General features: G+C 46.5%; 1 protein-coding gene across 1 annotated transcript; it reads right to left on the minus strand.

Moving 5' to 3' along the window:
• Positions 1–22,222: 22,222 nt before the first annotated feature.
• On the minus strand, positions 22,223–84,712 carry PRRX2 (paired related homeobox 2). Its single transcript, XM_063936465.1, has 4 exons — positions 84,096–84,712; positions 46,591–46,778; positions 28,457–28,632; positions 22,223–25,484 (listed from the first exon to the last, which is right to left on the minus strand). Exons 1-4 carry the CDS (start codon positions 84,328–84,330, stop codon positions 25,334–25,336), a joined length of 750 nt encoding a protein of 249 aa, XP_063792535.1. The 5' UTR covers positions 84,331–84,712; the 3' UTR covers positions 22,223–25,333.
• Between the last annotated feature and the right edge of the window lie 59,467 nt (positions 84,713–144,179).

The following is a 144,179-nucleotide window of genomic DNA, read 5'->3' on the forward strand; positions in this document are numbered from 1 at the left end:
AGGATCAGGTGGTGTGCACTGGCTCCTCCCCCTATGACCCTCCTCCAAGCCTCAGTTAGATTTTTGTGCCCGGCCGAGAAGGGTGCAATCTAGGTGGCTCTCCTGAGCTGCTTAGAATAAAAGTTTAAGTTAGGTTTTTTATTTTCAGTGAGTCCTGCTGGCAACAGGCTCACTGCTACGAGGGACTTAGGGGAGAGAAGTAAACTCACCTGCGTGCAGGATGGATTTGCTTCTTAGGCTACTGGACACCATTAGCTCCAGAGGGAGTCGGAACACAGGTCTCACCCTGGGGTTCGTCCCGGAGCCGTGCCGCCGACCCCCCTTGCAGATGCCGAAGTTGAAGAGGTCCAGAAACAGGCGGCAGAAGACTTTCAGTCTTCATAAGGTAGCGCACAGCACTGCAGCTGTGCGCCATTGTTGTCAGCACACTTCATACCAGCGGTCACTGAGGGTGCAGGGCGCTGGGGGGGGCGCCCTGGGCAGCAATGTATTATACCTTTTTTATGGCTAAAATACATCACATATAGCCCTTGAGGCTATATGGATGTATTTAACCCCTGCCAGATCTCACAAACTCCGGGAGAAGAGCCCGCCGTTTTAGGGGGCGGGGCCTATTCTCCTCAGCACACGGCGCCATTTTCCTGCTCAGCTCTGCTGTGAGGAAGGCTCCCAGGCTCTCCCCTGCACTGCACTACAGAAACAGGGTTAAAACAGAGAGGGGGGGGCACTTATTTGGCGATATGATTACATATGTGAAAATGCTATAAGGGAAAACACTTGTATAAGGGGTTGTCCCTGTATAATTATAGCGTTTTTGGTGTGTGCTGGCAAACTCTCCCTCTGTCTCCCCAAAGGGCTAGTGGGGTCCTGTCCTCTATCAGAGCATTCCCTGTGTGTGTGCTGTGTGTCGGAACGTGTGTGTCGACATGTAGGAGGACGATGTTGGTGAGGAGGCGGAGCAAATTGCCTGTATTGGTGATGTCACTCTCTAGGGAGTCGACACCGGAATGGATGGCTTATTTAGGAATTACGTGATAATGTCAACACGATGCAAGGTCGGTTGACGACATGAGACGGCCGGCAAACAAATTAGTACCTGTCCAGGCGTCTCAGACACCGTCAGGGGCTTGTAAAAACGCCCATTTACCTCAGTTGGTCGACACAGACACGGACACTGACTTCAGTGTCGACGGTGAAGAAACAAACGTATTTTCCTTTAGGGCCACACGTTACATGTTAAGGGCAATGAAGGAGGTGTTACATATTTCTGATACTACAAGTACCACAAATAAGGGTATTATGTAGGGTGGGAATAATCTACTTGTAGTTTTTCCTGAATCAGATAAATTAAAGTGTGTGATGATACGTGGGTTTCCTCCGATAGAAAATTATTGGAGGTATACCCTTTCCCGCCAGAAGTGAGGGCGAGTTGGGAAACACACCTTAGGGTGGATAAGGCGCTCACACGCTTATAAAAACAAGTGGCGTTACCGTCTCCAGATACGGCCGCCCTCAAAGAGCCAGCTGATAGGAAGCTGAAAAATATCCTAAAAAGTATATACACACATACTGGTGTTATACTACGACCAGCAATCGCCTCAGCCTGGATGTGCAGCGCTGGGGGGGCTTGGTCGGATTTCCTGACTGAAAATATTGATACCCTTGACAGGAACAATATTTTATTGACTATAGAGCATTTTAAGGATGCATTTCTATATATGCGAGATGCGCAGAGGGATATTTGCATTCTGGCATCAAGAGTAGATGTGATGTCCATATCTGCCAGACGATGTTTATAGACACGACAGTGGTCAGGTGATGCAGATTCCAGACGGCACATGGAAGTATTGCCGTATAAAGGGGCGGTCCATCGGACCTGGTGGCCATGGCAACAGCTGGAAAATCCACTTTTGTTACCCCAAGTCACATCTCAGCAGAAAAGGACACAGTCTTTTCAGTCTCAGTCCTTTCGTACCCATAAAGGCAGGCGGGCAAAAGGCCAGTCATATCTGCCCAGGGTTAGAGGAAAGGGAAGAAGACTGCTGCAGGCAGCCCATTCCCAGGAACAGAAGTCCTCCACAGCTTCTGCCAAGTCCGCAGCATGACGCTGGGGCCATACAAGCGGACTCAGGTGCGGTGGGGGGTCATCTCAAGAGTTTCAGCACGCAGTGGGCTCACTCGCAAGTGGACTCCTGGATCCTACACGTAGTATCCCAGGTGTACATTGGAAATTCGAGACGTCTTCCCCTCACAAGTTCCTGAAGTCTGCTTTACCAACGTCTCCCTCCGACAGGGAGGCAGTATTGGGAAAAAATTCACAGGCTGTATTCCCAGCAGGTGATAATCAAAGTACCCCTCCTACAACAAGGGAAGGGGTATTATTCCACACTATATTGTGGTACTGAAGCCAAACGGCTCGGTGAGATCTAAAAGATTTGAACAATTACATACAAGGGTTCAAATCAAGATGGAGTCACTCAGAGCAGTGATAGCGAACCAGGACGATATGGTGTCACTGGATATCAGGGACGCTTACCTACATGTCCAAATTTTGCCCTTCTCACCAAGGGTATCTCAGGTTCGTGGTACAGAACTGTCACTATCAGTTCAGAAGCTGCCGTTTGGATTGTCCACGGCACCCCGGGTCTTTACCATGGTAATGGCCGAAATGATGATTCTTCCTAAAAGAAATATGGACGCTTTCCTGATAAGGGCAAGGTCCAGAGAACAGTTGGCGGTCGGAGTAGCACTATCTCAAGTAGTTCTACGACAGCACGAGTGGATTCTAAATATTCCAAAATCGCAGCTTTTTCCGACGACACGTCTAATGTTCCTAGGAATGATTCTGGACACAGTCCAGAAAAGGATGTTTTCTCCCGGAGAAGAAGGCCAGGGAGTTATCCGAGCTAGTCAGGAACCTCCTAAAACCAGGAAAAGTATCAGTGCATCATTGCACAAGGGTCCTGTGAAAAATGGTGGTTTCTTACAAAGCGAGCCCATTCGGTAGATTTCACGCAAGAACCTTTCAGTGGAATCTGCTGGGAAAATGGTCCGGATCGCATCTTCAGATGCATCAGCGGATAACCCTGTCTCCAAGGACAAGGGTGTTTTCTTCTGCGGTGGCTGCAGAGTGCTCATCTATGAAAGGGCCGCAGATTCGACATTCAGGACTGGGTCCTGGTGACCACGGATGCCAGCCTGAGTGGCTGGGGAGCAGTCACACAAGGAAAACATTTCCAGGGAGTGTGATCAAGTCTGGAGACTTCTCTCCACATAAATATACTTGAGCTAAGGGCAATTTACAAGGCTCTAAGCTTAGCAAGACCTCTGCTTCAAGGTCAGCCGGTATTGATCCAGTGGGACAACATCACGGCAGTCGCCCATGTAAACAGACAGGGCGGCACATGAAGCAGGAGGGAAATGGCAGAAACTGCAAGGATTCTTCGCTGGGCGAAAAATCATGTGATAACACTCTCAGCAGTGTTAATTCCGGGAGTGGAAAACTGGGAAGCAGACTTCCTCAGCAGGCATAACCTCCACCCGGGAGAGTGGGGACTTCAGCGGGAAGTCTTCCACATGATTGTAAACCGTTGGGAAAAACCAAAGGTGGACATGATGGCGTCCCGCCTGAACAAAAAACTAGACAAATATTGCGCCAGGTCAAGGGACCCTCAGGCAATAGCGGTGGACGCTCTGGTAACACTGTGGGTGTACCAGTCAGGGTATGTGCTCCCTCCTATGCATCTCATACCAAAAGTACTGAGAATCATAAGAAGGAGATGAGTAAGAACGATACTCGTGGTTCCGGATGGGTCAAGAAGGACTTGGTACCCGGAACTTCAAGAGATGCTCACGGAAGAACCGTGGCCTCTACCTTTAAGAAAGGACCTGCTCCAGCAGAAGCCTTGTCTGTTCCAAGACTTACCGCGGCTGCGTTTGACGGCATGGCAGTTGAACGCCGGATCCTGAAAGGGCATTCCAGATGAAGTCATCCCTACCCTGGTCGAAGCCAGGAAGGATGTAACCGCAAAACATTTTCACCGCATTTGGCGAAAATATGTTGCGTGGTGTGAGGCCAAGAAGGTCCCTACAGAGGAATTCCAACTGGGTCGTTTCCTACATTTCCTGAAAACAGGACTGTCTATGGGCCTAAAATTAGGGTCCATTAAGGTTCAAATTTCGACCCTGTCGAATTTCTTCCAGAAAGAACTGGCTTCAGTGCCTGAAGTTCAGACGTTTGTAAAAGGGGTACTGCATATACAGCCTCCTTTTGTGCCCCCAGTGGCACCTTGGGATCTCAATGTTGTTTTGAGTTTCCTAAAGTCACATTGGTTTGATCCACTCACCACTGTGGAATTAAAATATTTCACATGGGTGGTGAAGATTCTATTAGCCCTGGCTTCAGCCAGGCGTGTGTCAGAATGGGCGGCTTTATCATATAAAAGCCCTTACTTAATTTTTCATTCTGACAGGGCAGAATTGAGGACTCGTCCTCAATTTCTCCTTAAGGTGTTTTCTGTTTTTCACATGAACCAACCTATTGTGGTACCTGCGGCTACTAGGGACTTGGAGGACTCCAAGTTACTTGACGTTGTCAGGGCCCTGAAAATATATGTTTCCAGGACGACTGGAGTCAGAAAATCTGACTCGCTGTTTAGCCTGTATGCACCCAACAAGATGGGTGTTCCTGCTTCTAAGCAGACGATTGCTTGCTGGATTTGTAGTACAATTCAGCTTGCACATTCTGTGGCAGGCTTGCCACAGCCAAAATCAGTAAAAGCCCATTCCACAAGGAAGTGGGCTCATCTTGGGCGGCTGCCCGAGGGGTCTCGGCTTTACAACTTTGCCGAGCTGCTACTTGGTCAGGGGCACACCCTGACTGAGGAGGACCTGGAGTTCTCTCATTCGGTGCTGCAGAGTCATCCGCACTCTCCCGCCCGTTTGGGAGCTTTGGTATAATCCCCATGGTCCTGACGGAGTCCCCAGCATCCACTTAGGACGTTAGAGAAAATAAGAATTTACTTACCGATAATTCTATTTCTCGTAGTCCGTAGTGGATGCTGGGCGCCCATCCCAAGTGCGGATTGTCTGCAATACTTGTACATAGTTATTGTTACAAAAATCGGGTTATTCTTGTTGTGAGCCATCTTTTCAGAGGCTCCTTCGTTGTTATCATACTGTTAACTGGGTTCAGATCACAGGTTGTACGGTGTGATTGGTGTGGCTGGTATGAGTCTTACCCGGGATTCAATATCCTTCCTTATTATGCACGCTCGTCCGGGCACAGTATCCTAACTGAGGCTTGGAGGAGGGTCATAGGGGGAGGAGCCAGTGCACACCACCTGATCCTAAAGCTTTTATTATTGTGCCCTGTCTCCTGCGGAGCCGCTAAACCCCATGGTCCTGACGGAGTCCCCAGCATCCACTACGGACTACGAGAAATAGAATTATCGGTAAGTAAATTCTTATTTCTCTATCGTCCTAGTGGATGCTGGGGTTCCTGAAAGGACCATGGGGAATAGCGGCTCCGCAGGAGACAGGGCACAAAAAGTAAAGCTTTAGGATCAGGTGGTGTGCACTGGCTCCTCCCCCTATGACCCTCCTCCAAGCCTCAGTTAGATTTTTGTGCCCGGCCGAGAAGGGTGCAATCTAGGTGGCTCTCCTAAAGAGCTGCTTAGAAAAGTTTAGCTTAGGTTTTTTATTTTACAGTGAGTCCTGCTGGCAACAGGATCACTGCAACGAGGGACTTAGGGGAGAAGAAGTGAACTCACCTGCGTGCAGGATGGATTGGCTTCTTTGGCTACTGGACATTAGCTCCAGAGGGACGATCACAGGTACAGCCTGGATGGTCACCGGAGCCTCGCCGCCGGCCCCCTTGCAGATGCTGAAAAGAGAAGAAGGTCCAGAATCGGCGGCAGAAGACTCCTCAGTCTTCTTAAGGTAGCGCACAGCACTGCAGCTGTGCGCCATTGCTCTCAGCACACTTCACACGGCAGTCACTGAGGGTGCAGGGCGCTGGGAGGGGGGCGCCCTGGGAGGCAATGTAAACCTATTTTTTGGCAAAAAATACCTCACATATAGCCTCCGGGGGCTATATGGAGATATTTAACCCCTGCCAGAATCCGTTGAAGAGCGGGAGACGAGCCAGCCGAAAAAGGGGCGGGGCCTATCTCCTCAGCACACAGCGCCATTTTCCCTCACAGAAAGGCTGGAGGGAAGGCTCCCAGGCTCTCCCCTGCACTGCACTACAGAAACAGGGTTAAAACAGAGAGGGGGGGCACTAATTTGGCGTTAGAAATATATAAAAAGATGCTATAAGGGAAAATACTTATATAAGGTTGTCCCTATATAATTATAGCGTTTTTTGGTGTGTGCTGGCAAACTCTCCCTCTGTCTCTCCAAAGGGCTAGTGGGTCCTGTCCTCTATCAGAGCATTCCCTGTGTGTGTGCTGTGTGTCGGTACGTGTGTGTCGACATGTATGAGGACGATGTTGGTGAGGAGGCGGAGCAATTGCCTGTAATGGTGATGTCACTCTCTAGGGAGTCGACACCGGAATGGATGGCTTATTTAGGGAATTACGTGATAATGTCAACACGCTGCAAGGTCGGTTGACGACATGAGACGGCCGACAAACAATTAGTACCGGTCCAGACGTCTCAAAAACACCGTCAGGGGTTTTAAAACGCCCGTTTACCTTAGTCGGTCGACACAGACACGGACACTGAATCCAGTGTCGACGGTGAATAAACAAACGTATTCCTTATTAGGGCCACACGTTAAGGGCAATGAAGGAGGGGTTACATATTTCTGATACTACAAGTACCACAAAAGAGGGTATTATGTGGGATGTGAAAAAACTACCTGTAGTTTTTCCTGAATCAGATAAATTAAATGAAGTGTGTGATGATGCGTGGGTTCCCCCCGATAGAAAATTATTGGCGGTATACCCTTCCCCGCCAGAAGTTAGGGCGCGTTGGGAAACACCCCTTAGGGTGGATAAGGCGCTCACACGCTTATCAAAACAAGTGGCGGTACCGTCTATAGATAGGGCCGTCCTCAAGGAACCAGCTGACAGGAGGCTGGAAAATATCATATAAAAGTATATACACACATACTGGTGTTATACTGCGACCAGCGATCGCCTCAGCCTGGATGTGCAGAGCTGGGGTGGCTTGGTCGGATTCCCTGACTAAAAATATTGATACCCTTGACAGGGACAGTATTTTATTGACTATAGAGCATTTAAAGGATGCATTTCTATATATGCGAGATGCACAGAGGGATATTTGCACTCTGGCATCAAGAGTAAGTGCGATGTCCATATCTGCCAGAAGATGTTTATGGACACGACAGTGGTCAGGTGATGCAGATTCCAAACGGCACAAAGGTGTATTGCCGTATAAAGGAAGAGGAGTTATTTGGGGTCGGTCCATCGGACCTGGTGGCCACGGCAACTGCTGGAAAATCCACCGTTTTTACCCTAAGTCACATCTCTGCAGAAAAAGACACCGTCTTTTCAGCCTCAGTCCTTTCGTCCCTATAAGAGTCATATTTGCCCAGGGATAGAGGAAAGGGAAGAAGACTGCAGCAGGCAGCCCATTCCCAGGAACAGAAGCCTTCCACCGCTTCTGCCAAGCTCTCAGCATGACGCTGGGACCGTACAGGACCCTTGGATCCTACAAGTAGTATCCCAGGGGTACAGATTGGAATGTCGAAACGTTTCCCCCTCGCAGGCTCCTGAAGTCTGCTTTACCAAGGTCTCCCTCCGACAAGGAGGCAGTATGGAAAAAAATTCACAAGCTGTATTCCCAGCAGGTGATAATCAAATTACCCCTCCTACAACAAGGAAAGGGGTATTATTCCACACTATATTGTGGTACTGAAGCCAGAAGGCTAGGTGAGACCTATTCTAAATCTAAAAAAAATTTGAACACTTACAAAGGTTCAAAGCAAGAGGGAGTCACTCAGAGCAGTGATAACGAACCAGGAAGAAGGGGACTATATAGTGTCCCGGGACATCAGGGATGCTTTCCTCCATGTCCCAAATTTGCCCTTCTCACTAAGGGTACCTCAGGTTCGTGGTATAGAACTGTCACTATCAGTTTCAGACGCTGCCGTTTGGATTGTCCACGGCACCCCGGGTCTTTACCAAGGTAATGGCCGAAATGATGATTCTTCTTCGAAGAAAAGGCGTCTTAAATTACCCCTTACTTGGACGATCTCCTGATAAGGGCAAAGTCCAGGGAACAGTTGGAGGTCGGAGTAGCACTATCTCGGATACTGCTACAACAGCACGGGTGGATTCTAAATATTCCAAAATCGCAGCTGATCCTGACGACACGTCTGCTGTGCCTAGGGATGATTCTGGACACAGTCCAGAAAAAGGTGTTTCTCCCGGAAGAGAAAGCCAGGGAGTTATCCGAGCTAGTCAAGAACCTCCTAAAACCAGGAAAAGTGTCAGTGCATCATTGCACAAGGGTCCTGGTAAAAATGGTGGCTTCCTACGAAGCAATTCCATTCGGCAGATTTCACGCAAGAACTTTTCAGTGGGATCTGCTGGACAAATGGTCCGGATCGCATCTTCAGATGCATCAGCGGATAACCCTATATCCAAGGACAAGGGTGTCTCTCCTGTGGTGGTTACAGAGTGCTCATCTTCTAGAGGGCCGCAGATTCGGCATTCAGGATTGGATGCTGGTGACCACGGAGGCCAGCCCGAGAGGCTGGGGAGCAGTCACACAAGGAAAAAATTTCCAGGGAGTGTGATCAAGTCTGGAGACTTTTCTCCACATAAATATACTGGAGCTAAGGGTAAATTTATAATGCTCTAAGCTTAGCAAGACCTCTGCTTCAAGGTCAGCCGGTATTGATCCAGTGGGAAAAACATCACGGCAGTCGCCCACGTAAACAGACAGGGCGGCACAAGAAGCAGGAGGGCAATGGCAAAAACTGCAAGGACTTTTCGCTGGGCGGAAAATCATGTGATAGCACTGTCAGCAGTGTTTCATTCCGGGAGTGGAAACTGGGAAGCAGACTTCCTCAGCAGGCACGACCTCCACCCGGGAGAGTGGAAAATTCATCGGGAAGTTTTTCCACATGATTGTGAACCGTTGGGAAATACCAAGGTGGACATGATGGCGTCCCGTCTGAACAAAAAACGGGACAGGTATTGCGCCAGGTCAAGAGACCCTCAGGCAATAGCTGTGGACGTTCTGGTAACACCGTGGGTGTACCAGTCGGTGTATGTGTTCCCTACTCTGCTTCTCATACCTAAGGTACTGAGAATTATAAGACGTAGAGGAGTAAGAACTATACTCATGGCTCCGGATTGGCCAAGAAGGACTTGGTACCCGGAACTTCAAGAGATGCTCACAGAGGACTTATGGCCTCTGCCGCTAAGAAGGGACTTGCTTCAGCAAGTACCATGTCTGTTCCAAGACTTACCGCAGCTGCGTTTGACGGCATGGCGGTGGAACGCCGGATCCTAAGGGAAAAAGGCATTCCGGAAGAGGTCATTCCTACCCTGGTCAAAGCCAGGAAGGAGGTGACCGCACAACATTATCACCACATGTGGCGAAAATATGTTGCGTGGTGTGAGGCCAGGAAGGCCCCACGAAGAAATTTCAACTCGGTCGATTCCTGCATTTCCTGCAAACAGGAGTGTCTATGGGCCTCAAATTGGGGCCCATTAAGGTTCAAATTTCGGCCCTGTCGATTTTCTTCCAGAAAGAATTGGCTTCAGTTCCTGAAGTCCAGAAGTTTGTCAAGGGAGTATTGCATATACAACCCCCTTTTGTGCCTCCAGTGGCACTGTGGGATCTCAACGTAGTTCTGGGATTCCTCAAATCACATTGGTTTAAAACCAGTCAAATCTGTGGATTTGAAGCATCTCACATGAAAAGTGACCATGCTCTTGGCCCTGGCCTGGGCCAGGCGAGTGTCAAATTGGTGGTTTTTTTCTCAAAAAAGCCCATATCTGTTTGTCCATTCGGACAGGGCAGAGCTGCGGACTCGTCCCCAGTTCTCTCCCTAAGTTGGTGTCAGTGTTTCACCTGAACCAGCTTATTGTGGTGCCTTGCGCCTACTAGGGACTTGGAGGACTCCAAGTTGCTGGATGTTGTCAGGGCCCTGAAAGTATAGGTTCCAGGACGGCTGGAGTCAGGAAAACTGACTTGCTGTTATCCTGTATGCACCCAACAAACTGGGTGCTCTTGCTTCTAAGCAGACTATTGCTAGTTGGATGTGTAATACAATTCAGCTTGCACATTCTGTGGCAGGCCTGCCACAGCCAAAATATGTAAATGCCCATTCCACAAGGAAGGTGGGCTCATCTTGGGCGGCTGCCCGAGGGGTCTCGGCATTACAACTTTGCCGAGCTGCTACTTGGTCAGGGGCAAACACGTTTGCAAAATTCTACAAATTTGATACCCTGGCTGAGGAGGACCTGGAGTTCTCTCATTCGGTGCTGCAGAGTCATCCGCACTCTCCCGCCCGTTTGGGAGCTTTGGTATAATCCCCATGGTCCTTTCAGGAACCCCAGCATCCACTAGGACGATAGAGAAAATAAGAATTTACTTACCGATAATTCTATTTCTCGGAGTCCGTAGTGGATGCTGGGCGCCCATCCCAAGTGCGGATTATCTGCATTACTTGTACATAGTTACAAAAAATCGGGTTATTATTGTTGTGAGCCATCTTTCAGAGGCTCCGCTGTTATCATACTGTTAACTGGGTTCAGATCACAGGTTGTACAGTGTGATTGGTGTGGCTGGTATGAGTCTTACCCGGGATTCAAAATCCTTCCTTATTGTGTACGCTCGTCCGGGCACAGTATCCTAACTGAGGCTTGGAGGAGGGTCATAGGGGGAGGAGCCAGTGCACACCACCTGATCCTAAAGCTTTACTTTTTGTGCCCTGTCTCCTGCGGAGCCGCTATTCCCCATGGTCCTTTCAGGAACCCCAGCATCCACTACGGACTCCGAGAAATAGAATTATCGGTAAGTAAATTCTTATTTTTTGGTTCCCTGTGCCAAAAACAAAATTGGCGTCCGCCCCATCTGTTAAATAAAGACAGCTAGTGCCCAAAAAAGATGGGGTGGGGTGTTGTCTTGCAGGGAGGGGATGTGGCCACACAATACTGTAGCTTCACATTATGGCCCTCATTCCGAGTTGATTGCACGCTGCCACTTTTTGCTGCTCATGTGATCAACCTGACGCCGCCTATGGGGGAGTGTATTTTAGCATAGCAGGGCTACGATCGCTTGTGCAGCCCTGCTATGCTAAAACGTTTCGTGCAGAACTAAACTAGGGTAAAAGTTACTTACCCTGTGTGATCACTTAAGCGATGCAGGTCCCAGAATTTACGTCAGACATCCGCCCTCCAAACGCCTGGACACACCTGCGTTCAGATCTCCACTCCCCGAAAATGGTGAGTTGACGCCCGGATCCGCCTTCCTCCTATGAATCTTTTTGCAGTCACCGCTGTAACCACTTTCTTCGTTGGTGGCCTTGCTGACTGGCGACGGTCATCGCCAGGCAACGACGCGCCTGCGCAATGCGGCCGCCGTACATGTGCAGTTCCGACCCAATCGCACAGTTGCGAAGAAGTGCATCGTGCGATCGGGTCAGAATGACCCCCTATGTCTCCAGTAGTGCCACTTATTGACGTTGCGCCCACAATAATGACCCTAATTCACGTCACGTCTAACAGCAATACCCCATATACAGGTTTTACCACACCATACAGTCCCTTTTTATGCCATATAGTACCACTCCTTATACACAGTATACCACACAGTATATACAATGTCCTCTCTCTGCAGTACACCATGAAAAATGGCCAGGAAATATACTGGATTTTTTTTAAGTATAACTTGTTATAAGACAATATTATGTAGGGGATCCAGTCTCTAAAATGAGAGTGACTTTTTTATTGATTAAATTAGTTTCTCTATCGTCCTAGTGGATGCTGGGGTTCCTGAAAGGACCATGGGGAATAGCGGCTCCGCAAGAGACAGGGCACAAAAAGTAAAGCTTTTTCCGATCAGGTGGTGTGCACTGGCTCCTCCCCCCATGACCCTCCTCCAGACTCCAGTTAGATTTTTGTGCCCGGCCGAGAAGGGTGCAATCTAGGTGGCTCTCCTAAAGAGCTGCTTAGAAAAAGTTTAGCTAGGTTTTTTATTTTACAGTGATTCCTGCTGGCAACAGGATCACTGCAGCGAGGGACTGAGGGGAGAAGGAGTCAACTCACCTGCGTGCAGGATGGATTGGCTTCTTGGCTACTGGACATCAAGCTCCAGAGGGACGATCACAGGTACAGCCTGGATGGTCACCGGAGCCGCGCCGCCGGCCCCCTTGCAGATGCTGAAGACAGAAGAGGTCCAGAATCGGCGGCTGAAGACTCCTGCAGTCTTCAAAAGGTAGCGCACAGCACTGCAGCTGTGCGCCATTTTCCTCTCAGCACACTTCACACGGCAGTCACTAAGGGTGCAGGGCGCTGGGAGGGGGGCGCCCTGGGAGGCAAAATGATTACCTATAAAGGCTAAAAATACCTCACATATAGCCCTAGAGGCTATATGGAGATATTTAACCCCTGCCTAATTTTTCTAAATAGCGGGAGACGAGCCCGCCAGAAAAGGGGCGGGGCCTATCTCCTCAGCACACGGCGCCATTTCCTCTCACAGCTCCGCTGGTCAGGACGGCTCCCAAGTCTCTCCCCTGCACTGCACTACAGAAACAGGGTAAAACAGAGAGGGGGGGGCACATTTATGGCGATATTTTGATATAACAAGCAGCTATAAGGGAGCACTTATTATAAGGCTATCCCTGATATATATATAGCGCTTTTGGTGTGTGCTGGCAAACTCTCCCTCTGTCTCCCCAAAGGGCTAGTGGGTCCTGTCTTCGTTAGGAGCATTCCCTGTGTGTCTGCTGTGTGTCGGTACGTGTGTGTCGACATGTATGAGGACGATATTGGTGTGGAGGCGGAGCAATTGCCAAATATGAGGATGTCACCCCCTAGGGAGTCGACACCGGAATGGATGCCTTTATTTATGGAACTACGGGATAGTGTCAACACGCTAAAGCAGTCGTTTGACGACATGAGACGGCCGGACAATCAATTAGTGCCTGTCCAGGCGACTCAAACACCGTCAGGGGCTGTGAAACGCCCTTTGCCTCAGTCGGTCGACACAGACCCAGACACAGGCGATGACTCCAGTGGTGACGGTGACGAATCAACCGTATTTTCCAGTAGGGCCACACGTTATATGATTTTGGCAATGAAGGAGGCGTTACATTTAGCTGATACTACAGGTACCACTAAACAGGGTATTATGTGGGGTGTGAAAAAACTACCTATAGTTTTTCCTGAATCAGAAGAATTAAATGACGTGTGTAATGAAGCGTGGGTTGCCCCTGATAAAAAGCTGATAATTTCAAAGAAATTATTGGCATTATACCCTTTCCCGCCAGAGGTTAGGGAGCGCTGGGAAACACCTCCTAGGGTGGACAAGGCGCTAACACGCTTATCTAAACAAGTGGCGTTACCCTCTCCTGAGACGGCCGCACTTAAAGATCCATCAGATAGGAGGATGGAAAATATCCAAAAAAGTATATACACACATGCGGGTGTTATACTACGACCAGCTGTAGCGACTGCCTGGATGGGCAGTGCTGGGGTAGTTTGGTCAGAGTCCCTGATTGAAAATATTGATACCCTGGACAGGGACAATATTTTACTGTCGTTAGAACAAATAAAGGATGCATTTCTTTATATGCGTGATGCACAGAGGGATATCTGCACACTGGCATCACGGGTAAGTGCTATGTCCATTTCGGCCAGAAGAGCTTTATGGACGCGACAGTGGACAGGCGATGCGGATTCAAAACGACATATGGAAGTTTTGCCGTATAAGGGGGAGGAGTTATTTGGAGTCGGTCTATCAGATTTGGTGGCCACGGCTACAGCCGGGAAATCCACCTTTCTACCTCAAGTCACTCCCCCACAGAAAAAGGCACCGACTTTTCAACCGCAGCCCTTTCGTTCCTTTAAAAATAAGAGAGCAAAGGGCTATTCATATCTGCCACGAGGCAAAGGTCGAGGGAAGAGACAGCAACACGCAGCTCCTTCCCAGGAACAGAAGCCCTCCCCGGCTTCTACAAAAGCCTCAACATGACGCTGGGGCTTCTCAAGCGGACTCGGGGACGGTGGGCGGTCGTCTCAAAAATTACAGCGCGCAGTGGGCTCACTCGCAGGTAGATCCCTGGATCCTGCAGATAATATCTCAAGGGTACAGGTTGGAATTAGAGACGGATCCACCTCGCCGTTTCCTGAAGTCTGCTTTACCAACGTCCCCCTCCGAAAGGGAGACGGTTTTGGAAGCCATTCACAAGCTGTACTCTCAGCAGGTGATAGTCAAGGTACCTCTTCTACAACAAGGGAAGGGGTATTATTCCACTCTTTTTGTGGTACCGAAGCCGGATGGCTCGGTAAGGCCTATTCTAAATCTGAAGTCCTTGAACCTGTACATAAAGAAGTTCAAGTTCAAAATGGAGTCACTCAGAGCAGTGATAGCGAACCTGGAAGAGGGGGACTTTATGGTATCCTTGGACATCAAGGATGCGTATCTCCACGTTCCAATTTACCCCTCACACCAGGGGTACCTCAGGTTCGTTGTACAAAACTGTCACTATCAGTTTCAGACGCTGCCGTTCGGATTGTCCACGGCACCTCGGATCTTTACAAAGGTAATGGCCGAGATGATGATTCTTCTTCGAAGAAAAGGCGTATTAATTATCCCATACTTGGACGATCTCCTAATAAGGGCGAGGTCCAGAGAACAGCTAGAGATGGGCTTAGCACTGTCTCAAGAAGTGCTAAAACAGCACGGGTGGATTCTGAATATTCCAAAATCCCAGTTAATGCCGACAACTCGTCTGCTGTTCCTAGGGATGATTCTGGACACGGTTCAGAAAAAGGTTTTTCTCCCGGAGGAAAAAGCCAAGGAGTTATCCGAGCTTGTCAGGAACCTCCTAAAACCAGGAAAGGTGTCTGTACATCAATGCACAAGAGTCCTGGGAAAAATGGTGGCTTCTTACGAAGCAATTCCATTCGGCAGATTCCACGCAAGAATTTTCCAAAGGGATCTGTTGGACAAATGGTCAGGGTCGCATCTTCAGATGCACCTACGGATAACCCTGTCTCCAAGGACAAGGGTGTCTCTTCTGTGGTGGTTGCAGAGTCCTCATCTATTGGAGGGCCGCAGATTCGGCATACAGGATTGGATCCTGGTGACCACGGACGCCAGCCTGAGAGGCTGGGGAGCAGTCACACAAGGAAGAAACTTCCAGGGAGTATGGACGGGCCTGGAAACGTCTCTTCACATAAACATTCTGGAACTAAGAGCAATATACAATGCTCTAAGCCAGGCAGAACCTCTGCTTCAGGGAAAACCGGTGTTGATCCAGTCGGACAACATCACGGCAGTCGCCCATGTGAACAGACAGGGCGGCACAAGAAGCAGGAGTGCAATGGCAGAAGCTGCAAGGATTCTTCGCTGGGCAGAGAATCATGTGATAGCACTGTCAGCAGTGTTCATCCCGGGAGTGGACAACTGGGAAGCAGACTTCCTCAGCAGACACGATCTTCACCCGGGAGAGTGGGGACTTCATCCAGAAGTCTTCCACATGCTGGTAACCCGTTGGGAAAGACCAATGGTGGACATGATGGCGTCTCGCCTCAACAAAAAACTGGACAGGTATTGCGCCAGGTCAAGAGATCCGCAGGCAATAGCTGTGGACGCGCTGGTAACGCCTTGGGTGTACCAGTCGGTGTATGTGTTTCCTCCTCTGCCTCTCATACCAAAAGTATTGAGAATTATACGGCAAAGAGGCGTAAGAACGATACTAGTGGTTCCGGATTGGCCAAGAAGGACTTGGTACCCGGAACTTCAAGAGATGATCACGGAAGATCCGTGGCCTCTACCTCTAAGGAGGGACTTGCTTCAGCAGGGTCCCTGTCTGTTTCAAGACTTACCGCGGCTGCGTTTGACGGCATGGCGGTTGAACGCCGGATCCTAATGGAAAAAGGCATGCCGGAAGAAGTCATTCCTACTTTGATTAAAGCAAGGAAAGAAGTAACCGTGCAACATTATCACCGAATTTGGCGAAAATATGTTGCGTGGTGCGAAGATCGGAGTGCTCCGACGGAGGAATTTCAACTGGGTCGATTCCTACATTTCCTGCAATCAGGATTGTCTATGGGTCTCAAATTGGGATCTATTAAGGTTCAAATTTCGGCCCTGTCGATTTTCTTTCAAAAAGAATTGGCTTCCGTCCCTGAAGTCCAGACCTTTGTTAAGGGAGTGCTGCATATACAGCCCCCTGTGGTGCCTCCAGTGGCACCGTGGGATCTCAATGTAGTTTTGGATTTTCTAAAATCTCATTGGTTTGAACCACTAAATAAGGTGGATTTGAAATATCTCACTTGGAAAGTGACCATGCTTCTAGCCCTGGCTTCTGCCAGGAGAGTGTCAGAATTGGCAGCTTTATCTTACAAAAGCCCATATCTGATTTTCCATTCGGACAGGGCAGAACTGCGGACTCGTCCGCATTTTCTCCCTAAGGTGGTGTCAGCATTTCATCTGAACCAGCCTATTGTAGTGCCTGCGGCTACAAGTGACTTGGAGGACTCCAAGTTACTGGACGTTGTCAGAGCATTAAAAATATATATTGCAAGAACAGCTGGAGTCAGAAAATCTGACTCGTTGTTTATATTGTATGCACCCAACAAGATGGGTGCTCCTGCGTCTAAGCAGACGATTGCTCGTTGGATCTGTAGCACAATCCAACTGGCACATTCTGTGGCAGGCCTGCCACAGCCTAAATCTGTAAAGGCCCACTCCACAAGGAAGGTGGGCTCATCTTGGGCGGCTGCCCGAGGGGTCTCGGCATTACAACTTTGCCGAGCAGCTACGTGGTCAGGGGAGAACACGTTTGTAAAATTTTACAAATTTGATACTCTGGCTAAGGAGGACCTGGAGTTCTCTCATTCGGTGCTGCAGAGTCATCCGCACTCTCCCGCCCGTTTGGGAGCTTTGGTATAATCCCCATGGTCCTTTCAGGAACCCCAGCATCCACTAGGACGATAGAGAAAATAAGATTTTACTTACCGATAAATCTATTTCTCGGAGTCCGTAGTGGATGCTGGGCGCCCATCCCAAGTGCGGATTATCTGCATAAATTGTACATAGTTATTGTTAACTTATTCGGGTTATTGTTGTAGGATGCCATCTTTCAGAGGCTCCGCTGTTATCATACTGTTAACTGGGTTTAGATCACAAGTTGTATGGTGTGATTGGTGTGGCTGGTATGAGTCTTACCCGGGATTCAAAATCCTCCCTTATTGTGTACGCTCGTCCGGGCACAGTACCTAACTGGAGTCTGGAGGAGGGTCATGGGGGGAGGAGCCAGTGCACACCACCTGATCGGAAAAAGCTTTACTTTTTGTGCCCTGTCTCCTGCGGAGCCGCTATTCCCCATGGTCCTTTCAGGAACCCCAGCATCCACTACGGACTCCGAGAAATAGATTTATCGGTAAGTAAAATCTTATTTTTTGTGAGTTTTACACACACTCCCCCGGCCAAAGCCGCTTTCTTACCCGCCACTGTCTGCAGGACACTTACACCTCCCATCTGCGCACCTCTTCCCTGGCCACCCGCGATCTCACCCGGCAGAAGGACCCAGTGCTTACCCGGCACTGCGGGGCGCTCATAACTCCATTTGTTCAGCCTCTCCCCCGGCCACCCACGATTTAACCCAGCAGCATGACCCAGCGCTTACCCGGCAATGCAGGGCGCTCATATCTCAATCTGTTCTGCCTCTTCCCCGGTCACCTGCGATCTCACCCGGCAACAGGACCCAGCACTTTCTTACCAGGCTCTGCAGGGCGCTCACACACACACCTCCATCTGTGCTGCCTCTCCCCTGACAGGACACGCAGATCGGAGCAAGTTAAAGATGGGGATTTGATGACAGGGAGCAGCAGCGTGGATCTCGGCTCACATACTAGTAGCCAGCGCTGCCTGCTGTCATCTCCACATGAACTGTCACAACCAGGACGGCCAACCGGGAACACGGCACACAATGCGCTCCCATTAATGGCACTAGATACGCCCATAGGTGGAGCTAGATAGACCCTTTGGGCAGAGCATTGCATGCCCTCTCATCGGCGTGGCGCATTCTACTACCAGCTAAAATCTCCCTCAAACTAGTTTTCAAAAGTAGGCAAGTATGGTGTACGTGCAGACAGGGACTGTTCTAGACCTTGTGGCTCCCAGGGCAAAAGTTTCCTCCCCCCCCCCCCGACAGGTAAAGCAGAGTTAGTGCGCGCAGAAGAATAGGGGCATGGCTTCATAGGGAAGGGGCGTGGCCACCGATATGCCCCCAGTAGCTGCGCCTCCAGTACATTTGCCCCCTGTAGTTGTGCCCACAGTAGTTGTGCCCCCTGTAGTTGTGCCCTCAGCAGATGTGCCCCCAGTAGCTTTGCCCCCTGTAGTTGTGCCTCCAGTAGCTATTTGCCCCCAGTAGTTGTGCCCCCTAGTAGCGACGCATTAAAAAAAAAAAAATATTCACCAGCCCCGCTCCTGCTTCCCGACCACTGCTGTCGCTGCTGCTCGGATCTATAGGAGAGACGTCATGACATCTCTCCAAAAGCAGCGCTGCACAGACACTAGAGGTCAATTATGACCTCCAGCGTCTGACAATGGCGCCGGCTGCAGCGGGCGCCCACACAGCCCACGATGCCTGCTGCAACTGGGGAGTGGGATGCGGGGTGCGGGCGGGTGGCAGGTTCCTGCGGGGTGGCTGCAGCGCTCTGGGCACCCGCCCTGCTTGCCCATGACTAGAACAGCTCCTGCATGCAGAGTGTAATGCGAGAAGTACAGTAGGAGGAAGTTTTCCTTGGGGAGCCTAGAAGCTTGCACTGGTCATATTTCTAAAGCTAGGTACACACATTACAATTATTGTGGTGATTTGCCAATAATCGGGTGATCGCCCCGTCTTATTGTGTAGGATGTAAGTGGGAGTGTTTTAGCCAAACGCTGGTTAAATGCTCAAAAAACTGCCAGAAATGTCAAGCTTTGATTATCCGATCGCTCAGTCTTAAGATATTGGGCAAACGGTCCCAATATTGGCCCTCATTCAGAGTTGTTCGCTCGTTAGTTTTTTTTGCAATGGAGCGATTAGTCGCAAACTGCGCATGCGCAACGTTCGCAGTGCGCCTGCGCCAAGTAAATTTGCAAAAAAGTTTGGTATTTTACTCACGGCTTAACGAAGAAAATTAATCGTTCTGGTGATCGTAGTGTGATTGACAGGAAGTGGGTGTTTCTGGGCAGAAACTGGCCGTTTTATGGGTGTGTGCGAAAAAACGCTGGCGTTTCTGGGAAAAAACGCGGGAGTGTCTGAAGAAACGGGGGAGTGTCTTGGCGAACGCTGGGTGTGTTTGTGACGTCAAACCAGGAACGAAACTGACTGAACTGATCGCAGTGGCAGAGTAAGTCTCGAGCTGCTCAGAAACTGCTAAGAACTGTCTATTTGCAAATCTGCTAATCTTTCGTTCGCAATTCTGCTATGCTAAGATACACTCCCAGTAGGCGATGGCTTAGCGTGTGCAAAGCTGCTAAAAGCAGCTAGCGAGCGAACAACTCGGAATGAAGACCATTGTGCAGTGTGTGGGCATTACATACAGACACCTCCTGCTGCAGTAGTGATCCGACCTACATCCTAGGACACAGCATCAGATATCTCACGCATGATAAGGCGGCCATCACAGAGGCCAGGAAATCTTCGTCCTATGATGGAGATCCCTGACCTCTTCCCTCCCCCTAAACGGCGGCATCACGCCTTTGTTTTCAAATGGAGGCTGTCACTGAACCCTCCCTGCCCCCCAGACGGCAGCTGCTGTCTTGCTACATCGCAGGACCCGTGTGTGCATGTGCAGAACGGGTTCTTTGCATGCGCAATGTACCGATAATCGCATACTTATAGGACTCCATTGGTTGCACCATCGAACCTTTTATCAGCTCTATGGCAGTTGCAGTTTCTCCATCTCGCTGCGGCCTCCTATGCCTGTGCGTCGGTGAACGCAGCCGCTGGCATTGATAATGCTCATGAAACTCCCATAAAGCGCCCATTAAATAGACCATTTTTGTGTGCACTACTAGCCACCTACCAGAAATTCCCAGCACTTTTCTGCCACCTTTTTTATTTTCCACCTTTGGATACCGCCACCTTTCTGATACCGCCTTTGTGGGTACACTCTGTAACGCATGCGCGTAATTTTGGAACTTTTCGCACATGCGCAGTGCACATAATCCTAAACTAGCTGGACACTGGCATTAAATTTGGATTGCTTATGACTCAAGCCCAATGTAACCAGTGGTGCACACTGTGGGGGTTTCCTGGTGCACAGTAATTAAACGGCTAGTGATGCACGTCAGTGTGTACCAGGGAATAAAGTGAGCCGGAACGGGGCGGAACTGCGTTCCATCAGTTCCACTTGGAGACGGAACGCAGTTACGCTTCCTTCGGCTCACCCCACCCGATGTGTGCCGGCGCCGTACAGGGAGATGCTGGGCGCCCGCTGAAATTTTGTTACCAGCAGCGCCCAGCTCTCCCTGCATAGCGGAAGCTGGCGGCAGGAGCTCAGTACTGAGCTTCGGCTCCCGGCTCAGTGCGCGTTATGAGAGAGACGTCATGACGTCTCTCTCATAGTGCTGGGGAGCCGGACGCCAGGAGATCACAGCAGTCGGATGCGGGAGCGGGGCTTGGTAAGTATGGTGGATTTTAAAAAAAAACATGTGTGACTATTAGCAGCGCTGCTACAGGTGGCTAACCACTGGGGGCAAGCTACAGGGGGATAATCAGAGGGGGCAAGCTACAGGGGGGTAACCCAATCTACTGGGGGCAAGCTACAGGGGGCAATCTACTGGGGGCTATACTACAAGGGGGCAAACTACAAGGGGGCATTACTACTTGGGGCAAACTACATGGGGCAAAACTACAGGGGCTAACTACTGGGGGCATAACTACAGGGGTGCATTAATACTGGGGGCATTACTACAGGGGCGCATTGCTACTGGGGGCATAACTACAGGGGTGCATTACTACTGGGGGCATTACTACAGGGGCGCATTGCTACTGGGGGCTAAACTACAAGGGGCAAACTACAGGGGGGCATTACTACATGGGCTAAACGACTGGGGGCATTACTACAAGCGACATTACTACTGGGGGCAATACTATTATTATTATTATTATTTATTATTATTTATTTATTACCAGTTATTTATATAGCGCACACATATTCTGCAGCACTGTACAGAGAATATTTGCCCATTCACATCAGTCCCAGGCCCCAGTGGAGCTTACAATCTATATTCCTTATCACATGCACACACAGACACATTCACGTTAGGGTTCATTTTTATTGGGAGCCAATTAACCTACCAGTATATTTTTGGATTCTGGGAGGAAACCGGAGTACACAGAGGAAACCCACGCAAGTATGGGGAGAACATACAAACTCCACACAGTTAGGGTCATGGTGGGAATTGAACCCATGACCTCAGTGCTGTGAGGCAGTAATGCTAACCATTACACCATCCGTGCTGCCCAATACTACACAGGGGCATCACTAATGCGGGTACTACTAATGAGGGCATTGCAAAGGGGGCACTTCATAAGGGGCATCACTCCTGGGGACATAAGGGGCAGTACTACTGGGGGCATTGCATAAGGTTCACCACTACTATGGGCTCTATATAAGGGGCACTACCACTGTGGGCACTACCAGTACAGTGGACATTGCATAAGGAGCAGTACTCCTGTAGGCATTGTAAAAGGGGCGCTACTGCTGTCGGCATTATGTGTATTAAGGGTGCTACTACTGTGGGCATTATTACTATTGTGTGACCACGCCCCTTTCTTTTTGAGATCACGCCCCTTTTTTCGGCCGCGCACCTACGGCGCGGCGCGCACAATACCTTTATTGCATGGGCGCCGGGGGGAGGGGGTGGGGGGAGTTCCACCACCTCTCTAGGACCACTTTAAGCACTGGTGTGTACCATGTAATAATAATAATCCATTATTTCAACAATATTTATCAAACCATAATCCAAAGACCCTTCCTACAACTGTAAGACATAAGAAAATAATCAGACATTTAGCAGTTCCTAATACTGTTTAATAAAACAAGTTGTTCTTGTAAACAACAGAATGAATCTGAGAGTAGGAATATCAGTTACAGATAAACAGAATTATTCTCCACGTGCGTTGTCGGCGGCAGTACCTTCATAGTCTTTCCACTTTGTGATGTCGCTATATATTTTTTGAATCAGTCGTTGGCCACAATTTCAAAGGGTCAATTGCATTGACGGAACATCACACTGAAAAATCATTTTAAGTATGAAATTATATGATACATTTTATTTAGTAAATCTGTCCAATCTCCATTAAAACAAGTAAAGGTACCTGGATGATAGATAGACAATGTATAATTTGACAGTCAATAGGTCGCCACCATATGGTCGACATGTATTAAGTCAACAGATACAAAAGATAACTGATGAAAGGTTGACAGCGCTTAAGGTCGATAAGTGCAAAGGCCGACAGATTCAAAAGGTCAACATGGCAATGGCTGAAACAGAAATGGTCAATAATTTTTTTTTCCCTTTTCTACTTTTTTTCCAACATTTGCTTGATTTACTATCCACGTGGACTAGGATTGGGAATAGTAACCTATGGCAGAACGAGACAACTTGCTCGAAGCATGGTCAGGAAAGCGAGCCGACGAGGGTACACGTTTCTACTGATGGTTGTCACATATTACCAAATATACAAGATTTGACCCCAAAAATGGAAAAAGCTTGTGTTGACCATTTGTGTGTCGACCATTGGCATGTTGATATTTTGACCCTGTCGACCATTTGTACCTGTCAACGTTAACCCCTACTGACCTTTTATCTGTTGACCTTTTTAACCTGTCGACCTATTGTACTGTACCTGTCGACTTAATGCATGTCAACCATTTGGTGTCAACCTATTTACTGTCAACCTAAAGACTGTAGATCCTCTATACCACACCCACAAGCAAACCTCCATCTCCAATACATGTTTTGTCTAACACCTATTGGTGGAGAATAGATTAGATCAGAGGTTCTCAAACGTGGTCCTCAAGGCACCCCAACGGTCCATGTTTTAAATATATCCATGGCTCAGCATAAATGGTAAAATTAAATTGACTGAGGTACTAATTAAGGGGTCTATTTACTAGCCTTGGTTGGAGATAAAAGCCGCTATTGAGAACCTCTGGATTAGATCATAAGGGCCATTTTTGACTGAGCTCTACATTTTTGGTGATGTGCCACTACAAGGTTCTGCTGTGCATATCCCCAAAATTTACAGTAGCCCAATATCCCTAACTTTCTTACATGCCTCAACTGTGTGGGATTGATGTGGCAATGTTAGTTGCTGGGAAAGGCCCGTTCTCCGACCATCTTGATGGCATTTCGCATCTGGATGATTGAGAAAGCAATTATATGACAGCTTCCACAGCAATATTTAATAAGTGTAAATATGTGAATGTTTATGTTCATTATTTATTCTTATGTTTTCCTAAACATTTATATAAAAGCATTAAATACATTTTCAGTGTGAATTCCCTCATTCATATTAATATTCCAAAAAAACTTTAAATGCTAATGTTTCCCTTACAAAAATTTTTTTGAAAAATGCCAGTTCTAATAGTAAACTTTATTTGCTTTGTTATATTTCAAAATTATAATTTTTGTATTTATTTTTTTTATTAAAAATAGTACCTAACAGTGGAGAAAATGTATAGCGGTGTAGTACATATGTCAATGATTGTATGTATAATCTGTCACAGTGAAATCTCATTAAGTGCCTGTTGGTTTTCTAAAGAAAGGATTTGCCTTACTTTCACATGTCCTACCCCATTAATATGAAGTACCATATTGCAGTCAATTGTACCCTGATTGTATACTCAACTCACATACGTTTTCCAAGCCTTCCTGAAGGCCAAACACTTGAATTATACCCATCAATTAAGCACAGTGCAGGCAGCCATTTTGTATCATATATTCAGGAGAACACTGCCAGAGAACCAGTGGCATCAGTGAGGCAGTATAAGTACACCAAAGTGTACCACTAATGGCTATTCAGGATTACCTCATGTCTACCTGATATTAATAGTTCCTAGTACATTAATAGGCTACATTCTCCTAAGTATTGGTTGAGTTTACAAAATGGCAGCTTCATCTGTGCAAGAGTCATTGGAACACTTTAATGTGGAACCAAATACAAACAATAAAACATTTATTTTAATACTCCATGTAAGAGTTAACGTGATAAATGATTAAAATAAAGAAACTTACATCCGTATATAAGTCTTAGTCCTAAAGACGGCTTGCAATAATTATTTGAGAAACAGTGGTATGTACTGTGCTGTATATATATATAGTATCCAGATTAATAACAAAGTTCTGGTCTGATTCCCAATTGTGTGAAATGTATGTTATGTAAACAGGTAAAACAGGTACATTACAACTTACATTGCTTCTAAGAGGGCAGTAAGACAACACAGTTTACTTATTCTATAAAACATTATTCCTAAGTTTTAGTTATCCTTCAAACAGAGCATAGGTCATATAATAATCATATTATTAGATTTTTTTTTTTTTTTACATCATTGCTGTCTGACTGCCGAAAAATGGGGAAAAGTACTTCTATCCAATCCAAATCTGCATACATGTCTGCCCCAAAGATAAGGAGTATTGTATAAAAGGATATATTTACAAGGCACAGTATGTATCTACATATATACAGTGCATACCGGTGACACAGAGACATGGGAGAAGCACAGATAAGTGATAAGAAGAAAAATGAGGATTGACAGGACAAATTGGATAAAACATACTGATTAATGATGAAAAAGTCTAAGTACGAAATATCTACAGTCACAAAATATGCCTCAAGAGTCCCGTCCACTGGATCAATGTTCGGACCTTAGACGTAGCCCGGCCTATACATATCATGTCATGGCATGTCACCAGTTGAGGGCGACCATTTTGTGGCTGCATGCTCTGGACTCCAGTCCGATTGTCAAATACAGCGCAGTATCTTCTTGCAGTAAAAGGAGCTTGGAAATGGAGCCACAGTTTTTGCTGGTGGCCATGGGCTCATCTGTGGCATGTCCAGCATACCCTGTGCCTCGTGGCTGGCTTGAAATGAGTCTTCTCTTTGTTCAACCAGGGCTCAGTTAACAGTAGACACGTGGCTGTGGTGCAGGCTGAACTCTTTGGCTTTGAGGCGCAGGCTGGCGATACTGTCGGCCATGTTGACTCCCTGGGTTGGCAGTGTGTTCTGAGCAGAGGTGGTGTTTGGGTTATAAGGCGGCAAACTGGCGCTGTTGGAGTGACAAAATGACAGGGGTTCAGTCAAAATGTAGAAAAATAATGTAATAACTACCTGCAAACGTTTATAATAGTTTAATGAAGGGCTGGTCATGCCTAACACACGTGATTTGTTGTTATAAGAAGATCCTGAGAAAGTGTTGTGTAATAGTTTATTTGGATTTTTCAGTGTACTAGGTCTAAAGGGCCCTACACACAGGCCGATTACACTAGAAGATATGAACGATCTCGTTCATTAATGAACGAGATATCGTTCATATCTTTCAGTGTGTATGCACCAACGATGAACGATGCGCGACCCCGCGCTCGTTCATCGTTGGTGTTGGCTCGTTTATGCCTGCAGGCCAATATGGACAATATCGTCCATATTAGCACGCAGGGCTATGGGGCTGGGTGGGTGTGGTATGGAAGGTAGATAGTAACTAGGTCGACCACTGTTGGTCGACAGTAACTAGGTTGACAGGGTCTTTAGGTCGACATGGTCTAGGTCGACAGGTTAAAAGGTCGACATGAGTTTTTAATTTTTTGTTGGTGTCGTAGAGTGACCGGGAACCCCAATTAGTGCACCGTGTCCCCTCGCATGGCTCGCGAGCTTCGGGCAAGGTGCCTCGCTCCGCTACCGCTTTGCTCGGCTCAGATTACCGTTCCAATCGTAGTCCACGTGGATCGTTAAGTATGAAAAGGTTAAAAAAATAAAGAAAAAAATCGTGAAAAACTTATGTCGACCTTTTGACCCGTCGACCCAGAACATGTCGACCTAGAGACCCTGTCAACCTAGAACCCCCCCCCCCCCGCCGCCGGGTCAGCCAGTGTGTAGGCCCCTTAAGGAAGGAATGTACATGGGAACACAAGACGGGGGAAGTACTAAATGCAATAACTGGGATATAAACATAAAACAGAATAGTAACTTACCACAGAAAGATTTAGACAAAATGGCAAACTGAGCAGTGAAATGGCGGATGAGATTGTCTTAAATCTAGGGCTATGGGTGTAGAATATGGTAAAAACTAGTCTTCTACCACATTAAATGGAATACAATTGGGGAGAACTGTAGTGGAAATGGATTAGAGTGCCCATGTATTATTGTTGGCACTTGGGCGCGATATTAGCACACAGGATCGCATTGCAAATGTGATCACATTGGGTGACTGTATCACCCGGCACAGGCAGGGACAGGGGCTCCGAAAGTAATTTGCCATATGTAAGTGTCATCACCAAGCACAGAGGGCATTTCTGAACGAGGGTTCATGGGGATCCCTGTCGGAACTACAGCCCAGATATGTAGCCCATAGGCTACAACGGGCTACTGAAATCTGAAGATGGTGGTAGTTGCGAGGGCCATCATCTAGAATGCTTTGCATGCCGGATATTGGTAAATCTGACAGCATCGCATCCCCATGTGCAATGACATCGCCGAGCCGGGAATAAACCAGGTCCAGCCGCCCAGGGCCGGACTGCCCATCTGGTACTTCTGGCATATGCCAGATCGGCCGATGGTCTGGTGGGCCGGGCTGGTCCTACAGAGAACCGGGAAGGCCGGGCGCAGCTTCCGGCTTTATGGTTTGGCATCCCCCCCGTGAGCCATGTGCGTGCCCCCGTGAAGTGCGCGCACACGCCTTCGGCGTGCATACACAAATACCAGGGCCAAATAGTAGCCCCAGTCTGTCCCTGTAGCCGTCTGTCTGAAAGGGGTCTCAGCCAAGTGCGACCCAGGTGCAACTCAGCTTTATAATCTGAAAGGGGTATTAATCAGGGGGGATGGGGGGGGGGGGGATGGAGTATTCTTAAAAAAAAAAAATAGTATAAGAGTGAATACCAACTTTAAAACAAGACCATTATTCCTGTGCGTCATGGTAAGTTAGAATCTCCAGACATGAATATAAGTATTGGGTAATGTGGATTGCACTTGTGTGTACTGATTCCAGCCCAGCTGGGAAGCAGATTCTCTTTCATTTTTCAAGTAAAAATGTATCTCTAAGCTTATCTGAGGCATGGAATACAGGTTGGCCCCTGTACACAAGTTATAGCTGGACCCCCACATAATGAATCTCTATACAGCACTGAGTGATCACACACAATATTATTCAAGCAGTGACCCCAATACATTATTAAAAGCGATGACAACCAGGATAATATACACCCAGGAAATGACGCCAGCTGTGCCCCCACATACCACCATTGCGGTGCTGGCTAATTACCTGTGATCACAACCTACAGCTATGTACACTAATTACTTCCACTACTCATTAGCCAGTTTTAGCAGCAAGCTCCGGCCCTCAGTCAGATGGGGTTGGAGGGACTATCGCTGCTTCTCACACAGAAGGAACAGCGATCGCACTAGTATGTAATGCAGAAGGGGGCGTCACACCTCCTGCCGCATTACGAATCCCAACTGCGTCCTAGGATACAATATCGGATCTTCCTCGGCACCACTGGCCGACTATGGGTCACGCAAGATGGCCGCAGTAATACCTGCCAAGAGGCCAGGAAATCTCTATCCCTTGATGATAGATCCGGCCTCTTCCCTCCCCCTAAATGGCAGCAACACGTCTCCATTTGGAGAAAGAGAGGCCGTCACCGCCCCCTCCCTGTATTTTTTTGCAGAGTGAAAACTTCTTTGCACCACACCCACCTCTCTCATAATAATATGTATTTAGAATAATGATATTTAGTCTTTGCAAAAGTTGTCTTAGCAAGCATCGCCCTCGCTCCGCCAGCTCCTGCTATCATCCGCTGCTAACCACTGGGGGTAATAGTACAGGCTCCAGTGTAGGCGCACCGTCTGCACTGTGGAGAGTTCCCCCACTCATGTCCGCCTGTTCAGCACAAGTAGGTAAATCTTTACATTAGAATCTGTGTAGATAACAGATGACCTTTAGGATGGACAAGGTGTTGATTTTCATGAAACCCTTTAATTTTAAAACCACAGCCAGAAAGAAAAAAAAAATATCAAGAGTTATGTCACCTGTAGCTGTTAGAATTCCAGGACAAAAACTCCGGTGCCAGACTGGTTGGTCGGGGACTTATCTGTTGTTCCACGATGGGATCTTGGCTGTAAGATTTTAATAGAGAAGATGAGCGGCTGGCAAGCATGGCTCTCTCATTCCTCCGGAACTTGGCTCGCCTGTTCTGGAACCAGACCTGAAAAGGGGTGTAAACAGTTACGCAATGACCAAAGTGTTCTGCATCAGTTTTCCCTACACCACAATGGACCAACAGCTGTGACAGAATGTAGTGTACAAGACACATATGTAATAATAACTTATTATATTGCAAGCAAAGGTCGGTATCTAGAGAGCCGCTGTAATCTACTGCACCTAATGGATTCGGGCGGGGCTATCCAATTAGCCCCAATACGCGGCACTCAGGCGCCCAAAGCACAATCTAAGATAAGCAGCCATGTACATGCACACACTAGGGTTATTTTTTGTTGGGAGCCAATTAACCTACCAGTATATTTCTCTGACGTCCTAGTGGATGCTGGGACTCCGTAAGGACCATGGGGAATAGCGGCTCCGCAGGAGACAGGGCACAAGAATAAAAGCTTTAGGATCAGGTGGTGTGCACTGGCTCCTCCCCCTATGACCCTCCTCCAAGCCTCAGTTAGATTTTTGTGCCCGAACGAGAAGGGTGCAGGCTAGGTGGCTCTCCTGAGCTGCTTAGAATAAAAGTATATTTTAGGTTTTTTTTATTTTCAGTGAGTCCTGCTGGCAACAGGCTCACTGCATCGTGGGACTAAGGGGAGAAGAAACGGACTCACCTGCGTGCAGAGTGGATCGGGTTTCTTAGGCTACTGGACATTAGCTCCAGAGGGACGATCACAGGTTCAGCCTGGATGGGTCCCGGAGCCGCGCCGCCGGCCCCCTTACAGAGCCAGAAGAGCGAAGAGGTCCGGTGAAATCGGCGGCAGAAGACGATCCTGTCTTCAGACTAAGGTAGCGCACAGCACCGCAGCTGTGCGCCATTGCTCTCAGCACACTTCACACTCCGGTCACTGAGGGTGCAGGGCGCTGGGGGGGAGCGCCCTGAGACGCAATATAACAGATAATACCTTAGGTTGGCAAAAGAATACATCACATATAGCTCTTGGGCTATATGGATGTATTTTAACCCCTGCCATTATTACAGAAAAGAGCGGGAGATAAGGACGTCGTGAAGGGGCGGAGCCTATCTCCTCAGCACACAAGCGCCATTTTCCCTCACAGCTCCGCTGGAAGGACGGCTCCCTGACTCTCCCCTGCAGACTTGCTACTGATTCAGGGTAAAAAAGAGAAGGGGGGGCACTATTGGCAGCTAAAAACTATACAGCAGCTATAAGGGAATAACACTTATATAAGGTTATCCCTGTATATATATATAGCGCTTGGTGTGTGCTGGCAGACTCTCCCTCTGTCTCTCCAAAGGGCTTGTGGGGTCCTGTCCTCTATCAGAGCATTCCCGGTGTGTGTGCTGTGTGTCGGTACGTGTGTGTCGACATGTATGAGGAGGAAAATGATGTGGAGGCGGAGCAATTGCCTGGGTTAGTGATGTCACCTCCTAGGGAGTCGACACCCGACTGGATGATCGTATTTAAAGAATTAAGTGATAATGTCAGCACTTTGCAAAGAACGGTTGATGACATGAGACAGCCGGCAAATCAATTAGTGCCTGTCCAGGCGTCTCAGACACCGTCAGGGGCCCTAAAACGCCCGTTACCTCAGTGGGTCGACACAGACCCAGACACAGATACTGAGTCTAGTGTCGACGGTGAGGAGACAAACGTAATGTCCAGTAGGGCCACACGTTACATGATCACGGCAATGAAGGAAGCATTGAACATTTCTGACACTACAAGTACTACAAAGAAGGGTATTATGTGGGGTGTGAAAAAACTACCAATAGTTTTCCCTGAGTCAGATGAGTTAAATGAGGTGTGTGATAAAGCGTGGGTTTCCCCCGACAAAAAACTGCTAATTTCTAAAAAATTATTGCCACTATATCCTTTCCCGTTAGAGGTTAGGACACGTTGGGAAACACCCCCTAGGGCAGATAAGGCGCTCACACGTTTATCAAAACAAGTAGCGTTACCGTCTCCTGATACGGCCACCCTAAAAGAACCAGCAGATAGAAGGCTGGAAAATATTCTTAAAAGTATATACACACATACTGGTGTTATACTGCGACCAGCAATCGCTTCAGCCTGGATGTGCAGTGCTGGCGTCGCGTGGTCGGATTCCCTGACTGAAAATATTGATACCCTGGATAGGGACAATATACTGTTAACTATAGAGCATTTGAAGGATGCATTACTATATATGCGTGATGCACAGAGGGATATTTGCACCCTGGCATCAAGAGTAAGTGCTATGTCCATTTCTGCCAGAAGAGCGTTATGGACGCGACAGTGGTCAGGAGATGCGGATTCCAAACGACATATGGAAGTATTGCCGTATAAAGGGGAGGAGTTATTTGGGGCTGGTCTATCGGACCTGGTGGCCACGGCAACGGCTGGAAAATCCACCTTTTTACCCCAGGTCACTTCACATCAGCAGAAAAAGACACCTTCTTTTCAAACTCAGTCCTTTCGTTCCCATAAGTACAAGCGAGCTAAAGGCCATTCCTTCCTGCCCCGGGGCAGAGGAAGGGGAAAAAGACTGCACCATGCAGCCGCTTCCCAGGAGCAGAAGCCCTCCCCTGCTTCTGCCAAGTCTTCAGCATGACGCTGGGGCTTTACAAGCAGACTCAGACATGGTGGGGGCCCGTCTCAAGAATTTCAACGCGCAGTGGGCTCACTCGCAAGTGGACCCCTGGATTCTACAGGTGGTATCGCAGGGGTACAAACTGGAATTCGAGGCGTTTCCCCCTCGCCGGTTCCTGAAGTCTGCTCTACCAAAGTCTCCCTCCGACAGGGAGGCAGTTTTGGAAGCCATTCACAAGCTGTATTCCCAGCAGGTGATAATCAAGGTACCCCTCCTACAACAGGGAAAGGGGTATTATTCCACGCTGTTTGTGGTACCGAAGCCGGACGGCTCGGTGAGACCAATTTTAAATCTGAAATCCCTGAACACTTACATAAAGAGGTTCAAATTCAAGATGGAATCACTCAGAGCGGTGATAGCAAACCTGGAAGAAGGGGACTATATGGTGTCTCTGGACATCAAGGATGCTTATCTCCACGTCCCAATCTACCCGTCTCACCAAGGGTACCTCAGGTTTGTAGTACAAAACTGTCATTATCAGTTTCAGACGCTGCCGTTTGGGTTGTCCACGGCACCTCGGGTCTTTACCAAGGTAATGGCCGAAATGATGATTCTTCTTCGAAGAAAAGGCATCTTAATTATCCCTTACTTGGACGATCTCCTGATAAGGGCAAGGTTCAGGGAACAGTTAGAAGTCGGAGTAGCACTATCTCAGGTAGTGTTACGTCAGCACGGGTGGATCCTAAATATTCCAAAATCGCAGCTGATTCCAACGACACGTCTACTGTTCCTAGGAATGATTCTGGACACAGTCCAGAAAAAGGTGTTTCTCCCGGAGGAGAAGGCCAGGGAGTTATCCGAGCTAGTCAGGAACCTCCTAAAACCAGGCCAGGTGTCAGTGCATCAGTGCACGAGGGTCCTGGGAAAAATGGTGGCTTCTTACGAAGCAATTCCATTCGGAAGATTCCATGCAAGAACGTTTCAGTGGGATCTACTGGACAAATGGTCCGGATCGCATCTTCAGATGCATCAGCGGATAACCCTGTCGACAAGGACAAGGGTGTCTCTTCTGTGGTGGCTGCAGAGTGCTCATCTACTAGAGGGCCGCAGATTTGGCATTCAGGATTGGGTCCTGGTGACCACGGACGCCAGCCTGAGAGGCTGGGGGGCAGTCACACAGGGAAAAAATTTCCAGGGCTTGTGGTCAAGCATGGAAACATCTCTTCATATAAACATTCTGGAACTAAGGGCCATTTACAATGCCCTAAGTCAAGCGAAACCCCTGCTTCAGGGTCAGGCGGTATTGATCCAATCGGACAACATCACGTCAGTCGCCCACGTAAACAGACAGGGCGGCACGAGAAGCAGGAGGGCAATGGCAGAAGCTGCAAGGATTCTTCGCTGGGCGGAAAATCATGTGATAGCTCTGTCAGCAGTGTTCATTCCGGGAGTGGACAACTGGGAAGCAGACTTCCTCAGCAGACACGACCTTCACCTGGGAGAGTGGGGACTTCACCCAGAAGTCTTCCACCTGATTGTAAGCCGTTGGGAAAAACCAAAGGTGGACATGATGGCGTCACGTCTAAACAAAAAACTAGACAGATATTGCGCCAGGTCAAGGGACCCTCAGGCAATAGCGGTGGACGCTCTGGTGACACCGTGGGTGTACCAGTCAGTGTATGTGTTCCCTCCTCTGCCTCTCATACCAAAAGTACTGAGAATCATAAGAAGGAGAGGAGTAAGAACGATACTCGTGGTTCCGGATTGGCCAAGAAGGACTTGGTACCCGGAACTTCAAGAGATGCTCACGGAAGACCCGTGGCCTCTACCTCTAAGAAAGGACCTGCTCCAGCAGGGGCCTTGTCTGTTCCAAGACTTACCGCGGCTGCGTTTGACGGCATGGCGGTTGAACGCCGGATCCTGAAGGAAAAAGGCATTCCAGATGAAGTCATCCCTACCCTGGTCAAAGCCAGGAAGGATGTAACCGCAAAACATTATCACCGCATTTGGCGAAAATATGTTGCGTGGTGTGAGGCCAAGAAGGCCCCTACAGAGGAATTTCAACTGGGTCGTTTCCTCCATTTCCTGCAAACAGGACTGTCTATGGGCCTAAAATTAGGGTCCATTAAGGTTCAAATTTCGGCCCTGTCGATTTTCTTCCAGAAAGAACTGGCTTCAGTACCTGAAGTTCAGACATTTGTAAAAGGGGTACTGCATATACAACCTCCTTTTGTGCCTCCAGTGGCACCTTGGGATCTCATTGTTGTTTTGAGGTTCCTTAAGTCACATTGGTTTGAACCACTCACCACTGTGGACTTAAAATATCTCACATGGAAGGTGACGATGCTGTTAGCCCTGGCTTCAGCCAGGCGTGTGTCAGAATTGGCGGCTTTATCATATAAAAGTAGAGATGAGCGGGTTCGGTTTCTCTGAAACCGAACCCGCACGAACTTCATGTTTTTTTTACGGGTCCGAGCAGACTCGGATCCTCCCGCCTTGCTCGGTTAACCCGAGCGCGCCCGAACGTCATCATGACGCTGTCGGATTCTCGCGAGACTCGGATTCTATATAAGGAGCCGCGCGTCGCCGCCATTTTCACACGTGCATTGAGATTGATAGGGAGAGGACGTGGCTGGCGTCCTCTCCATTAGAAATTAGATTAGAAGAGAGAGAGAGATTGTGCAGAGTCAGACAGAGTTTACCACAGTGACCAGTGCAGTTGTTGTTAGTTAACTTTTATTTATTTTAATATAATATATCCGTTCTCTGCTATATCCGTTCTCTGCCTGAAAAAAAACGATACACAGCAGCAGCCAGTCACACAGTGTGACTCAGTCTGTGTGCACTCAGCTCAGCCCAGTGTGCTGCACATCAATGTATAAAAGGCAAAGCTTATAATAATTGTGGGGGAGACTGGGGAGCACTGCAGGTTGTTATAGCAGGAGCCCCCAGGAGTACATAATATTATATTAATTTAAAATTAAACAGTGCACACTTTTGCTGCAGGAGTGCCACTGCCAGTGTGACTAGTGGTGACCAGTGCCTGACCACCAGTATAGTAGTATATTGTTGTATGTATTGTATACTATCTCTTTATCAACCAGTCTATATTAGCAGCAGACACAGTACAGTGCGGTAGTTCACGGCTGTGGCTACCTCTGTGTCGGCAGTCGGAACTCGGCAGGCAGTCCGTCCATCCATAATTGTATTACAATATATACCACCTAACCGTGGTATTTTTTTTTCTTTCTTTATACCGTCGTCATAGTGTCATACTAGTTGTTACGAGTATACTACTATCTCTTTATCAACCAGTGTACAGTGCGGTAGTTCACGGCTGTGGCTACCTCTGTGTCGGCAGTCGGCAGGCAGTCCGTCCATCCATAATTGTATTATTATTATAATATATACCACCTAACCGTGGTTTTTTTTTCATTCTTTATACCGTCATAGTGTCATACTAGTTGTTACGAGTATACTACTATCTCTTTATCAACCAGTGTACAGTGCGGTAGTTCACGGCTGTGGCTACCTCTGTGTCGGCAGTCGGCAGGCAGTCCGTCCATCCATAATTGTATTATTATTATAATATATACCACCTAACCGTGGTTTTTTTTTCATTCTTTATACCGTCGTCATAGTGTCATACTAGTTGTTACGAGTATACTACTATCTCTTTATCAACCAGTGTACAGTGCGGTAGTTCACGGCTGTGGCTACCTCTGTGTCGGCAGTCGGCAGGCAGTCCGTCCATCCATAATTGTATTATTATTATAATATATACCACCTAACCGTGGTTTTTTTTTCATTCTTTATACCGTCGTCATAGTGTCATACTAGTTGTTACGAGTATACTACTATCTCTTTATCAACCAGTGTACAGTGCGGTAGTTCACGGCTGTGGCTACCTCTGTGTCGGCAGTCGGCAGGCAGTCCGTCCATCCATAATTGTATTATTATTATAATATATACCACCTAACTGTGGTATTTTTTTTTCTTTCTTTATACCGTCGTCATAGTGTCATACTAGTTGTTACGAGTATACTACTATCTCTTTATCAACCAGTGTACAGTGCGGTAGTTCACGGCTGTGGCTACCTCTGTGTCGGCAGTCGACAGGCAGTCCGTCCATCCATAATTGTATTATTATTATAATATATACCACCTAACTGTGGTATTTTTTTTTTCTTTCTTTATACCGTCGTCATAGTGTCATACTAGTTGTTACGAGTATACTACTATCTCTTTATCAACCAGTGTACAGTGCGGTAGTTCACGGCTGTGGCTACCTCTGTGTCGGCAGTCGGCAGGCAGTCCGTCCATCCATAATTGTATTATTATTATAATATATACCACCTAACCGTGTTTTTTTTTTCATTCTTTATACCGTCGTCATAGTGTCATACTAGTTGTTACGAGTATACTACTATCTCTTTATCAACCAGTGTACAGTGCGGTAGTTCACGGCTGTGGCTACCTCTGTGTCGGCAGTCGGCAGGCAGTCCGTCCATCCATAATTGTATTATTATTATAATATATACCACCTAACTGTGGTATTTTTTTTTCTTTCTTTATACCGTCGTCATAGTGTCATACTAGTTGTTACGAGTATACTACTATCTCTTTATCAACCAGTGTACAGTGCGGTAGTTCACGGCTGTGGCTACCTCTGTGTCGGCAGTCGGCAGGCAGTCCGTCCATCCATAATTGTATTATTATTATAATATATACCACCTAACTGTGGTATTTTTTTTTCATTCTTTATACCGTCGTCATAGTGTCATACTAGTTGTTACGAGTATACTACTATCTCTTTATCAACCAGTGTACAGTGCGGTAGTTCACGGCTGTGGCTACCTCTGTGTCGGCAGTCGGCAGGCAGTCCGTCCATCCATAATTGTATTATTATTATAATATATACCACCTAACTGTGGTATTTTTTTTTCTTTCTTTATACCGTCGTCATAGTGTCATACTAGTTGTTACGAGTATACTACTATCTCTTTATCAACCAGTGTACAGTGCGGTAGTTCACGGCTGTGGCTACCTCTGTGTCGGCAGTCGGCAGGCAGTCCGTCCATCCATAATTGTATTATTATTATAATATATACCACCTAACTGTGGTATTTTTTTTTCTTTCTTTATACCGTCGTCATAGTGTCATACTAGTTGTTACGAGTATACTACTATCTCTTTATCAACCAGTGTACAGTGCGGTAGTTCACGGCTGTGGCTACCTCTGTGTCGGCAGTCGGCAGGCAGTCCGTCCATCCATAATTGTATTATTATTATAATATATACCACCTAACCGTGGTTTTTTTATACCACCTAACCGTGGCAGTCCGTCCATAATTGTATACTAGTATCCAATCCATCCATCTCCATTGTTTACCTGAGGTGCCTTTTAGTTCTGCCTATAAAATATGGAGAACAAAAAAGTTGAGGTTCCAAAATTAGGGAAAGATCAAGATCCACTTCCACCTCGTGCTGAAGCTGCTGCCACTAGTCATGGCCGAGACGATGAAATGCCAGCAACGTCGTCTGCCAAGGCCGATGCCCAATGTCATAGTACAGAGCATGTCAAATCCAAAACACCAAATATCAGAAAAAAAAGGACTCCAAAACCTAAAATAAAATTGTCGGAGGAGAAGCGTAAACTTGCCAATATGCCATTTACCACACGGAGTGGCAAGGAACGGCTGAGGCCCTGGCCTATGTTCATGGCTAGTGGTTCAGCTTCACATGAGGATGGAAGCACTCAGCCTCTCGCTAGAAAACTGAAAAGACTCAAGCTGGCAAAAGCACCGCAAAGAACTGTGCGTTCTTTGAAATCCCAAATCCACAAGGAGAGTCCAATTGTGTCGTTTGCGATGCCTGACCTTCCCAACACTGGACGTGAAGAGCATGCGCCTTCCACTATTTGCATGCCCCCTGCAAGTGCTGGAAGGAGCACCCGCAGTCCAGTTCCTGATAGTCAGATTGAAGATGTCAGTGTTGAAGTACACCAGGATGAGGAGGATATGGGTGTTGCTGGCGCTGGGGAGGAAATTGACCAGGAGGATTCTGATGGTGAGGTGGTTTGTTTAAGTCAGGCACCCGGGGAGACACCTGTTGTCCGTGGGAGGAATATGGCCGTTGACATGCCAGGTGAAAATACCAAAAAAATCAGCTCTTCGGTGTGGAGGTATTTCACCAGAAATGCGGACAACAGGTGTCAAGCCGTGTGTTCCCTTTGTCAAGCTGTAATAAGTAGGGGTAAGGACGTTAACCACCTCGGAACATCCTCCCTTATACGTCACCTGCAGCGCATTCATAATAAGTCAGTGACAAGTTCAAAAACTTTGGGTGACAGCGGAAGCAGTCCACTGACCAGTAAATCCCTTCCTCTTGTAACCAAGCTCACGCAAACCACCCCACCAACTCCCTCAGTGTCAATTTCCTCCTTCCCCAGGAATGCCAATAGTCCTGCAGGCCATGTCACTGGCAAGTCTGACGAGTCCTCTCCTGCCTGTGATTCCTCCGATGCATCCTTGCGTGTAACGCCTACTGCTGCTGGCGCTGCTGTTGTTGCCGCTGGGAGTCGATGGTCATCCCAGAGGGGAAGTCGTAAGCCCACTTGTACTACTTCCAGTAAGCAATTGACTGTTCAACAGTCCTTTGCGAGGAAGATGAAATATCACAGCAGTCATCCTACTGCAAAGCGGATAACTGAGTCCTTGACAACTATGTTGGTGTTAGACGTGCGTCCGGTATCCGCCGTTAGTTCACAGGGAACTAGACAATTTATTGAGGCAGTGTGCCCCCGTTACCAAATACCATCTAGGTTCCACTTCTCTAGGCAGGCGATACCGAGAATGTACACGGACGTCAGAAAAAGACTCACCAGTGTCCTAAAAAATGCAGTTGTACCCAATGTCCACTTAACCACGGACATGTGGACAAGTGGAGCAGGGCAGGGTCAGGACTATATGACTGTGACAGCCCACTGGGTAGATGTATGGACTCCCGCCGCAAGAACAGCAGCGGCGGCACCAGTAGCAGCATCTCGCAAACGCCAACTCTTTCCTAGGCAGGCTACGCTTTGTATCACCGCTTTCCAGAATACGCACACAGCTGAAAACCTCTTACGGCAACTGAGGAAGATCATCGCGGAATGGCTTACCCCAATTGGACTCTCCTGTGGATTTGTGGCATCGGACAACGCCAGCAATATTGTGTGTGCATTAAATATGGGCAAATTCCAGCACGTCCCATGTTTTGCACATACCTTGAATTTGGTGGTGCAGAATTTTTTTAAAAACGACAGGGGCGTGCAAGAGATGCTGTCGGTGGCCAGAAAAATTGCGGGACACTTTCGGCGTACAGGCACCACGTACAGAAGACTGGAGCACCACCAAAAACTACTGAACCTGCCCTGCCATCATCTGAAGCAAGAAGTGGTAACGAGGTGGAATTCAACCCTCTATATGCTTCAGAGGTTGGAGGAGCAGCAAAAGGCCATTCAAGCCTATACAATTGAGCACGATATAGGAGATGGAATGCACCTGTCTCAAGTGCAGTGGAGAATGATTTCAACGTTGTGCAAGGTTCTGATGCCCTTTGAACTTGCCACACGTGAAGTCAGTTCAGACACTGCCAGCCTGAGTCAGGTCATTCCCCTCATCAGGCTTTTGCAGAAGAAGCTGGAGGCATTGAAGAAGGAGCTAACACGGAGCGATTCCGCTAGGCATGTGGGACTTGTGGATGCAGCCCTTAATTCGCTTAACAAGGATTCACGGGTGGTCAATCTGTTGAAATCAGAGCACTACATTTTGGCCACCGTGCTCGATCCTAGATTTAAAGCCTATCTTGGATCTCTCTTTCCGGCAGACACAGGTCTGCTGGGGTTGAAAGACCTGCTGGTGACAAAATTGTCAAGTCAAGCGGAACGCGACCTGTCAACATCTCCTCCTTCACATTCTCCCGCAACTGGGGGTGCGAGGAAAAGGCTCAGAATTCCGAGCCCGCTAGCTGGGCATGGTGTAGGACGTGAGTCTCCTAGCTCCCTAGCCTATATATCCTGTATAATCTCCTGTAGCCCGGTGTGGTGTGTATTCTGCCCCTGGACCTATGTCTGATTTGCTCCTGCTCCCTCTGAGCTGTGTTTGATGTACCTCGGATGATCCCAGTCTGTGTAACAAGTGCTGGAATCGGAGCTGTGGACGGCCTGCATGTGCCCGGCGCCATCTTTGGAGCAGGGCTTTCTGCACTTGTGATTCACCTCTCTGTCCGGGCTGCCCTCTGCTGTATCTGCCGCCGCTGGTGACTCTGCGGGACCATCCTCACCTTCCCGGCGAGTGCATGCTGTAGTAAGCTCTGGGTTCCACTGCCATTGTGCCGCCGCTGAATCCCGGAGCCGCTGGCCGCCATCTTGGGAGTGGAGCCATATGATCGTGTGTTCCTCCCTGTGAGCCGCGGCTTTTCTCCGCTGTCCTTTCCGATGCTGGATGCCCTGTGAGGATCTCCTGTGTTCACCCGGAGGGCCTCTGTTGCGGCTGCTTTCTGGCTCTGCTCCTGTCCGCTTCAGGTCTGATCTCCTGCTATTCCTGGTGGGGGAAACGCATATCCTGCTTTACTTACCTGACACTTCCCCTGCAGTGATTATTAGCATTCCCCCTGACTCCTTTTTACTGCGAGACTCATGGAGCAAATTCTTCAAGCTATTTTGCAGTCAGAGGCGAGGATGAAGGCACGATTGACAAAGATACATGATGCTCTATACCTTGGCTGCTTGGATTCGGCACCCTCTGCAGAGTACCTACATGCTATACCTGAGAGGGTGGAGGGGTTTGCACCTCCGCAAATCCTGGAATTGGGATCGATATCCGTTATTGACAGCGCCCCTTGTGATTTCTCGACAACTACTCCCTTGAGACTTATTTTATCATTATGCGCCACACCGACTTTATGCTGTGAATCTCCTGCTGTGATATGCCTGGACACTGTGCATGAGAGAGTGGAGGGCAATACTCCTAAGCTAATCCTGGAACCGTGGTTGCTACCCGCCATTGCGAGTGCTCCTAGTGTCTCTTCAATACTATCTCCCTTGGAACTTCCTTTGACATTATTTGCTGCATCAACCTTGCATTGTGTATTCCATGCTGTTTTTTATGCTGGGACTGGGGGAACATTTGTCTGTGGCTGTTGGAGAATTGCACTTCTTCTGACCTTATGTGCTGGGACTCATTCTCCCTTACGTCTCTATACCTGGGCTGTTTTGGTGATGCGGGTCCTGCGGGCCTCCAGACGGGCTGACCCACCTTGAATTGTTGCTCCTCCACTGTGCCTCTTATTGTTATGGTCTATAATGTCTTCAACGCTGTTTTTTGAATTAACCTTTATTATTTTTGTATCCTGTTTTGTTTGCTAAGTGGCTCTGTCTCCCATATTTTGGAATCTACACACTGGCTACTTGATCCTAGGCTGGGGTCCCCTTTCCTTTGTAAGGGTTTTTTCCCCCTTTTTTTTTTTTTTATATATATATATATACACACCATGCCCTTAGGGTTTACGGGGTTTGGTTTCCCCCAAGTTTTAGTAGTTTAGTCAGGGAGGGGTGTTTGGGGATCCAGGTAGGCCATGAGTTGGGGGGTTGGTTCTACAGGGTGGGGGGATTTTTTGGGGGTGTGGGTTTGTCCAGTGTGTTTGGGGATCCAGGTAGGCCATGAGTTGGGGGGTTGGTTCTACAGGGTGGGGGGATTTTTGGGGGGTGTGGGTTTGTCCAGTCTATGTTTTGGAGGTGTTGGGTTAGCGCACATTTGTCATACTCCGTTTTAATGGCAATACCTTGCTTATGGTCTGATTTGGTTTTGGGTGGACATAGTCATACGATCCCATTATACTTCTATTCAGTGAGTGGGGGCTTAGATGGGCTGCTATCTCCATTGGTCCTTCGATGCAGCGCCCTCTGTCCTCCCTGCCTCGCTTCATCTATAAATACTTGGGTTTTTCTGTATGATTTAATTTGCTTTTCATGCTGTGCTGTGTACTCCTGAATATTATGCCACCTAACCTGTTGTCTCTGCTAAGGTGATATGCTTTGTGTATTCCTTATATATTAGTGTGCTGACCTGTACCTCCCAAAATATGCTATCTTTGGGAATCTGCGTATTCCCGTAGTTCTGGGACTGTATTTTTGATTGATTGCTATGTTACAAGAAAAAGGAAAATAATAAAAGACTATTGAATTTAAAAAAGAATTCCGAGCCCACCCGCTGGCGGTGATGCAGGGCAGTCTGGAGCGACTGCTGATGCTGACATCTGGTCCGGACTGAAGGACCTGACAACGATTACGGACATGTCGTCTACTGTCACTGCATATGATTCTCTCAACATTGATAGAATGGTGGAGGATTATATGAGTGACCGCATCCAAGTAGGCACGTCACACAGTCCGTACTTATACTGGCAGGAAAAAGAGGCAATTTGGAGGCCCTTGCACAAACTGGCTTTATTCTACCTAAGTTGCCCTCCCACAAGTGTGTACTCCGAAAGAGTGTTTAGTGCCGCCGCTCACCTTGTCAGCAATCGGCGTACGAGGTTACATCCAGAAAATGTGGAGAAGATGATGTTCATTAAAATGAATTATAATCAATTCCTCCGCGGAGACATTGACCAGCAGCAATTGCCTCCACAAAGTACACAGGGAGCTGAGATGGTGGATTCCAGTGGGGACGAATTGATAATCTGTGAGGAGGGGGATGTACACGGTGATATATCGGAGGGTGAAGATGAGGTGGACATCTTGCCTCTGTAGAGCCAGTTTGTGCAAGGAGAGATTAATTGCTTCTTTTTTGGGGGGGGTCCAAACCAACCCGTCATATCAGTCACAGTCGTGTGGCAGACCCTGTCACTGAAATGATGGGTTGGTTAAAGTGTGCATGTCCTGTTTTGTTTATACAACATAAGGGTGGGTGGGAGGGCCCAAGGATAATTCCATCTTGCACCTCTTTTTTCTTTTCTTTTTCTTTGCATCATGTGCTGATTGGGGAGGGTTTTTTGGAAGGGACATCCTGCGTGACACTGCAGTGCCACTCCTAGATGGGCCCGGTGTTTGTGTCGGCCACTAGGGTCGCTTATCTTTCTCACACAGTCAGCTACCTCATTGCGCCTCTTTTTTTCTTTGCGTCATGTGCTGTTTGGGGAGGGTTTTTTGGAAGGGACATCCTGCGTGACACTGCAGTGCCACTCCTAGATGGGCCCGGTGTTTGTGTCGGCCACTAGGGTCGCTTATCTTACTCACACAGCGACCTCGGTGCAAATTTTAGGACTAAAAATAATATTGTGAGGTGTGATGTGTTCAGAATAGGCTGAAAATGAGTGTAAATTATGTTTTTTGAGGTTAATAATACTTTGGGATCAAAATTACCCCCAAATTCTATGATTTAAGCTGTTTTTTAGGGTTTTTTGAAAAAAACACCCGAATCCAAAACACACCCGAATCCGACAAAAAAAATTCGGTGAGGTTTTGCCAAAACGCGGTCGAACCCAAAACACGGCCGCGGAACCGAACCCAAAACCAAAACACAAAACCCGAAAAATTTCAGGCGCTCATCTCTATATAAAAGCCCTTACTTAATTTTTCATTCTGACAGGGCAGAATTGAGGACTCGTCCTCAATTTCTCCCTAAGGTGGTTTCTGCTTTTCACATGAACCAACCTATTGTGGTGCCTGCGGCTACTAGGGACTTGGAGGACTCCAAGTTACTTGACGTTGTCAGGGCCCTGAAAATATATGTTTCCAGGACGGCTGGAGTCAGAAAGTCTGACTCGCTGTTTATCCTGTATGCACCCAACAAGCTGGGTGCTCCTGCTTCTAAGCAGACTATTGCTCGTTGGATTTGTAGTACAATTCAGCTTGCACATTCTGTGGCAGGCCTGCCACAGCCAAAATCTGTCAATGCCCATTGCACAAGGAAGGTGGGCTCATCTTGGGCGGCTGCCCGAGGGGTCTCGGCTTTACAACTTTGCCGAGCAGCTACTTGGTCAGGGGCAAACACGTTTGCTAAATTCTACAAATTTGATACCCTGGCTGAGGAGGACCTGGAGTTCTCTCATTCGGTGCTGCAGAGTCATCCGCACTCTCCCGCCCGTTTGGGAGCTTTGGTATAATCCCCATGGTCCTTACGGAGTTCCCAGCATCCACTAGGACGTCAGAGAAAATAAGATTTTACTTACCGATAAATCTATTTCTCGTAGTCCGTAGTGGATGCTGGGCGCCCATCCCAAGTGCGGATTGTCTGCAATACTTGTACATAGTTATTGTTAACTAAATCGGGTTATTGTTGTTGTGAGCCATTTTTTCAGAGGCTCCTTCGTTGTTATCATACTGTTAACTGGGTTCAGATCACAAGTTGTACGGTGTGATTGGTGTGGCTGGTATGAGTCTTACCCGGGATTCAATATCCTTCCTGATTATGTACGCTCGTCCGGGCACAGTATCCTAACTGAGGCTTGGAGGAGGGTCATAGGGGGAGGAGCCAGTGCACACCACCTGATCCTAAAGCTTTTATTCTTGTGCCCTGTCTCCTGCGGAGCCGCTATTCCCCATGGTCCTTACGGAGTCCCAGCATTCGGTAAGTAAAATCTTATTTTTTGGAACATGGAAGGAAACCAGAGTAGCCGAAGGAAACCCACGCAAGCACGAGGAGAATATACAGTGCTGTGAGGCAGTATTGCTAACCATTACACCATCCGTTGCTATGGACAACTTTTCCACTTCATAATGAAGAACAGTAAATGTCACATATTATTAGATTGATGTTCTTCCACCTATGTGCGGCTATATTCTAACAAGTAAGAATTAAAAATTCTTGCTTTTTAGCCCAACTGAATTTGCCATACGTGAGTGTCATCCCGCTATGTATATTGTAATACGTCAGTACTAGTAGCAGGGCTGTAACTAGGGTGGTGCAACATGTGACACCGCACAGGGCACCGCAAGGCAGTGGGCGCTGTCCTGCAGCACATTTCAATTTTTTTTGTTTTAATCAATCTCACTTGCATCTTCCTCCTCCCGGATCACTTTGCCACCCCCATCTCCCTCTCATGTCCATAAGCACCTTCAGACACACACTCCTTTATTTAAGTCACACATTTCAAAATACCCTCATACTTCCCGTACAGGAGCAAATAGCTCCATGACTAAGGTATCTGACCGCAATATAGAGGGTCATGGGTTTGAATTGTGGGGTGACAGTATTTTGAAATGTATGCTTTAAATAAAGGAGGATGAGAAATAAAGGTTAATGTAACTAAATGATAAATAGCTCTCAAATGAAATGCATAAATGATGGTATAAGAGGATTGGTGTCCAAATCCATTTTCTTAGGAGTGTATAGGTGTTCTATAAATGTGTGTATATATATATCATGTGTGAAGGGGCATCATACAAGTGCTTTCACTGGGTACCAGGGTTCGCCTTATATATATTATATATAGTTATTATAATAGTTGTTATTATTATTATTATTATTATATTAAATGTGTGCACTACAAATTCCATTATAAATAGTAACAAGTGACATAATATATGTAATACATGACAGGTTCTCAAACTTGGTCCTTAGGAACCCAAACAGGTCACGTATTCCAGGTCACACAGCAGGTGCACAGGTGTAGTCATTACTCACTGACACATTTTAGTAGACCCACAAGCGGAGCTAATTATTTCACTTGTGTTTCTGTGAGGAGACTTTAAAAACATGCTATGTGTGGGGTTCTGAGGGCTGAGTTTGAGAACCTGTGCAATATACCAAAGCATTCCTGTGAACAGTGGTACAGCAGACAAAATGGCTGCCTTTAATGTGTTCATGTGACAGGTACACTTAACCCTGAGGTGCTTACCGAACCATGACACCATATTGCAGCAGAGTTTAGGGTGTTGCAGTCCCTATCACCAGGGCCCAAACTAGGATTTACGCCACCCGAGCCAAGGTAGTAATTTTTGCGCGCCCCCCCCCCTCCCCCCAAAAAATAAACCCACTAAAGACCCTGTCAGACTTAAATAATCAGATTATGAGAATTTTTTCAAAAAGAGAATACTATTGGATAATATTCCCTTATGTGCCTCAAATGCCCTATGTGTCACATGCCCCGCCAGTGTGTTCAACTACATGCTCCTCTGTGTGTCCCCATACAGTGCACTATATCATAACACTTCATCAATGCACTACATTCCCCTACACACTGCACTACATCACTATACTACATCCCCTAAAGCCGTCATAGTAGAGATCCCAGGAACTGGAGCTAACCCGCACAGCGTCGACGCCAGCTGTGGGCAGACAGGTTGGTCAGAGCCATTGCCCCGGGAGTTGTCTGCTGTCTCACTGGAGCAGCACAGCACTGCCAGTAAAAAAAACAAAAAAAAAAAACCTGCTCCTCTGTAACTCTTTGGCGCCCCCTCAAATCCTGCACCTGGGGCGCTAGTTACACCCCCCCCCCCTAGTTACGGCCCCACTATCACGTCACTATTATGTTTTGTTTTTGCATTTTATTTATTATTTATTACCAGTTATTTCTATAGCGCACACATATTCCGCAGCGCTTTACAGAGAATATTTTGGCCATTCACATCAGTCCCTGCCCCAGTGGAGCTTACACTATTTATTCCCTATCACATGTACACGAGCACACATTCACGCTAGGGTTAATTTTTTTGTTAGGAGCCAATTAACCTACCATTATATTTTTGGATTGTGGGAGGAAACCGGAGTACCCGGAGGAAACCCACGCAAGTACGGGGAGAATATACAAACTCTGCACAGTTAGGGACATGGTGGGAATCGGACCCATGACCTCAGTGCTGTGAGGCAGTAATGCTGACCGTTACACCAGCCGTACTATTTATTCAATAAATATTAACATATGTAAATTCTACAGAATAAGGGTAGAAAAGGAACCATAGCTCTCAATATACAGAATAAGGGTAGAAAAGGAACCATAGCTCTCAATATACAGAATAAGGGCAATTTAGCTGTATAGTTGGACAATACTGAAAGACAGGGACATTTCCACATTTCCAATAACAAAAACTCCCACGGACACATTTACAGAACATGGTTCTCTTCCTGGAAACTAGAGACACGCTTTCAATTATATGCCACCGAAGTCAATGGAAAAGAGTCACGTATAAATATAGTTTATTTTAAATGTTGACACTTTGAGATCTAAGAGATATGTAGGAAAAGGGGCGTTGCTCACAGCAACCAATCAGATTTTGCCATTTTTTTTAGTACAGTTTAATAAATGAAAGTAAACATAGGATTAGTTCCCTCACAGTTACCTGTGGAACAACGTTCATAAATGTCCCTCATTGTATTTCTGCATTTAGTTCTCTCACATAACAGTAAGGTTCTAAATCTCCATCACAAGGACTGACCTGTACTCTGGCTTCGCTCAGATTAACCCTCCGCGCCAAATCTTCTCGTACAAAAGCGTCGGGGTAGTGGGTTCTCTCAAACACCCTCTCCAGGGCCTGGAGCTGGCTGCTGTTGAATGTGGTTCTGTTCCTCCTCTGCTTCTTTTTAATCCTTGCACTTTTGGTACAGCCGGAGATAGAGCTCTCACCTAAAACACAGATCAGAGACTGTAACACTCCTTACTGACCAGTCACTATGTCACACTGTATGTACAAAGCATCACACAGTTCTCCTAGAAGTTGTTTAACCATAGCTTCTCCCTTATCTCACTCTAAACAACGGCTCCAGCATCCAGATAATGCACACACTTTCCTCCTGCTGCAGACTCTTCACAGGCTGACATTTCCCCTAGTTCCAGACCTTTCTCAGGCCCATACTTACTCCAGGCCCCTTTAGTGAACTACATACTGTTTAATAGATAGGACGTATTTTCCAAAATGGTCTAACTCAATGCATGTCCCACAGAATATCATTTAACCTGTTACCTGAGTGGATGCAGCCACTTTGTGGGTTACAGCAATATTAATAAGATAACAAGCAGTTTATAACTATTGCTTGGGAATTGCTTCAGTGATAACACTGCTTCTTAGTGAAATGTCTGTGTTCTTGTGAAAATTGGTTCAGATCACAAAATGGCTGCCTAACCGTAACCAGCGGAACAAGTTACCAACACCTTTTACTGACAGTGATTGAATACAGGTTCATCTCTCTTAACTGAAAAATAACACCCTGTGGATTCTCAGTCAGACGCGGGGAGTCATATGACTCAGTTGCATCTGTACCCTCATGCAACTGCCACTACAAAGTCCTTCCCAGGTGTACTTCCGTGCGTCCCACTGTGCCAGGCCTGAGCGCCCACTGTCAGTAGTCGTAGACACTGAAGTACCGATTGGTGCATCTTTAGACGCCACCATCAGTCGCACCATTGAAACTTCAGTCCTATGTCAGGTGCAGTTTCTCCATCTGAGTATAGCTTCCTATGTGGGCGGTTGAGCGTTTCTGTATGTAACAGCTCTCAACGACAGGCCTGTGACAGGTCCATAAGAGACACCATGTCTGTGCGTCTTTTAGCCACTCCCCCTGTTACCTCCCAGTCACTGTCCAGTAACACCCCTTACATTTCTGTATCGCGCGTCCTAATACAATATCGGTATTATGCGCAGTGCAACTCAGATGCCTGCACACACGAATAAACATTGCCCGTCTGCGTGAATATCTAAATAGTATCCCACTAATATTCTGGCCCTGTGAGCATTGTATTGGTGTAAAGCAGGGGTGGCCAAACAGTCGATCGCGATCCGCTGCCCATCCACCAGAAGCCGCGCCTCTCCTGCCTGCCGTCCTGCCCCTCAGTCTGGTCTCCGGCAGTGACGGCGGAGTGTATAGCTCAAATCAGGCGCCGGTTCGTTAGCCAATCAGAGCTCGCGAACCGGCGCCTGATTTGAGCCATACACGCTGCCGTCACCGCCGGAGACCAGACTGAGGGGCAGGACGGCAGGAAGGAGAAGCGCGCGCTGCGCTCTCCACACAGCACGGTGAGCACTATGGGGGCATATCTGGCAATGTGGGGCATATGTGGCACTGTGTGGGCATATCTGGCACTGCGGGCACAGTGGCGGCATATGTGGCACTGTGGGGTCATATCTGGCACTGTGGGGGCATATCTGGCACTGCAGGCACATGGCACTGTGGGGGCATATCTGTAATCTGGCACTGTGGGGGCATATGTGTATCTGGCACTGTGGGGGCATATGTTTTTGAGGTTTTTTTACCTGTGGGGGCCAATGTGTTATTTCGTGCGAGACAGTCATTACACTCTGTGCAGCAAGGCTACGTCCCTTTTTTTGTTATACCACGCCCACTTTTTGTTATACCACGCCCACTTTTTGTTATGCCACATCCCTTTTTTGCGCGCGCTATTATTCCTCCTAGGTAGATCACAAAAGCTTTTTAGCTTTCAAAGTAGATCGCCAACTCCAAAAGTCTGACCGCCCCTGGTGTAAAGCAATCTTATTACGGCTTCCTCAAGGAATTTATATTGTTAGTTATTAAATGAAATAAAATAATTTATACTCAAGGAGTTCCTTATTATATTCTGGTTGCCAATAGTCAATACATGTACTGACCATTGGTTAAGAAAATAGGCCAAATTATTGACAGTCAGTAATAAAAATATATATCACTCAGTAAATCCCTGAAATCCTACTTGACATTATTATTATTAATGCTGGTTACACACTAGGCCGAACCTATCTGATGATCGGACATTGCATACACACTTACTGATTGTCACTCTGATGTGTTGTGCCTGACATCACAACTGGGCGGGACTTACATGTCAGTCACCGGCGGCCTCTGCAGCAAGTGTACCGACTGCCCGTACACACAGCACGATGCGTCGATATATCTGCAGGTACATTGGCCATGGGCTGTGCTGCAGGGCCGACCCGATATGTCTATGAATGACATAGTTCACAGACATATCGATTGGCCAGTGTGTACCCATCTTAAGTTGCACAGAAATTTACATATTGGTGATTTGGTTCAGAACATTTTCTGTTACATAATTTTATGCATCTTGATGCTTTTTCTTTGCCAATGTTTCATTTCATACAGCCGGTCATTACTATAATAAATTGACTGTGAAAAAATATACATTTTCAGTTATGTGGGTGTCAACGTTATCTTGATGCAACTACAGATAACAACTGAGAGGAATATCCATGAGGAAAAAGTCAGACACTTCCTATCTGTCAGGAGAGAGGGGGAGAGGGGAGGAAGCCATGTTCTGTGAGCCGCACAGCATAGTTTTACAGACCTTTCATGTCAAGTAATAAAGAATATATCAACCTGATATAAACCTGTTACCCTTCAACGCTTGCACATAATTATACATCTACAAACCAAGTATATATAGACCCTGCTCTTTGCATAAACTTATTAGAGCAGAAAACATTTTCATGTACACCAGCAGAGGGCAGCAGATCTGCCTCAGCATAGTCTCAAATACTAGTTTATGTAACAAAGCTTGACCTTCTTTGTTTCACCAATACAAAAGAAAATAAAGAGGAAACTAAGACGCAGCCCAAGTACATTAATTTCCTGCAATATAACGTATGTCTACACACACAGCAATATAGATATTTAAAAATGCACCAAAATTGAGTTGATCATTGATGTTGCAAATTTCGACCTGTTGAAAGCGCTTTGTTCTTTTCTGCTTTGTTTTTCCCATTCTTTTGTGCTAAACATGTAATCTAATAATTACTCCTTACAAATCATTGCTCACTACACCGTATAGTACAGAGGGGTACACACGGAGCGACATCCACTTAATTTCTAAGCAATCTGACTAGGTTGCTTAGAAATTAGGAACACATCGCTCCGTGTGTAGGGATGCTGGCGACAGTGATGCGCGGCCCCGCGCGTCATATTGCTGATGTTGGATTGGCAGGCACAATCTAGCAGGTCGCTAATTTCACCGCTGAGAGCCCCCCCCCCCCCCCGTGTGTGTCCCCCCTCGCTCAGCAAACATCGTGCTGTGCTGAGCGGGGGGGGGGGGGGGGGGGGGGGAGATCTGTGCTGAGCGGTTTGCACAGCACACATCTCCCTCCACATCTCCCCATCTGAATGGCCCTTACCCCTTTATATTATCCACTCAGTTTTATCTTTCCGCATTAGCAGGCTCTCAGCTGTAGTAGTAATATGCTATGCTACATAATATGGCTATTATGGAAAGTGGGGTGTGGGCATAAAAATGGTGCTGCCAATCAGTAAACACCATGATAGGCTGAAGAGGAAGCTCATGATAAGCTGAAGGAAAAGCCCATGATAGGCTGAAGGAGAAGCAGCAAGCACCTAGCCAAATGCCTGTAATAGATTTATAAACATGGTTGCATAGTGGCTAGCATTGCTGCCTTGTAGGGCCAAGGCTATGGGTACACAGTCCAAACAAGGCTCTATCTATTTGTGTGGCGTTTGTATTTTATGTAAATAAAGATTAATAATATAAAAGAAGGCACACAGGAAATGGTGCAATGTAAAGTACATTAGAACAATACGATTGGTTATTATAAGTTCCCCCGGACAGGTTTCTCAAATGTCCCCCAAGGTGTGAACTCTTTCTGTTGCAAATAGTACATCATCAAGTCACATAAGTCTTACTAACCAGAGTAGGGATGGCCATCGACCATCAATGATTCAAAATCATCGATGGTCTATAGCCGATGCTGAATACTTTAACGATTGATGGTGTATAACCAAATGGTTATACACCATCGATGGTAGCTGTATGCATCAATGGTTTTTACCCCCACCTTTCAATCTTGGGGCTGCCTGTTGCTGCACAGGGCTGCTTGGCTGTCAGCCAGCAGCCCTGCGCAGCCTCCGGCTCTTACACTGTGTGAATGGGATGTCCCTCCTCCGTAAGAGGCTGAGCTGTCCCGCCCTCCAGCCCCCGGCTCAGCCCCGCCCCCGGCTCTTACACATCAGAAGAGCAACTAGCTGCGCAAGCGCATAAACACCAATGGTAAAAACCATTGATGGCTATGCAAAGAATGCTTAGCTGCCATCGATGGTTTGTCTCACCATCAGCATCGATGGTAACCATCAATGGCAGTAGCACTGATGGCTATCCCCAGTGTCATACTGGGGCATGAAGGCCCCACCGGGGAAATGCAGTGATAGGGGTGCTCAGAGGATTGGCTAACCAGTAGTGTAGTGCATGTTCTGGGCCCCTTGACACACACACCATACTTGCCTACCTGACCCTCTCCATGAGGGAGAAAATGCTCTGTACCTGGACTTTCCTGGTAATGTATGATTGCCATCACCTGTGGTGAAACACCTTTCTTATCAATTAACTAGCTCACCACAGGTAATGGCAATCATACATTACCAGGAAAGTCCAGGAACAGAGCATTTTCTCCCTCATGGAGAGGGTCAGGTAGGCAAGTATGTGAATAATACTTGCCTACCTGACCCTCTCCATGAGGGAGAAAATGCTCTGTTCCTGGACTTTCCTGGTAATGTATGATTGCCATCACCTGTGGTGAGCTAGTTAATTGATAAGAAAGGCGTTTCACCACAGGTGATGGCAATCATACATTACCAGGAAAGTCCAGGAACAGAGCATTTTCTCCCTCATGGAGAGGATCAGGTAGGCAAGTATGACACACACACACACATATATATATATATATCAAATACCGCTAGTGCACGCATGATAATGTGCCAGATTAATAACACTGTAGAAAGTACACCATAGTCCTGTGCAATATAATGTAACATATGCATAATGTGTAATTCAAGTGCAAAATCTGATCCCCAGAGGAGGGAGTCGGTTCCCAGGCAGTGGGGCCCACTGGTGGTTTCTCCTGTACCCCTGTGGGCCAGTCTGACCCTGGCCATCCCTACACCAGAGTAAACCCAGACCTAAACCAAGGAAGCCCCTCTTGCCATCTTGCCAGGTGCTAAAACACAGATGCCGTGCTAGTATGTGCCCATCTGTTGTTGGGGAAGACTCTGCCTTTCTTGTGGAGGGCACAGATTAGGAACTTGTGCAGTACACAATGGAAGGTTCTACACATGGGAATTTTCAAACCGTATTTGCAAAAAATCTGAACCATTGCAATATGTCTACACAAGCCCTCCCTCTGGAATCATGGGATAGATTGCAAAACTGTCCAGGCCCCAGACCCCTGAACATCTTGTTATCTCACGGTTACAGAAGGTTCGTGCAAAGCTGTGTCAGTTATGTGCACATAACACATGTGATATATATTATTCATGGGATGCAGAGAGGGGAGTAACAACATGACATCCAGAGCTCCATCTACAACAAAGTGCATGAGGTTCAGGTTGGGGTACCATGCTGAAATCGGGGAGCTTCCAGTGATAAGCCTGGTTTATTGTAGGTAGAAGCATAATCAATCCTATATGCTGGATATCATTGATCTATTAGACTCTGAGAGGAATGGTGCTACGAAAATCATTGGCTACTTTAATAATTGGAATTTAGAGTTACAAAACTCAGCAGACAATTGATCAGTAACCTGGAGGATCAAGGAGCATATTTATTAATTATTGGAATTTGGACCTGGTAATTATAATTTATTATCATTGCAGCAAACAGAAACTAAGAATGTGACACATTTATAACCCCCCCCCCCCCCCCCTCACCCACCCACCCACCAATGTGGCTCCAATGTGTTAAAATGATTGGGGACCCTGGAGCAATACTACGCAAGTGCTAGACCCCATTGCTGAGGTGGGATCCTAAGGATCCCTCTCCTGATAACTACTGCAGATTGTAGCCCATCTGAAGATGGTGTTAGCTACCGGAGACAAGCTCTGGAATATGGTTTGCATTAAGTATCCTTAATATTTGAGGGTACCTCTTGCAAAGGGATGTTTTCCGTGGATATCCCGCAAATATTTGTTGATACATCTGTCCCTAATGGTCACGGAAATTGGAAAAAGAAGTAGTTTATAGAACTATGCAAGCACAATCTACCAGAGACAAGTATAATACCCTTCATTGTAATGTTTTTAGTTTAATATTAAAGTTTAAAGCTCGCTCTGTAAGAACCCAGTGATAACTGCATTAGGTAAAAAAGAAAAAGGAATATACACAAAGCACTACCAGGCTGGGCCAGCATTATGTGGGTTTATCTTTTCACCTAGGTCGGATTACAGCACCATTAATATCAGCTAAATAAAGAGTGAAGAAAAGGAAGAAAAAGTGGTGGAATATCGGAATAACAGATAGCACGGATTTGATGGGAAGATCTTACTGAGGGCATCAGTTTCAGAGATGAGAAATTTAGCACCTTGGGCAAGAAGATAATCTGAAGCCCCCTAGCTCTCAACTATAATCAAATTACTGGGAAATATTAATTTATCTAGGTTGGCTTTGTGTCACGGGTGGTTGACCTTATCAGGTGACTCCGTCCATGAGGACTATGTATTAGTAGTAGAGTCCTCTAAGTGTTCTGGAGATGTTAGGTTGGGAATCTACCTTATCCTCAAACCATTAGCTTGAGAAATTTATATTCTCAAAGAGGGTGTAGACATTTGCTTTGGGCTGCTGTAAGTGCCTTGGCAGTATTAACAAGGGGTATCATCATTAGCTACCCTGATTGCCCTTTGCATTGGAGTAACGGGAATACTGGGTGGCAGTGAGCCTGGAAGATCACTGAAGTGACAGAATATCTTTGTCCAGCTGAGTGACATTCCCAGGAAATGTGTTGTACGGAGCCGTGTGAGGTTTCACTTAGCATTTTCCTCTTTCTCCTCCATGTCATAACAAAAGCCAATGGCACCAGTATGCAAATGAGGTTGCGGAGATGCAACGGGCCCTTTTGTTTTAAGAATAAACTAATTACAACACATAAGACATGTTCTAGGTTTTTTGCAAAAATTCCAGCAAGTCTATCACCTCAAGGTCATTGTTCCCCACTCCCAGAACCCTCACCTCATTGTGGCCCAGATTTATCAAGCCTTGGAGAGTGATAAATAGCACGGTGATAAAGTACCAGCCAATTAGCTCCTAACTGCCATATTACAGGCTGTGTTTGAAAAATGACAGTTAGGAGCTGATTGGTTGGTACTTTATCATCGTGCTATTTATCACTCTCCAAGGCTTGATAAATCTGGGCATTTGTCGTGCCAAAGCTATACGTGTACAGGAATCTTTGGACCCACTTATAGCTCGGAGCGACCACCCTAATTGCAATTATTATAGACCCCACCTGGGGGCAAATTACAGTAGCTATAGCGTGGGGAATATTTCCATTATTAGACATTGTAGCCCTATATTCTACAGGCATACAGAAACGTGGGAAAATGTTCATCATACAATGGAACCAGGTGTTTTATGCACAAAGGGAGAAAAAAATAATTCCAAGAATTCATACTCTAAAGGTCCATATTTATATTACTGTACATACTCTGATCAACAACACGGGTTGTAGGATAGACAAGTGCCCAGATTTATCAAGCCTTGGAGAGTGATAAGTTGTACAGAGATAAAGTAACAATCAATCAGCTCCCAACTGTCATTTTTCAAACCCAGCCTGTAGCATGGCAGTTAGGAGCTGATTGGCTGGTACTTTGACTTTGTGTTCACGTTAAAGCTGCACCGCAGCATATGGAAGGAGCGGAGCATTATAGCCGGGACCTGCTATAATGCGATTTTCCCGTGCACCTTGGTTAGCCTCACTACCCTGACATTTTGGCTGGGAGTGAAATCTGGAGAACTGATGAGAAGCTGCAATCACGGACATGGATTTTCATTGGTGCCCCGCTTTACAACCCCTTTCCCCCACATTCTGCAGTCATTTTAAAGAGGGAACAGTTACATTCACCACATAAGGTGTTTGTAACTGAACATTAAATGCCTATTCACTGATGTGCCTTTAAGGGGTCTATTTACTAAGCCTTGGATGGAGATAAAGTTGACGGAGATAAAGTACGAACCAATCAGCTCCTAACTGCCATTTTTCAAACACATCCTGTAACATGGCAGTTAGGAATTGATTGGCTGGTACCTTATCTCCGCCCACTTTATCTCCGTCCAAGGCTTAGTAAATACACCTCTAAGGGGGGAATTCAAATGTTTGAAAAGTCGGTACTGATGGTTCACATCAACCAATTGTTTTGATCCGATGGGAACGTCAGAAATGCGATGGTTGCAACGATCACAGGCTTCTTTTCGATGTGTGTTCTTCCGATGTGTGGTGATGCAAAACTGGTCCTGTGGCAGTGTTCCTTTGCACATGTGCAAAACAGCTCCGCTGCATGCGCAGATGCACAACTGTACCATCAATAACGTCATTCATCCAATGGTTAAAAAACATTGGTTACAAACCATGAAAAGATGTTATTTGATAGTAGAAACGTTTCAACAATTCGATACTCCTCTTCCGATGGCCATCCCTTGCCTACAGCACAGTGTACTGTAGGCCTAATTTAGAGATGTACTCAAACCCGATGGTTTTCGTACATCTCCAATCCTACGCAGTATTTTACTGAGCAATGCTACTGAATGCTGCAGGCAACGTGGAAATGAACACAAAGCAAACACTTGACGGGGAAAGTATGTGCACGGGCCTTTCACTTACACTATTTTCTGTAGTGTCAGCCTCAATGAGCACTTAAGAGGCCTTGAGGACGCATATTAAATGCTTTACATAACGTCCGTGTGCAGCAAGCATAAAGGCTAAGTAAATATATAGGAAGTTTCAACGTTCTACTTTGTCAGTAAAACACCAATCAGAATGAAAATCTCCTTGAATTACAGACATGATTGCCCAGCTGTGAGTGTACTTTACTTACTTATACTGCACAGCTGTAAATACAATTCCAGGTTATAGAAAAACATTATGAGCCAAAGGGCAACAGAGGTTATTTAATTTTTTTATTTTAAAGAGAACTATTGGAACAAAAAAAAACAAAAACAAAAACAGCCATGTTGCGAAAAAATGGACATCTGCGGAGAAATGTCCATAGATCTCAATGGTTATCTGATAATTTGTAGGCGGTGTCTGACTGGAGCATGAAGGGCCCACCAGGGGAACACAGTGGCAGGGGCCCATGCTTAAGGCTGGAGTGAGAACAATAAACACAGGGGGTGTGATCAGCTCCCCAGAGGCTTGGCCAGTCACTAGAGACCATGTAACTTACCCTCTATCTAATAGTTACAATGTATAATTTGAGGACATTAGAAGAAGGGATGGGGCCCTCAGGCAATAGGGCCCACCAGGATTTCCCCTGCACCCCTGTGGACTATTCCGACCCGGTTTGTCAACTATCATTGTTGAGACTTAAGCTTGGCTCATTAAACATACGTTCTAGGTAGGTAAATGTAATAGCCAGGGCCATAACTAGGTGTGTGCCAATGGTGCCTTGCCCACAGCGCAAATGCACTGAGGGCGCACCATCTGGCAGCACACCCCTCCGTATGGCCGTCATGTCCAGTGAGTCAGTACTGAAATCCCCGCTGCTGCCGTTGCAAGGGACTGGGAGTGGTGCCGCAGGCGCTATGTGGCAGCACACCCCCATCCCGTTATCCATCACTGAGACCCGCCGCCGCGGCCACCTCTGCAAGGGACAGGGAGCTGGAGCTCCCGGACATGAGTGTCTATGAGTGTGAAGCCCTGGATGCCAGATCGCCCCCACCACTTGTCTCCAGCTGCCACCTCTGCAAGGGACAGAGAGCGGTGCTGCAGGCAGCAGTTCACTGTGTTTGTCCTTGTGGAGGCCCTGGATGCCGGATCACCCCCCCTTCCCCAAGGTGAAAGAGAGAGAGAGACACATACACACACCTGCCCACTCCCATGTGTAATAAAACGGGGACTTTGCCTGCCTAATGTGTAAAACCGGAGACTCTGCCTAATGTGTACAAACGGGGACCATGCCTAATGTGTAAAATTGGGGTCTCTGCCTGCCTAATGTGTAAAAACAGGGACTCTGCCTGCCTAATGTGTAAAAAGGGGGACTCTGCCTGCCGTACTGTGTAAAAGGGGGGCTCTGTCTGCCGTACTGTGTAAAAGGGAGCTGTGTAGCCACGCCCCTTCTCCCTGAAGCCACGCCCCTTAATTTTTGGTGCACGCCTGCAGCGCGCATTGGCCCTGTTTTATATATGCTGAGGGGAGGGGGGGGGCACCGATGCTGTTTCTGGCACACAGCGCTAAAATGTCTAGTTACGGCACTGGTAATAGCCTGCAACTTTCAGGCATCTGTTAATTCTCTGCAAGTCTGGACGACGTTTTAAAGGACAATAATTTAAAAGGCTTTATAAACGAATATGAAAAAATTGAGCAGATTGGCCGAGAATTTGCTGATGCCTGCAGGTAGCAGGCTATTACATTTACCGCATAGGGGTATATTAAATTAAAGTCTGATCCATTCCGACATGCATTTGTCGGAATGGATCCGACAGGACCTATTCAATGAACGCCCAAATCTGACAGGATTTAGCCGTTCCCGACAATCTCAATTAAAAAAAATTTTTTTCGTATTGAGATGAGGGAGCTGAGAGGAGGAGATGGTGGGAGAGCAGCGGGGAGAGCAGGAACCCAGCGGCTACAGCAGCGTAGCAAGAGGATGGACGCTGACGTGCGAGGCGGCGGTGCCCCGTCCTCCTGCTACGCTGCTGTAGCCGCTGAGTTCCTGCTCTCCCCGCTGCTCTCCCCCGTCTCCTCCTCTCAGCTCCCAATACCTGCCGGGCCAAACCCGACAGGTTTGGCCCAGTCACGACAGCGTCAATCCAACTATTTTAAAAGTTGGATTGAGATTGTCGGAAACCGGGCCAAACCTGTCGGGTATAATGCATCCTTTTCGGTAGCCCCCCCACCTCTGTTGGATTTGGCCCCGTTTCCGACAGAAGCACGCAGATCGGCGGCTATTCCGCCGATCCACGTGCTTTCTGTTAAGTTGGAATTCCCAACTTGTCGGAAAATTCTGGGGTCCGCTGAATAGGTCGGAACCCTTTCCGACCTACAAAAGTAAAAAACTGCCGTCTTTCCGACAGACAGCGGCTTTCGACTGCAGTTGAATATACCCCATAAGATACATTCTGGTAGCATAACTGTAAGCTGTTATTTAGAAGTATCAATTATTTACCACTTATATAGTGATACTTGCTGAATACACCTGCAATAAAATTTATGGTAGGCATCTAGTTAGTGGTGTTGACCATGAGATACAGGCTTTCTGACCGTTTCTACGGCACAACACAACCACAAACTTGACCTGCATAGACATGTGCCGGAAAATCTGCAATATTAGTGTACAGTAATTATCAATGATATTTGCAGCCGCACACTGCAGATAACTGAATATCCTTCTATGTGCCCCAATGTTCTGCTGGAGCTATTACCTGGGAAAGGAATACCAAGATTTTTACTTTAGCCTTGGTGCGGTTATTCAGATTTAACCATGTAGGAATTTAAGATGAAAATAAAATAAAATTCTTATTTTAGTAAACTGTAGCAATGGTCAATGCACAAGAGATTGTGAATGGCCTTATTCTCCTATCTGTACCTTACCGTTGCTCTTTATGGCTTTCCATTTGGGCCTTACTGCGAACAAAACTTTTGTGGGTTTTGTTATATTCTTTTATTTTGAACTTCCTATCAAATACTGAGGTGACATTTTTCTATCCCTCTGTTACAAAGGCTTGTAGTTTAATGTGTGACTCTCAGCCAACCAAAAAAGTTTTTATAGGAACGAGCAGGGTTAATACCGGGGGCACTGCAAGGATTTCCATACCTGTATAACACTTTGGGGAAATGCAGCGTGAGAGAATTTGCTGTATAAAACGGTAATGCCTTGAAAGTGTAGCTATTCAACGAGGCTATGTTAACACTTCAACTCTATAAATAATAGCTAATCCTCTGGAATTATCGCTTCAGTACAACACCCTAGTGAGGCGGCCTGTAGAATAACTGTGACACCGAGTCCCCGAACAGGGGCTGAGGGCAATGCAACATGGTAGAAAGGGTTACACATACTATTTACAGCTCTTTAATGCACATTTTTTGTCATCTGTGGAAGGGTCCTGAGAGAGGAAAAAAAACTATAAATCTTCCCCAAATATATAAATAAACATAGTCCCGGCTGAGCTATGGGAGTGTATTTCATTGTTTATTATTCTGTAGGAGGTGATGACGGTATAATGCATCCTTTCGGTAGCCCCCCCACCTCTTCCCCCCATCACCAGATCCGCCATTTAATTAATTAACAGCTCCGCTGGAAAATAAACTGGAAATTCGATAGTGGACGATGACAGGTGAGGAAAAATAAGCTAATTCAAATCCTTCTCTCCATGGGTATTACAAATTAACACCACAGAGCTCAGATGTGGAGAATGAGGGGGATCGGAGAGGTGACCGCGTCTTCTAATCGGTGGAAATCAGGAATAATATGGATGCGGAGGGATCACAAAGCACAATACAAGGTTTTATCATGCAAAAATGAACACGGTGCAACAAAACAAAATTAATAAAAGGGAACGTTACAATACCTCATGTGACTCAATCAAGGTCAAACCCAAATGATGTCATTTTAATCATTACTACCACAGGTTGTCCTTTTTTTTTTACTTCATTTGATATTATAGACAAATCTTAAATTTGAGTTACAGCTGTGGTCCACACGTTTTGTTTTGGTTTTTATGTGGTAAAACACCAAAGGGCATATCTGTCATTATTCGGGGGTGTAGTCCCAATAAACATAATTTATTTTTGCCGTATATAGCAATTAGCACCAAAGAGAAATTAATTATCGGAGCAATGGAGCCCATCCGTATGAAATGGAAAAAAGTCAAGCAATCGCGTATGTAATCACTTTAGTTGGACCTAGCATTCTTACTGCGCGTGCTTCAGGTAAAGATGGCGTTAGCTATTGGGGTCAAGCTAGCTACGGAAAGTGTCGCTTTTTTGGAGCATGGTATATTTCTATATTTGGCAGCCAATATAGGGCCTAATTCAGATGTGATCGCTGCTGTGCATTTCTGCACAGTGTGCAATTAGATCCGAACTGCGCATGCGTATGCACTGCAATGCGCCAGCGCGTCGGCGGCTACAACGGGCATCGGTGGTAAGCAACGGGATGGGACGAAGGATCCATTCGCACGGGCGTTGGCAAGGTGATTGACAGGAAGAGGGCGTTTGTGGGTGGCAACTGACCGTTTTCAGGGAGTGTCCGGAAAAATGCAGGCGTGTCCAAGTGTTTTCAGTGTCTGTCGTCAGCTCCAGCCCCGATCAGCAGGATTCAATTGCACTGGAAGAGTAAGTCCTGGGCTGTGCAGAGACTGCAAAAACTGATTTTTGTGCAGCTCTGCAACACATAGGAACGCACACTTGCACAGCGATTTTACACTCCCCCTGTAGGCGGCGACTATCTGATCGCAGGGCAGCAAAAAACGCAGCCCAGCGATCAGATCTGAATTAGGCCCGTAGAAACCTATGGGGGCTACTTTTGTGATTGAAAATGAAGGGACTGCAGAAGAGATCTTTGATGTCTGCATCCAACATTTGGAGGATATTTACTTATGTTTTCAGAAGATTTCCTGCAAAATACTGTTAATATGTATTATTCAAATCGCAAGATGTGTGTAACTCTGCGCCACTTACATGTGTCTCTGGTTCACATCATAGTTACTGACTTTCCCCCTCCGGGAAGAGGCGGCCAGGTCAGCACAATGGGGGGTGGTGTGGGGGTGCGGCTTGACAGAAGGGGCAGTGTGGGGGCAAAAAGGGGCTGGCTGGGGGCGTGGCTGCATGATTGCATCATCTTCACTACGCCCCCCTATGCAATGCTGAAATTAGCGGCATTATGATAACGAGATTCATGGCTATGATGACGACATTCTGCACAAAACGCGTCATCGTCCATTCACTTTCGGGCGTCCGCGAGCTACACTTGATTTTCAGGAGCCTCCCGGCCGTTTTGGGGCAGTTACCAAGTATGATTTACATCAGGCATGTGTCACTTATACCCACTTTTCAAGCATTTACTATTAGGTTTGTATAAAACAAACAAGTAAAAGACAAATAAAGTCTCCAACACAGCAGGTACTCGTCTTCCTGAGTGCAAAAAATAAAAACTTACTAAAATCTGACAAAAAAAAAAAAAACAACCCAAATGATATATGAACAAGCAATAAGTAAAGCACCTATCATTAAAAAAGATGAATCTGCAATCAACCAATCAGGAGCATCTAGCTAGCGCTGGCAACCTACATTATCATCAGTGTGTATTTGCACGGGCATCACAGGGTGAGGATTACATCTGCTTGCAACTACATGGCCTGGAATTCAGTCTATGGGCCTAATTTAGGTGTGGCTGGAGGTGCTTTTACTGTTGTTTCCTTGGAAGCAGACGCCTCCTTCCACAGCAGTGATCCGACCTGCATCCTAGGACGCAGCATCGGAACGCTCAGTCGGGCAGCTTACGGCACCCATGGTGATGTGCAAGTGCCCGTCGCAAAGGCCAGGAAATCTCCATGCAACCACAGAGATCACTGGGCTCTTCCCTCCCCCTAAACGGCAGCGACAAACCGCCATTTTCACAAATGGTGGGCGTCTCCACCCCCTCCCCGCCCCCCAGATGGCTTCAGACTGTCAATCACTCTGCTGCTGCTCCGCATCCTATGTTGCAGGACCCATTCATGCACGGCCTGTACCTGAATTAGGTCCTATGTGCCTGATTTAGCGCTGGACACAAATGGCTCTGCCTGCAGCAGCTGTGCGACAATATGCAAATGTAGTAGGAAGTGCCTTGTGTAAAAAGTCACCCACTGCTCTGATTCGCTGCCTGCGTCCGAAGATGCAGCATCGGATCAACATCACAACCATCCGTCGCAGCACCTCTGCCGGGGCCAGTGAAACTGCATCTGAAGATGCAGCCACTGGCTACAGGACGGCCAGATAACACAACCACCACTCCCTCATTTTCCTCTTGTCACTGCCCCTTCCCCGTCCACAAAATGGCCGCAGCATATCAACCAGGCAAAAAAACTTTTAGCAACATCATTTCACTTTTACTATACCTTTAACTTTTTTTCAGGATTAACTGTCTAAAACCTAAATTCTTGTGACATATCCAGCCTGATATAAAATGTGTCCTGACAACACTTGTATGTCACTGAGGTAGGGCAAATAGAAACCGAATCATAAAAACGATGGGGCAGATTTAACGATGAGTGATATTCTTGTTATCACTCATTACGTATAATAAATGGTGCTCCAGCCAATCAGCTCCTGTCCACACATGCCATTTAGGACATGATTGGCTAGAGTACCATTTGTCATTCGTAATGAGTGATAACAAGAATATTCCTCGTCTGCCCGTGTTCCTAAATGTTATATGATTAAATATTTTTTTCCCACCTTTTACAACCTGACTGGTCACATGCGAATAGTAGAGCCATCTGTTTTGTGAGGTGAACCAGTATGCAGTATGGGTAGAACAAATAACATTACAGAGGCACTACCTGACTGACATTTGGTATCAACGTATAAGTTTGGGCCTCCTCTATTTGTAAAAAAAAACAACCCACAAAACAAAAATCCAATATAAAAATTGATTAGGGTTATGCTGTCAGATAAAATGTCTGTCAGACCGTCATACATTTTATCTAACAGCCTGACACCCATCAGATATCGTGACCATACACAGTGGATTATCTCACAGTGGGAGAGATTTAGCAAGTGATAAAGTGGAAAGCAATAAAGTACCAACCACTCAGTTTCTAAAACCCCTTTCACACTGAAGCCCCGGCTCCAACCCGTGTCCAACCCAGGATACTGAACACGAGTCGGAGCTCAGGACGACTAGAGATGATGTCATTGGTAGCCTTTTAGGCATGACCCGTGTTAAGTTCAAATATATTTCTAATAAATATTTATAATGCCAGCGTTAATATATGCTGTGGACGCAAGGCGCATCTTATTACCATATACGATAAAAGTGCGCTGTACGTCGCAAACACTACATCCCTTAAGAGAAAACAAGCATTTGCACACATTGTCTGAGTTCCAACGCTCAGTGATGTATATATATGATATTAAAAGGGTATGCATACAATATAACACATGTACAGTATATATATGGTCACAGATTTACAATTACACAGGAAGCAGTTGTTAAAAAAAGAATCCATACAGCCACAGCCAGCATACATTACCATTTCCCTCAATGCACACTCCGCTCCATTTCCTCCATCTCTCCCTCTCTCAATGCTCAGTGAACAGTTGTCTCCATCTTTAGCTCTCCCTCAACAGCAAACAAACAGCAACTGCCAGCAGCAGGGGAAAAAAACAGCAAACAGCGCTTTTTGTGTGACTCGAATCACCTATATCCTGTGTATTTTGGGGGAGTACATGTCTGGGACTGAGTCTTCTGTTATTGGTCCAGGGGAGGGAACTTTCTCATTCATGATGTGTCATTGGTCAGTTCATATGCAAGCAACGTCCAGCCTTGATGAAGACATCATAGGGGTTGGCCATGCTTTCTTTGGAATGTTCTTTGTTGTCATTAGAATTGTGGCTTCATATTCCTACATTTAATCATAACTACTCATTGCAATGTACTACAATCTAACCACCGGTATCAAATTAACACACTCATTCCCCTGATTATTTTGATACCAAGCATGACATGTTTATCTTGTTCTGTTCCATTAATACATATATATGATGTTATACTCTATTATATATTATAATGTAATACATTATAATGTCTGGTGCTTGACATGTTTAATTTATGTGTGGTATGAAATATGTGTTGAATATACCCTTGTGGCTTGTCTGTGTGAATGCGTATGCTACCATATATATCGCTGTGCACACTGCATGAATTCGCACGCACTGCGACTCATCAGTGTGGAGTTTACATGTGCTGTGTATGTAATATTTTTGACTTCGACACCCGTGTTATCAATGACCCAGATCTGCCTTTCACACTGCAGCCGACTCGGATAGCAAACCCAGGATGCATGAATCGGGTTGACCCTTTTACTCTGAGCCTGGACCTGGGTCGTGCCAGCTTGCCCCGGCAATAAACCAGATTCTCAGCTCTGTGTGAAATGGATAGAACTGCCATTTTTCGAAAACAGCCTGTAAAATGACAGTTACAAGCTGATTGGTTAGTAGTTTACTTCTCTCCACTTTATCTCTCTTCAAACTTTGATAAATCTCCCCAATGTATGACCACTCGATAGCTAGGTTACTTCCCTGTGTAACTTGGGTTCCTTCCATGTGGGCATACACTGCCAGATGCGGACAACCGATGATTGGATCAGTCGGGTACTGTACATTGGAAGATTACTTATGCTCATACTTGCCTACCTGACCCTCTCCATGAAGGAGAAAATGCTCTGTTCCTGGACTTTCCTGGTAATGTATGATTGCCATCACCTGTGGTGAGCTAGTTAATTGATAAGAAAGGTGTTTCACCACAGGTGATGGCAATCATACATTACCAGGAAAGTCCAGGAACAGAGCATTTTCTCCCTCATGGAGAGGGTCAGGTAGACAAGTATGCTAATGCTTATGCTCGACCATCTGATAATCACTAATCAGTTGCAGCCACACATGATTATGGGCCCGATCTGCAGATTATCGGTGGATCGCAAAGACAGCTGCATAATACAATCCTGACTTAATACAGTCAAGCTTAATTTTGTGCATTTAGGAACAATTTATCCTCTACACCAGTGGTTCTCAAACTCGGTCCTCAGGACCCCACACGGTGCATGTTTTGCAGGTAACCCAGCAGGTGCACAGGTGTATTAATTACTCACTGACACATTTTAAAAGGTCCACAGGTGGAGTTAATTATGTCACTTGTGATTCTGTGAGGAGACCTGCAAAACATGCACCGTGTGGGGTCCTGAGGACCGAGTTTGAGAACCTGTGCTCTACACTGAAACACAAAGGGTAGAAGACACCTTTATAGTTATAAAATTCCTCAGCAACTTCTATTTCCCACATACTTTATACCTGAGTACATTCTTCAACGTTAATAAACCTCTCTGGTGATGATGCCAGGGAATATAAAGCATTTCTATGAAGTAACGTAAGTGCATTAGTAGGTGAATAACAGTAATGTAATTATTAATCATTGCTTATTTCACTCAGAAACATTTATCACAGTAGTTAAAATTTCACGATACCAGTAATGAAGTGCTGAATAATACTGGCGGCTTATCGACGGGATACGGTCATTAGGTCCATACCATTTACTGTAGGTCGACAGTCGTTAGGTCGACCACTATTGGTCGACATGCATTAGGTCGACAGGGTCACTAGGTCGACGTGGTCATTATGCCGACATGTACTAGGTTGACGGTTCAAAAAGTCGACCTGAGTTTTTCACTATTTTTTTCCTTCATTTTTTTTACTTTTTCATACTTTACGATCCACGTAGACTACAATTGGGGACGGTAACCTGTGCCAAGTGCAGTGGTAGTAGAGTGAGGCACCTTGCCTGAAGCTCGCGAGCCATGCAAGGGGACATGGTGCACTAATTGGGGTTCCCCGTTACTTTACGACACCAAAAAAAGTAAAAAAATTCATATCGACCTAATGACCATGTCGTCCTAGTGACCCTGTTGACCTAATGCATGTCGAAAAATTGTGGTCAACCTAATGACTGTCGACCTAAGATGTGTCGACACAACGACCCATACCCTTATGGACATTTATGTTTGTCAGCAATACCCAGGAAATAAGTGTAGTTACTGCACTATAGATATACAGTATACTTCACATATATCATACTGCACAAATTAAGTGGACAGAAAAAAAAAAGCTGCAGCAACCTTCCTGACAAGGACAGTGTAATAACCTGATGAACCACCCTGCTCCATTAGTCAGAAGGTTGCTATAGGCCTTTCTGAGACAGAAGTGGAGAGAGATAAAATGAGAGATAAAGTGGAGAATTTGCTCATTTGGTTGCCAGGGGTAACTTCTCCATTACCTATAAACAGCCTACTATATTAATCACCAGTGTACTGGGCCTTAGTAGGATAGCAAGATGTAATAAACTGAGTAGAACCAGACCCACAGATGGCTGTTCTGGGTCTTCCGGGGACAATAGGTGTAATAAAGTGATGGAACCAGTCTGCTGTTTATCAGATGACTATTGTGGGTCTTCCGGGGACAATAGGTGTATAAAGTGATGGAACCAGTCTGCTTCGTTTATCAGATGACTGTTGTGGGTCTTCCGGGGACAATAGGTGTAATAAAACGATGGAACCAGTCTGCTCCGTTTATCAGATGGCTGTTGTGGGTCTTCCGGGGACAATAGGTGTAATAAAGTGATGGAACCAGTCTGCTCTGTTTATCAGATGGCTGTTGTGGGTCTTCTGGGGACAATAGGTGTAATAAAGCGATGGAACCAGTCTGCTCCGTTTATCAGATGGCTGTTGTGGGTCTTCCGGGGACAATAGGTGTAATAAAGCGATGGAACCAATCTGCTCTGTTTATCAGGTGGCTGTTGTGGGTCTTCCGGGGACAATAGGTGTAATAAAGCAATGGAACCAGTCTGCTCTGTTTATCAGATGGCTGTTGTGGGTCTTCCGGGGACAATAGGTGTAATAAAGCAGTGGAACCAGTCTGCTCTGTTTATCAGATGGTTGTTGTGGGTCTTCCGGGGACAATAGGTGTAATAAAGCGATGGAACCAATCTGCTCTGTTTATCAGATGGCTGTTGTGGGTCTTCCGGGGACAATAGGTGTAATAAAGCAATGGAACCAGTCTGCTCTGTTTATCAGATGGCTGTTGTGGGTCTTCCGGGGACAATAGGTGTAATAAAGTGATGGAACCAGTCTGCTTCATTTATCAGATGGTTGTTGTGGGTCTTCCGGGGACAAAAGGTGTAATAAAGCAATGGAACCAGTCTGCTCCGTTTATCAGATGGCTGTTGTGGGTCTTCCGGGGACAATAGGTGTAATAAAGCGATGGAACCAGTCTGCTCCGTTTATCAGATGGCTGTTGTGGGTCTTCCGGGGACAATAGGTTTAATAAAGCAGTGGAACCAGTCTGCTGTTTATCAGATGGCTGTTGTGGGTCTTCCGGGGACAATAGGTGTAATAAAGTGATGGAACCAGTCTGCTGTTTATCAGATGGCTGTTGTGGGTCTTCCGGGGACAATAGGTGTAATAAAGTGATGGAACCAGTCTGCTCTGTTTATCAGATGGCTGTTGTGGGTCTTCCGGGGACAATAGGTGTAATAAAGCAATGGAACCAGTCTTCTCTGTTTATCGCCGTGGGACTGCGGAGGGGTGAGTATTTAGACAATGGGTGCAGCGTGTGCGGTGGGGGCCCCCTCTGGACTCAGGGATCCGTGTGCACCGCACATACAGCACCCATTATAGAAACGCCAGTGCTTCCGGGGACAATAGGTGTAATAAAGCGACGGAACCAGTCTGCTCCAATATCAGCTAGGTGCTGCGGGCCTTCCTGGGATGGAAGGGGTTAGGCTCGCAGACTAGTGAATCAGAAAGGAAGGGGATGTGGGTTGGTGATCATGTTGCACAAAAATGTTCTCATGGATTTTTCACCTCTTTAGCTGTTAGGGGAATGGAGCCGCTGACAGGAATGACTGCCCTCCCCGCTAAAACCTATGCTGCCACCACAGCTGCTCTAAGGGAAACACAGCTTTTATTATACCTGGACCGCAACTGATGCCTGTAATACACTTGATGATAATTGGTTTTGCTGGAACTAGTCTCCAATTAGCAAAGGCAACATTTACAGTGCTCCCCCCCCCCTCCCTTCCCTTTTAATAAGAAGGTGGGCAGCTATGAATCGTGGCGGAGGTGGCAGCCGCCAGGGCTCTACAACACAGGGGTTCTGTACTAGGCAGCCTGGAAGTACACAGCCGTCAGGCGGAAATGCTATTTTTAAACTGAAACAGCAACTAGTAAAGAGAAGAGTGTTGTGCAGAGATGTACTGTGTACACGTGTCTATCGTCTGATAGGGCGGCCTGTGGGCATCATGTGCTCATACCGGTATCTTACCAGTTGTGCTCAGGTGAGCAGGAATTACAAATGCATCTCTTCTGCAAATGGCAACTTGGTCTAAAAACGCAGAAGTGGGTTGGAATTGACAGAACTCCACAAAGCTTTCACTGGTCTAGGCAGAGCCGGCCCTAACCAATATGATGCCCTAGGCAAGATTTTGGCTGATGCCCCCTAGCACAGCCGCTAGTTCTGCAGGAGATGCCTGCCATGAGTCAGCTGGTAGCTCTGCTAATGTCGGGAGCCTTTTGTTTATAAAAATGCTTCTTATTTGCATTACTATGTGGCTAGGATGCACATGCAGCTTCTGCTGATTAAAATGATATGCAGCATGCCTATATTCTGTGTGTGACTGCGGCTGAATCTGCATATGAAATGCTACATTATAGTGGTTTCCAGGACTACACTGCAACGTAGAATTTTGTATGCAGATACAGCCGCAGTCACACACAGAATATAGGCATGCCGCATATCATTTTAATCAGCAGAAGCTGCTGGTGCCCCTAAGCATACCAAATGCCCTAGGCAACTGCCTAGTTTGCCTATGCCTAAGGCCGGCTCTGGGTCTAGGGATAAGTCAGAAAACTACAGTAATGAAGGTTACATGTGACGGCACTCGCAGTCATCGTAAAGCCTGGCTTGCTTTACACTGACTGCGAGTGGCGTTTTACATTTTCACCTCCAACCTGTCAAGAGGCAGCGGCTTACATAAGCCGTCATTTTGTAAATAAAGCCCTTAGGGGTCTAATCATGAAGCAGTGAACAGAGTGGAGAAGTGAGCCTGTGGAGAAGTTGCCCATGGCAACCAATCAGCTGCTCCGTACAATTGTTTAATATGCAAATTATAAATGTTACTTCAATGCGGATTGGTTGCCATGGGCAACTTCTCCACACTTTTCACGGCTTCATGAATAGACCCCTTAGAGTTAAGGATGACCTGGCAGTTCACCTTTCCAAAAGTGCCTGACAACTGCAAACATAATAATTAGTGGTCTGTGAATTTCATTTATGAAGGGCCTTACTCAAACGTAAACACGATTTGCGTCTCTTTTTGTCAGCAATTTGCAAGTTTGCGTTTATTTTTTAGAAAACATGCACAAATTTTTGCAGTTTTCTTCTAAACAACCCCCCCCCCCCCACCCCCACCCCCGTGTGCGTATGACCCAAGACTGCGTATGACCAGGGTGCTAGAATGGGCATGCGGACGTGGGCAGTGGGTGTGCAGTAAGGGCGTGGTGTGGACATGTAGTCGTAAAAAGTGCGATTAAACTGACTCAGTAGTGGATAGGGAAACGTGCACATACTGTATATTTTTAAGTGCGGTCATAAAAAAACACTGTCTGATTCGTTTAGCATTAGCTGACTATCCAAGGTACTTGGATACTCATCTTATTATCTGCCATTAACTGTAATGATTTTTAGCAAACTCAGACCTCACAGTGAAACGCACGCCTCCAGTCATACTCTTAGTCATAAAACTTCTGTGGTCGCATTTTCGGCCTAATACAGAGATGTAAGAAAACCGGATGTGCATATTGGGTCCTGCGTCTTCGGATGTAGTGTGGCTACAGACGTCAGGTGAGTGACAGCCTGCAGCCATTTGGGGGGGAGGGGCGGCGATTACAAAATTGGGTCGTGTCAGTCCCGTTTTGTAGGCGTGCCGAGGCCAGGGTCTGTGACTTCTGACGCAGCTTCACTGGCAACAGCAGCGTGAAAACACCGGCCATTCTGCGTGACCTGAGGGATACTCAGATGACCGGTGGTCACGCAGATGATCCAATGCAACGAATCACAGAACCCGACAGTAGGCGTCTATTTACGCAGGACACCTCCTGCAGCACCAGCGTATTTTCCATGTGTGAACTGCGCTCATCTCTGACTCAGGCCCTTTGTTATTCCATTTACTTGCTACCAGAGACGGACTGGGGCCGCTTTTTGGCCCTGGCATTTGTGTGCATGGTATGCAGTTAGATTCCCGACACCAAAATCCTGACAGCCATTGAAATGCAGACGGTCAGAATCCCGACCACCGGCCAGAAACCCCACTTGGGTGGTGGTCCAAGCCACCACCCGAGGGGGAATAGGACCTTGTGGTGACCGAAGCGTGATGAGCACAGCGAGCCTGCGAGAGGACATGATGAGCTCGAGATCGGGATTCCAGCGTCGGTATTTTGACCGTCGGCATCCCGTCAGTCGGGAAATCATACTGATCCCGTGTGCATGTGAAAGGGGCGCGTGGACACTGCTTATAATGGAGGCATGCTGTGAGTCAGGGGAGCCGTGGAGCAAAACAGAGAGCCGGAAGCTGGCACGGCCTTCCCGGCTCTCTGCGTTACCGGACCGGCACACAAGACCATCAGCATATGCCAGAAGTGCCAGATGGGAAGTTTGGCCCTGCTTGCAACTATGAAAGGAAATGTGTACAGTAGTTTTGGGGTTGGTGCTTCCCTTAATATTATGTTTCCTCATTAAACGTGAAAGTATATAAAATGGAAAAGAGAAATATATCAGAGTGTTACACTATTTAGAACAGTATCCGGATGATAGCGCTACAATGTCTCGGTAGACATGCATTAGGTCAACTGGTACAAAAGGTTGACACGACAATGATCGACACACAAATGGTCGACACATGTTTTGGGGTTTTTCAGACTTTTCCCATCATTTGTTTGATTTACTATCCACGTGAACATGTATTGGGAATAGTAACATGTGGCCAGGGTAGATGTGTGTACTGATGGTGGTCTATAACATCAAATATACAAGATTTGGCGCAAAAAGAAAAATTGTTGGTCATTGTTTTTGTGACCTTTCGTACCTGTCGGCCTTAACCACTGTTGACCTTTCAGCTATCAACTTTTTGTACCTGTCGACTTAATGCACGTTGACCATATGCTGTCGACCTATTGACTGTCTACCTAGACATTGTAGACCTATTATTATACCACACCCATTTAGAATAGGGCGCCCACCATGTGCAACACCTTCCACAGAGACGGTAAAGGAAGCTGTTCATCTACCACTGGCCCCCCTTTGTGTATATGCCACCCAGAATGTGGGCCTGTGAGCGCCTGTCATCCCTTAATTCTGGAATTGGTAGTATAGTAGCCTCACTTCACAATGAACACAATCCATCAGAATGGGAGGCAGTCAATTTACCAGTTGTTGGGATCCCGGTTGTCAGGAGACCAGTTCCGGAATCCTGACACCCGGTGAAATAAACTCCGACCGCCGACTGAAATACCCACTCGGGTGGTGGTCCACGCCACCACCTGAGGGGGAATATAACCCTGTGGCGACCGAAGCTTGCCACCGGCCCTGAAGCAAAGCAAGCACAGCGAGCCGACGCGCGAGGGGACATGCTGTGCTTGCTGACGGTATTCCGGCTGTCGGGATCCCAGCGCGGGCCTCCTGACTGCCGGGATCCCAACAGCTGGTATATCATACTGATCCCATCAGAATATGTAGTAAGAAAACAATAGGGAAAACTAGTGCAACACAGTTGGGAAAGTATTTCCATATAATGACTTTGGGGGTAATTCCAAGTTGATCGCAGCAGGATTTTTGATAGCAATTGGGCAAAACCATGTGCACTGCAGGGGAGGCAGATATAACATGTGCAGAGAGAGTTAGATTTGGGTGGGTTATATTGTTTCTGTGCAGGGTAAATACTGGCTGCTTTATTTTTACACTGCAAATTAGATTGCAGACTGAACACACCCAGCCAAAATCTAACTCTCTCTGCACATGTTACATATGCCTCCCCCTGCAGTGCACATGGTTTTGCCCAATTGCTAACAAAAATCCTGCTGCGATCAACTTGGAATTACCCCCTTTATTCTAACAGAAACAATTACAATGTGTTATAATACACTCCTTAATCCCATTAGCAATTACTCATAGCAGATGTAATTATAAACAGGGCAGATCACAAGTAGCAAACGTCCCGGACACTCAGTCCTTTCTGATGGCGTCTCCCTGTTGAGAAGGTGTGGGCAACATGACTTAGATCCTCGTGGTTCATTACCTCTTAGTCATGAAGCGGATCAACATGGAGACACCATCAGTTTTTGAAGGTTTGACCGCATTCTGCTGCTGAATACATCCCACCCTCTGTGAGATATTTACAGCTATTTTCTCACATTGGGGGAGATTTATCAAACCTTGGAGAGAGATAAAGTGGAAAGAGATAAAGTACAAAACCATTTAAATTCTAACTGCCATTTTTCGGGCTGTGTTTGAAAACTGAACGTTGATTGGTTGGTACTTTATCTCCAAGGTTTGATACATCTCCCCCACTGTGTTCCGTCGATTGCTGAATTGAATGCATGCCCATTTGCTGAGCGTATCTTTCGTGTTTTCGCATTGTTTTGGAACCGAGCTCACACAATTACGGGTGCTGTAGAGACATAATGCAGGGGCATTAGTCACATCTCCATTTGTGATTGCAGAGGCATAACTGGCATGTAACATGGTGTTCTCACATAGGCAAAGATGATTGAGGGCATGCCATCGGACATGTGGGCTATGCGGAGTCGGACGTAAAAGCAGCTCCACCTGTCGGTAGGCCATGCAATCAGCCAGAAATTGCAGAATGTGTATCCACGAAATTACGACTTTCCCTAAAATCATCCTATTGAAATTGTCAGTATAAGTATCAGGGACGATGGTAAATGAGGTTGGAGAACGACCTAAGCGGTCATTACCGGCTGCACTAACATCATTTCAAGTGACATCGGACGTGATCCAGCTGTCCGAGCCAAGTGGCAAACAACTAGATCTTGACCAAATCTGCCCACCCTTAAGTCTAACCAAATGTTACAGTGATATTGTTTCAAATCAGTGTGCCTTAAGTACAATGGGGTCATTCAGACTTGATCGCAGCAGCACATTTTTTAGCAGTTGGGCAAAACTATGGGCCTAATTCAGATCTGTTCGCTCGTTATTTTTTGCGGCGCTGCGAACAGATAGACGCCGCCTATAGGGGAGTGTATTTTAGCTGTGCAAGTGTGCGAACGCATGTGCCGCCACTCTGTACAAAAACAGCTTGTGCAGTTTCTGAGTAGCTCTGACCTTACTCAGCCGCTGCGATCGCTTCAGTCTATTCGAGCCCAGAATTTATGTCAGACACCCGCCCTGCAAACGACTCGACATGCCTGCGCTTTTCCAAACACTCCCAGAAAACGGTCAGTTGCCACCCACAATCGCCCTCTTCCTGTCAATCTCCTTGCGAACGGCTGTGCGAATGGTTTCTTCACTAGAACCAGTGCACAACAATGATACGCTTTGTAACCGTACGGCGCGTCTGCACATTGCACAGTAGTTACCTGATCGCTGCACTGCGAAAAATGCTAGCGAGCGAACAGATCTGAATTAGGCCCCATGTGCAGTACGGGGGGGCAGATGTAACATGTGCAGAGGGAGTTAGATTTGGGTGGGGTGTGTTCAAACTGAAACCTTAATTGCAGTGTAAAATAAAAGCAGCCACTATTTACCCTGCACAGAAACAATATAACCCACCCAAATCTAACTCTCTCTGCACATGTTCTATCTGCCACACCTGCAGTGCGCATGGGAGGTCATTCAGACCTGATCGCTAGGCTGCGTTTTTGTACAGCTGGCGATCAGGTCTAAACTGCGCATGCGTATGCACCGCAATGCACAGGCGCGTCACATGGGTACAAAGCGTATCGGTGCTCAGCGATGGGTTTGTGCGAAGGATCCATTCGCACGGGCGCTCGCAAGAAGATTGACAGGAAGAGGGCGTTTGTGGGTGTCAACTGACCGTTTTCAGGGAGGGGTTGGAAAAACGCAGGCGTGGACAAGCGTTTGCAGGGCGGGTGTCTGACGTCAATTCCGGTCCTGAACAGGCTGAAGTGATTACAGCGGCTGAGTAAGTCCTGGGCTGCGCAGAGACTGCACATAATCTGTGTGTACAGCTCTGCTACACATGCGTTCTCACAGTTGCACAGCTAAAATATACTCCCCCTGTAGGCGGTGACTATCTGATCGCAGCAGTGCAAAAATCGGCTGCTAGCGATCAGATCAGAATTACCCCCCATGGTTTTACCCAACTGCTAACAAATTTGCTGCTACGATCAAGTCTGAATGTCTGAATTACCCCCAATGTCTTAGTGATCTCCATCATTGCCCCCCCCCCCCCCCCCCCAATTATGCAAATATCTGTGAGTCTGGTGGTGCCGGAAGTGCTTCATATAGCTGCACTTACTCGCACCACGGCTTATAGGATTGACCCCATAGAACTGGAAAAACCTTCGGTCCCACTAATGACACGTTGCTTAATAGGTTTGAGTAATGACATCATTTATATACATGGGCTGATACATTAAACCAGAGGTTCTCAAACTCGGTCCTTGGGGGCCCACACAGTGCATGTTTTGCAGGTCTCACAGAATCGCAAGTGAAATAATTAGCTCCACCTGTGGACCTTATAAAATGTGTCAGTGAGTAATTAATACACCTGTGCACCTGCTGGGTTACCTGCAAAACATGCACTGTGTGGGCTCCCGAGGACCGAGTTTGAGAACCTCTGCATTAAACCATCGAGAACAATCCTTTGAAATTCTACAGCGATAAAATGCTCTCACTATTTTGCAAGTTGAAGGAAACCGCGTAGATACGTGAGAGGGTTCTCCTATGCAGGCGTGTTTGTCATCTATTGGGTTTGTCATACAGTTTCCCCAAGAGAGAGATACTCAGAATGAATGATGTTATGGGGAAGTGCAAACATATGACTGGTGGAGGGACAAAACATACTGTACAAGATAATGGCCTTAGACAACCTATTTACATATATAACCACAGAACAGAGATAGTTGTCTATTACCTATCCTGCAGCTCTCATCACAAACGCCTTACTCCTGAGCACCATTCAGTAGACTGGGGCCTGTGGTTTGCAGGCGTCTACACAGTCTGTGGTGAAGCAAGTTTTCCCAGTAATGGAAATTATGTTGTTAACTTACGCTAAAAAATATATATTTTTTCTAACCACGCGGTTATACTTTAATACCATACCCTGACCTAGCTGGACCTCCTCAAAAGCTCTTCTGGGTCTTATCCGGTGATCATCGCAACACCCGCTGACCTCATATACAGTACCCTCATCCTCTAACCAACACTTCAATGTGGTTACAATTAGTGTCCTGGTGCCTTCACTAATCCTGACTCCCCCCCCCTTGTTGGATCGCAGCCTTTCCGTCTGTCATACGCTCTGTCTCTTGCCCCTCTCTGTAAACTTCCATCTCCCACTTAGATGATCTGAACTTCGCCAGCTAACCCTGTCTACTAACCTTTTTACCAAGCATTTCTCACTTCTTAGATATTTGTTTCAACCTCCCCCCTCTTCCTTCCTCTTGTGCTCATGCTAGAGCCCCCATTTTAAGCCCTGGTGCCACTTCTCTGGTTACGGCTCCCCTCTCTTTATTCCTGCCTGCAGGCAGACTGTATACAGGCCCCTCCTGTGTAGCTTTCATAAATTCATGCCCATGTGGCTGCACTTTCCTTGCGTGTGAGCGGCACCTCCCAACATCTGGTTTAATGTCAGATGCTGGCGCCTTACTCAGCCACAGGCTCCATCACAGACAAAGGCTGTAAGAGCCTCTCTCCCTCTCTCTCTCCCCTGCCTAGACTGAAAGAGAAATCGCTGCAACATCCCCAAAAGAAAAAAAATCCCTTCAATTCCCATCTGAGGAAAATTCCCTAAAACAGCAGGTTGTGCGACGGTCCAGGGAAAGAGGGGTGAGGGGTTGTCGACGCAGGAGTGCTGCAAGTTGCATAAACGCAGTGTATGCCATTTCACTCTGGGCGGCGTAATACCTGGCACTCCTTGCTGGCTAGCTGCCCCCCAACTTTCATTTTATTTATGAATATTTTAATGGTGATTACAACGTACATTTTTCACGTTCACTAGCACAGCCAGCACACCCAGTGTGGAAATAGCAGTCTCAGTTTATGTTACATTAAATTGGTTTAATCAACCCTAGTTACCAACCATATTTAGGCCCAGATTTATCAAGCCTTGGATAAATTGCATGGAGATAAAGTACCAACCAATCAGCTCCTGTCATTTTTCAAACACAGCCTGTAACATGGCAGTTAGGAGCTGATTGACTGGTACTTTATCACCTTGTAATTTATCACTCTCCAAGGCTTGATAAATTTGGGCCATACTTTAATTCTCTAGAACTTCTGATGTTTTGTTTTTGTTTTTTTGCTGATTTTCATCAGATCCTCAGCATTTGATCTTTCAAATTAGCCCTCGGCCCCTCTGTCTCTGTCATGCGTCACAATGCAGGCAAGCACATTTCAATGTTTTTGGGCAAAGATACCAAATTGTATATGGAAACAATAAAATACAGTCTATTTTGCTGTTCTTTCCCCACTGGACTGTGGGTACTCTCACTGATAGGAGCTGCCGCTTCCAAGTTGCAGCGGAGGGGTTAAGGGGGACATTTATTAAGCGTGATAAGAGCGGAGAAGTTGCCCATGGCAACCAATCAGCACTGAAGTAACATCTATAATTTGAATACTATAAAATGATACAGAGCTGCTGATTGGCTGATGGGGCAATTTCACCACTGGCTCACTTCTCCCCTCTTATCACTGCTTAGTAAATGTCCCCCTTATTCACTTGTCCTCAATGTTATTCCAGAGTATGGCAAGCTGTAGTAAAGTTACCAAACATTTATAATACTTTACAATACCAAATATGCTGGGAAACAAATAGATATAGCTAGTATTCAGTTCAGCCAAACAAACATAATGAGGGGGGGAGCCTTCAAGCAAGAAAAAAAACACATCTTGCAGAGTAAACCCTGAAGAAGGCATCTCCCGGCAATGAGATCATCCTCACTTTACAGTGGTAAGAACATCAAAGTGAACCTTTAGCAAAACAAGTCTGTTTAAGTAATTTTTTCCCTACACATTATAGTATAATGAATCTGAATGTACAGGTATGACAGCTCTTACACAGGAACTCATTATCTAGAGAGTTCCATAATATGGAAAAGGAAAAGCAATAGTCATTGCAGATTTCGTTTACTTTGTCATATACAGACATGTTAACCAAGGGCTCCAACCTATTAGCCGCAAATTGACTTGCGGTGCTGTATGACGCACTTACTACCGGTAAGGACTTGAGATTTTTGTTTGCAGCCCTATAGGGCTGTGTACAAAACACTGCAAATCTGAGGGGAGATCGGACCGCCATGGAGGCACGTTACGGTTCCATTTCCACGCAGCTGCAACCACATCTCGCATTGGGTAGGATCGATGGCCACGGTGTTTAGTCCTATAGTTACTACGAGGAGCGCTGCTAAACAGTTTCCTGAGGAGCGGAAGGTACTGTGTTTATTTATCACCAGTTATTTATATAGCGCACACATATTCCGCAGCGCTTTACAGAGAATATTTGCCCATTCACATCAGTCCCTGCCCCAGTGGAGCTTACAATCTATATTCCCTATCACATGTACACACAGACACATTCACACTAGGGTTAATTTTGTTGGGAGCCAATTAATCTACCTGTATATTTTTGGGATTGTGGGAGGAAACCGGAGTACCCGGAGGAAACCCACGCAAGTACGGGGGAAAATATACAAACTCCACACAGTTAGGGCCATGGTGAGAATTGAACCCATGACCTCAGTGGTGTGAGGCAGTAATGCTAACCATTACACCATCCGTACTGTATGTGGCAGAGTGGGGGAGGGGGTGACAGGTCAGTTTTGTAGAATATTCTAGTCATGGTACTCCAAATTATGGACAGCCACCTTATCTGGAAAGCCTTGGCCCAAGCATTCCAGATAACAGATCCCCTACCTGCAGTAACAGAACAGCGGGCCTAACCCTGGAACCATCGCTACCGGTTCTGTGCCATTCTGTATCTCTCACTCCCTCAGCTGTAGCCATTGGGCCTGTGTTCAGCAGGGTGGAGATGCAGAAATAACATTAACAGCAGCCAGGGAAAATAATGTGCACTGCAGAAAAACAAAAAAATAAAAGAAGTGCAAAAGACAGTTACAAATCACAGGCCCTGAACCGTCTGCAGTGTTTGTTCTCTGCTATTATAAAACCTATATATGAAAGGGAACCCATGGCCAGGGGGGGAAAAAAAGTTTGGCTTAATTAGCCCTAAGTAACGTGTCACTTCTCCAGCCTCCTGGCTCTTTGATGTGCCTGGCTGCAGACCTACAGGTCACTGGTTACTTGTAACCTGTTGTATAAACAGGGAAATAGTGGAAACCTAATCTCTTTTATGATAACATGGCTTGTGATGTGTTTTATAAACAGGGGCATCAATTATATCGACTATTTTCCTGTTTATACACCGCTATGCAATTAATGAGCTACCTCGGCTGATGTCTGCCGTCAAACAAAATGTCAGCTCTCTGTATCATTGCAGATTAAGGGAATGGAAACGTGTCAGGTATTCACAAGGACTATACGGTTTCCCCTAAACTCCTTCCATAAGTGTTTTGTTCTATTTTAAGACTCATTATGCAGAATAATAACTATTTGATTGATGCAAGTGTTTTAGAGGTAAGTTGTTTTTTTTTTGTTACAGAACCATTATGCAGTTTTTCCGAATGATTTGGACACATTCACAGCTAGGAGCAACTAAAAAAAAAAGAAAAAGAAAGGAGCAAACAAGAAGCAAATTGCTCCTGGAACAAACCATGTTGCAATACAGGGGTGCAACTGCATATGTTTATTTATTTGTATGCAGGGAAGATACTGGCTGTTTTTGCATGTAGCAAACAAATACTGGTCAGCTTGTTTTTTTTACACGGAACTTTATAATTGAGCTTGGACATATTCTTCCCAACTCTAAGGGGTATATTTACTAAAGTGCGGGTTTTAAGAATTGGAGATGTTGCCCATAGCAACCAATTAAATTTGACTTAGAATGTATCTAACACAAGTATTCCCAACCTCGGTCCACAAGGCACACTAACAGAGCAGGTTTTAGTGATATCCAGGCTTCAGCACAGATGGTTACATCAAAATAACTGAGGTGCTAATTCAGTCACCTGTGCTCAAGCATGGATATCACTGTTAGGGTACCTTGAGGACAGAGGTTCGGAATGTCTAATCTAACATCTTCTAGAACAGGCATTTTCAACCTCGGCCCTCGAGGCACACTAACAGTCCAGGTTTTAGAGATATCCATGCTTGAGCACAGGTGAATGAATTAGTACCTCAGTTATTTTGATGTAACCATCTGTACTCAAGTCTGGATATCCCTAAAACCTGCACTGTTAGTGTGCCTTGAGGACCAAGTTTGGGAATATCTGTTCTAGAAGATAATAGCTAGAATCTAATTGGTTGCTATAGGCAATATCTCCACTTCTATAAACCAGCAGATTAGTAAATATACAGTACCTCTAAATCTCTCTGCACATTGTGAATCTGCCTCACCTGAAGTGTAACATGGTTTTACCAAGGTGTATCTTACTCATGAAGCAGTGAAAAGAGTGGAGAAGTTAGCCAGTGGAGAAGATGCCCATGGCAACCAATCAGCTGCTCTGTATGATTGTATAGTATGCAAATTATAAATGTTACTTCAATGCTGATTGGTTCTTCTTCACAGGCTCACTTCTCCACAGTTTTCACTGCTTCATGAATAGGCCCCCTTAGTCATTGTTTGATGTGTTCCAAACGTTGCCGTATTAGGGTACAGGTTGATAATGGCCTTGGAATTATTTCTACTTCGACCTATGGAAACAAACCACTTGTAGAATGCAATTCCTTAGGGAAGTGTTTCCCAACCTTGGTCCTTAAGGCCATGTTTACAGGTCAGCCATACTAGAGAACAGTTGGCTTAATTAGTACCTTAGTTGTGTTGCTTAAATTATCTGTGCTCAAGCATGGATCTCCTTAAAACCTGAACAGACAGTGTGCCTTTAGGACAGACGTTGGGAGACATTGCTACAGCAAGCATTCTCAACCTCGGTCCTCAGGGCAAACTAACAATCCAAGTTTTAGTGATATCCATGTTTGAGAACAGGTGACTTAATTAGTACCTTACTTATTCTGATTTACCCTTCTGTGTTGAAACCTGGATATCACTAAAACCTGCACTGTCAGTGTGCCTTGAGGACCGAGGTTAGGAATGCCTGTGCTACAGAGACCCAATGTTACAAAAATAATATGTGGACACAGGGGCAGAGTATGAATTGGGAACATAGCAAAAAGGCGCAAGCAACTTTGCACCTCGGCAAAACCATGTTGCACTTTGGGGGAGGGGGGCAGATACAAAACACTGCAAGAGATTTATGTTTAAGAGGAAAGTATCCAATCTTAAATCTAAATTGCCGTGTAAAATACAGCTGTCCAGCATTTGTGGGCTACTGTACAAGCAGAAAAAAGTCAGTAATAATTACCCATGAATTTGCGTAGCCCGTAATGTTTATCTGTGCAGGTCACAATTGTGTCTCTACAAGAGTCTTGCACAGCAGCTAATCTCACTTTATGACATTTCTTGCTCCAGACCTAGGCTTCCTGGGCTATCACTTTTAAAACATATTCAAATAACAATCAAACAATACAGTGAAAATGACTTCTATTTAAACTCTCTATCAAAATAGCGCACAAGAATTCTATGTAAACAAAAATGTGAGTTATACTAGTTTGACGATGGCGTCCCTTTGAAAAGATTCAATGCTACCATTCCTCTTCCTTACTGTTTACCGCCCAGGCTTAAAAAAAAAAATTTTTCCCAACAAAAACTAATGCTAGAAAAGAAAGATTCAAAACTGTAAAATAAAAAAATGGAAAATGGAAATAGTGACTGATTTCCTTTTCGTTGTTACATGCAATCAGTTTTGTTAGTATGACAAAAGTTTGATTCGGGTTCACAATCACATGCACGTGGAACTCTGCAGTCCGATGACCAGATGCAAAGGGGGGAGCTGCCACTGCAGTCTTGGTGACAAAAACATTTTTAATGACAGCTCCTTACATGTTTTCATGTTGCCACTCTCTAACTGTTAATATCTGCTAATTGGAAAGAACTCCAAGAAGGAAACACTGTTTACCTACCTGCTTCACTAAACAGCTAGAAATGCAGTGGCTTAGGGTAATGTTCCCTCATTCCTGTGACCTATACAATTTTAGGGTATTTCAGATACTTATGAATACTGTACATATGGGTAACAGTGGAGCAGCTGATTGTCATTGATTGGTTACAGACTTTTGTGATGTCAATGCTATCCTGTAGACAAGAGTTTTCTTCAGTCAACTGGTATCTAAAGGAGGGTCTCACAGTAATGAATAAAACACATTTATACTCACCTCCCGCACATGTGATTGGCCAGAACACAGCAGTGGACCCCTTCCAACCCCAATCATGCTATGTTTCATGACATTTATATATGTGTAGAATCAGCAAATAAATAGACAGATGCGAGATCTATTTTCAGAGATGCTTGGGGGTAAATTTAGTAAAGATCGATGCTGATTGTTCTTAAATAAATCAACATCGATATTTAGTAAAATTATGTAATGCATAATTGAAATCACCTAAAATAAACTTAATTACATTTATTACTGCCCCTGGCACACATTAGTAAATAGTATAGCAGCACTCCTCACAGTGACCATAGTGACGAACGTGACCACCAAGCATCAGAAAATATTTGTTTTTGGTTGTTCCCATTCTGGTTTTTGGAACTTTTACTGTTTAGCACCGATTACAGCTTACTACTCTATGCACCGTTGTTTGATTCTCTAATTTAAGACCCATTTTCTTCCCATCGCATTTCCGTATCACGCTTTTTTCTTTTCATCGTGTTACAAAAGTAGTTCAGGGTCACTTTACCGCACGTAGTTTGAGTCCCTGTAAACTGTGACAATTACATCCTCTTATGCCAGTATAAAAAGCATTGTCATTATCCAATCTACCAAGTGAACAGGCCTTTTAGTGTCTTCATAGATCGCAGGAATATTAGCCATTAAGTTAGCAGGTTTAAGATCATTATTGCTACTTTTCTCATTTAAAAGTGCGTCACCATCTGATACCTAACAAGTGAAATCCTCTTTTATCAACAAAGATGTATTTCGTTCAACACTGGGTACATTTATTGAACAGCTAATACATTTTCCATTGTAGTGCTCTCTTTTAACCAAGTTCTGGAATTACAGTAATTAGGATGTGAATGTAAAATTATATCATTTCAACTTAACATCCTATGGCATTATATGAACACATGAAAATCACCTCCGTGTAGCAGGGGGACGATCGATTAATAGAATTGAAAATTGCCCCCTAGAGACTGCGAGTGTCGGCAAAGGGGCGGTATGATTGCATAGGGTTTGGTTGCTTTAGAAAACCAAAAAAAATCTGCATATACAATACATATATTTTTTTCATTCAATTTTTTTTCAATGATAGAAAAATATATATTTTGTAGTCTCTATGTGAAAGTCTGTACTTATTCTGCAATTCTCCATCTTTTTGTTGTCAGCAATGCAAATTGCAAACGTTTTTTGTATTTTTGTAAAAAAATGTCTCCATTTATATATGTAACATAGTACGAAATTGTGTCCTGCCAGGTTTACATCGTGTAACAAAGTTCTATAACGTATTTATTTCAGAACTAGTGTTTTTCTGTAATGAGAGAATTCTTTTTTAGATAATATGGCATTATAGAATATAGAACACCGTAAACTTGGGCCAACTGTATTAGCTGGATACGGCGTTAAGTATCCTCACCCGTTCTCATCCCATGTTCTCATCAGGCTACATAAAACAGCTAGGGATCATATGTAACTTTTTTGGACAATGTCCTTTTATCGATCATTATTAATGGATTTCAGCCACTTTATGAAATCAAAATATACTTGAGGTTTTTGTTGTTGTTTTTTTTTAAATAAAATTTGAACAAACAAATAAATAAATAAATATAAAACACATTGTGATGGAAACAATTTACCCATGTGATATCTGTACAACCGCATAGCCTTGGAATGACTTACTATTTGGGAGACGGTAAATTGGTTTATTGCTTTGATTAACCCTCGAGAACACAACTTTACTGCATATACAGTGATTAGCGGTATGAATTATGACTTCATTTGTAACAGGCATATAAGTGACTACATGGCCTATAGTACCATTGCATGGCCTAGAGTACACTGAGAAGGATGTCGCTGCAGATTAACATCAGTTACAAGGGCTGCTTAGTCTGGTAGAGATTTATTGCTGAAGTGGATCAAGTTTAAGAGGAGTCTCTCTATCAGCTAAAATATGCACAATTGTCATATATTACAAATTTCAACTCATCTCCCTCAGTCAACTCTTATGTAATGTGCAATATGCTACTGCACCGACTCATAGATCCTAAATCTCCATAAAATACAATGTACCATTCTGGACTACATAACTCTACAGTAGCAGTGTCACCCCTAGATCTCATGACACAAGAGTAGTTTAGACAGTGCCCCTATTCCTGTTAAGATAGTATCCTCTACAGTGAGGTGCTTCTGATCAGTGGTGCCAGTTTGATTGGTCTGTTATGTCCATTCCTCTGGAATGAATGAAGCGCATACATCTCCTGACAGAGAAAATGTGCCTGTAGCATGCACAGACAGTCATGTGCATTCCCAAAGCAAAAAAAAACCTTTTTTTTTTCTTCTTTCAAAAGGAGTGTGGTTCCAAGAGCTTGCATCTCATTCCCGGCCCTAGATCATGCCTCATTCTAAACTAACTTGAGTCCTGCAGCAAACTGCAACGTTGCCAAATCTGCTTATCTCTGCAGCAACGAGGCAGAAAATATTTCTTAATTTGAACAATTATCCAGACATCAAATTCACACACCCCCTTGTACAGTGCTGACCCCTCCCCATATCTGTGAAGCATCTCATGGGTGCAGCCCAGATGTCCCCAACGCCGGCACGGGGAGACTTACCTTCCTGCACTGTCACTTCGCTATCACTGCTGCCCCCTGTCATGGGATCCTTGTCTTCTTCCTCGTTTGGTGGCCTGAGATCCCGGGAGCTGTGCATCCCTGCAGCCGCTGCTTCCTCCAGGTCCAAGAGGTGACTGACACTAAAGTTCTTCCTGCTGTGGGGAAGTTCTGGAGCTTCCAAAATCCTCATAGTGTTAGGGTGTCCTGACTTATCCAGGCCAAGATCCCTGTCCATGCCCCTTGCCCTGCTCCCTTCGCCTTTCCTTTTCCTTTCCCCTCCTGAAATGATGACTTTTCCTCACTTAATAGACTATTCCTTCTCTTTTATAGAAACTTCTCAAAAACTTTCTAGTTCCTCTAATTACACTTCCAGTGATTTTCTTTCCTTCTTTTCCTTTTTATGGCTCTTGTTCTTCTTTCTCTCTATGTTGCTAGCTGCAGATAATCTGTGTTCTCTCCCTAAACTGACTTTACTTCCCCCACTCTCTGACTTTCCTTTTACTGTCTCCTATCTTGCTTCCTTCCCTCTCTTCTCCCCTTAAACTCTCCCTGTCTTCTCTCCCCCTCTAGGGCAGGGACCAACTCTCACTCACATGCACTTTCAGCCAAGTGACCAAAAAACGCCTTTTGCTGACGTCTAGAAGAAAACAGAACCTTTTTTTTTTTTTTCCTTCCCTTTTTCTTTTCTCTCTCTCGTTCTTGGATAAATCTTTCCACACGCCCCCTCCTTCTCTCCGTGCTGACCCTTGACCCCCCTTCCCTTTTTTTTTTCTTCCCCCTAGTAGGGAAAGAAAAGGAAAATTAGATGGTCAGCGTGTTTTTCTTTCAGCTCTTCAAGATGTGTCGCAGTGGTTCAAAACATGAGGTTAAGTGCTTCTATCAACAAGTGTCCACATGAGGAGGGGTATTCTGAGAGCTAAGGGGTTACTGTGGGATACTGGGGTGGATCCGCAAATTCCTGCACTGAAATAAATGACCCTACATCAGGAACACAACACCATACGGAGAACAGAGAAAAGGGATATATATATACATATATATACACACACACACACAATTAAGCTGTCCATTCCCTGATCATCAACTAACAGCATTCCCTTTTTCAAACAGTTCGATATGTTACGCAAGCATACGTACGTAGTCATACTTTGGCATGTAAATGTGTTGCGCATAGTCTATGGTGTTCCTGTGCACCACATCTAATTAGCAATATACTCCCATTATTATTTATAAAATTCCAACATATGCTGCAGCGCTGTGCGGAGTAAGTAACGCATGCATGGTATTACAACAATAACGTGATTTAGCAGTGAGACAACAGGAATGAGAATCCTTTTCAGAAAGGTTGCAGTCTACTGCATAGCTTAAAATAAAATAAAGCTCATATTTCTGCTGGGCTGTACAAAGCCTAGTACATACTGATTGCACAGCGTCAAGCCCCGGGAGCACGGTGCCATAGTGCCGCTGGGTTATCCGCTGGAACAAGGCTGAATGAAAGTGCCAGAATGAGGCATTAAGGGCTATAGAATAAAATATTAGTGTTTTGGAAATAAGTGGTACGTGGATGACATATTCTGACAATACTAAAGGCCACAGATGGTAGCCTTCACAGATTTTGTTTTTATATAGCGGAATAACGTAATGACACGTTAATGTAAATTATCGCCTGTTGCTAGGCTATGTAGAGAACTCTGTAACTGATTGCTGTAGTATACATCTTTGTATGTATGTGCACATCTGACATTGAAGGGGGGAACGGGCTGGATGAGGGGCCTGCAGTGTGCAAGGCTTGTGCAACAGGCTAGAGCTTCAGAGGCTCAATCAGATCCTGGCCGCCTAAGTGACTCCTCCACTGAGCTCCAGGTCAGGACCCTTGGGAAAACAGATCTACTCTTAATGAGGTAATTAGGCCCCTCTCTGCAGTTACAAACGCCATGGTATGCATCCAGTGTGGAGACTTCTTAATGAAAACCAGCCGTACACAGGGGGGGAAAAAACAGGAGCCTTCAATCTCTTGTCAGACTGTAGGTGAAGGGATAGATGAGTTTGGTTTAGGGATCAGCTTGAATAAGTCAGATTACCATGCCTGCGATAGACTAAAAGTATACATTAAATTAAAAGCGTGTTTTCTAATTTAAGTCTACAGCGCCGTAATTTCAGTAGACGTACAGTTTTCCCCATGCATTATGGTTTGTGAAGATACTACCTGAGATACGATACACCATGTAATAATAATATGAATAACTACCAACGTACTGTAATAATTAGTCTGTTAGGAAATTAATGGTCGCTGTGAGCCTCTAATCTTTTTTTTTTTTTCACACAGCTTTATACGTTTAATTTTTCAAGTGGCGCTTACATGTCCAGTGTAATTTGTGGTGTCAAGAAAAATGTTCATAAGGTGACTGGCTTCTGTACACAAGGGGCAACACCGTTTGTTGGATGATCTCAAATAAGAGTCTCTCAGAACAAAGATTTACGTAAAAATACAATGTAACCTATGATGTGCTGTCAGAAAAAATATATATATACATGTACAGTATATATTTTTATTTCATGTATAATACAAGCCATGTACCAATACTTACCACCATCTCTTATCAACAGGACCATCCTAGTAAGTACATATATGGAGTGGGATGTAATGGAGTCCAAGTTTGCCCGGTGTGCAGGATGCCGGCCAAACTCAAACTTTTTTTTAAAAGGGCAATCATTTATAAGGCAAAACCATGCCTTGTAAATGTCAGAGTTTGGCCGGCAGCCCGCACCTCAGACGAACTTGGACTCCATTAGATCCCGCTCCTGGTTGGAAACCGTTTTCTAAGTTGTAGGCCGAGTGTCGCTCCACAGGTTTAATTCTCAAACCAAAAAAGCAAGAACATAATTGGCATCTAAAAACATAATGTACGGTCAATGGGAGGCTACTTTAAGAAAATAAAGGACTAAATATGCACTGAAACCGGTGGGAGGCAGGTTCAGCGGAAATTTGAGGAAAAATTACTTCACAGAAAGGGTAGTGGATAAGTGGAATAGCCTCCTGTCAGAGGTAGTAGAGGCTAAGACAGCAGAGCAATTTTAGCACACTTGGGATAGGCATAAGAATATCCTGGGGCAGACTGGATGGGCCAAGAAGTTCGTATCTGCCATCACATTTTATGTTTCTATGTAAAAAATTATGTTTGTGAGAACCAATTTTGTTTTATGGAGGCACAACATCACGGATCGTTCCCTAGAGGTCTTCTATAGGTTTTGCGCCAAGTGAAGACTCTCCCATTTAGGAATGCCAGGGGGTCCCTAAGGATTAATTTGAGCTGGCGACCATCTTTTTATGCACGTCAAGGGAGGCGGAGTGTCGGGATCTGTAACACATACATGACTCACATACGTCTCAGACTTAAATGGCAGGGAGGCAGCGCAGCTATTCACCAAATCTCAACAATGATTAATAAACTCCTCTATCCATGGAAGCAGCAATACCTCCTGCCTTGGTGCCCTCCATCAGGACCGCCCTATAAAAGCAGCGGAGGGGTTGAGGGCAGTATTTTTTTAAACACAACAAATACAGTACTTGCTCTAGTAATACGATGGTATGTATACACAGAGCCTCACAAAACAGACATTGCACGGCAGGGAGTCGTAACAGGAAAGCACACTGTGGCATAAGGAATTCCTACCCAGAAGTGCTTATAAAATATCTTCAAAGTTGCTTTTAAGAGCGCAGATCCCATGTAGAGAAAGCACAGCCTGTCCAGGTGACAAATGGACAGAACATTACATGGTTTTTCTGAAATTTGATTCCCAGCTGAAGGCTTGTTCCTTTCCTCGGGCCCAGCATATAAAATGAATTTAACAGCAGGCTTACTCCTGACAGAATCCCTGACACCATTGCAAACATGAGGCTGGGGACGTGGGAGCCGGGTGATTATCTGCATAAAAGAAAATTGGACAAATGCCCAAGGATTGCCCTTACAATTAAGAGTACTTAGTAAAAACGAAACATTCAGCATACGGTGTCTAGTCTGTGGTGGGAATCCCATGTTTTACGTAATGGGACCATTCATTATTAGGGACCCAATGGGGCCGCCTGGTATTTAGCAGATACCGAAAACTGGAAGTGTTGGCGTTTGCGTGCAGGAACCAGAGCCTTCTTCAGATGCTATTGGTTCCCAGGGAAGGAGTACCGGGTTGCAAAGAGGGATACCCCTGCCGCCTAAGTACTGTGTGTCCAGCCGCTGTGCTCATGTGTGACTCTACCACCACAACTTGCAGCGAGTTGGTTACATAAGTATCAGGGGCCTTATAGTGAGTTGCTCTACCGTATACCCTACCCTTCACTCTGTACGACATTCCTTCTGCATTTACCTAATAATAATATATCATTATATTAATTGATATAATATATTTTATCCATATATTAATGTGTATTCTGTTAGTAACAGTAACTAAGGTTGAAAAAAGACAATTGTCCATCGAGTTCAACCTATTTGTGGTCTCCTATGCAGTCTTATTATAGGACTAGTTATTTTTATGTTAGGACTAGTTATATTAACTATAATGCGCAGGGGTGTATTTAGGGGTCCGAGCGCTCCTGGCAAAGTAAAGGACTGGTGCCCCCCATATTTGAAATAGGGAAGGCACGTGTGCCAAAAAAGGGGCGTGGCCACTCAATAGTACCCCAATTCAAATTACACCACAATAGTGTACCTTACTCACATTACACAGCACAGTAATGTACAGTACATTATTCACACGTTATGCTACACAGTAGTACCAGGGGCTTCTCTAGATAGAAGGTGACCCGTGGGCACACTGCATGTTTGGGCCTCCTCCTCTCTCGTAGCTGTCACAGCTGCTGCTAGTGCTCTGAGCGCTGTAGACTCTGGCACAGTGCCAGAGTCTACAGCTCATGCGCAGGACTCAGAAAAATGGCCACTGCGCCATTTTTTTAAAGTCCTACGCATGCGCTGTACAGTGCCAGAGTCTCTAGTGGTCAGTGTGCTAGCAGCGGTGGTGACGGCTACAGGTGAGGAGGGGGCCACACACGGTCAGCGATGGACTCTGGAAAGGAAAGTATAGGAGAAATGGGTGCAGTGTGTGCGGTGTGGGCCCCCCTGGACTCAGGGGCCCATGTGCACCGCACACACTGCACCCATTATAGATATGCCACTGAGTACTACCCCTTATACACATTATGCCACACAGTAGTGCCCATATATATGGGAAGACATGCACGCTCCTGGGAAAGTGGGTGTGGCCTCACAAATTTTATATTATGATATCAAACTATAAATATATAATCACACCCCCTATACATGCACACACTCAATTAGCAGACTTACACACAATGGGGGTCATTCCGAGTTGTTCGCTCGCTAGTTAGTTTTAGCAACCGTGCAAATGCTATGCCGCCGCCCACTGGGGAGTGTATTTTAGCTTAGCAGAAGTGCGAACGCATGTGCAGCCGAGCTCTGCAAAAACAATTTGTGCAGTTTCAGAGTAGCTCAAAACTTACTCAGCGCTTACGATCACTTCAGCCTATTCGTGTCCGGATTTGACGTCACACACCTGCCCTGCGTTCGCCCAGCCACGCCTGCGTTTTCCCTGGCACGCCTGCGTTTTTCCAAACACTCCCTGAAAATGGACAGTTTACACCCAGAAACGCCCACTTCCTGTGAGTCACTGCGGCTGTCAGTGCAACTTAAATCTTCGCTAGAGCCTGTGCAAAACTACATTGTTCGTTGTACCCGTACGTCTCGCATGCGCATTGTGGGGCATACGCATGCTCAGAAATGCCATTTTTTGCACTCATCGCTGTGCTGCGAAAATCGTCAGCGAGCGATCAACTCGGAATGACCCCCACTACCCACAGTAGATCTCCTTACACATAATGTCCCAAGTATAGTGTCAGGTGCACATAATGTCCCCCAGTATAGTGCCAGTTACACATAATGACCCCAATAGTGCAGTGCCAGATACACATAATGCCTCCGAGTATTGTGCCAAATACACATATGCTCCCACAGTGCCAGATACACATACAGTATGCTCCCACACAGGCCCGGCGCTACCCGCTCAGCGAAGGGATGCAGTGCAGGGAGGCGCTGGGACGGATAGGCGCTTCCCCTACTCTGCATCCCTTCCCTGCTGCGCCGTCCTGTCCCCCCTGCTGCTGCTGCTGCCACTGCTGTGTCTGTCACTGTATGACAGGCACTGGCAGCGGGCACCTGCAGCATGATACGCCTCCTCCCTCCCCTCATCTGTGTGACAGCGCCGAGTACGGGACAGAAGGGGGCGGAGCTACATGGGACGGTAGGGGGCGTGGCTAAACTGGTCATAAGGGGGCGGAGCTACACGGACCTGGCTGCTGAACAGAGGGAGACTGGATTAGGTAAGTGGAGGGTGAGAGAGAAGTGTGTGTGTGTATGGTGGGTGTGTATGTGTGTGTATATATGTGTGAATTGTGTGTGTGTGTGTGTGTGTGTGTGAGGTATGTCTGTGCGCGCGCTCTATGGATGCCACTACTGGGGGGGCATTATGTATAAGGACGCTATTACTACAGGGGGGCATTACGTATAAGGACGCTATTACTACAGGGGGGCATTACGTGTAACAACGCTACTACTGGGGGGGCCATTACGTGTAAGGACGCTACTACTACTGGGGCTGGGGGCATTACATATAAGGACGATACTACTACTGGGGTGCACTACGTATAAGAACGCTACTACTACTACTGGGGGGGCATTATGCACAAGGACGCTACTATTACCGGGAGGGCATTACGTATAAGGACGCTACTACTACTGGGGGGGCATTATGTATAAGGATGCTACTACTACTGGGGGGGCATTATGTATAAGGATGCTACTACTACTGGGGGGGCATTATGTATAAGGATGCTACTACTACTGGGGTGCATTACAAATAAGGACGCTACTACTACGGGTGGGGCATTACGTATAAGGACGCTACTTCTACGGGTGGGGCATTACGTATAAGATTAATAAGATTGTGCTACATTGTGGCGTAATTTTAAATGGGGGTACTACTGTGTGGCCATGCCCCTTACTTGTGAGACCACACCCCTTTTCCCGGCGCGCGCCAAAGGAATATGGGAGGGCGCAAATTTATAGTTTGCAGGGGGGCGCCGAACACCCTAGCACCGGCCCTGCTCCCACCCACAGTACCAGACAGCAGACACTCAAATGCCCCCACAGTGCCGGACACTCAAATGCCCCCACAGTGCCAGATACACATATGCCCCCACAGTGCCAGATACACGTATGCCCCCACAGTGCCAGATACACATATGCCCCCACTATGCCAGACACACATATTCCCCCATGTTGATTTTACTATTAAACTTTTAGAGGCAGCAGCTATCCCCCCACCCCCATGTACTGTAGTTCCTCAACAGCAGGGATGCCCATTAATGATCAAATAATGCAGCAACAGCCACTGTAATTGGCGCCGGGGTCCAGCACAGCACCACAATACAGACAAGAAACTCTACATAAACTACACCTCCCAGCAGCCGCTGCTGCATGCTGTGATCGTTACTGGGCATCCATGCTGGTGAGGAACTACACGGGGGTGGGGGGATAGCTGCTGCATCTAAAAGTGAATCTACAGTACCTACTGCTCACGGGTGGCACCTCTGGATGGCGCCCCTCCTCGACTGGCGCCCCTGGCGAGTGCCATCCTGGCCAATAGGAAGATACACCCCTGATAATGCGTGCCTACGCACCATAACCCTGAATATCTTTATCCAATAGGAATTTATCTAACCCATTCTTAAAGTTGTTTAATCTCTGTATGGTGCAGTAGACACCTTGGGGTATATTTACTAAAATTCGTATTTTTCCGAATGAGGTTAAAGTTCAATCACGAATGACATCGAAAGTGTAAAATTGCAACTTTTTGAATTTATTACGACTAATTTACTAAGCTGTCGTATTCTGCATTTTCGTATTTACCGATGTCGATGTCATTCGTATTTTTTGGCAGTGTTTTACGTGAGTGAATTGTAAAACACTGCCGACTTTAACACAATGAATCTCGGCCGGATCTGTGAGATCCGTGCTGGGCTTCATTGTGCACCTTTCGTAAAAAATAAAACATTGTTAAAATTAAAAATAAACATGCGTGGGGTCCCCCCTCCTAAGCAAAACCAACCTCGGGCTCTTTGAGCCGGTCCTGGTTGAAAAAATATGGGGGAAAAATTGACAGGGGTTCCCCCATATTTAATCAACCAGCACCGGGCTCTGCGCCTGGTCCTGGTTCCAAAAATACGGGGGACAAAAAGCGTAGGGGTCCCCCGTATTTCTGAAACCAGCACCGGGCTCCACTAGCCAGATACATAATGCCACAGCCGGGGGACACTTTTATATTGGTCCCTGCGGCCCTGGCATTACATACCCAACTAGTCACCCCTGGCCGGGGTACCCTGGAGGAGTGGGGGCCCCTTCAATCAAGGGGTCCCCCCCCCTCCAGCCACCCAAGGGCCAGGGATGAAGCCCGAGGCTGTCCCCCCCATCCAAGGGTGGCGGATGGGGGGCTGATAGCCTTTTTGTCAAAATGTGAATATTGTTTTTAGTAGCAGTACTACAAGTCCCAGCAAGCCTCCCCCGCAAGCTGGTACTAGGAAAACCACAAGTACCAGCATGCGGTGGAAAACCAGGCCCGCTGGTACCTGTAGTACTACTACTAAAAAAATACCCCAATAAAAACAGAAGACACACACCTTGAAAGTAAAAGTTTAATTCATACATCCACACCTCCAAACATACATACTTGCCTATGTTCACACGAGGGTCGGTCCTCTTCTCCATGTAGAATCCATGGGGTACCTGTTGGAAAAATTATACTCACATAATCCAGTGTAGATTGGTCCGCTTCTGTTCTATTTGTAATCCACGTACTTTGCAAAATAAAAAAACGGACACCCGACCACGCACTGAAAGGGGCCCCATGGTGGGAACTTTGTGGTCAGCGGTGAGGTTACTTTCGGTCAACCGCTGACCACAAAGTTCCCACCATTGGTTACAATGGAGCGCATAGGCGCTACATTGTATCACTGCCGTGTGCTGCCTGACATACACTACAGGAGCACACAGCCAATCAGGAGGGTGCCACGACGTGGCGCTCCCTGATTGGCTGAAGGAACCCTCTTAGACAGAAGTCAGGTGGGGTTCCTGGCAGTCGGGGAAAGGGGTCCCATGTGAAAACATGGGGCCCCTTTCAGTGCGTGCTCGGGTGTCCGTTTTTTTTATTTTGCAAAGTACGTGGGTTACAAATAGAACAGAAGAGGACCGATCTACACTGGATTATGTGAGTATAATTTTTCCAACAGGTACCCCATGGATTCTACATGGAGAAGAGGACCGACCCTCGTGTGAACATAGGCAAGTATGTATGTTTGGAGGTGTGGATGTATGAATTAAACTTTTACTTTCAAGGTGTGTGTCTTCTGTTTTTATTGGGGCATTTTTTTAGTAGTAGTACTACAGGTACCAGCGGGCCTGGTTTTTCACCGCATGCTGGTACTTGTGGTTCTCCAAGTACCAGCTTGCGGGGGAGGCTTGCTGGGACTTGTAGTACTGCTACTAAAAACAATATTCACATTTTGACGAAAAGGCTATCATCCCCCCATCCGCCGCCCTTGGATGGGGGGGACAGCCTCGGGCTTCACCCCTGGCCCTTGGGTGGCTGGAGGGGGGGGACCCCTTGATTGAAGGGCCCCCACTCCTCCAGGGTACCCCGGCCAGGGGTGACTAGTTGGGTATGTAATGCCAGGGCCGCAGGGACCAATATAAAAGTGTCCCCCGGCTGTGGCATTATGTATCTGGCTAGTGGAGCCCGGTGCTGGTTTCAGAAATACGGGGGACCCCTACGCTTTTTGTCCCCCATATTTTTGGAACCAGGACCAGGCGCAGAGCCCGGTGCTGGTTGATTAAATATGGGGGATCCCTGGTCAATTTTTTTCACATATTTTTTCAACCAGGACCTGCTCAAAGAGCCCGAGGCTGGTTTTGCTTAGGAGGGGGGACCCTACGCATTTTTTTTTGGCAAATTTAACACTTTCCCACCCCTTCCCACTGATAAACATGCACGGATCTCATGGATCCGTGCATGCCTATCAGAACACGGTAAAAAAAAGCAGGTCTGTTTTATTTTAGCACTTTTTCACGATTGGTATTTTTTCACGGCAGTGTTTGGCTATTGTCGGCAGTGTTTGTGAATTACACTTTTTAGTAAATGACCGAGTTCTACCAAATTACAGGCGTATTTGACCGATGGTGTATTCATTCATATCTTTTTACTTGGACTTCCAAAAAAATACGAATGCCCTCATCACTGCCGTGATTTGAGTTTAGTAAATTCCCGAGATGACACTTTGAAGAAAAAACACCATCTCGGTCAAAATCGGGACCTTAGTAAATATACCCCCTTGTGGCATTATATATATATATATATATATATATATAAATAATAATAATTCACATAAGTCTCTGCCGCATTGAAGCATTCATTCTAAGGGGGTCATTCTGACTCGTTCGCACGCAGCGGTTTATCGCTGTGGTGCGAACGGGTCCGGAATGCCCATGCACTGCGGCCGCAATGCGCGTGTGTGACGTTGCCCGGCGACAGGGGTCGCCGGGTTACGTCGCGTCCTACGATGGAAGAGGTCGCAGAGCCGACCGCAAAGAAGATTGACAGAAAGAAGGCGTACCTTGGCGGATCCGGACCGTTGGCTGCCGTTTTCGGGGAGTGGAGAAGAAAACGCAGGCGTGTCCAGGAGAGCGGAGGACAGATGTCTGACGTCAAAGCCGGCTCCAGCATCGCAGAGATCGTCGCACGGGGTAACTAGGTATAGGGCTGGTTTTGTTCTGCTTGAAAAATGTTTAGCTTAGCAGGGCTGCACAAGCGATCGCAGCCCTGCTAAGCTAAAATACACTCCCCCATAGGCGTGGACTAATTGATCGCAGCAGCAGCAGCAAAAAGTTGCTGGCTGTGATCAACTCAGAATGACCACCTAAGGGTTCTATTTATCAATAGCAGAAGAGCCCTAAAACCGGCATAGCCGTCTACTTCCCCCTATTTATCAGCTCCCACGGTTGGCGATGGGCGTCACCAGGCAGTATAGGGAAGCTAGTTACAGCCTCATTAATAAGCACAGAGGCTGCATCCTCACATACTGTAGCTATCAGGATGGCTATAGTAGATGCAGCGGAACATAAGATTTAAAAATATATATATATTACAAAAATAAAATAAAATCATTTGATGGAGAAACATAATTATGATTTTTTAACACAACTCTTTACCAATTCAAGGGACCAGGAACTGGCTGGTGTTGGTAAGTGTTAGTTTGCTGCTGGCAGCCTATATTGTCGGAGAACTGAGTATTTCTTGGTGGCCCTGATGGGTTTTTATCTATAAATTGTTGTGAGAAGTGGTGATGGAAAACCGCTGTTAGCCATGATGAGAAAGCAGTCAGTTCTAGTACACAATTGCACACACAGGTCCATGGGGGTAATTCAGAGTTGATCGCAGCAGCAAATTTGTTAGCAGTTGGGCAAAACCATGCGCACTGCAGGGGGGTAGATATAACATGTGCAGAGAGAGTTAGATGTGGGTGTTGGGGGGGAGGGGTTAGGTTTAGGAAACAGAAAGGGAGGGTTAGGGGGCCAGGGGGGGAGGTAAGTACAGATGGAGCCATGCTCATCTTGGCTAGTTTGCTGTGCCTAGGCACACCATAGTTTATTAGCATAAACCCTTCATCTGTTGTTCTCAGCTGCAATACAATACAGAGAGAACAATACAGCAGGGGATTAACCATCCGCATCCAGGATGCGGATGACAGGTGATAAAACTCGCACTGCGATAATTGATTACATCGCAGGGATGTATCAATTATCACGTGCAGGAACAGAGCTTGCGGTCAAGCTCTGTCCCTCCGATGCCTCTTCGCAGCATCATCAGGGTATTTTTCGTAAAAAATACCCCAATGTCCTGCTGCGCATGCACCGCCGGCATCGCTGCTACCGCCTGGTCGACCCCCCCCATCGCGACTACCCTCGCACGCCCCGCCCCCCCCCTCCCACCCAGAAGTTCAATATACTCACCTGTTCAGGGAGCCGGTCCGCGCTGCTTCAGGAGGCTGCCGGGCGCCGGGTCCTTCTCCTGCGCTGTGACCCCTGGTGCTGTAAAGTGCGCTGCTGTTTTGCAGTGTCACTTTACTGCACCGCGGTCACAGCGCAGCATATGGAGGACCCGGTGCCCGGCAGCGCTCACCGGAGCAGCGGACACTGGCCTCCTGGACAGGTATTTTTTTTGTTTTTTTTACTTTATTATTTTATTTTTACACTGTGATCAGCTTGTGTGTCCATCGGACACACATAGCTGATCACTCTGCCAGGTCCCCGCTCAGCTTTCTCTGCCAGGGGCAGAGAAAGCTGGGCAAAAGGGTGCTTATCGTAGTGCTGCCCTGTGAACTTGCCAGCCTGAGCTAGCGAGTTTATCACAGGGCACACTGCGGTATTTTTTCACATTTTTTTTTAGTAAATTTGGCCACATCACATTTCCCAATGAGCTCGCTACACTTCGGGCCTAGTGGTGAGCTTCACTTATAACAGGTTATGGGGGTCATTTCGAGTTGTTCGCTCGCTAGCAGATTTTAGCAGCATTGCACACGCTAAGCCGCCGGCCTCTGGGAGTGTATCTTAGCTTAGCAGAATTGCGAATGAAAGATTAGCAGAATTGCGAATTGAAAATTCTTAGCAGTTTCTGAGTAGCTCCAGACCTACTCACAGATTGCGATCAGCTCAGGCCGTTTCGTTCCTGGTTTGACGTCACATACACGCCCTGCGTTCGGCCAGCCACTCCCCCGTTTCTCCAGACACTCCCACGTTTTATCCTGACACGCCTGCGTTTTTCCGCACACTCCCAGAAAACGGTCAGTTTCCGCCCAGAAACACCCACTTCCTGTCAATCACACTCCGATCACTTCAACGATGGAAATTCTTTGTTCGGACGTGAGTAAATCTACTAAGTTTTGTGCTAAAATACTTAGCGCAACGAGTGAACAACTCGGAGTGACCCCCTATATTCCCACTTGGGTGGTGGCATGGATCCACCACCCGTGTGGGTATACCGGGCTGCGGTCGGTATTTTGTCTGCCAACATTTTGCCCGCTGTCCGTATTCCGGCGTCGGTATCCTGAACTCCCGGGATCCCGACAGCCGGTATATTATCTGCATCCTGGGAGACTTACTATCAAGTTTACAACTTTACATACAATTATATGTGTCGTTTGTACATGGGTGGTCATTCCGAGTTGTCCGCTCGTTGCCGTTTTTCGCAACGCAACGATTAGGTGGAAAATGCGCATGCGCATGGTACGCAGCGCGCATGCGCCAAGTACTTTCACACAAAACTTTGGAGATTTACACAAGCTTTAGCGACGTTTTATCATCGCTCTAGTGAACGTAGTGTGATTGACAGGAAGTGGGTGTTTCTGGGTGGTAACTGGCCGTTTTCAGGGAGTGTGTAAAAAAAGCAGGCGTGCCAGGTAAAAACGCGGGAGTGTCTGGAGAAACGGGGGAGTGGCTGGCCGAACGCAGGGCGTGTTTGTGACGTCAAACCAGGAACTAAACGGACTGAGGTGATCGCAATCTAGGAGTAGGTCTGGAGCTACTCAGAAACTGCAAGGAATTATTTAGTAGCAATTCTGCTAACCTTTCGTTCGCTATTCTGCTAAACTAAGATACACTCCCAGAGGGCGGCGGCCTAGCGTGTGCAATGCTGCTAAAAGCAGCTAGCGAGCAAACAACTCGGAATGAGGGCCCATGTGTTATTTACTACAGACCAAACCGCATATCAAAGTACACGAAGGCACCCTCTTACGGGCAATATAGGGGCGAATAATCTATGCATGTTATAGAAAGCATTGCTACCTGCACAGATTGTTGAATGCCTGTCCATTAGTTGTTTTGTTAATATAATTGTGACTATGTTTTAAAAGACTGTTGTCTACGTCTCCTTTGTTGGTACCCTGCCCAAATACAACTCATAGGACCATTGTAAGAATGCCTTCTTGGTTGCAGAGGCATTTGTATGGAGTTGAAGCATCATGGTTAGGTCATTACCAAGCATGGTAGAAGGTGGCAAAACCCCCCATTTTTTTTTAAATGAAGACATTAAATTACTTTATACAAAACCCAGATTGGTGGTAGCTGGAGCCAAGAACCTGTGCCCTGACACCTTTATAAAATAATACAGTATTTTAGGCAGGTGGATTATGTAATCCATTCAAGGGCAGGGGCAAAGTTAGAAGTCAGGCCGCCCCTGGGCACAATATTAGTCCTCCCCCCATCATGTCAAGGCTAGTCCCAATGTATTCAGGCCGCCAAACAGCCCCAACTTCACTCCACCACCTCCAGCGCCACCCATTTCCCCACCCCCGTCAGTTGCATAATAAAAGAATAAAAAATAAGTTGCAATATGTAAATAAAATAAAAATCACCTGGCCCCATCAGCCTGCTGTGACCCCCCCCCCCCCCCCCCAGAGAGTGCCACCCATAGGCACATGCCTCATGTGCCTAGTGGGAAATCTGCTGCTGCTCAAGGGAAAGCTAAATGCTCGCCAGCGTGACACCATATCCTTTAGTTCAGTGCTATCTTCCCTCTTAAATACATCCAGTGGTGCAAGTAAGCGGGTACGCTCAGGTATGGAGTACCCTTAAGAATATGGCAGCGGGTACTCACTACCAGCTGCCCCACACTTTGCACCCGTGATCGCCATTACCACAATTATTATGCACCACAAAGCAACAAGACCATGGTGCTTGGCAGCATGACACGGCCTCCCAGTTTGTCTGGGTTACTGGGAGCGCAACGGTGATGTCATGACGCCACATCACACTTCCTCCTCTGGCGGCTGTGGCTGGCATGAAGAGAGGAGAGGAGTTTGAATACACCCTACACAAATCTAACTCTCTCTGCACATGTTACATCTGCCCCCCCCTGCTGCGATCAGATATGAATTACCCTCTTTGTATACAGTACTTTGCACAGAAAATGTGCCTGATGTAGGAATAAACCACCTATTTACCCACATATTCTTTCCAGCCGAATACCAATTGTCTTTCGCATAGAGGGCCTGATTCAGATTTGGTCGCAACTTCAATGGTGCCGCAGCTGAGTGATTATTGTCAGACTGCGCATGCGTCACGGCCGAAGTGCACATGTGCCGGGGTACATTTGCATTGCTCCTTAAAGTGAGGAATCAGCCGCAGAGTGATTGACAGGAACAGGGGGAGGTAAAGGGGGAAGTGCTTGTAAAAATACAGGACCATTAACGGGGCGTGTCTCGGCATGCGACTGCAATCTCGTACGCATGAAACATGGCGCCATTGTCACATCTCCCGCAGCCATTCTGCACAGCGATGGGAGTCGATGTAACTCCCTTCTGCGTCAGGGTTGGGACGGAGTACGCAGTTGCTTAGCAATTCGCAATGGCTTTGATGGGCAGCTACTACACTTGCATTGCCTAGCAGTTCCATCAGGGAAAATGATGGCCGCTGCATCTGCATTTGGACCGCACCAGAGTCAGGCCCAGTGTGCAAAGTGAAGAAATAATATTAATGTAATAGATGTAGCAATGTAGAACATAGGGGGTCATTCCGACCCGTTCGCACGCAGTGGTTCTTCGCTGTGGTGCAAACAGGTCGGGACTGTGGCTGCGCGGCACCCGCAATGCGTATGCGCGGCGTTGCCTGGTGACGGTCATCACCTGGCACCGATGGCGCCAGCGCAGAAAGTGATGGCATCGGCGATCGCATGAAGACTGACAGGAGGAAGGCGTTGCGGGGTGTCAACTGACCGTTTTCCAGGCGTGGTGAGGCGAACGCAGGCGGATCCAGGCGTTTGGAGAGCGGAGGTCTGACGTCAATCCCGTGACTGGATCCGTCGCACAGGGTAAGTAACTCTTACCCTGGTCTTGTTTTGCAGGAAACTTTTTAAGCATAGCAGGGCTGCGCAAGCGATCGCAGCCCTGCTATGCTAAAATACACTCCCCCATAGGCGGCGTCTAGTTGATCGCACGAGCATCAAAAAGTTGCTACGTGCGATCAACTCGGAATGACCCCCATAGAGCATAAGCCAGAGAGAAATATATGTGAGCCCCTTTGAGGAAGCCCCTTGCTCTTAAATGCTCATACTCCTCTCCAGAACGCCAGCTAAACATCTGAGGCCCCAGAGAGTTGTGAAATGCATTTCAAAGCAGTACAGGGCAAGCGAGATGAAAAGGCCACATATGTATCAGTTAAAAAAAGGGACCATTATAAATGAGTCTATGTGCATAATACATTACCTCTTCAACAGCCTGCCAGTTTCCTATAGTGCATGTACAGCACCGTATGTGTGCGTAAGGGTGATAAATCACTCTTTATGGGATTGTGCAAATCATTAATAATCTACTTGGGACACGGGAGTCATACTAGTCGGGTTCACTACGGCTGGCCGGCGGTCGGGCTCCCGGCGACCAGCATCCCGGCGCCGGGAGCCCGACCGCCGGCTTACCGACAGCTTGGCGAGCGCAAATGAGCCCCTTGCGGGCTCGCTGCGCTCGCCACGCTACGGGCACGGTGGCGCGCTACGCGCGCCACACTATTTTATTCTCCCTCTATGGGGGTCGTGGACCCCCACGAGGGAAAATAATTGTCGGTATTCCGGCTGTCGGGCTCCCGGCGCCGGTATACTGAGCGCCGGGAGCCCGACCGCCGGCAAACAGAAGACCACCCTACTAGTCTTGTGTCACCGATACAGTGGCATGAATTACCTATAGTGAAATAGAATTATGTAACCACGCGTATAAGTCATTGTACAATATAAGTCACAGGGTAGCCCAGAAACCACCAACCAGCTGTTGTCCCAGCATGCACTGCCATACACTGAGGCAACCTCCGATTCTCCATGAGTTGTGTGACTACAACTTACAGCTTGGATGGAAGGGCATGCTGGAATATATAGTTCTCTAGCAGACATTGACCTGGGCTTCCTACCATTGACGACATCAAATGTGCTTTAATATCAAGTCTAATGAAAGAAGATTGGGCCTGAATCAGATGTGGGTGGAGTTGCTATCACCAGGGCTGCCATCATAAATTATGGGGCCTGGGACTGACAAAATAGAAAGGGCCCCTCCCTCCAGAAAAAAAAAAAGATTCTGCCGCACTGCTCCACCCCTATGTGATGTCATACATTGTGACGTTACATATAGGTGGAGTGTTGGGGACCTACAGGAATGGTTTACAGAGAGCTGATGCGCAGATAAGGCTTGTTTTAAAAAGTCCTCCTTGTGCATCAGATTTCTGTTGATTCACAGACTGGTGCAGCCCTACAGGGTGGGCCCCCCCAGGGCCGAAACTAGGGGGGGGCTAGGGGGGCAGGCGACCTGGGCGCCGGATTGGAGGGGGCGCCGAGACCCCCAAACACCGCCGCGGCACTTTTAAACCCCTTCTCCCGAGTGCCCAGCTCGGGGGGCGGGGTTTCGCGGAATGACGCGATTGCGTCGTGACGTCACGGCGCAAACGCGTCATTCAACGAAACCCCGCCGGAGGAGGGAGAACTGAAGGGGGAGCCCGGAGCCGCGCAGACGAGGAGGGAGAGGCGGCTGAAGAGCGGCGAGAACCGCTTCAAATGTAAGTCAGCCCCTCTCCCTTCCTCTCTCTCTCTCTCTCTCTCTCTCCCTCCCTCTCCCCACCACCTGCCGTAATGTTTAAAATGGGGACCTGTGCCTACGTACTGTGTAAAATGGGGACCTGTGCCAGCGTACTGTGTAAAATGGGGACCTGTGCCAGCGTACTGTGTAAAATGGGGACCTGTGCCAGCGTACTGTGTAAAATGGGGACCTGTGCCAGCATACTGTGTAAAATGGGGACCTGTGCCAGCGTACTGTGTAAAATGGGGACCTGTGCCAGCGTACTGTGTAAAATGGGGACCTGTGCCAGCGTACTGTGTAAAATGGGGACACTTGCCAGCGTACTGTGTAAAATGGGGACCTGTGCCAGCGTACTGTGTAAAATGGGGACCTGTGCCAGCGTACTGTGTAAAATGGGGACCTGTGCCTGCGTACTGTGTAAAATGGGGACCTGTGCCAGCGTAATGTGTAAAATGGGGACCTGTGCCAGCGTACTGTGTAAAATGGGGACCTGTGCCAGCGTACTGTGTAAAATGGGGACCTGTGCCAGCGTACTGTGTAAAATGGGGACCTGTGCCAGCGTACTGTGTAAAATGGGGACCTGTGCCAGCGTACTGTGTAAAATGGGGACCTGTGCCTGCGTACTGTGTAAAATGGGGACCTGTGCCAGCGTAATGTGTAAAATGGGGACCTGTGCCAGCGTACTGTGTAAAATGGGGACCTGTGCCAGCGTACTGTGTAAAATGGGGACCTGTGCCAGCGTACTGTGTAAAATGGGGACCTGTGCCAGCGTACTGTGTAAAATGGGGACACTTGCCAGCGTACTGTGTAAAATGGGGACCTGTGCCTGCGTACTGTGTAAAATGGGGACCTGTGCCTGCCGCAATGTGTAAAATGGGGACAATTGCCAGCGTACTGTGTAAAATGGGGACACTTGCCAGCTTACTGTGTAAAATGGGGACACGTGCCTGCCGCAATGTGTAAAATGGGGACACTTTTTCCTGCCGCAATGTGTAAAATGGAAACACTTTTTCCTGCCGCAATGTGTAAAATGGGGACACTTTTTCCTGGATATGAAATTTATGTTAGAAAAGGCAGTTTTTCAGGTTAAAAAGTTCTGAAAGAGATATATATATATATATATATATATATATATATATATATATATAATATTTTTATTCATTTATTTATTTATTTATTTATTATTTTATTATTTTTATTTATTTATTGTAAAATAATTTTATTTATTTTTTGCGGGGGGGGGGGGGGGTGGGGGGGGTGTCAAATGACTACCTTGCCCCGGGTGACAGAAATCCTAGTTTCGGCCCTGGCCCCCCTCAAGGTAAAGGCACGGGACACCAGTCCCCACAGTCCCCCTCTGATGTCTGCAGGGCAGTCGAGAACCGGGCTGGGTCCAGGTACTTTTCAATAGGTGTGGCCTAATCACAGGAGGTGTGGTCATGTACCCTTAGAAAAAAATACTGAAATTGTATTTTAAACACTTCCATGGCCACACTATTGCCCAGTATACAGCCGCGTGTGCTTGGCTGAGGAGAAGAGCTGCAGCTGCTGCTGCCAGGTAAGGGGGAGGGGTCCCTACTGGACCCCTCCATCAGACCTGGGCCCAGGTAATTTGTACCCCCCCCCCCCCCCCCTCCTCTCTTGGCACCACTGGATGTCTTCCCTGGCTATCACTTTATACTTGCCTACTCTCCCGGAAGCTGCGGGAGGCTCCCATTTTTTTGGGTAGCCTCCCGCATCCACGGAAGAGTAGGCAGGTCTCCCGCATCCTGCTTGCACCCTAGTGACGTGGGCAGGATGGAGAGATAATTTCCCGTATTCGCGGGTCCGTAGGGTGGGGAAGGGGTCAAAATGAGGCAAATCGTGTCATTTGAACCCCGCCCCATTCTCGCGAATCACGGCTTTTTATGTGGGGCAGGGCTTGATGATGTCACAGCCCAGCCCCGCCCCCGAAGACTCCGGCAGCATCTCCTCTCTGGGCTTCTCCCGGAGAGGAGAAATTTAAGATAGGCAAGCATGTATCACTTCCTTGGAAGCGGCGATAGTGCTGGATGATGATGCAACAGGAGTCATCTATTACAAGCAGACACCTGCTGCTGCAGTAGTGATCCGACCTGCGTCCCAGGAAACAGCATTGGATCTTTCACTCACCATCGGGTGGCTTGAGGCAGCCATGGTGCCACGCAAGCCACACGTCACAGGGGCCAGGAAGTCTCCACCCTACGACCGAGATTCCGGGCCTCTTCCCTCCCCCTAAATGCTAGCGACATGCCTGTGCTTCAAAAACTGGGATGTCACCGCCCCCCACCCCACAGACAGCATCAGACTGCTGCCGTCCTACTACCTTCATCGCGGGACCTATTCGCAGTGATGTGCACCGAAAATTTTTCGGGTTTTGTGTTTTGGTTTTGGATTCGGTTCCGCGGCCGTGTTTTGGATTCGGACGCGTTTTGGCAAAACGCCCTGAAATTTTTTTGTCGGATTCGGGTGTTTTTTTTACAAAAAACCCTCAAAAACAGCTTAAATCATAGAATTTGGGGGGTCATTTTGATCCCATAGTATTATTAACCTCAATAACCATAATTGCCACTCATTTCCAGTCTATTCTGAACACCTCACAATATTATTTTTAGTCCTAAAATTTGCACCGAGGTCGCTGGATGGCTAAGCTAAGCGACCCAAGTGGCCGACACAAACACCTGGCCCATCTAGGAGTGGCACTGCAGTGTCAGACAGGATGGCAGATTTAAAAAATAGTCCCCAAACAGCACATGATGCAAAGAAAAAAAGAGGTGCACCAAGGTCGCTGGATGGCTAAGCTAAGCGACCCAAGTGGCTGACACAAACACCTGGCCCATCTAGGAGTGGCACTGCAGTGTCAGACAGGATGGCAGATTTAAAAAATAGTCCCCAAACAGCACATGATGCAAAAAAAAAAAAAAAAGAGGTGCAATGAGGTAGCTGTGTGACTAAGCTAAGCGACCCAAGTGGCCGACACAAACACCTGGCCCTAGCGAGAAGATGAGTGCTTCCATCCTCATGTGAATCTGAACCACTAGCCATGAACATAGGCCAGGGCCTCAGCCATTCCTTGCCACTCCGTGTCGTAAATGGCATATTGGCAAGTTTACGCTTCTCATCAGATGCTTTTAATTTTGATTTTTGGGTCATTTTACTGAACTTTTGTAGTATACTTGATGACACAGAGGTAGAGCAGTGGACTACTGTACCGTACTGCTATATATATATACAGGTGGTCAGCAAAATTCTGCACTGTCCTCCTACTATATACTGCGCACAACTAAAATGCAGCACAGGTATGGATGCATAGTATACTTGACGACACAGAGGTAGAGCAGTGGACTACTGTACCGTACTGCTATATATATACTGGTGGTCAGCAAAATTCTGCACTGTCCTCCTACTATATACTGCGCACAACTAAGATGCAGCACAGGTATGGATGCATAGTATACTTGACGACACAGAGGTAGAGCAATGGACTACTGTACCGTACTGCTATATATATACTGGTGGTCAGCAAAATTCTGCACTGTCCTCCTACTATATATATTGCGCACAACTAAAATGCACCACAGGTATGGATGGATAGTATACTTGACGACACAGAGGTAGGTAGAGCAGTGGACTACTGTACCGTACTGCTATATAATACTGGTGGTCACAGCAAAATTCTGCACTGTCCTCCTACTATATACTACAATGCAGCACAGATATGGAGCGTATTTCAGGCAGAGAACGTAGATATTTGCAGCACACTGAGCACAGATATTTGCAGCACACTGAACACAGAAACTGAGGGAACGCAGCTACGTCCTCTCGCTATCATCTCCAAAGCACGAGTGAAAATGGCGGCGACGCGCGGCTCCTTATATAGAATACGAATCTCGCGAGAATCCGACAGCGGGATGATGACGTTCAGGCGCGCTCGGGTTAACCGAGCAAGGCGGGAGGATCTGAGTCTGCCTCAGAACCGTGTAAAATGGGTGAAGTTCGGGGGGGTTCAGATCCCGAGGAACCGAACCCGCTCATCACTAATTCGCACACACGCAGAACAGGTCCTGCACATGTGCAAAGTACAGATAATCTGAATAACCCCCATTATGTTCACATCAAATGGCTGATTAGAAATGGTAACATCTGAATGATTATTTGTGGGAGCCTATATAAGAAAAGTAAAACAGCCTCTGCAATAAATGTAAAATACATGTATATATATTTCTCATACGTCCTAGAGGATGCTGGGGTCACTTCAAGAACCATGGGGTATAGACGGGATCCGCAGGAGACATGGGCACTTTAAGACTTTCAAAGGGGTGTGAACTGGCTCCTCCCTCTATGCCCCTCCTCCAGACTCCAGTTTAGAATCTGTGCCCAGTGAGACTGGATGCACTCTGAGGAGCTCTACTGAGTTTCTCTGAAAAGACTTTATGTTAGGTTTTTTATTTTCAGGGAGAACTGCTGGCAACAGGCTCCCTGCTCGTGGGACTGAGGGGAGAGAAGTCAGACCTACTTCTGTGAGTTCAAGGCTCTGCTTCTTTGGCTACAGGACACCATTAGCTCCTGAGGGTCTGATCGCTAGGTACGCCTAGCTGCTCGTTCCCAGAGCCCGCCGTCACCCCCCTTGCAGAGCCAGAAGTCAGAAGACAGGTGAGTAGAAGAAGACAGAAGACTTCAGAGGTACCGCACAGCGGCCGCGCTGCGCGCCATGCTCCCACACTCAGCGGCATACAGGGTACAGGGCATGGGGGTAGGGGTCGGGTGCCCCCTGGGCAGCATGTTAACCTCTAAAAAAAAAAAAGTGACTGGCAAAAGGGGACAAGGTGCCAAAACCTCTGTCCAAACCCCCGCCAGCATAAAGATTTTGGAAAAATAGCGGGGCTGAAGCGCCCCATTCTGGGGCTTACATCACAGCTCACATCAGCGCCATTTTCTCTTCACAGAAGCTGCAGAGATGCTGGTCCTTCCTCACACTGCTGTACAAGTAACAGGGTGCAAAATGGGGGGGGGGGGCACAGTGATTTTTGGTGCAATATAAGATATTATAAAAGCGCTGCAGGTCTGTAACTGTGTCAGAACCGGGTTTAAGCGCTGGGCGTGAGCTGGCAAACTCCCTCTGTGTCTCTGAATGGCTTTATTGTGGGTCTGTCCCCTATATTGCCAGTGTGTCTGTGTGTGCTGCGTGCACGTGTGTCGGCATGTCTGAGGCTGAAGGCTCTTCCCAGGAGGAGACGATGTTAGGGACACAAACGGCTGTGGGAGTGACCCTGTCGGCACCGCCGACACCTGATTGGGTGAATGTTTTGAGTGCTCTGAATGCAAATGTGGCTCTGATAAATAAGAGATTGGATAAATCTGTGTCTCAGAACCAGGCTTGGAAGAAATCCGTAGAGGATGTGTTGTTACAAGTCCAGACCCCCTCGGGGTCACAAAAACGTTAATTTACCCAACTGGCAGACACGGATACCGACACGGACACTGACTCAAGTGTCGACTATAGTGATTCCAGATTAGATCCAAAATTGGCAAAGAGCATTCAGTACATGATTGTGGCGATAAAAGACGTGTTACATATCACTGAGGACCCTACTGTTCCTGATACTAGGGTCTGTATGTATAAAGGAAAGAAACCTGAGGTAACGTTTCCTCCCTCTCATGAACTAAACACGCTTTGTGAAAAGGTTTGGGAAAATCCTGACTAAAAGTTTCAGATTCCCCAAAGGATTCCAGTGGCGTATCCGTTCCCTCTGGGGATAGGGAAAAATGTGAGTTACCCCCCATTGTGGACAAAGCTCTATCACGGCTGTCCAAAAAGGTGGCTCTTCTGTCCCCTGACACGGCAGCCCTAAAGGATTCTGCGGATCGTAGGCAGGAAAATACATTGAAATCCATTTATATCACCACGGGTACTCTACTCAGACCAGCCATTGCGTCTGCGTGGGAGAGTAGTGCTATCGAAAGATGGGCAGATAACTTGTCATCTGAAATAGATACCCTGGATAGGGATAGCATTCTTTTGACACTAGGTTATATCAGGGACGCTGCAGTCTACCTAAAGAAAGCTGCGAGGGATATTGGCCTCTTGGGATCAAGGGCCAATGCCATGGCAGTCTCAGCTAGGAGAGCATTGTGGATTCATCATTGGAATGCTGATGCTGACTCTAAGAAAGCTATGGAGTCTCTCCCGTATAAAGGTGGTGTATTGTTTGGTGACGGCCTCGCTGAGTTGGTATCTACGGCTACCGCGGGTAAGTCATCATTTTTACCTTATGTACCTGCACCACAAAAGAAAGCACACCACTATCAGATGCAGTCCTTTCGGCCCAATAAATACAGAAAAGGCCGAGGGTCTTCCTTTCTTGCTACTAGAGGAAAGGGAAAAGGTAAATGATCACCAGCCCTGGCCGGTTCCCAGGAGCAGTAGTCCTCCCCGGCTTCTGCCAAATCCACCGCATGACGCTGGGGCTCCTCTGCGGGAGTCTGCACCGGTGGGGGCATGTCTCAGGTTCTTCAGTCAGTTCTGGGCTCGTTCGGCCCTGGACCCATGGGTTTTAGAAATAGTGTCCCAGGGGTACAAACTGGAGTTTCAAGACGTTCCCCCACGCCGATTTTTCAAATCGGCCTTACCAGCTTCTCTTCCGGACAGGGAGGTGGTATGCGCAGCAATACAAAAATAGTGTCTTAATCAAGTCATTGTCAGGGTTCCCCCGTAGCAACAGGGAGAAGGCTTTTATTCGAGCCTGTTTGTGGTCCCGAAGCCAGACGGCTCAGTCAGACCAATCCTGAACCTCAAATCCCTCAATTTCTACCTAAAGAAATTCAAATTCAAGATGGAATCTCTCCGGGCAGTGATCTCCAGTCTGGAGGAGGGGGATTTTATGGTGTCGGTAGACATAAAGGATGCCTACTTACATGTTCCCATTTATCCTCCACATCAGGATTACCTGAGGTTTGCAGTTCAGGATTGTCATTACCAATTTCAGACGTTGCCGTTTGGTCTGTCCACAGCTCCGAGGGTATTCACCAAGGTAATGGCCAAAATGATGGTTCTCCTGCGCAAGCAAGGAGTCACAATTATCCCGTACTTGGACTATCTCCTGATAAAGGCGAGATCCAGGGAACAATTGCTGCAGAACATTACGCTATCCCTGACAATTCTGCAGCAACATGGTTGGCTACTAAACTTGCCAAAATCACAGTTGGTTCTGACGAGACGGCTGTCGTTTTTGGGAATGATTCTGGACACAGAATTACAGAGAGTTTTTCTTCCAGTGGAAAAGGCTCTGGAAATTCAGAGCCTGGTCAAACAAATCCTGAAGCCGCCAAGAGTATCGATCCATCAATGCACTCGGTTGCTGGGGAAGATGGTGGCGACCTACGAGGCCATTCAGTTTGGCAGATTCCATGCCAGAGTGTTTCAGTGGGACCTGTTGGACAAGTGGTCCGGGTCCAATCTGCACATGCACCGAAGGATAACCCTGTCTTCCAAGCCACCACTCCTGTGGTGGCTGCACAGCTCTCACCTCCTAGAGGGACGCAGGTTCGGGATCCAGGACTGGATCTTAGTGACCACGGATGCGAGTCTCCGAGGCTGGGGAGCAGTCACACAGGGGGAAAGCTTCCAGGGAAGATGGTCAAGCCAGGAAATGTGTCTACACATAAACGTTCTGGAGTTAAGGGCCATTCACAACGGCCTTCTGCAAGCGGAACATCTTCTTCGCAATCAGTCCGTCTTGATTCAGTCGGACAACATAACAGCAGTAGCGTACATAAACCGCCAGGGCAGAAAAAAGAGCAGAGCGGCTATGGCAGAGGCCACAAAGGTTCTCCGTTGGGCGGAAAGGCATACAAGCGCTCTGTCAGTGATCTTCATTCCAGGAGTGGACAACTGAGAAGCAGACTTCCTCAGCAGACACGATCTCCATCCAGGAGAGTGGGGTCTTCATCAAGAGGTCTTTGCAGAGGTGACTAGTCTGGGGAATTCCTCAAATAGACATGATGGCATCTCGCCTCAAAAAGAAACTTCAGAGATATTGTTCCAGGTTGAGAGACCCTCAAGCAATAGCAGTGGACGCCCTAGTGCTCAGTCGGTGTACATGTTTCCTCCGCTTCCACTCATTCCAAAAGTGATAAAGATCATAAGAAGAACAAAGGTTCAAGCGATCCTCATTGTTCCAGACTGGCCAAGGAGGGCTTGGTATCCAGATCTTCAGGAATTACTCATAGGAGATCCCTGGCCTCTTCCTCTGAGGGAGGATCTGTTACAGCAGGGGCCGTGCGTGTTCCAAGACTTACTGCGACTTCGTTTGACGGCTTGGAGGTTGAACACCGGATTCTAGCCCGAAAGGGTATTCCCAAGGAAGTCATCCCCACTCTTATTCAGGCCAAGAAAGGAGTAACGTCTAAACATTACCACCATATTTGGAGAAAATACGTGTCTTGGTGTGAATCCAAGAAGGCTCCTACGGAAGAATTTCAGTTAAGACGTTTTCTCCATTTTCTAGAAGCCAGTGTGGATGCAGGCCTAAAGTTGGGCTCCATTAAAGTACAAATTTCAGCCTTATCGGTTTTCTTCCAAAAACAATTGGCCTCCCTTCCAGAAGTTCAGACTTTTGTGAATGGCGTGTTGCACATCCAACCTCCCTTTGTGCCCCCTGTGGCACCGTGGGATCTTAACGTGGTGTTGCAATTCCTTCAATCTCATTGGTTTGAACCTTTACAAAAGGTGGAGTTGAAATTCCTCACTTGGAAAGTGGTCATGCTGTTGGCCTTGGCATCCGCCAGGCGGGTGTCTGAATTGGCGGCCTTGTCTCACAAGAGCCCTTATTTGATCTTCCATGAAGATATAGCAGAGTTGAGGACTCGTCAGCAGTTTCTGCCGAAAGTGGTTTCGTCGTTCCACTTGAACCAACCTATTGTGGTGCCAGTGGCTACTGACGCCTTGCTGGAATCGAAGTTTCTCAACGTAGTCAGAGCTTTGAAAATTTATGTGGCCAGAACGGCTCAGTTGAGGAAAACGGAGGCTCTGTTTGTCCTGTATGCTCACAACAAAATTGGGGCTCCTGCTTCCAAGCAGACTATTGTGCGCTGGATCTGTCATACGATTCAGCAGGCTCATTCTATGGCTGGATTGCCATTACCGAAATCGGTGAAGGCCCATTCTACCAGAAAGGTGGGCTCGTCCTGGGCGGCTGCCCGGGGGGTCTCGGCATTACAACTTTGCCGAGCGGCTACTTGGTCGGGTTCAAACACCTTTGCGAAGTTCTACAAGTTTGATACCCTGGCTGATGAGGACCTCATGTTTGGTCAATCGGTGCTGCAGAGTCATCCGCACTCTCCCGCCCGTTCTAGAGCTTTGGTATAAACCCCATGGTTCTTGAAGTGACCCCAGCATCCTCTAGGACGTATGAGAAAATAGGATTTTAATACCTACCGGTAAATCCTTTTCTCTTAGTCCGTAGAGGATGCTGGGTGCCTGTCCCAGTGCGTACTGTATCTGCAGTTTTTGTTAGTTATGGTTACACACATGTTGTGTTACTTTTATAGTCAGCCTGTTGCTGATGTTGTTCATGCAGTTGACTTGCGTTGTGTTGAATGCCATGTTGTACGGCGTGCTTGAGGTGTGAGCTGGTATGTATCTCACCTTAGTTTAACAATAAATCCTTTTCCTCGAAAATGTCCGTCTCCCTGGGCACAGTTCCTATAACTGGAGTCTGGAGGAGGGGCATAGAGGGAGGAGCCAGTTCACACCCCTTTGAAAGTCTTAAAGTGCCCATGTCTCCTGCGGATCCCGTCTTTACCCCATGGTACTTGAAGTGACCCCAGCATCCTCTACGGACTAAGAGAAAAAGATTTACCGGTAGGTATTAAAATCCTTTTTTATGCACTGTACAGAAAGTCATGTGTGGCTTTATCTTCTTCACCCTTACCTTCTGCGAATGTTGAAAAAAAGATATATTAAGCACTGCGGATATACTCCCTGGCAAAGAGGAGATGTTCTAGCACAATACGGATATATATCCTAAACTATACTAAATATTTTGTACAGAATCTGTTTGGTTGCTATGTTTGAAAAAAGGGGGAGCCCCATATATTTGTGTATAAATTGTACACTGGAAGGCAAGGCTTCCTTCCTCTGGTATTGGCACTCCTCACATTCACCCTCAGGTGTTTTAATTAGATAGGTTCCTGCATTTCAGATCACACATTGATAAGGCACTATTTAGAGGTAAGTCCTGGATAAATGTATAGAATGTGATAGTATTAGGAATGTTAGGGACCCATGTGATGAAGTCACCTGGTCGCGGTACATGGGCCAGCATATTTGCGCAAATGTGTGCTAAGAACTTCAATTATACTTCATGTTAATTGTGAGGGTTTATTTAAATTATTCTTACTGTCAGTGGCCCTCATTCCGAGTTGTTCGCTCGCAAGCTGTTTTTAGCAGATTTACTCACGCTAAGCCGCCGCCTACTGGGAGTGAATCTTAGCTTCTTAAAATTGCGAACGACGTATTCGCAATATTGCGAATACACCTCTCTTAGCAGTTTCTGAGTAGCTCCAGACTTACTCGGCATCTGCGATCAGTTCAGTGCTTGTCGTTCCTGGTTTGACATCACAAACACACCCAGCGTTCGCCCAGACACTCCTCCGTTTCTACAGCCACTCCCGCGTTTTTCCCAGAAACGGTAGCGTTTTTCCGCACACACCCATAAAACGGCCAGTTTCCGCCCAGTAACACCCACTTCCTGTCAATCACACTACGATCACCAGAACGATGAAAAAGCCGTGAGTAAATTCCTAACTACATAGCAAATTTACTTGGCGCAGTCGCACTGCGGACATTGCGCATGCGCACTAAGCGGAAAATCGCTGCGATGCGAAAAAAATTACCGAGCGAACAACTCGGAATGACCACCAGTGTTCTAAGAGTGCATCTGCATCTCTCTTCCTCCAGCATGGTTGCTATGTTTGTCATAACTCTCGTCGTCGTCATCATCATCATCATAGTTTATTTACAAGGCGCCATAAAACTCTGCGGCACTGTACAATCATACAAAAATACAGTCGCACATAAAACATAGTCGCCTAGTTTTGTGACCTTCCCTCCAGGAGATGATGTAGGGGAGATCCAAGTGGCAAATGCATCATCATTGACCCACCCCTGCTGGGATACGCGCCAACAATGACACAATGCAAGGAATCACATCATCAAGCCCCTATCCTATCCCGCTCCCCTTGGTACAGAAGTGGGTGGGTTCCAGAGGGTCTGGGAGAAATGATTTAGCCACTGCAATCTACTTCCATATGCTATAACATGAGAAGTGAGAATACGCCATTGTATAATGAAAATTTGTGCGACTGTATATGGAAGCCTATCTCGTACACTGTTTTTCCATCTGCAGCCAACATCATTAGTATGTGGACCACCCAGACCCATCTGAAACGTGGATCCCATCTCTATCCACACCTACATGACTTTGAAACTACGATGGTTACAGCCCAGAAATGCCCATTTCACGAAAAAGTGTGTTCTGTCTCATACAGATGAATCCGTATGCACCAGTGGTCTCCATTCGCGCGTGTATGCCATTCGCATGCTCATGCGCAGTCGCCAGTTTCTCACATTGGCACATATGCAGTATGCTGAAATCTGGTAGATTAATTCGCATTGTCACTTGTGTCCAACCCGGAATGAGACCCAAAATGTACAGAGGGCCCTGCTACCGACAGCTTAGTCTAAGAGGAATCAATGCTGAGACAGCAGGAGCTAAAGAAGCTCGGACTGCACATGGGACTTCAACTGGTAGAACCGGTAGGTGGCTGAAGTGAAGGGGTAGGTTTTAAAAGAGTGCGTGAAAGACTGAAGGTTGGGGAGAGTCTGATTGAGGGGTACAGCTGAAGCCTTAAGGGCCCCATACACTTACGCGACATGTCCGTCTGACATGTCGCAGGCGATCAGTGACGTGCGGTGAGGTCATTGGCTGGGGAGGCACACACACACATATATATATATATATATATATATATACATATACACACACACACACACACATACACAGTGGTCAAAATTAAAATTTTTAAGTGTGGCTATGCAAGAGTCAAGGATGCAATTATGCACGCGCTCCAGAAAAGGGGGCGTGGTCAGCCAAAAGGGGGCATGTCCAGTGTAGTAGAACACCTTATACTATCTAGTACTGGTGCCCCTTTCACTTTATAGCACACGGTACGAGCCAAAATTCACATTATAGCACACGGTACGAGCCGAAATTCACATTATAGCACACGGTACGAGCCGAAATTCACATTGTAGCACACGGTACGAGCCGAAATTCACATTGTAGCACACTGAATGAGCCGAAATTCACATTGTAGCACACTGAATGAGCCGAAATTCACATTATAGCACACTGAATGAGCCGAAAATTCACATTATAGCACACTGAATGAGCCGAAATTCACCTTGTAGAACACTGAATGAGCCGAAATTCACATTATAGCACACGGTACGAGCCGAAATTCACATTGTAGCACACTGAATAAGCCGAAATTCACATTGTAGCACACTGAATGAGCCGAAATTCACATTATAGCACACTGAATGAGCCGAAATTCACCTTGTAGAACACTGAATGAGCCGAAATTCACATTATAGTACACTGAAAGAGCCGAAATTCACATTATAGCACACGGTACGAGCCGAAATTCACATTGTAGCACATGGTACGAGCCGAAATTCACCTTGTAGAACACTGAATGAGCCGAAATTCACATTATAGCACACGGTACGAGCCGAAATTCACATTGTAGCACACTGAATGAGCCGAAATTCACATTATAGCACACTGAATGAGCCGAAACTCACATTGTAGCACACTGAATGAGCCGAAATTCACCTTGTAGAACACTGAATGAGCCGAAACTCACATTGTAGCACACTGAATGAGCCGAAATTCACATTATAGCACACAGTATGAGCCGAAATTCACATTATACCACACTGAATGAGCCGAAATTCACCTTGTAGCACACTGAATGAGCCGAAATTCACATTCTAGCACACTGAATGAGCCGAAATTCACATAATAGCACACTGAATGAGCCGAAATTCACATTATAGCACACTGAATGAGCCGAAATTCACCTTGTAGCACACTGAATGAGCTGAAATTGTGACAGCAGGGACAGCCAGAGTGACGACAGCGAGAGAGAGAGAGAGAGTAACGACAGGGAGAGAGAGTGATGACAGGCAGAGAGAGAGTGACGACAGGGAGAGAGAGAGAGTGACGACAGGGAGAGAGAGTGACGACAGTGACAGCAGGGAGAGAGAGAGAGTAACACAGGGAGAGAGAGTGACGAGAGTGACAGCAGGGAGAGTGACGAGAGTGACAGCAGGGAGAGTGACGAGAGTGACAGCAGGGAGAGTGATGAGAGTGACAACAGGGAGAGAGTTACGAGAGTGACAGCAGGGAGAGAGTGACAGTAGGGACAGAGACAGTAATGACAGGGAGAGAGGGTGACAACAGGGGAACATTACCTGGCTGTGGTCGGTGGAGCCACCCATGGGCAGCAGCGGTGAGGTCCCGCTGGCGGTGACCGCCATTTGTTGCAGGTGGCGGCAGGCAGCTGGTGGCTGGCGGCGGTGAGTGGTGGGTGGCTGGCGGGGGTGAGCGGCAGGCGACTGGTTGGTGGTGGTGAGCGGTGGGTGGCAGGCGGTGGTGGGTGGCTGGCAGTGGTGATCGGTGGGCGGCTGTGAGCTAGTATATATATATATATATATATATATCCATGTGTTAATAGCCATGTGTTGGGAGTCAGTGCCTAAATCATAGTACCAGCAGTGGATCAGCAGCCAGCAGGACTCTCCTCACCTCAGGTGCTGACACTGTCATTCCAGGCGCACATGGGTGCCGGGGTGGTGCTCCAGTGATGTCACACGTCCTGACATCACCCTACATATGCGGTGCAGGGAGGCCAAGGCTAGTGAGCCAGCCTTCCACTGCGCCGATATGACCAGCGCAGAGTGCCGCGGGAGCGGGTTTAAAGGGGGTGGGTGGTCGCGGCCGCACGGACGGACGGGGGGTTGTCAGGTAAACAGTTCACAGAGGTGACGCAGATGGGGGGGTGGCGCACATATGACAGGCAGACCCAAACACTGTTCGACCCACCGGGGAGTTCCCCTGTAGGGGCACTCGCCAATCCGGACCTGACCGCCACTATGCCCGCACCGCCTCCGCATATGCCCACCCCGCAAACTCCCAGTGAGGATTGACAGCGGCTCCAGTGACGGAGCCGCTTGCCAATCACATCCCTCCTCACTGACAGGGGCGTGCTTTCATGGGTGAAAGCACGCCCCTGTGTCACAGCGGCACTTCTAATGGTGCCGCTTCTTCATTGATTTACAACGAGCTTCTACAGCCCGCAGCATGGCCCCGCCCTCCGCTTTGTCCCCTGTCCCATTGACTGCTGGAGGCACCACTACCGGTGCCTCCCAAAGTCAATTTAAAAGCCAAGTTGCTTTAAATAATATGAAGCAGATACTTATGACACAGAATGTGTCATAAGTATCTTCTTTATATTATTTTAATCATTAATGGAATCACTAATGGCAGGGGAGGCACTGCCTCCCCTGCCTCCCCTGACTGCACGTTCCTGCAGGCGATCACCCCCCCGGCAGCCTCCCGGGGAGCAGGATCGCCTGCCATGCCTGCAGGGTCGGACATGATTGAATCAGATGATCACGGGAACGCTCATCGGATCGGAAACACCTCCAAAATGCCCAATGTCATCCGATCAGTGCCGTTTCTTGCGGGGCACCCGCCGCGGCACTTCTGCTGCTCTCTGTTGCCCCCCTCCTCCCTCTTCCCGAGTACCGAGCTCGGGGGCGGAGTTTCGCGGAATGACGCGGTTGCGTCGTGACATCACGACACAACCGCAAAACTCCGCCCCCCCGAGCTCGGTACTCGGGAAGAGGGAGGAGGGGGAGCCAAGCTACAGGAAGAGCCGGCGCGACGAGGGAGAGGCGGGCCGAAGAGCGGGAAGAACCTCAACGTAAGTCTCTCTCTCTCTCCTCTTGCCTGCCGTATTGTGTAAAATGGGGACACCTGCCTGCCGTATTGTGTAAAATGGGGACACCTGCCTGCCGTATTGTGTAAAATGGGGACTCTTGCCTGCCGTATTGTGTAAAATGGGGACACGTGCTTGCCGTAATGTGTAAAATGGGGACTTTTGCCTGCTGTAATGTGTAAAATGGGGACTCTTGCCTGCCGTAATGTGTAAAATGGGGACTCTTGCCTGCCGTAATGTGTAAAATGAGGACACTTGCCTGCCGTACTGTGTAAAATGTGGATTTAATGTATCAGGGGCATTGCGGTGTATGGCATAATATAATTTTCTCTTACGTCCTAGAGGATGCTGGGGACTCCGTAAGCACCATGGCGATAGACGGGCTCCGCAGGAGACATGGGCACTTTAAGAAAGACTTTAGGTATGGGTGTGCACTGGCTCCTCCCTCTATGCCCCTCCTCCAGACCTCAGTTTACTACTGTGCCCAGAGGAGACTGGGTGCATTACAGGGAGCTCTCCTGAGTTTCCTGTCAGAAAGTATATTTGTTAGGTTTTTTATGTTCAGGGAGCCTGCTGGCAACAGACTCCCTGCATCGAGGGACTGAGGGGAGAGAAGCAGACCTACTTCTGTGAGTTTCAAGGCTCTGCTTCTTAGGCTACTGGACACCATTAGCTCCAGAGGGATAGGTACGCAGGTCTCACCCTCGCCGTCCGTCCCAGAGCCGCGCCGCCGTCCTCCTCACAGAGCCGGAAGGTAGAAGCCGGGTGAGTATGAGAAGAAAAGAAGACTTCAGAGGCGGCAGAAGACTTCATGATCTTCACTGAGGTAACGCACAGCGGTAAAGCTGTGCGCCATTGCTCCCTTACACCTCACACACGGCAGTCACTGTAAGGGTGCAGGGCGCAGGGGGGGGCGCCCTGGGCAGCATATAAACCTCTCTCTGGCAAAAATATATATATATATATACAGCTGGCCACTGTATATATAAAGACCCCCGCCAGTTTATAGTATATTTGAGCGGGACAGAAGCACGCCGCCGAGGGCACTCCCTCTCTCCCTCAGCACTCACCAGCGCCATTTTCTCCACAGCACAGCGCTGAGAGGAAGCTCCCCGGACTCTCCCCTGCTTAATCCACGGTGAAAGAGGGTTTTGAAGAAGAGGGGAGGCACATAATTTGGCGCATATATATATTACAAACAGCGCTACTGGGTAAACATATATTTATATAGTGTTTTTTCCTGGGTCATATAGCGCTGGGTGTGTGCTGGCATACTCTCTCTCTCTGTCTCTCCAAAGGGCCTTGTGGGGCAGCTGTCTTCAGATAAGAGGATTCCCTGAGTGTATGGTGTGTCGGTACGCGTATGTCGACATGTCTGAGGTAGAAGGCTTTCAGGACGAGGAGGAGGAGGAGAAAATGAATGTGGTGTCTCTCTCAGTCGACAACGCCGACACCTGACTGGATGGATATGTGGAATGTTTTAAGTGCTAATGTAAAATTTATTGCACAAAAGATTAGACAAAGCTGAAGCTAGGGAACAGCCAGGGACTCAACCCATGTCTGCCCCTATGTCGCAGGGACCTTCGGGGTCTCAAAAGCGCCCACTATCCCAAATTGTAGACACAGATACCGACACGGATTCTGACTCCAGTGTCGACTACGATGATGCAAAGTTACAGCCAAAATTGGCTAAATGTATTCGATATATGATTATTGCAATAAAAGATGTTTTGCATATCACAGAGGAACCCCCTGTCCCTGACACGAGGGTACACATGTATAAGGGAAAGAAACCTGAGGTAACCTTTCCCCCCTCACATGAGTTAAACGAATTATGTGAAAAAGCTTGGGAATCTCCAGACAAAAAACTGCAGATTCCCAAAAGGATTCTTATGGCGTATCCTTTCCCGCCAACGGACAGGATACGGTGGGAATCCTCCCCTAGGGTGGACAAAGCATTGACACGCTTATCCAAAAAGGTAGCGCTGCCATCCCAAGATACGGCTACCCTCAGGGATCCTGCTGACCGCAAGCAGGAGGTTACCTTGAAGTCCATTTACACACATTCTGGTACCTTACTCAGAGCGGCGATTGCATCGGCCTGGGTTTGTAGCGCGATAGCAGCATGGACAGATACCTTATCAGCGAAAATTGAGACCCTAGATAAGGATACCATTTTATTGACCCTAGGGCATATAAAAGATGCTGTCTTATATATGAGAGATGCTCAAAGAGACATTAGTCTACTGGGTTCTACAATCAACGCTATGTCGATTTCTGCTAGACGAATCCTATGGACCCGGCAATGGACAGGTGATGCCGACTCAAAGAGGCATATGGAGGTTTTACCTTACAAGGGTGAGGAATTGTTTGGGGAAGGTCTCTCGGACCTGGTCTCCACAGCTACAGTTGGTAAATCGAATTTTTTGCCTTATATTCCCTCACAGCCTAAGAAAGCGCCACATTATCAAATGCAGTCCTTTCGATCACAAAGAAACAAGAAAGTACGAGGTGCGTCCTTTCTTGCCAGAGGTAAGGGCAGAGGAAAAAAGCTGCACAACACAGCTAGTTCCCAGGAACAGAAGTCCTCCCCGGCCTCTACAAAATCCACTGCATGACGCTGGGGCTCCGCTACAGGAGTCCGCCCCAGTGGGGGCACGTCTTCGAGTTTTCAGCCACATCTGGGTTCACTCACAGGTGGATCCCTGGGCAATAGAAATTGTTTCCCAGGGTTACAAGCTGGAATTCGAAGAGGTGCCTCCTCGCCGGTTTTTCAAATCGGCCCTACCAGCCTCTCCCCCAGAAAGGGAGATAGTGTTAAATGCAATTCACAAATTGTATCTTCAACAGGTGGTGGTCAAGGTTCCCCTGCTTCACAAGGGAGGGGATAATACTCAACCCTGTTTGTAGTCCCGAAACCGGACGGTTCGGTCAGACCCATTTTAAATTTAAAATCCCTGAACCTATACTTGAAAAGGTTCAAGTTCAAGATGGAATCGCTAAGAGCGGTCATCGCCAGCCTGGAAGGGGGGGGTGGGTTTATGGTATCTCTGGACATAAAGGATGCATACCTTCATGTTCCCATTTATCCACCTCATCAGGTGTACCTGAGATTTGCGGTACAGGATTGTCATTACCAATTTCAGACGTTGGCGTTTGGGCTTTCCACAGCCCCGAGGATTTTCACCAAGGTGATGGCGAAAATTATGGTGCTCCTGCGCAAGCAAGGTGTCACAATTATCCCGTACTTGGACGATCTCCTCATAAAAGCGAGATCAAGAGAGCAATTGTTGAACAGCGTATCACTTTCACTGAAGGTGTTACAGCAACACGGCTGGATTCTCAATATCCCGAAGTCGCAGTTGGTTCCTACGACTCGTCTGACTTTCTTGGGCATGAGGATACAGACCAGAAAAGAGTTTATCTTCCGATAGAAAAAGCTCAGGAACTCATTGAAGCCAAAACAGGTGTCAGTGCATCACTGCACTCGAGTCCTGGGAAAGATGGTGGCATCATACGAAGCCATTCCCTTCGGCAGGTTCCATGCGAGGACTTTCCAATGGGACCTACTGGACAAGTGGTCGGGTCACATCTACAAATTCATCAGTTGATCACCCTGTCCCCCAGAGCCAGGGTATCTCTCCCGTGGTGGCTGCAGAGTGCTCACCTTCTAGAAGGCCGCAGGTTCGGCATTCAGGACTGGATCGCGAGCCTCCGAGGTTGGGGAGCAGTCACGCAAGGAAGAAACTTCCAAGGTCTTTGGTCAAGTCAAGAGACTTGTCTTCACATCAACATCCTGGAACTGAGGGCCATATACAACGCCCTACGTCAAGCGGAGACCTTACTTCGCGACAGACCAGTACTGATCCAGTCAGACAACATCACCGCAGTGGCTCATGTAAACCGCCAAGGCGGCACAAGGAGCAGAGTGGCAATGGCGGAACCCGCCAGGATTCTTCGCTGGGCGGAAAATCATGTAAGCGCACTGTCAGCAGTGTTCATTCCGGGAGTTGGCAACTGGGAAGCAGACTTCCTCAGCAGACACGACCTGCATCCGGGAGAGTGGGGACTTCATCAGAAAGTCTTCGCACAGATTGCAAGTCAGTGGGGACTGCCCCAGATAGACATGATGGCATCCCGCCTCAACAAAAAACTACAGAGGTATTGCGCCAGATCAAAAGATCCTCAGGCGGTAGCTGTAGACGCCCTAGTGACACCGTGGGTGTTCCAGTCGGTCTATGTGTTTCCTCCTCTTCCTCTCATCCCAAAGGTGTTGAAAATAATAAGGAAAAGAGGAGTACAGACAATTCTCATTGTTCCAGATTGGCCACGAAGGACCTGGTATCCAGATCTGCTGGAAATGCTCACAGAAGGTCCGTGGCCTCTTCCTCTACGACAGGACCTGTTGCAACAGGGGCCCTGTCTGTTCCAAGACTTACCGCGGCTGCGTTTGACGGCATGGCGGTTGAACGCCAGATCCTAGCGGAAAAGGGCATTCCGGATGAGGTCATTCCTACTCTGATAAAGGCTAGGAAGGACATGACAGCTAAACATTATCACTGTATATGGCGAAAAAATATGTTGCTTGGTGTGAGGCCAGGAATGCTCCTACAGAAGAATTCCATCTGGGCCGTTTCCTTCACTTCCTACAAACTGGAGTGAATATGGGCCTAAAATTAGGCTCCATTAAGGTTCAGATTTCGGCCTTATCCATTTTCTTTCAAAAATAATTGGCTTCTCTCCCAGAAGTACAGACTTTTGTGAAGGGAATGCTGCATATTCAGCCTCCTTTTGTACCTCCGGTGGCGCCTTGGGACCTTAACGTGGTGTTGAGTTTCCTTAAGTCGCACTGGTTTGAAGCACTTAAAACGGTGGAGTTAAAATATCTCACTTGGAAAGTGGTCATGTTGTTAGCCTTGGCTTCGGCTAGGCGAGTGTCGGAATTGGCGGCTTTGTCTCATAAAAGCCCCTATCTAGTTTTCCATATGGATAGAGCGGAATTGCGGACCCGTCCTCAATTCTTGCCTAAGGTGGTGTCATCTTTTCATATGAACCAGCCTATTGTGGTGCCTGTGGGTACGCGCGACTTGGAGGATTCCGAGTCCCTTGATGTAGTCAGGGCTTTGAAAATTTACATGACCAGAACGACTAGAGTCAGAAAAACAGAAGCACTGTTTGTCCTATATGCGGCCAACAAGGTTGGCGCCCCTGCTTCTAAGCAAACTATTGCTCGCTGGATCTGTAACACGATTCAGCAGGCGCATTCTACGGCTGGATTGCCGTTACCAAAATCTGTTAAGGCCCATTCCACTAGGAAGGTGGGCTCGTCTTGGGCGGCTGCCCGAGGGGTCTCGGCACTGCAACTATGCCGAGCTGCTACTTGGTCGGGTTCAAACACCTTTGCAAAGTTCTATAAGTTTGATACCCTGGCTGAGGAGGACCTCCTGTTTGCTCAATCGGTGCTGCAGAGTCATCCGCACTCTCCCGCCCGTTTGGGAGCTTTGGTATAATCCCCATGGTCCTTACGGAGTCCCCAGCATCCTCTAGGACGTAAGAGAAAATAAGATTTTAAACCTACCGGTAAATCTTTTTCTCGTAGTCCGTAGAGGATGCTGGGCGCCCGTCCCAAGTGCGGACTACTTCTGCAAGACTTGTATATAGTTTTGCTTACATAAGGGTTATGTTATAGTTTTCATCGGTCTTTGACTGATGTTATGTTGTTTCACACTGTTAACTGGTTAGTATATCACAAGTTATACGGTGTGATTGGTGTGGCTGGTATGAATCTTGCCCTTGGATTAACAAAAATCCTTTCCTCGTACTGTCCGTCTCCTCTGGGCACAGTTTCTCTAACTGAGGTCTGGAGGAGGGGCATAGAGGGAGGAGCCAGTGCACACCCATACCTAAAGTCTTTCTTAAAGTGCCCATGTCTCCTGTGGAGCCCGTCTATCCCCATGGTCCTTACGGAGTCCCCAGCATCCTCTACGGACTACGAGAAAAAGATTTACCGGTAGGTTTAAAATCTTATTTTTTCTTTTTTTCCTGTGGTCGCTGCGATCTGTCGGTGCAAGGTCAAAAACTGGGGTGTAAGGTAGGCTTTTCAGATGAGACCACGCCCACTTTACTGAGGCCACACCCCTTGTCAGGAGCGCGCACATGCTTTTTCTTTCTATAGCTATACGGGGGGTGGGGGGGTTGGGCGCATTTTTAAATCTCGCACTGGGAGACAGCCCTGCATTTGATATATCGGGCCGGATGCCCGAAATCGAATTAAATCGGGCATTATCGTCCTAGTGTATGGGGCCCTTTAGAGGTAGGAAAAGGTGGTTATCATAGAAGAGGAGAGGCACAGAGGCAGATTGAGAAGCGGAGTGGGTACATATTTATTTTTGTATAGTTGCCAGCGGCCGCCAAAAGGGTGGGGTCCCCCCTCTTACCTGTCAGCCGACAGCAGCCTCTCTCTCCCCAGCCCAACCGATAGTTGCCGACCTACCCTATTAATCTAGATAAAATAGCCTGGACGTTAGAATACATTTTACTGAAATAAAATATAACTTATTAAATGAAACTTCAATTAACACATTGTAAATAACGGGGCAAGGACAGCAGTCGTCCCAACTACCAATTCAGATACAAGTTTGTAAATTTATCTAATTATATATTATACCAACTAAAAATAAAAAAATCCGTAAACATTTTTGGAGGAACCACAGCAGACAGTAAATGTACTAGCAGCCCTTAAGAAGGCAATTTGCTGCTCATTACTTCTATAAAATACTTAAATACTTTAATTACTTCTATCAAAGTATGAAACCAAGTTAGCAATACTAAACCAATAGAGCATCTACGTAATACTGTACATTGGGTGGGAATAATAATTACTAACTTGCATTTGTCTTCTCAATGCTATGTTTTTCTCTTTTAATATATCTTTTAGAATATAATTAGTAAAAAAGAGGATGATTTTTTTTTTTTTTTTTATTGTCAGTAACAACATGTTCATATATTGGCAACCCTACAGATTGGTTATTACCACAATGATGACTGTTGGAAGATGTTTTGAGGATTCGTACAGTGGGACTGATTCATGTTCGTAAGTAAAGCAAAAAAAAAGCAAGCATCTGGGCAAAAACATGTTCACTGCTTGTAGGGCAGATGTAACATGTGCAGAGAGTTAGATTTGGGTGGGGTGTATTCAAACTAAAATCTAAATTGCATGGTCAAAATACATCTAACATATGTTGGCTACATGCAAAAGCAGCCAGTATTTACCCTGCACAGAAAAATATATAAATGTGTTTGCTCCTTTTGCATTGGACACAAAGTTACGTGCTTTTTTTTCTTTGCTTTACTTACAATCACGAATCATATGTTTACAATTACTAATCATGACAAATATTCAACGGACTGTACTACAGTTTCATATCATCAATAAATGCCAAGTGCTATATAAGTCCTACTCAGAGCAATAACAAAGAACATGGATTTCCAAATATTAGTATGTACCAAACGGTGAACTGTCCCACATGATGGCTGATGTAATAACTCAATAACTCAATATTGTAACTGTTTGCAATGTATCACTTTCATCAGTCCAGCTCAGTATTTCTTAGTTTATTTCATCAGAGATTCAAATTATGTCTGTGACTCAACTTAACAAGTAATTGTTCAGTGTTTCAATACAGACTTACTTTGAATTAATATGCCTACAAATGAAAACTATTAGTGTTTAAACATATTATTATTATTACAAAAATATAATAATAATAATAATAATAATAATAATAATAGCACTCTTTCTCCAATAGTACTTAAGGTGCTCATATGATTAATAGGAAACTGGAAGTTTGTACTAAGTAGTAATAGAATTAAAATATTTTTAATAAGTTTATTAAATAATATTAAATCATTGGTTTGCAGGATGATGAATAGTATATAGAATTGTTGCCCATGTGTTTACAATCCCTGGAGTAGGGCAAATTAGACTAAACTTGTCAATGGACCAAATCTACTGACACACTTACTGTAACTTCTCACTGGCAGCCAGTCATCTAACTACTAATACAGTTCCTCTTTGCCACCTCATCTCACTTCTCTGTCATCCTATACTGTACAACCTCCTTCTTTCTCCTTCACAGGTCACCTAATTCACAGGCAAAATCAGCAGCATTCAGCAAGATATTTTCTTATGCCAAATCCTACACACCAAAACTTCTCCTGCACTCCCTAATCTAACCTCAATTCATTATCTCAAGTAAGCAATGATCCCCATAGAAACATAGAAATTTGATGGCAGATAAGAACCACTTGGCCCATCTAGTCTGCCTCTTTTTTTTATCCTTTAGGTAATCTCAACCCTTTTTGAACCTTAATTCTTTGTAAGGATATTCATATTCCTATCCCAAGCATGATTAAATTGCTCTACAGTCTTAAGGCCCATATAGACGGGCCGATGCGGGGAGAGATGTGTGCTGAGCGAACCGCTCAGAACACATCTCTCTTGCCGCTCAGCACAGCGCGATCTGTGCTGAGCGTGCGGGGGGTGACGGGGGCCGCTCATTTCACCCAGCGGGTGAAGTGAGCGTCCCGCTAGATTGGCATGCACGGCAGGCCAATCTAGCAGCAACGATAGCGATGCGCGGGGCTGCGCATCGCTATCGCTGTAAGGGGTACACACGGAGCGATCAGGCTTATATTCTAAGCAATCTAGTCAGATTGCTTAGAATATCGCTCCGTGAGTACCCCCCTTAAGCCTCTACCACCTCCTTTCTGTGAAGTAGTTTTTCCTTAAATTTCCCCTGAACCTACCTCCCTCCAGTCTCAGTGTATGTCCTTGACTTCTAATACTTCTCTTCATTTGAAAAATGTTTCCCTCCTGAACTTTGTTAAAACCCGTGGTTTATTTGAAAGTTTCTATCATGTCTCCCCTTTCTGCGTATCTGCAATCTTCTCATAGACTAATCCTACAATTTGCCAACTCAATCCTATGCCCACCCAATTTCTCTGTGGTCTCTACCGTCCTGCCTGCCTACCTCTGGATTAACCAGTCTCTCTCCATTGACACATTTCCACCTTTCTAAAAAGACAAGCTCACCTCACCAAACCTAAAGAATCCATCTCTTCATCTGCCTCTTTCTACTATTTTTTTTTCTCCTTCCGTTTTGCCTCCTACTTTAGCAATTCCGTGCAACCTCATCTAATTTTCTTTTGTCTCACTCCATTCACAATCCTCTGCAATTAGGTTTCCGAACCCACATTTCAAATGATACCCCTTTTCCACCAAAGTCCCAGGTCTGACCCGGGATTCGGATCATGGTTTCAAGCCAGGTCAAACACCAGATTTAACCCATTACTATGGTGGCACCGACCCCGGATACTCCCAGATTGGCACTGCTCACAATGGGTGCAGTGCTTTCTCTTGTACTGTAGATGTTGTTATCTCCAGTCACCGGAAAATCCAGATTTCCCTTGAACCCTAGACCGGAGTGGACGGCAACCTGCAGCAGGAAGGGGAAGGAAGGGGGGGGGGGGGTGTTCCATCTGGGAGGGTGTCTGCAGTCACAAGCTGTCACCATAGAGATGGGCAGGGAGAGATTACAGCCTCCCCTTATGAAGCATGGATGGGGCAAAAAATGGAATGGTGCGGACCATACGGGGAGGCTGTAATCTTTCCCTGCATGGTGACAGCTGTCCACAGACATCATTTGGATTTTGTTATTTTTGACCAATCACCGTGCTATGCATAGGGTCCTGAGTCGGATGACCTGGGTTACCCATTTACAATGCCCGTACACAGAGCAAAATCCCAGATTGATGCGACAATGCCCGTATACACAGAGCAAAATCCCAGATTGATGCGAGTTCATGTGCAAATATCGAGGTTTTGAAGGCAGTGGAAAATGGGTATGAGACTGTACTCATTAAAGCATTCAAAGATCTACTTACAGCATAGTCATAGGGTCAGTTCAATATAGTAAATTTCTTAGACTTTTCTGCTGTTCTCCATAGTGTAGATCTCTCCCTTCTCCTGCATACCCTTCACTCCATCAGCCAACATGTGTTTCCTGGTTCACGTCCAACCTTCCTAACCACTATGGTCTGTGTCACATCCTACCCCTACTCCCACTACCTGTAGGGGTCCCACAAGGCTCTGTTCTCAGCCATCTGCTTTTCTCACTGTACACTTCTTCCCATTTGTCCTCCAGTATCAATGGGAAATCAATTTCTCCTCCTCCGACTTCTTCCCTCCTGTTTTAGCCTGTGTAAGTATCCCCCTTTTATACAAGGTTAAAAACCTGGTTATTGCTGGGTTGACCCAGCTTGGGCCTCAGTGTAAACAGCTCCCAAAAAATATAATCCCGGTCGATTTACCCGGTAATCCTACACGCGTCTCAACCAGGGTTAAATTAAAATCACACTTATTATAAACCTGTAGAAATTGTCAGTCTTTTTGACTGACAATTTTGCAGTACACCAACATAACAGAAAGTTGTTCAACTGTTTGAACTGATGAAAAAGCAAAACCAAAAAGTTAAAAATTACATTACATTTTCATATGCATAGTACACAAATAATATTCATGTCAGAAAAGTATAAATAAATCCTTCCACATGTAGATTTAAGACAACAGTTATTTTTTTTATAACCTTATAAGCATCTTTTGGGCAGTAAATATAATCTTTATGGGATTCCATGGACCTGTAGCTTCTTGAAATGGGTCCTTATACTCGGATTCCAAAACAACCAACTCAGGTGGTCATTCCGAGTTGTTCGCTCGTTGACGTTTTTCGCAACGCAGCGATTAGGTGGAAAATGTGCATGCGCATGGTACGCAGCGCGCATGCGCTAAGTAATTTAACACAAAACTTTGGAGATTTACACAAGCTCGAGCAACGTTTTTTCAACGCTTGAGTGATCGTAATGTGATTGACAAGAAGTGGGTGTTTCTGGGTGGCAACTCAGCGTTTTCAGGGAGTGCGCTAAAAAACGCAGGCGTGCCAGGTAAAAACGCAGGAGTGGCTGGAGAAACAGGGGAGTGGCTGGCCGAACGCAGGGCGTGTTTGTGACATCAAACCAGGAACTAAACAGACTGAGGTGATCGCAATCTAGGAGTAGGTCTGGAGCTACTCAGAAACTGCAAGGAATTATTTAGTAGCAGTTCTGCTAATCTTTCGTTCGCTATTCTGCTAAGCTAAGATACACTCCCAGAGGGCGGCGGCCTGGCGTTTGCAATGCTGCTAAAAGAAGCTAACGAGCGAACAAACTCGGAATGAGGTCCTCAGGCTAATGATCAGTTCCAATCTGTAGTGTTGGGACCTCACTAGGGCAGGTTGGGACTAGGCCATGCTTTGGTTGGCCAAGGTGCTTAAAAAAAATAAAAAAAGAATGGTGATTCATTTTGTTTGCGTGTAGCCAACTGGTCATTGCCTGATTGTTGTGTATTGGGTATGTTGAATTTCAGGTAGCCTTGGGACATCCATGTGGAGATAGTAAAGAGACAGCAATACCACTTTTACACCAAAATCCCAGATCCGACCCGGGATTTGGAACATGGTTCCAATCCGAATCGGACCCGGGATTTACCACATTTACACTGCGGTGCCTGTTCACACTGTATATGGGTGCAGTGTCTTTAAGGCTGGCGCTTGGACATGACATCATCTCCAAGCACCAGGAAATCTGCTGATCGGGACCACCGGGGCGCCTACATCATGCTGGGGACAAGCCCAGCACTCCGGCAGCTGCTGCTGCTGGGCTGCCCCCAGCCTCCGTCTCTGCAGTGAATTAACCTTCATCCTGGCACATAGCATAGCAGCAGAGACAGCAGCAGAGACTGTCCCCCAACCTCCCGACCGCCTGCAGGACACTGCGGTTGGGAGGTATGGGCTCTCCCATTGCTTCCTCCCCATCTAAAGTTTTATAAGAGCAATATAAGGTATGGAGTATGGAAGCTGCGTAATCCCAGATGAACAGTGTCTGGATTTCACAGGTCTTTCTGCTGCTTTGCCTCCTGCTGCCCCTAAACCCACCTCCGCCCCCACCCCACTGCCCTCCTCAGCCCTACCCGAGGCACGCCTCCTCTGACTCATCCGACTTTCCATACGCCCTTTTTGTGAGGGACAGTGGGACCAATCAGTGAGTGGCAGCAGTGTTCAGATTGAATGTGTGGTGGAACGAGTAGTGGTGGACCTGGCAGAGAATAATTTGGATTACGACAGTACACACTGGCAGCTGCATGGGCTGGTTTGGTGTCAGATGGTTAAGGTCAATTTATTGTATACAGGTTGAGTATCTCTTATCCAAAATTCAAAATTCCAAATTTTTGGGTCCCCTACTGAGATAATGACATATATATTATATATTATGTGTATATATGGATATATTATATAGATATATAATATAATCTACATTTATATGTGTCATTATCTCAGTAGGGGAACAAAAAAAGTGTGATTTTGAATTTTGGATAAGGGATACTCAACCTGTATTATTATGTAATGCTATGCTATAAAGGGGATTGTATACTAAAAGGGCTAATTAAAGTGTGCTGCATATTAATCATGCAAAACAAATTACATTTTCTAAGTAACACAAGTGTCTCAAAAGCGTACAATACCGGAGAATTTAAAAAGGGGAATGTGAAGGAGGGGTGATGCACATAAGGGCCATAAGGGGGATCTGGCATATAAAGGGGCATGTGGAGCAGATAGCAGATTAAGCACGCAGAGAGGTCTGATGGCATAAAAGGTGCATGAAGTGGCTCTGATGGCATGTAAGTGCTCTGATGGTATCTAAGGGCTCTCATGGTATATAAAGGGCACATGGGGGTTCTCATGATATATGAGGTGCATGTGGACCTGATGGCATATGAAAGGGCATTTGGGGGTCTGAAATCTAATAAATAAAATGGCTATAACTAGTGGCAGTTGCAGTGGTAGAACTGAAATTGAAATTGGAGAGCCACACCATCTGCCACCCCAGACATTGTCGTCCCAGCCTCCAGCAGCAGCAGCAACAGACAGGATGACACCAGGGTTGGATCATCAGCCTGTCCCTCAGCCTCTATATCCAACAAACTTCTACTGGTTAGCTATCTGCCCAACCGCCAGACTCCTGTGTCATAGATAGGGTAGGTAGACAGATAGTTAGCTAGCCAATAGAAGTTTGTTGGCTATGGAGGCAGGAGGGAGGGCTAATGATCTAACGCTGGTGTCGTCCTATCTGCTGCTGCACTTGCATCCTGGTGGCTTCACGCTGACAGTGAGTCCTGGTCGGCGATGTTGGGCAGCAGTTGGGTGGGCAGTTGGTGTGGCTCACCTCTGTCAATTTTGGACTGCGCTGCAGCCCCACCACCGCAACCACCACTGGTTACATCAATACTGCGGTTTTGGTCACATCCGTGGCCATTGGTATGCCCCCATCCAGAAAATCTGAAAATGAATAGGTGTTAACCCTAAAGGAATGCAAATTGACCTATACAGTGTGCAAAGCGAAAATAGAACTTAAAGGATGTATGGCCAGAACCTCACACTTCTGGTTTTCTTCCAGTCATCTCTAGCTATAATGTATTACTACTATTTTTACAGCATTTCTTATGCTAATGAGTGAAAAATAGATGTGATTTAAGTGTATATTTATTACAATCCGCATTTGAATTTTCACATAAATGTACTGCTCCTCTTGCCAGGAGATCTACCTGGGACAAGCCTGGGAAGAGCTGGAAGCAGTGTGATAGAGTAACACTGCTCCGTGGTATGTGTCCTTGGTGCAAACTACGCATGCTGTGATGGCGGCTGGCACATGTGTCACCAGAGGCCAACAGAGAGGGATCCAGTAGCCAATGGGCTGCTATTGGATAATGCCATCTGGAGATGGCGTTAACTATCAGGGCCAATCCCCGGAACGCTTGGCATCCGGAGCTTGGTAAATCTGGCAGCATAGAAACCCCTGTATATGGGGTCTTTTTTCAAAGCCTTGACAAGAGTTAAAGTGGACGGAGATAAAGTACCAGCCAATAATCTCCTGTCATCTTTCAAACACAGCCTGTAGCATGCCAGTTAGGAGCTGATTGACTGGTAATTTATCTCCGCCCACTTTCTCTCTCTCCTAGGCAGAGACCCCCTATGAGGGCTGTATTTGCAGATGAAAATGGAGGAGCTGCGATCAGAGATATCTGCTGCGATCCCTCCATAGTACATCCGGGGGAATGCTTACTAAAACCACTGTTTTCGGGGAATATCCTGGAAATATTTAATGATAAATAAGCCCCTTAGTGGAAAAAACTTATATATGGGACACACAATATATAGACGTTATAGAGAAAAAAAAAAAAGAAAAGATGGAGTATGCACAGAATAGAGAACGACTTCCATTTTCTTCAGAAAACATGGAAAATCAATAGTGATAAAACCAAACAAAAAAAGAACAGATTTATATTCTAAATAAAAGCACCTTAACAGAATTTGGGGGAAATAAAAAAAAACTATAGTTGTACCATTAGAGACATGTTTACGGACATTTCTAGATTCCTCCACTTGTATAGAACAACCTTAGAAGGAAGAGAAGTATTAGAACTCGAGGACATACACTGAGACTGGAGGGGGGAGGTTCAGGGGCAATTTAAGGAAAAATTACTTCACAGAAAGGGTAGTGGATAAGTGGAATAGCCTCCCATCAGAGGTGGTAGAGGCTAAGACTGTAGAGCAATTTAAACATGCTTGGGATAGGCATATGAATATCCTTACAAAGAATTAAGGTTCAAACAGGGTTGAGATTGCCTAAAGGATAAAAAAAATAGGGGCAGACTAGATGGGCCAAGTGGTTCTTATCTACCGTCAAATTCTGTTTCTATGTTTATGTTACTGACATCAATCAGATGAGGGCGAATTAACAAATCTGATTCACTATATTAGTGGATTCGTGGATAATATTAATTCAATAACAGTGAATCTTTTGATAGTAGCCACAACATTAATTCAAAATATCTCTACTCCTACATATGTCATTGTTGTGTCATAACTACATCACAGCCAATATCCACACTGGTCATTGGGGTGCAGTCGGTCGACACCCCTACACTATTAGTGCTAATGTTTCCCTAAATAAACAAAAGTATTTTGGGAGTAAAATAAAAATATTTTTTTTTTACTTATTATTTAAAGGCAACGGTGTAGCCAGCTGGGCATCTCATCACTGTCATGTCATGATATGCAGGCCTATTTTTATGTGGAGGCCTGGAGCTGTAGTTCCCTCCTTCCCTCTGTAACCTGGCCCTGCCTAGATTTTTAAATCTTTTTTTTCACCGTAATTAGGATTTGTTCAAAGTATATATTTACAGGTTGAATCTCCCATATCCAAAATTCTGAAATACGGAATATTCTGAAATACGGATGTTTTTTAACCTTTTTTTAGCTGCTCTGCTCAATGGAGACAGAGGGACTGGGGGCATGCCAGCAGCTCACAGAGTGCTAGGCATGCCCCCTTAGTGGTGGAAAACTGGGGCGCGGCTTGCGATCGCGGCACTGCCGTGAAGCCATGCCCCATTTCACACAGACCATACCCCCTTTTCGGGCGCGTGCGTGGGAGTTCCGTTTTTCAGGTATTCAAATGTTGGGAGATATGTTTAAGGCAATACAATTATACCCACCATCCATCTAGGGTTTGACGGAACAGTCCTGTAAGTCATTCTTCCCTAAATGTATGAGTCTGGGCGGTATGTACCCTATTTGCCATGCTGCAGCTACAACCACCCTCATCCCAATTCCAAATCTACCAACGATGGTATTTACTCTTCTTGCAAGAGAGAAAAGAGGGAATATTACATAATATTGGTATTTTATACTAAATTGGTATTCTGACTAAGGGGAATATCCAATTAGAGGTGAAACAACATCGCGTGCAAAAAATTTACGTTTTTGCACTTTTTTTCTGATGTTTCACTGATATACAGTATTTTTACAAGCTATCCAATTTGGTCACCTGTAAAAAAAAAAAAAAAATTACCTCCCAAAATCACACAGATTCAGTGAAACCTGTGTGTTTTCGGCAGAAACAGCCCCATTTTTATTTCCGGGGATTTGGTTTCGTCTGCATGAGTCAGGTGATACAAAATCCCTCATAGGCCGCGTCTCTCGCCGGCTTATCGGGGCTAATAAGATAGCCCCCTGGTGGGACAATAGCGGTTAATTGGATATCCCCCTAATTGAGAAATCCCCTGACATTTTTAGATATATACCAAAGGAGGGTGTCTGCAAATAAAAAATACAATATATTGTCTTACAAGCACCTTCTTTCCACTCAATTACATAGGAGGTGAGGTGATGCAAATTTTGGTAATTTCTGATCTTTCTGAAAGTATTAGAGCAGTATTTTACAAATACTGTAGTGCAGTGTTTTTTAACCACTGTGCCGTGGCACACTAGTGTGCCCTGAGCAGTCTCCAGGTGTGCCGCCATAGAAGCAGAGCCAGGCCCGTCAGTGTTTTGCCGCTACTGAGGCCCTGGAACGATTAATACTGGTTGGTTTAGTGGTTGCAGAGACAGTTCTAATTTTGGTCCCGGGCAGTGTTGGACTTTTCTGGCTTTCTCAGAGGTGGCTCAGGCGTTACCTATGGAGAAGCTGCGACATGACATCCTAGGACACGCAACTGTACCATGCATCGCCATTATATTTGTGTGTGCCTTGGCAATATTTAAATCTTGTTTAGTGTGCCGCGAGTTGTAAAAGGTTGAAAATCTCTGCTGTAGTGTGTAATAGGGAAGAACAACCGGGAGATGAGGACATAACTGGGGCAATTACTTTCCAGTGTAAGAAGATGGGGCTCATGAATCATATAAACCCTGAGATACCTATCATCCCCTGTAAGAGGCAGATGAAGCTTTACTGTTGTCCAATGAGGTCAGATAAGCATGACTCACTACAATATTAGGAGCCAAACCAAAATAGCTCTTATCCATTCTCCTTCTCAGTTCTCACACACAAAAGAAAAAAACAAGAAAAAAACAAAACAGAAACACACACACAAACAAAAAAAGAACGAAGAAAAATAAACTACAAAAAGATTACAGTAGACTAAACTAATATTAGTGGAGAGCTAAATAATAAAACTTACATACAAACTAGAAAACACACTAAGAAATGAATCCAATCCACAAAGTTGCTCCACAACAATGCTTACATTCTGCATAGAACATTTCGTCAAACAAAACTGACGGAAAGAGGATGTATATGCAATCAGGCGGCCGTGCTGATCCTGTACATACTTATGGATGGCAGTCAGAATATATCTGCCAACATTGCCAACTGGAAATTCTGGACCAAGTACAGTAGGCCATGTTCCTGATCCCCTCCTCCATCCTGCCATTCCTCCTGATAACACTACACCCTTATTTAAGCGGGACATGCCTAGGACTTATATGCCTCTCGCTAATGCATTTTTGATAATTAATTTCCGACAAACAAAATCTGAACTCCGATACGTCTTTTCACATCGTTTAGACTCCTAACAAACGTAATAAGTAAGGCAATTTGGTATAGCTCTCCTGTGGGACCTAAAAAGAAATATGGGTTTGTTTTTAAGGCAAAGAAAAGTTTTTAATTTGAGAATATAGGAGAAGTCTTGGAGAGTGATAAAGTAGAGAGAGAAATAAACTACTAATCAGCTCCTGTCATTTTTCAAACACAGCCTGTAACATAACTTTTAGGAGCTGATTGACTGGTACTTTATCTCTCTCCACGGCTTGCTACACCACCCTTAAGGCCAGTACTCACTGGCAGATGTGGGGAGAGATGTGTGCTGAGTGAACCGCTCAGCACACATCTCTCCCCCCGCTCAGCACAGCGCGATCTGTGCTGAGCGTGCAGGGGGGCGCTCATTTCACCTAGCAGGTGAAGTGAGCGACCCGCTAGATTGGCCTGCATGCAGGCCAATCTAGCACCAGCGATAGCGATGCGCGGGGCTGCGCATCGCTATCGCTGTGAGGGGTACACACAGAGAGATCACTGCTTAAAATGTAAGCAATCTAGTCAGATTGCTTAGATTTTAAGCAGCGATCGCTCTGTGAGTACCCCCCTTTACTGTTAAGCATGCCTCTTTAAGATGATGAAAATCAGGACAATCAATCAAAGAAATCAGGATTGTCAACAGGTACAAAACAACTTTTCACTGTCAACATACAGTGGCTTGTAGCAGACAATAGCTTTCTGCCACGGTCAGATAAGATTATGGGGTGTATTTACTAAGGAGCGGTTTGACAAACTAGCCAATCATTGGCAGCTTTGACCTATACAGTAGTTTAAGGCGGCAACAGACATGAATGCTAAACCAGGATTATTTAGCGTGTATTTCTATTGTTGTTTTAAAACTATCGGTCAGAGTAAGCACTGACTGATTGCTTGACAACCCACTCCGTAGCACAGCAACCCCTTTGGAGCACATTGAGCAAAACTGGAGTTGTTGCCCATAGCAACCAATTAGCTTCCATGGGGTTTATTTACGAAGCATCGGGTTGTAAAAACTGGCGCTTCTGATCGTGTTTATGCCCTATATTTAAAAGGGCATTGTTTTTACTAGCAAGACACAGCTAGTAAAAGCATTGCCCTTTTAAATATCGGGCATAAACATTATCAGAAGCACCAGGTTTTACAACCCGACGTTTCCTAAATAGACCCCTATATATCATTTATCTAGTACTTTCTGGAAAATAAAAGCTAGAATATTTGGTTGCTATGGGCAACACCTCGTGTTTCTTTTATTAGTACAGCTACAGTATATACCCGTAACCTACAAACTGTGGAAGTAGCCATTTGTAGACGGAACAAATTTTCATAAGGCTGCAATCAATCCACTAAGAAACAGTGACATCACTGAGGCATTAGGCAATTTGTGCTTTGATGCCTCCACCATGTAGTTGATGAGGGGGACATTCTTGAAGTCTTGACTGTTGTCTGCCCTATTGAGTGGCACCTTTGTAGTCACATGCTCATTCCTGAGACCTAACCGGCATCGCTGCTTGATTGAAGGCACCGGTTTGGCAGTGCGTGGGGCTGGCTTACTGATTTTGCTGGCTATGTCTTAAATGGATTGTATTTATTTATATCTGTAAATGAATACATAACTTACTTTCTCCATACACACATTCCTACCAGTAAGTCAAAGCTGTACATAGCTCAGTTTCGCCAGGCTGACACACACTGCTTGTTTGTTGTGTATGAGGTTCAGCCAACAGGACAGAGCAGACAAAATACAGTCACGCAATTTGGAGTGGAACAGAGAGTTCAGCTGCTCTGTGGCACCTGTGGCCAGTGGCAGACGCAGTGGAAAATCTGGAGAACAGTACGCGTTGACCCCCTAGTCGAGGCCTTGAAATCGTTAGGCCCTAAATTATCATGGCAGAAAAATCTGCACGTACTGTATAATTAAACTGTAAGGGTTGTGTCTGTACACAGCAATTTTTTTGAGAAGTACACTTCTAGGACTGCTTATGAACTGAATTTTTTTCTGTCTGTCCGTTCCGGCATCAGGCACAAACTACTGGATGAATTTGGATGGCGTTTTCACTATTGTACAGCTCAGTGACCTTGAAAGAAACTGAGGTATGTATGATCTTGATGTGATAGGGAGAGGAGCAACTACTAATGAGTGTCTGTAGGTAACCGTGAAGCATGGTGGAGGTTCCTTGCAAGTTTGGGGCTGTATTTCAGCAAATGGAGCTAGGGATTTGGTCAGGATCAATGGTGTCCTTAATGCTGAGAAATACAGGCAGGTAGTTAGCCATCAAGCAATACCATTAGAGAGGCGTCTGATTGGCTCCAAATTTATTCTGCAGCAGGACAATGACAACAAACATACAGCCAAAGTCGTTAAGAACTATCTTCAGCATAAAGTAGAACAAGGAGTATTGGAAGTGATGATATGCCCCCCACAGAGGCCTGATCTCAAGATCATCAAGTCTGTCTGGGATTACATGAAGAGACCGAAGGATTTAAGCAAGCCTACATCCACAGAAGATTACTGGTTAGTTCTCCAAGATGTTTGGAACAACCTCCCTGCAGAGTTCCTTTAAAAACTGTGTGCAAGTGTACCTAGAAGAATTGATGCTGTTTTGAAGGCAAAGGGTGGTCACACTAAACATTGATTTGATTTACATTTCTCTTCTGTTTATTCAGTTTGCATTTTGTTAATTGAGAAAAGCATTTTTTCCACATGTGACTGTCAATGTAGTAAAAATAATTAGTGGCTTAATAGCTCTTCCGACACGCCCATGAGGTGGCTGCCTAGTGTCATTTTGTTTCTGCGGTGTAACCAGCAGACCTGATTGCCAACTTTTCTTTCTGTTCAGTATTATAACCACTTTTCAATTGCGACATGGGTTTAAAGTTTTTCTTCTGTTATCAATGTTGCTATTCCAAAGCTTTTGGGTACACAACATTTTTTTGTCTTCCCACCTCCATTTCAGTCAGTTATTTTTTAGTTCATTGATTTATGGTTATTTCTGTCAGTTATTACAGTTCATTAAAGTTTTCATCCAAATTCATCCAGTGGAAAGCCCAGAACAGGCTCCCTGGGTTTAAGTTCTGGCTAGCGTACACTAATGGGAGGTCCGGCTGGGACCCCAACCCCCTAGTATGTCTTGTGGGATCCAATGTTACCACTCTGTGAAGTTTTCTTTCAAATCCATGCAATGGAAGGCCCAGAACAAGCTCCATGGGTCAAAGTTCGACCGTAACCAAAACCCCCCTAAAACCTGGCATGGATCCAACTGGACCACTTTGCATTGGTTTCATCCCTATTGGTGCAGCGGTGTTCAAATGCATAACCAGACAAACAAACAAACAAACAAACAAACAAACAGTCCAATGAATTTTATGTATTATTTTTATTGTTTATTTATATGGTGCCACAAGGGATCAGTAGCGCCTAACAAAGTACATAAGCAAATTGGCAAAACAAGAAAACAATGATCTACAGTACAAAACAATGTAGGACAAATACTTTTTTATATTAACATTCCTGAATCAGGGAACAGGACACTTACATCATCAGGGTGCCATAAACCGTGGGTTAGGTGCCGCTTAAGTAGAAGATAGTCTAAGAGAGGAAAAAGCACATGAGGGGAGAGGGCCCTGCTCGTGAGAGTTTACATTCTGAAGGGGAGGGGCAGACAGACAGGGGTGGCACAGATGGGGTAAAAGTGAGTATGTAGCAGAGAGTAAGGATGAGAGATGGGGTAGAAGTGAACATGTAGTAGACTGTTAGGATGACAGATGGCTGGTTTTGATGAAGAAGTGGGTCATTACCCTCATTTAAACAACATAAATAGCTGGTTCTCCCTATGTAATTTGTGCCTTTTTCTTACACATTCAAAACTGCAGGATTAATAGTAGATCAGACAGTTCTATACATATTTTGTGCGACCGTCGCACTAAATTTAGCACATCTACGATCATTTTTGTACCTGACAAGTAGCTCCCTGCCAGCGCAGCTCCTGCTTGTTGGCAGGGGGCTACTGGCCGTGTCCCGTGTCACAGCGGCTGCGTGTGACGTCACGCAGCCACCGTAGCCAGCCCACCCAACAGTCCAGACACGCCTCCGTTGTCCAGACAGCGACGCTGTCACGCCCACCCCCGCCCCGCAACCGCCTCTGCCTGACAATCAGGCAGAGGCGATCGCACCAGTGAGATGCTAATAGCATCTCACTGGCTGCACATGCGCAGTGCGCCCGCCACGCATGCGTACTGTGCATAGTATTTCAGACTGCGATCGCTGCAGTCTGAATTACCCCCTAAGTGTCCCATAAATGAAAAGCTGGGCAGATCCCTTGACAGAGACGTCAAAGTTGGTATGCAATGGACACGTTTATTGAAAACCTATCCACAGTCCATAGGGCCTGCCTACAATAAAGATGTAGATAAAAAAAAGAAAATATTTTTATAAATTAGGCATTGGAATCTGGCAGTCAATAAAAAGTCAATCAAATTACTTAAGGAATATGAAATTTATATACAATTATCAGTCAGTGTTTTGAAATCGAAGTCCTTTGCCATCAGCACTGTGAGCACACCATCTGGCAGCACTACCCGGCACCTGAATGGCTGCTGTCTCTCTCTAGCCACTCACCGCTCATGACTGGTCCCCGGAGACCGCCGCTGCAGCGCTGCCCTGTATGTGGTGTGCACTCAGCTCCTCTGCTGCCGAGCGCACCCACTATACATATACAAAATGCAGCTAGGAAGCCGCCGCCAGCATTACCTTCTCCCACTCCGTGGATCAGATGCTCTGCCCCTGCCCCCCATGCAGTATCTCCAGGGACTCGGCCAGCCCCCACAGTGTGCTCGGCCTCAGCCCTCCCTCATGCTGGCAGCGGGCAGGGGAGGAGGACGGAGGAGCTGACAGGAGGATACGCTGGATGGTGGCCAGGAGCGAGGACAGGTGAGGAAACCAGCAGGCTGGGGAGGAGGATGGAGGAGCTGACAGGAGGATGCACTGGATGATGGCCAGGAGCGGGGACAGGTGAGGTAACCAGCGGGCAGAGGAGGAGATGAGCGGGAGGAGCAGAGACAGGAGCCGGCAACTGAGGAGCGGGCTACATACGTGCACGCACATAAAACCCCCCTGCCCGCTGGCACAGATGACAGTTTTTTGGGGGGTTTTAGATGGAGGAGCTCAGGCTGGAATGCAGCAGTGCAGCCGTCCTTTACACGGAGAGGCTCGGCTGGTCTCCACCTCATTAACTGCACTGGGTTAGTGTCCCAGATGCGGGGTGGAGTGTTTTGCACATCATGCAGAGTGCATATTTAATAACATGCTGGCCAGGTCACCACTCACTGTCTTCCCCAGGGCAGTAACTAGGCTGCCTGCCGTAATGCATAAAAATGGGGACTCTGCTGCCTAATGTGTAGAAAGGGGGACTCTCCTGCTGTAAGGTGTAAAAAAGGGACTCTCCTGCTGTAAATTGTAAAAAAGGGGGACTCTCCTGCTATAATGTGTAAAAAAGGGGGACTCTGCCTAATGTGTAAAAAGGGGACTCTGCATGCCGTAATGTATAAAAAAGGGGGACTGTGCCTGCCGTAATGTATGAAAAAGGGGGACGGTGCCTGCTGTTATGTGTAAAAAGGGGACTCTGATAAATGATGACGAAATAAAAGCGGGAATACTGAACAATTTTTTTTCATCAGTATTCACCAGAGAAGAACTGATGGTGGGAGTAGTGCATAACAATTGTGACAGTAAAGATCCATGGTTAGAAACTTGTTTTAGTGAAGAAGTAATCCAAGAGAGACTAAGCAAAATAAAGGTTAATAAATCACCTGGTCCTGATGGACTTCACCCGAGGGTTCTTATGGAGCTTAGTTCACAACTAGCACGACCCCTATACTTGATTTTCAATAGTTCAATTAGATCAGGCACGGTACCGAAGGATTGGCGTATAGCTGAGGTAGTGCCATTATTTAAAAAGGGATCCAAAAATCTTCCGGGTAACTACAGACCAGTTAGTTTGACGTCTATAGTGGGGAAAATATTGGAAGGAATTCTAAGGGACAGCATACAGGAGTATCTACAAACCACTAGGATTATCAGCAAGAACCAGCATGGGTTTGTGAGGGACAGGTCATGTCAGACTAACTTAATTAGCTTCTATGAGGAAGTGAGCAATAATCTTGATCAGGGAAAAGCAGTGGATGTGGTCTTCCTAGATTTTGCAAAAGCCTTCAATACAGTGCCTCACAGGAGACTGATCATCAAATTAAAGGAGCTTGGCCTAGGAATAACTATTTGCACATGGATAAGCAACTGGTTGGATAGCAGGGTACAGGGAGTAGTGGTCAACGGGAAGTCCTCAACCTGGTCCCCAGTAATCAGCGGAATACCACAAGGGTCCGTACTCGGTCCACTACTGTTCAACATATTTATCAATGACCTAGAAATAGGCCTGGAAAGCACAGTGTCAATATTTGCAGATGATACTAAACTGTGTAAGGTAATTAACTCAAAATTGGATGTGGAGTCCTTGCAGAATGATCTAAACTTGAACTCTGGGTGTCTAAATGGAAAATGAGGTTCAATACAGACAAATGCAAGGTTATGGATATCGGGACTAAAAACAAACTTGCAGCCTACATATTAAATGGGGAGCGACTAGGTAAAACAGATTTGGAAAAAGATTTGGGGGTACTTGATAATAGGCTTAATTACCATACACAATGTCAAAGCGCAGTAAAGAAGGCAAGTAAGGTGCTAGCGTGCATAAAACGGGGAATTGAGTCAAGGGACTCGGATGTAATCCTGCCGCTTTATAAAGCATTGGTACGTCCGCACCTGGAATATTGTGTTCAGTTTTGGGCACCACTGTATAAAAAAGATATCGGTGAACTTGAAAGGGTTCAAAGGCGAGCTACTAAATTGATTAAAGGCCTAGGGGGACTGGATTATGAGGAAAGGTTGAATATGTATACACTAGAAAAGAGGCGTCTAAGAGGGGATATTATTAATATCTTCAAATATGTAAAGGGACATCACAAAGAGTTATCAGAGGAATTATTTATTAAAAGAACACAGTTTAGGACACGTGGGCACTCGCTGCGGCTGGAGGAGAGAAAGTTCCGAACGCAACGGAGGAAAGGGTTCTTCACTGTTAGGGCAATCAGGATGTGGAATTCCCTGCCAGGGAAGGTGGTAATGGCGGACTCTGTAAATGCATTTAAAAAAGGAATGGATACATTTCTGAATGAAAATGATATCCAAGGTTATAATATTTAAAATATCAACATGGTTAATCCAGGGGTTATATGAGTTATAGTAGTTAACTAGTCGTAAAACATTATTCAGCGGGTATGTAGATTCATCACAACCTAATACATGTTGAACACAATGGGCAAATTGCCTCTTTTCAACCTCAATATGTTACTATGTTACTATGTCTGTCTGATTTTAATCCAGTTTTGTTCTTACTGTTGTTCTAATTGTAAAGCGCAACGGAATATGCTGCACTACATAAGAGACTGTTAATAAATAAATAAATAATAATAATAATAAGAATTTACTTACCGATAATTCTATTTCTCGGAGTCCGTAGTGGATGCTGGGGTTCCTGAAAGGACCATGGGGAATAGCGGCTCCGCAGGAGACAGGGCACAAAAAAGTAAAGCTTTACTAGGTCAGGTGGTGTGCACTGGCTCCTCCCCCCATGACCCTCCTCCAGACTCCAGTTAGGTACTGTGCCCGGACGAGCATACACAATAAGGGAGGCATTTTGAATCCCGGGTAAGACTCATACCAGCCACACCAATCACACCGTACAACTTGTGATCTAAACCCAGTTAACAGTATGACAACAGAAAGGGCCTCTTAAAGATGGCTCCTTAACAATAACCCGAATTAGTTAACAATAACTATGTACAAGTATTGCAGATAATCCGCACTTGGGATGGGCGCCCAGCATCCACTACGGACTCCGAGAAATAGAATTATCGGTAAGTAAATTCTTATTTTCTCTATCGTCCTAAGTGGATGCTGGGGTTCCTGAAAGGACCATGGGGATTATACCAAAGCTCCCAAACGGGCGGGAGAGTGCGGATGACTCTGCAGCACCGAATGAGAGAACTCCAGGTCCTCCTTGGCCAGGGTATCAAATTTGTAAAATTTTACAAACGTGTTCTCCCCCGACCACGTAGCTGCTCGGCAGAGTTGTAATGCCGAGACCCCTCGGGCAGCCGCCCAAGATGAGCCCACCTTCCTTGTGGAGTGGGCTTTTACAGTTTTAGGCTGTGGCAGGCCTGCCACAGAATGTGCAAGTTGAATTGTGTTACAAATCCAACGAGCAATCGACTGCTTAGAAGCAGGTGCGCCCAACTTGTTGGGTGCATACAATATAAACAGCGAGTCAGATTTTCTGACTCCAGCCGTCCTTGCAATGTATATTTTTAAGGCTCTGACAACGTCCAACAACTTGGAGTCCTCCAAGTCGCTAGTGGCCGCAGGCACCACAATAGGTTGGTTCAGATGAAATGCTGATACCACTTTAGGGAGAAAATGCGGACGAGTCCGCAGTTCTGCCCTATCCGAATGGAAGATTAGATAAGGACTTTTATAAGATAAAGCCGCCAATTCAGATACTCTCCTGGCAGAGGCCAGGGCTAGTAACATAGTCACTTTCAATGTGAGATATTTCAAATCCACCTTTTTCAATGGTTCAAACCAATGGGATTTGAGGAAATCTAAAACTACATTTAGATCCCACGGTGCCACCGGAGGCACCACAGGAGGCTGTATATGCAGTACTCCCTTGACAAAAGTCTGGACCTCAGGGACAGAGGCCAATTCTTTTTGGAAGAATATTGACAGGGCCGAAATTTGAACCTTAATGGATCCCAATTTGAGACCCATAGATAATCCTGATTGCAGGAAATGTAGGAAACGACCCAGTTGGAATTCCTCCGTCGGAACCCTCCGATCCTCGCACCACGCTACATATTTTCGCCAAATGCGGTGATAATGTTTCACGGTGACTTCCTTCCGTGCCTTAATCAAGGTAGGAATGACTTCTTCTGGAATGCCTTTCCCTTTCAGGATCTGGCGTTCAACCGCCATGCCGTCAAACGCAGCCGCGGTAAGTCTTGAAAAAGACAGGGACCCTGCTGTAGCAGGTCCCTTCTCAGAGGTAGAGGCCACGGTTCGTCCGTGAGCATCTCTTGAAGTTCCGGATACCAAGTCCTTCTCGGCCAATCCGGAACCACTAGTATTGTTCTTACTCTTCTTTGCCGTATGATCTTCAATACCTTTGGTATGAGCGGCAGAGGAGGAAACACATACACTGACTGGTACACCCAAGGAGTTACCAGTGCGTCCACAGCTATTGCCTGTGGATCTCTTGACCTGGCGCAATATTTGTCCAGTTTCTTGTTGAGGCGAGACGCCATCATGTCTACAATTGGTCTTTCCCAACGGTCTATTAACATGTTGAAGACTTCTGGATGTAGACCCCACTCTCCCGGATGAAGATCGTGTCTGCTGAGGAAGTCTGCTTCCCAGTTGTCCACGCCCGGGATGAACACTGCTGACAGTGCTATCACGTGATTCTCCGCCCAGCGAAGAATCTTGGCAGCTTCTGCCATTGCACTCCTGCTTCTTGTGCCGCCCTGCCTGTTTACATGGGCGACCGCCGTGATGTTGTCCGACTGAATCAACACCGGCTTTCCTTGCAGGAGAAGTTCCGCCTGGCTTAGAGCATTGTAGATTGCTCTTAGTTCCAGAATGTTTATGTGAAGAGACTTTT

The sequence above is a fragment of the Pseudophryne corroboree genome, chromosome 8 (genome assembly GCF_028390025.1).
Source record: "Pseudophryne corroboree isolate aPseCor3 chromosome 8, aPseCor3.hap2, whole genome shotgun sequence".
Taxonomy (NCBI): Eukaryota; Metazoa; Chordata; class Amphibia; order Anura; family Myobatrachidae; genus Pseudophryne; species Pseudophryne corroboree.

Excerpts from the sequence above, each read along its gene's own strand:
- PRRX2 (XM_063936465.1), bottom strand. The coding sequence starts at position 84,330 with ATGGACAGGGATCTTGGCCTGGATAAGTCAGGACACCCTAACACTATG. Across the intron at positions 28,633-46,590 it reads TGAGCGAAGCCAGAGTACAG|GTCTGGTTCCAGAACAGGCG; the intron begins GTCAGTCCTTGT and ends ACCCCTTTTCAG. Across the intron at positions 25,485-28,456 it reads TGGAATTCTAACAGCTACAG|CGCCAGTTTGCCGCCTTATA; the intron begins GTGACATAACTC and ends TCACTCCAACAG.